General features: G+C 41.9%; 1 protein-coding gene across 1 annotated transcript; it reads left to right on the top strand.

The window, feature by feature from the left end:
- Positions 1 to 49,999: 49,999 nt before the first annotated feature.
- CA8 (carbonic anhydrase 8) lies at positions 50,000 to 126,008 on the top strand. Its single transcript, XM_038766452.1, has 9 exons — positions 50,000 to 50,158; positions 59,850 to 60,041; positions 66,174 to 66,298; positions 102,008 to 102,103; positions 104,343 to 104,405; positions 106,030 to 106,078; positions 107,888 to 108,000; positions 116,680 to 116,847; positions 125,394 to 126,008. The coding sequence occupies exons 1-8, from the start codon at positions 50,056 to 50,058 to the stop codon at positions 116,812 to 116,814; spliced, it is 876 nt and encodes a 291-aa protein (XP_038622380.1). The 5' UTR covers positions 50,000 to 50,055; the 3' UTR covers positions 116,815 to 116,847; positions 125,394 to 126,008.
- The last annotated feature ends 18,171 nt before the right edge of the window (positions 126,009 to 144,179 follow it).

Below are 144,179 nucleotides of genomic sequence, written 5' to 3'. Positions count from 1 at the left end.
ATACTCAAAAGTGAAACTGGCATGAATTCCAGCTGGAGTCAAGAAGTGGTAGAGGGAAAAAGAGCAAAATGTGATATCCCCTCTATGGGCTCTTGGCAGGACACAGACATTTAGAGTGCAAAACCTCCTTCTAAGCCCATTTTATAAGATAAAATTAGATTCCCACCCTTGGAGGCAATCAATCAATTAGTGGTATATATTTGAGTGCAAAGTACTGTACTAAGCTCTTGGGAAAGTATAAAAGTTGGGGGACACAATCCCTGCCCAGAAAGAGCTCACAGTTTGCAGGGGTAGATAGACATTAAAGATAATATTGGAACTGTAACCACCAATGAACTATTGCATAGATTGAGAGGTTTACAGTTGTCTGTAGGCCACTTTACTAGATTGTATCTAACTGAAATTTATGGGATTTTTAAAGGACAATGAAAAAGTAGTAATAGTATAGGTGAGAATTTTTTTCTTTCTCCCAGGATGACTTTGTGATTTAATTTTGTTATCTTTCTCTTGCCTCTGGTTTAGGCTGCTATATGGGGATGCCCAATAGATTGAATATGTTGATTGATATATTTTACCATGGGAAGCAGTGTGGCATGGTGGCAAGAGCACCACCCCAAAAGTCAGAGGACCTGGGTTCTATTCCCAGCTCTGCCGCTTACCTGCTGAATGACCTTGGTCAAGTCACTTAATTTCTCTGTGCAAAATGGGGATTAAATAGCTGTTCTCCTTCCTACTTAGACTATGAACCCAATGTGGGACTGATGTCTTGTATCAAGCACTTTGTACAGTGCTTGGCCCAGAGTCAGCTCTTAACAATTATTAGTTAGGATGACATAATTTTTTCCACTTTAGAAAATTTAGAAAAATTTAGAAAATTGCTGCTCTATGGGATGTAATAGGATTTGTGGAGGATTCACATTCTCCATCAAAGTTATTTCATCAAGAAAATAATTTCAGATTTGTTACTGGAGCTTCACCATGAGCCACAGACATTTTTGAAATGTCTGAGTGAGCTGAAGGAGGGGTGAATATGCAGGACAGAAGAAATGCTTTAATGACTAGAAGCAAAAATCTCAGGCGATGCGGCATTGCCATGGACAGTTTAGGAGACAGCAGCAGTGGGCAGACCAAACTGGCTTGTGGCAGCTGGAAATGAGGAGAAGGGGATGGGAACACACAATAGGGGAAGACTTGGAAAGGATCATGACACCAAAAAGGAGAATAAAAAATAACCCTGGGTGCCCCTCATTATCTCTCTTCCAAATCCTCTCTGCCTCCTAACTTGTCCATCATAATTGACAACATCACCTTTCTTCCCACCTCCAAAGTCCATGCAACCTTGGCATTGGCCTTGATTCCTTTCTCTCTTTCAACTGTCATATCCATTCTGTGGCCAAATCCTCAAGGTTCCCATCCAGAGCATTTCCTGGATCCACCCATTCCTCTCCATCCAGTCACTACCATGCTAATCCAGGCACTTGTCATACCCTAGCTTGATTTCTGCATCAGCTTTCTCACTGACTATTCTGCCGATCCCTGCCACTTCACTGGGCTGCTCAGACCACCCTTCTAAAATGTCATTCTGCACTCTTTCCATTCCTCAAAATCCTCCAGTGGTAATTTTTCTGGCCATTTTGAGTGGTTAAAGTCTATTTCAGTTTAACATTAGATTTTTAAACATCTATTTAGCATAGTTATACTAGATCTGTTAGCCTTAAATGCCCATTTGGTGAATAGAATGTTAAAGATAATTCTCTAAATGAATACTCTGAAAATTTAGTGCTGTATTTACAGTATAAGAAAAAAGTCTCATTAAAAGTCTTTCGTATTTACATTCCTATTTGATCATATAATTATATTGCATTTTTATCACTTTATCATTACATTTAAATGGTTTGAATCAATTTTTTGGACTTTGGGAACATATTGATGCACTTTACAGTATTCCCTATACATTTTTAGACTCTTTTTGCTTGACATATTATTTTCACAAAAGCAATTAAGAATGCTAACTTGGGGAGAGAAGTAATAAACAGAAACTCTCTCTTCCTTATGTTTATCCAACAAGAATAAGAAAAACTTTGAAAAATAGAAGAGGTTGTGCACTGGCCTTAGAGGCAGTCTGTGTCTTTGGCCCTAATTAGGAATCATACATTGGCTGAATCTTGCACAGGGGAAATGTTTGGCCGGAAAAAAAAAGCAAACAATAATAATAACTGTGGTCTTTGTTTCACTCTGTGCTAAGTGCTGGGTTTAGATGCAATAAAATCAAAACAGAGACAGTCCCTCCCAGATAGAGCTCACGATATAAGGGGGAGGGAGAACAACAGGCATTTAATCCCCATTTTTCGCATGAGAAAACTGATGCAAAGTAAAGTGACTTATCCAAGGTCACATAGCAGGCAAATGGCATAGCTGAGATTAGAACCCAGGTCTTCAGATTCCCCGTTCTGGGCTCTTTCCATTAAGCCATGCTGCTGTACATAGATATATGACTCCTCATTTTTACTTGAAAGGGGATTTACAACCAGTTGCTTTTGTCTTAATTTTTATGGATTGGAGAATTTTGGAAACAATGTGCTTCTCTGCAGTGCATGGTCTTTCATTCATTCAAATGTATTTATTGAGTGCTTTCTGTTTGCAGAGCATTGAACTAAGCACTTGGGAAGTACAAGTTGGCAACATATAGAGACGGTCCCTACCGAACAGTGGGCTCACAGTCTAGAAGGGGGAGACTGGCAACAAAACAAAACATATTAACAGAATAAAATAAATAGAATAGTAAATATGTACAAGTAAAATAGATAGAGTAATAAATCTGTACAAACATATATACAGGTGCTGTGGGGAGGGGAAGGAGGTAGGGCTGGGGGGATGGGGAAGGGGGAAAGAAAGGAGAGGGCTCAGTGTGGGAAGGCCTCCTGGAGGAGTTGAGCTCTCAGTAGGGCTTTGAAGGGAGGAAGAGAGCTAGTTTGGCGGATGTGTGGAGGGAGGGCATTCCAGGCCAGGAGGAGGACGTGGGCCGGGGGTCGATAGCGGGACAGGCAAGAACGAGGCACAGTGAGGAGGTTAGCAGAAGAGGAGCGGAGGGTGCGGGCTGGGCTGGAGAAGGAAAGAAGGGAGGTGAGGTAGGAGGGGGTGAGGTAATGGAGAGCCTTGAAGCCGAGAGTGAGGAGTTTTTGCCTGATGCATAGGTTGATTGGTAGCCACTAGAGACTTTTGAGGAGGGGAGTAACATGCCCAGAGTGTCTCTACACAAAGATGATCCGGGTAGCAGCATGAAGTATAGATTGAAGTGGGGAGAGATGTGTGCTTGGCTTTGACAATGGAGCCATGCATGACAAAAATCTTCCCATGTGAACAAGGTTCAAATGAAGATATTGGTGGGACACTCTGAGGAGTCTGAGGTTTGGTGCCAGCTCTTTAATGATAGTGATGTTGATGATGATGGTAATAACAATAATAATAATGAGAATGACAGTGGTATTTATTCAGTGCTTATGTATGTCAAGCACCGTTCTCGGTTCTGGGAAAGATACAAGCTGATCAGGTCAGACACAGTCCCTGTCCCACAGAGGGTACACAATCTAAGTAGGAGGGAGTACAGGTGATTGAATCCCCATTTGACAGATGAGGTAACCGCGTCACAGAGAAGTTAAGTGATTTGCCTGAGGTGACACAGCAGGCATGTGACAGGGTCTGGATTAGAACCCAGGTCTTCTGACTCCCAGCCCTGTGCTCTTTCCACTAAGCCATGTGGATCCTCTATAAAAAGTGCAATGGAGAGAGGTGAGGCCACAGAGCTCACAGGAGGGAAAAAAGGTAGTCAATTAACCTGTCTGAAAAACTGGACCCAAAAAGCAGAATATTATGTATGCTGGAGACTGGGAATGTGCTGAGCACTTCCACTGTTAGAAGCTGTTGGGCCGAGATGGGTGCAGTGTGGTTTCAGACCATCTTAATGATATGTCGTTGACTTGTGTTCACAGAGAAACAAACAAGGATGAGTTGAATGGGAGGATTAAAAAAAATCACTTTTGCATGATTTGCAAGCAGTTCAGAGCTCTGCACGCAGTAAGTGCTCAACAAATACCACTGATTGATAGATTGATTAATCACAAGGGACAAAAACAGTGCTCCTTAATAAAGAACCCCAAACCAGTGTATTACCCAACAGCACGTTACCAACTCTTTCCTTTCTCAGTCAAAGAAAATCTGCAAATAGCGCATTTTCTCCTAATACTTTGGAATTGGGAGGAAGGTGCTCATTTGCATCTGTGCAGATGGATATTTGACTGTGAAACTGCAGCTCATGCATTCTGCCCGATTTCCCGAGAATCAACGTGAATGACAGTCATCGTGCGGAAGAGGGAGGACTCTGACCTGCTGGCTGCCCGGCTTCCTGCATGCCCAGACTTGGGACTCTTCTCCAGGGGGAATAGCAGGGTGAAGACCAAGACTCAGGGCCAGAAACACCCTAACTGTTCTTCATTATTCAGTCCATCAATCAAAACTAATTATTACACCCCTACTGTGGTAGCAAAGCCCAGAATTAGTAGACAGGATCCCTGCCCTCAGAGAGTTTGCCATCTATTCTGGAGGATATTCTGACATCCAAACTTGGGTGGTCTCCTAGTCTTCTAGCCTGTGAGCCCATTGTTGGGTAGGGACTGTCTCTATATGTTGCCAACTTGTACTTCCCAAGCACTTAGTACAGTGCTCTGCACACAGTAAACACTCAATAAATACAATTGATTGATTTGGGACCCCTGGGAACAAATTCAGATTTTGAGGATTAGATTGGGCTACTGCAGACTTGGGCAGCTTCGGAAACAACTATCATTCATTTTAAACAGCTGGTGGTATCAACAATGCGGCAAAAAGCAGTTCATGAAATGATAACTGAGGAAACTAGGGTCAAAGGGTAAATGACCAGAGTTCAAGGGACCCTGGTTAGGTTTCTCCTGTAGCATGAAATTCATTTAAGATCTAAGAGAATGAGTCTAGGCACACAGCTCTGAAACAAAACAAAGTAGGCCTTCATTCTCTCTGGCTGTTATAACCACGTGGATTGACCTCCTGGGTCACCTTGGTTCACTAGGCAGTGTAACCAACGAAATAAGATGACAACTGGAATAGGCAACTGTAGCCTGCACCGGCCTCATATTTTTAAATCTTCTGGTAATGCACGCAGTTGCCACCCCTGCCCTCAATAGGGTCGGTTAAATATTGAATGCCTAGCAGCTGCCCTGCAAGTTTACTGGATGGGAAATCAAGCTTTCAGATGTGGCCTGATTTATAAGTAGAAGTAAAATGAATAGCAACATTCTAACTGTGCAGCCAAATGGTGCTATCAACCTGCCAAAACCTGCAAAGCACACACACCCTACATTTTGCTTTCATTTTCTTCTTCTTCCCATAGCAATGTTACAGCTGCAGGGCCCTGAAAGAGAAGCCCTGTTGAACAACTTTCAAAGCTCAAGTTGATAATTCAAGTTCATTCATTGTCATTCATTCAATCAATTGTATTTATTGAGCACTTACTGTGTACAAAGCACTGTACTAAGTATTTGGGAGAGTACACTACAGCAACAGACACAATTCACTGCCCACAATGAGCTCACGGTTTAGAGAGGGAGACAGATATTCATATACATCAATCAATCAATCACAGATATATGCATAGGTGCTTTGAGGATAGAAGGGAGGATGAAGGAAGGAAGCAAGTCTGGGCGATGGAGAAGGGAGTGGGAGAAGAGGAGGGGAAGGCTTCTTGGAGGAGATGTGCCTTCAATAAGGCTTTGAAGTGCGGGAGAGCAACTATCTGTCTGATATGAGGAGGGAGGGTGGTCCAGGCCAGGGGTAGGGTGTGGGCGAGGGGTCGGCGGGGAGATAGATGAGATCGAGGTACATTGGAGGGATGAAGTGTGCGGGCTGGGTTATAGTAGGAGAGTAGTAAGGTGAGGTAGGAGCAGGCAAGGTGACTGAGTGCTTTAAAGCAGCGTGGGAAGCAGCGTGGCTCAGTGGAAGGAGCCCAGGCTTGGGAGTCAGAGGTCATGGGTTCTAATCCCGGCTCCGCCACTTGTCATCTGTGTGACTTCTGGCAAGTCACTTAACTTCTCTGTGCCTCGGTTACCTCATCTGTAAAATGGGGACGAAGACTGTGAGCCCCACGTGGGACAACCTGATCACCTTGTATCCTCCCCAGCGCTTAGAACAGTGCTTTACACATAGTAAGTGCTTAACAAATTCTATTATTATTATTTATTTAAAGCCAATGGTGAGGAGTCTGAGGTGAGGAATTCCCCAAGTATGGGCCACAGGCCAAATGCAGCCCCTGGTGACACTTTGGGTGCCCCGCAAACATTTGGAGCAATGTAACAATAAAAAAAAAGCACTCTAAGAGACTTAAATTGGAGAAAAATGCCTACAAAGTTGATAGAAATTAGATGGAGAGAACAAAGAAAAGCACACGCCAATGTATTTGTTGTCACTGTTGCGTTATGATAGGCAAATTTTGTTATGTCACTCGCCAATTAGGCCCTCATGACCAAGTTTTCAACACCCCTCCTTAGGGATCTGGTAAACTTGCACCTCATAAATTTCTTTTGGTCCCAGAATTTCTCATTGTCCCCAGTTTCGGTCTACCGGAAGAGCCATATGTGTTATAGGAAAAATGATGTTTGCAACCCATCAGGTTCAGGAAAGATGAACAATAGCAAGAGAGCATTAGTTCAACCCCACAGATCAGCCTGAAGACCTTACCTGACCTCTCTGCTACCCTGACTCAGACCTACAGAACTACTTTCCAGGCAGGGGCTCAGAAGTGTGTGAGAAAGCACATGACGGGGGAACTGCTTTCCATCCTTCTCTTCTTTCGCTTCTATCTCTGAGCGGGGGGTACTCCTAGCTCTCAAATTCAGGGAGGTAAATCCACTTAGAAAAATCCACAAATAACTCCCCAAATATCATACTAAATGGAAAGCATATAAATTAATGGTGGGGTGTTGATTTTGGAGTTGAAGAATTTTAATTTCCAGTGGATTTGTTTCCTATTACTATGGAGTCAGCATTGCTTCCAACTACTGCTTGCCATATATTGGGTGGAGTTGTTAACAAACTAAATCACCCAGAGGAATCCAGAAGTTTAGAAATATGGGCAGGGAAAGAAAGCCTAAAATAAGTTTAAGCTAATACCTATGAGGAAGTCATAGGAGGAAGCTATAATTGCTAAGTAGGGCAGAAATATGAGAAAAGCACTTGAAGACTCTCAAGAGACCTGAGAGGCCAAAAGCTCAAGGGTGAAGCAACAGATTGTGAATTTCCAAGTCACCTTGCCATCAGCTCACGGTGCAATCTTGGCTAAATGGCATAGCCCCTTGGTGCTGTCATTTTCCCATCTGAAATAATAATGTGCCAAGCACTGGGCTAAGCACACAAGCAGTGTGGCCTCACAAGAGAAGCAGCAAGGCCTCGTGGAAAGAGCATGGGCCTGAGAGTTAGGAAGACTTGTTCCAATCCCAGCTCTGCCACTTGTCTGCTGTGTGACCTCGGACAAGTCACTTAATTTTTCTGAGCCTCAGTTACCTCATCTGTAAAATGGGGGTTAAGACTGTGAGACCTATGTGGGACAGGGACTGTGTCCAACCTGATTATTCTTGCATCTACCCCAACACTTAGTACAATGTCTGGCACATAATGCTTAACAAATACTATAGAAAAAGTTCTGGAGTGGAGAGAAGATAATAGATCCCTGTTTTTCTCTCTTATGGGACTCGCAGTCTAAGAGGGAGAGAGAGCACGTATTTTCTTCCCCTTTAACAGATGATGAAACTATAAAATGAAGTTAGTGATATCAACTTCCTTCCCGGAGCCCTCTTCTGAATTCTTTCCTTTCCATAACTTGTTACAATATTCTAGCTTTTTGCTTTACCTCGAGCAGTCTTGTTCTCTGAGCACTGTCTTTCATCCATGGGAGCACCAACAGCAGCATCTGGACTCGTGTATTACCCTGTTCTTGTGTCTCTCCGGCTGGCGACGTCTTTTTCATTTTGCTCTAATGGATGCACTGTGTAGCCTAGTAAGCAGATCATAAGTCTGGAAGTCAGACGACATGGATACTAATCACAGGTCCATCTAGCTTGCTGTGTGACCTTGAGCAAGGCACTTACTTTTTTGGATGTCAGTTTCCTCATCTGTAGAATGGGTGTAGAAAATGTGCTCTACCCACCTAGATTGTGAGCCCCAGGTGAGACAGGGACTTTGGTACAGGGTAAGTGGTTACCAAATGCTTACTAGAGAAACAGTGTGGTCTAGTGGAAAGAGCATAGTCCCGGGCATCAGAGGACCAGGGTTCTAATCCTAATTCTGCTAGTTGCCTGCTGTGTGACACGTTTAATGTCTCAGAACCTCAGTTTCCTCATCTATAAAATGGAGAATCAAAACTTGTTCTCCCTTCTTCACGGACTGTGAGCCTCATGTGGGACAGACACTGTATCTAACTTGATTGGCGTAGGGTGCCTCCTAGCTTGGAATATGGTGGCGCTTAACAAATACCGCATTTGTTATTATTATTACTAAAATAGCATAATAATAATAATTGCTAACTTGACAAAGAGCTCTCTAGTCATCTCATTCTTGTTACGACTAGCTCTGATTATCTTGCATTCGAGTGACTGAGGCTTTTCCAGTATCGATAAAGTACTGTGATGATTACAAGGCAGTTTTCTGATACTGGGCAACCATTCCTATAATGGAACTGAAGCTTTGTGCAATCATCACACCTCGAGAGTTAATAATTTTCTCGGCTGAGGTGGTTCTTAAATGAAGGGGCACCTTTCATAAGCACGCTTTAGTGTTTCCTTGAGGAAATAGAATTCCTTCACTGATTGTGTTGCAAAAGCCCTTTTTTTTCAGATGGAGTTTGTTTTAAACACTTTTTCTCTTCTGAGTAAAAGACATTCATTACTTTATTGTTTATGTTTCCATTAGCCCATTATTTTTGGCAAAATTTTACCTTTATTTCAGGCTTGGGTCCAGTGCCACAGGGTTTCTTTCTTTGTTCTTTCCCGACATCTGGGTGATTGGATTGGAGGACATGACAGGTGCTTGTAGTCTCTCACTTTGAGGCCAATGAACACAGAAAAGATCTCTGGCCTGGTTTGCATTTGAGTGTTTCCTCCTTCTCCTTCTCCACCTTGACACTCCAAAGAACAGTTCTCTCAGGCAATGCTCAAAATTCCCTCCTCCCAGTCAGGTAGTCACTAGATGCTGCTTATCAAGCACTTAGTACAGTCCTGTGCACACAGGAAGTGCTCAATAAATATGATTGAATGAATGAATGAATCTGCAGTGGCTTCCAGGAATAAAAATGGGCAGGTCATGAGTTACAGTCACTACCCCTTATCCCTATTCCTGGCCCTTCAGGCAAACACTGAGCCCAGGACTTCGTAAGACGTTGACAGGAGCGTTGATGGCAGAGGTAGCCATCTTACTTACCCAGCCCCAAGAGACAATTTTTAACCTAGCGATGAAGATTGGGAAAGGATGCACTTTCTTCCACCCTGATGTTTTGCTACCCACCACTACCTTTTAACTTGGGAACTGCAAAGAAGTGTTGAGGGCAGGATCGTGTCAATCAACTCTAATGTATCGTACTCCCCAAAGCACTTCTACAGTGCTCCGCACACAGAGGGTGCTCAATAAATATCATTGCCTGACTGAAGTGTTAATAAACAATACAAATTTTTCCACATTACAGCTTTTGTTGGGAATGCACAACCCATCCTTCCCCAAGTTGACTTTCTATCTTCTTAACCATCCTTTGCTTGTCGGAGTTGCCTAAACAGGACCTGACGTTAGATAATATCAGCGTATGTGGCTCTGAACCACCTCTCAAAACCTCATCTCTTTGCCCTTTCAATTCCAGGGAAATTCCTTATATCAGGCTCTGTGTTCTGCTATGATTATCATATTGCTTCATAGCACCTCACCCTGCAGCATACACATAAACCAGATTTAGAGTGATTGTGAAGGACGCAGTGAGCTTAAACAGTTCTTACTCTTATTTCCTGCTTGGAAATTACACCTCCCCTTCAGCAGACCCCGTGCCTATTCAGAAGTTTCCCTGGAACTGTGAAAGGCTCTGTAAGAAGGAAGCTGGACCAGGTGTGGTGGCTATGGGGAATAACTTCAAATCTCCTCCTGCAATGGGCGAGTGCTTTCTACCAACAAGTCCGGCCTTGAGTTCGCAAGTGTCTCTTTATGCTGGAAAAAGACAGCCATGAGAAACAGAGAGCGGCTGACTTCCTCGAATCCAGGCCCTGCAATCTCACTCACAATGCTTGGATGTCGTAGCTTGAAAGGAGACAGGAAACCTTTAAGGCTTTAAAACTGACTTTGCAGCTGGAATTACAACCACATTATTTTTGATGGAGTGGGAACAGATTTTACTGAATTCCAGGTGACAGTCCCTAAACCACGGGTGGGACTTCTAGTGGACAGGGCTTTCGAATAGTGATAAAACCCATATATTTGGCCAGTTTAACATGAAATATGAGGACTGCACACTGCTTCTATCAAATGTGTGCCCCAGCTAGGCAGACTTTGAATTATCCAGATGAAGAGACTCAATTGTAATGTGGTGTCAAAGTGTCAAGATCTTTATTCATCTGTTTACGTTCAGCATAAATTCTGGTGCTTGGGCTTTTGTTTGAGATGCAGAGAAATCAACAGTCAGTCAGTCAGTGGTATTTATTGAGTGCTTACTGTGTGCTGAGCATTGGGTTAGGTGCTTGGGAGAGAACAGTACAGTAGAGTTGGTAATTACCTGCCCGCAAGTAGCTAATAGTCTACAAGGTGGAAATGCCTGTAGAGGCCCAGTTAAATCTCACTATAGTAATTAGGAATCTGGGGAGAGTTGGGTTCTAGAATAAGGTTATGGTGGCTAACATAATGATACAATTTCTATATAATAATAATAATAATGATAATGATGGCATTTGTTAACTGATTACTATGTGCCAAGCACTGTTCTAAGCTTTGGGGAGGATACAAGGCAATCTGGTTGTCCCACATGGGGCTCACAGTCTTAATCCCCATTTTCCAGATAAGGTAACTGAGGCACAGAGAAGTTAAGTGATTTACCCAAAGTCATACAAGCTGACAAGTGGCGGAGCCGGGATTAGAACCCATGACCTCTGACTCCCAAGCCCGTGCGCTTTCCACTGACCCACGCTGCTTCTAAACTCTTTGTTACTACTATACTATGATCATGAACACTTGGATCCAACTCCAAACCTTTAGAACACTGGGAAGCTTTTTCCTAGTGTGTCTGTGGCGACCACTGAACTCTGGATTGCCGAAAATAGCTCCTTTGACTGCAGTGCACTATATCTCCAAGTCTTTATATTGCTGTAATCCTGGCTCTGCTACTTGTCTGCTGTGTGACTTTGGGCAAGTCACTTCGCTTCTCTGTAACTGTTACCTCATCTGGTAAATGGGGATTAAGACTCTCAGCCCCATGTGGGGCAGGGACTGTGTCCAACCCAATTCGCTTATACCTAGAACAGTCATATCTGTTGTACAGAACATCACCCCTGCATGATAGGAAACCTGGGTTCCCAAGTGCTTAGTACAGTGCGCTGCACACAGCAAGCACTCAATAAATACAATTGAATGAAGGAATGAATGGGTTGGGTTGCTGCACTTCACATGCCAGCATGCACTGCTGCAGAACCTAAACCAGAGCATCAGCAATTTAGGGGTTCAGGACATGTCTTATAGTAGATGTAGAGCAATTACTGATTTACCAGGAAACCTGCCAGTTTATACCTGTTTCAGATGAAAATATACTGAGAGGGTGAGTAGCCAGGCAACTTCTACACAGGCAATTTTAATTTATCATAACTTAAATCATAACTGTAGGGTGCAGGCCCAGTAAGACACACCAGACACACATGACTCAAACCTACTGAGCAGATACACCACACCCGGCTCATTCTCCTCTACCAGGAGGCCCCTCCCTTCCTAGTAGGTCCCAGGACAGCATACTACTGGCCAAGCCTGACTGTGGCAATGTTTGTGTGTGAGAAGTAACATGGTCTAGTGAAAAGAGCCTGGGTGTCTGGAGGAGCTGGATTCCAATCCTGCCTCTGCCAATTACCTGCTGTATGGTCTTGGGCAATCACTTGTCTTCTCTGTGCTTCAGTTTCCTCATATGTAAAATGGAGATTCAATATCTACCCTCCCTCCTACTTAGGCTGTGATTTATGTGTGTGTATTAACTTGTATCTACCCAGTGCTTAGAACAGTGCTTGACCCATAGCAAATAACAAATACCATCATTATCATATTGAAGTATTGATGCCTGGATATATGAGTGTATAAGCATTTGGATTTAGTTTAACTTTCACATTTTACTCTCCCTGTGCCTTTTTGAACACTGAAGCAGCGTGGCTTAGTGGAAGGAGCACGGGCTTGGGATTCAGAAGTCATGGATTCTAATTCTAGCTCCGCCACTTATCAGCTATGTGACTTCGGGCTAGTCACTTAACTTCTCTGTGCCTCAGTTACCTCATTTGTAAAATGGGGATTAAGACTGTGAGCCCCATGCGGGTCAACCTGATTACCTTGTATCTACCCCAGTGCTTACAACAGTGCTTGGCACATAGTAAGCACTTAACAAACATTAGTATTATTATTATTAAGTTCTGGGTGTTGGGATACTGACTGAAAGTATCATGAACTTTTCTTCCCCCAGCAACCCTGATAGGCCAACTTTCATTAAATGTCACTTAGATAACACTTTGTAAAATAGCATATTGCTTTTTGTTATAGTTTTTTAATTTTTCCTGAAGTTCTTTTATGTCATTTATCTTATCTAATCCTCACTACATCTTTATGAGGCCAGGAGAAGAAGGTGGTATTATCTCCACTTTACAGACGAGAAACAGGAGGCCCAGAGAGGTTAGTGACTTTTGTGAAGTCACCCAGCCATCCAGTGGCAGGATTAGGACCAGAACCTAGGTTTTCCAATTCCTTGTCCAATGCTCTAACCATTCATTCATTCATTCATTCATTTATTCATTCAATGAATTAAGTAACATGGTGTAGTGAAAAGAGCCTGGGTGTCAGGAGAGCTGCATTGCAATCCTGCCTCTGCCAATTACCTGCTGTGTGATTTTGGGCAATCACTTATCTTCTCATTGCTTCAGTTTCCTCATCTATATAGTGGGGATTCAATACCTGTCCTCCCTCCCTCCTGTCCTCCCCTCTGGTGTGGGCTGGGCAAAAAGGGTGAAGGAGAAGGGGAGAGGAAAGGGGATGGGGAGGTTTCAGGAAAGACTAAGTCACAACAGTGCCCTTCACACAGTAAGCGCTCAATAAATGACTGAATGAATGAACTCCTGACCACAGCTTACACTGGGCCTCCTGCTGATGGCTCATTCATTCTGACTTTTTGCAGACAAGAATTTACACGCTTCATGCTCCAAACCTCAATTTTGCTGCTGGTGACTGCAGGTTGGGTCAGGTAAACTGCAGGTTTGCAGATCTCTAATATAAGCAGGTCATTGTTAAGTGGGGCTAATACATAACAGCTGTTGGAGAGAAAATGAAAGAAAGGAAAGAAGGTTGGTGGTCTATATGCAGTGATCTGTACGGGTGATCGGTTTGCAGGTTATCCAGATGGTGGATTATTTGCACGGTGGTTATTTGCCTAGTTCTTCCTTCCCAATCTGTCAAACAAGTGATATTTACTAAGCACACACTTTGTCTCAAAACCCTGTACAAACTGCTTGGTAGGGTACCGTAAAATGAGAAGATACGATCACTTCCTGCAGGATGTTTATATTCTAATGGGGGGAGACAGGCAGATGTAAAGAACTAGACTAAAATGAGTAAAAGCAAGGGTATGAAAGACAAAATGGACAAATAAGTAATATACCTAGAATGTTATGTCCCACCAATCTATACATTAATATTTATGAAAATGCTGCATATGGGTGTGAGTACATAAAGGCTGAGGGTGGTGTTTTGGTTGATTCATTCAATCATATTTATTGAGCGCTTACTGTGTGCTGTTCTAAGCTCTTGGAAATTACAATTCAGCAACAAAGAGAGACAATTCCTGCCCACAATGGGCAACTGGAGGAGGTAGGAATGAGTTGGAGGAGGTGGGACTTTAGGAGGGCTTTGAAGATGAGAAGAACTTTGGTCTGGGAGATGAGTAGTGGGGAAGAGTTTCAAGCTGGGGAAACAGTGGGACCAAATGTTCGGACATGGGAGTGTTGCCAGGGACGTCCAATTAGGTGAGCAAAGGGAAGCGCTGGGAGTGTGAGCTGTGGCATAGGTCGGGAGTGTGAGCTGCGACACAGTGAGTGAAGAGAGTCGATACATAAGCTGGAGAAAGCTATGAAGCTAATGGTAAAGAGTTTTTGTTTGGCATGGAGAGAAATGGGTAGTCACTGGGGAAATATCATCATCAATCATATTTATTGAGTGCTTACTATGTGCAGAAATATGTACCAAATGCTGTTTTAAGAAGATGATCCCATTAAGAGCACATTGTACAGACTCAAGTGGGGAGAAGTTGGGGGTTGGAAGGTCAGTAAGGAGGCTCAACTGTCAGCTGACACATATGCCCATTTCCCAAGCTCCAGCCACCAAACTCCCAGAAGTCTCCCCCTTTCTTTCCTCCATCCACCAAAGTGTCTATGCTCGACCCTCTCTAACATAGGATATTTATGGATGCTCTCAGGAAAGAAAGGAAAAGGACATGGCAGGGAGAAAGGCAGGTTGCTCTGTGGTACCACGATGGCCCCAAATCTTAGAATGCATAGGACTGTAGCCTTCACAAAGTCAGAGGTCACTCACTCTGAGGTAGTCAGTGCTTAGGTCTACGCTTGGTTTGTGGATTGCAATCATTCAACTTTGAATTAGGAAATGAGTTTTATAGAACTCCATCTTAACCACTTTTTCATGGGGCCAGTGAGTTTATTAGAAACTTCAGCAGTGCTGGCAGTGAGAACTCAAGGACTGCCCTAGGATAAGACAGACAAGGGTGTGGAAAATGGAGGTATAGACTTATAGGCAGAGCATCGTGCTCTGGTGGGTTTTGAGTCTGACAACATCTCCAGAATCAATCCAACACTCTCTTCAGAACCACCACAGCACTACCAGTCCAATTTAAGATACTAGCTAGTCTTTGGACAGGTCAAATCGCCATAGAAAATCCCGTCATTTAATACGGACATCATGTCCCACAGTAATGTAAGAATTTCATGGAGAGGGTCTAACACAATTTACAGAGAAAAATAAGCCAATTATCTTTCAAGGACTTGCATGACTGTGTAAAAAAACCAATGCTGTAGTTTTGAGGAGGCAGAAGCTTAGATTTCAGATATTCTCAACCAGTAGAGCTGGGTTCAAAAAAGTTCAGCTTTGGGGAAATCCAGGCTGCTTGTATTTTAAGTGGAAAAAGCCTCCTTTAATTTATAGAGTTCCTTTTTACCTAAACATTGTCATATTACAGATTTCATTTTTCTACAGTGATCCTGTGAGGTGGGGTGTGGCAAGTGTTATTGTGCCCATTTTATGGATGAGAAAACTGAGGGGCAGAGCCTTTAAGTCTGACGTTACGCACTAGGTCAGTGTTACAGTTGGGACTAGAATGCCGGTTCCTTCAATTCTCAGTACTTCACTTTTTTCACTAGACCACATCCCTTGATGCAGTTGATTTGGCATTAGAGTCAAGATGTTGATTTGCCAAAAACCTGACAGTAGCTTAAGACACACCATGTTCTGATGTTCTTCTTACCTTTCCACTGTCTTCAAATGTTCTATCTCAGTTTGAGAAGCCACATGACCTAATGGAAAAGCATGGGCTTGGGGATCAGAGGACCTGGGTTCTCATTCTGATTTCTACACTTATCTACCGTATGATCTTGGGCAAGTCACTTAACTCATCTGTGCCTCAGTTTCTTAATCTGTACAGTGGGGGTTCAATACCCATTCTCTCTCCTGTTTAGACTGTGAGCCCCATAAGAGACAGGTATTGTTTCTGACCTATCTTATATCTATCAATCAATTAATCAATCATATTTATTAAGTGCTTGCTGTGTGCAGAGCACTATACTAAGCACTTGGGAGAGCACAATATAATGGAATTGGTAAACTCATTCTCTGTCCACAAGGAGCTTACAATCTGGGATGGGGATATTTACCCCAGCACTCAGTACATTTGTAAGCACTTAACAAATACCAATGTTATTATTATTATTAGCTATTAATATTATCTCCTCCCCAAATAATCCTCCTAGTATTATCTTGCTCTTAACAATCCCATCCCAGAACCCCCGACTTCCCTCATCTTGGGACTCCCTCGCCTTCCAATCACAAACATGCATGAGAAGCAGCGTGGCTCAGTGGAAAGTGCACGGGCTTTGGAGTCAGAGGTCATGGGTTCAAATCCTGGTTTCACCAATTGTCAGCTGTGTGACTTTAAGCAAGTCACTTAACTTCTCTGTGCCTTAGTTACCTCACCTGTAAAATGGGGATGAAGACTGTGAGCCCCCTGTGGGACAACCTGATCACCTTGTAAAATCCCCAGTGCTTAGAACAGTGCTTTGCACATAGTAAGTGCTTAATAAATGTCATTATTATTATGATTATTATTATTATCTTCCTCCACCTCGAAATCCCTTCTAAAAAGTCATCTCCTCCAGGAGACTTTCTGTGACTAATTCCCTCTGCCATGGTCGAGCCTTCCCATCAGCCATCCTGTAACTGTTATGTATCTATTGGTTTATTCATTTCACACATTCACAGGGCTGATTAGTCCAGGACTCAGAGCTTTGACTTGAAAGCTCAGTGAACTAACCTGACCTGGGGAACTCCTGGTTTGGACTCAGGAGCTGTGTTCAGTTTCTGAAATGTCTATAGCACAAACGAATCCCTTTCTATCTTATTTTCAGAATTTTAGAACAGCACAGTAAGCACTATCTTAAAGAAATTGGGTAAGGCAATTTTCAGATGTTAACATGTTAGTTGGGACTTTTCATGGCGTTCAGAACACAATTCTTTTCCCTTTGACCTTTGTGAAATTAAAACCATGGATAGAATAGTGAGTGACTAGCCACTACTAGAAACTGGTTCTTTAACCTTTGGTGGACTCTAAGTCTTTCCAGCTTGTTTTTAATTTCCTATGGTGAAAGGCGGTAATAATGAGTTAATCAATCTATTATCCTTTCCCATCTGTCACCTGCTTTGGGAAAAGAAATGGTATATTGTTATCTAAGTCCAGTTCATTCTCTCTAAATCATGGTTCAGACACTGTTATTAACAACTTAGGAAATGTCTTAGAAGATTATCTGAAGTGTTTCCGCAGTAGAGGTTGAACCTCTGTGGCTACTGGACACTTGCATCTCAAAGGCTACAGTTTAGAAGAAATATTTGGCACAGACCCTAAATCTTTAATAGGGACATTTCCCACTGTTTGTTTTCTTCTTTATTTAGAGATTATGGGAAAGAAAGAATGTAACCCAAGATTTATTACTCTAACTTTTTAACACTTAATGCAGACAACTGAGAAAGGTCAAAATAGTCTCACATTAAACCCAGGTAAATTAGCAGGGTGCTAATACCTTATTGGGATTTCCAACTTTAATAACTTGGGTGGAGAACATTCCCATAAAGCATCTACTTGATAGTGTGAGAACTAGCAAAATATATATGTCAGCTGCTACTTTATAAAATAGCTAGCTTTGCCTCAGGAGGAAAATTGAATTTTGAAATGTTTCACACAGACTGTGTGCCAAATTGGTCCATATATTTTCGCACTCAGAATGAAGTGATGCCACAAAATGTGATATTTGATATTTGGTCACACATCCCAAAAAGGACAAAAGGAAACAGGATCTTGGAATTCCCCCATGAGGCAAACTTTAGAGAACTGGGATGGTTCATTGCTGCGAGAGTGTCTTCCACTGAGTTATGGTGAGGAGTGAGAAGGCAAGGATATGATTTTTAAAAGACTGAAAGCTCCTTGCAGACAGGGAACAGGTCTACAACTCTATTGTATTGTACTCTCCCAAATGTGCAGCACAATGCTCTGCATACAGTCAATGCTCAATAAATACCAATGATGGAGTGATTTAAAAATTTCCAGTTGCTTTTCAGAGATTTTCCCTGTAAGTCATCCTCCCCTCCCAACTCATGGTGGCAATTTTGATAGAAGAATTTCAATCTCTTACCTTTTTTTCATATTAATCATCCCTATGAAGTAGGGAGAAGCAGGGATTATTAAACCCTTTTTACAGATTGGGGAAATTCACAATTAATTCCAATTCCCCACATCACATCAACACATCAGCCACTTCTAGCACTTACCTATCTATATACTCCCTCCTCAGTACTTATGTATATATACATATATGATGCATATAATGAATATATATATATATTTATATGTATGATTGATTGGACCTTTAGAATGTAATCTCCACTAGGATGCAATCTCCTTGTGGGTGGAGAATCTGTCTCATGCTTCTGTTGTACTTTCTGAATTGCTTAGTGCAGCACTGTTCATTTCATCAAGTGAGCCTTTCAGTAAATAAGTACCCTTTGCATTGAGGAAACTGAGGAATGGAAATTAAATGGCTTGCCCAAAGTCCCACAGCAAGGTGAGTGGCAGAGCTGGGACTAGTCTCCTGTCTCCCAGCTCCAATTTCTTTCCACCAGGCAACATTGCCTTCAGACCCCCATCAGAGGCAGAATTCAAATTGCGAACACTTAGCCACGTGTATGTAATCTCAACTGGCTTTGAGCTAAAATTAAAGTCTCCTTAGTCACACTCAGTAAATTTAAGAACAGTACTCTGATGATGCTATTGTGTTTGCCACTTAAAAGCAGATCTCCAATCACCTTTTGGCCTTTTTTTAAATGATAGTTGTTAAGCACTTAATGTGTGCCAGACACTGTACTAAGCATGAGAGTAGATACAAACTAATTAGATTGGACATAGTTCCATGTCCCACATGGGGCTCACAGTCATAATCCCCACTTTACAGATGAGGTAACTGAGGCACAAAGAAGTTAAGTGACTTGCCCAAGGTCATGCAACAGACAAGTGGCAGAACCGGGATTAGAACGTAGGTCCTTCTGACTCTCAGACCTATGCTTTATCCACTAGGCCATGCTTACAGGGACACCTAGAAAAATGGGCTTTTTATGTAACATCCAAAAGATAAAGGTCCACCTTAAAAAGGATCCCAGGACCATGCTCCAATCCTGTAGAGTCAGATTATGGCGAGATATAGGACTATTTCCTGAACCCAGGGACCTTGATGAAGAAATTCAATGTTGCCTAGCATGAGCTGGAAGCCTTTGGAAGCCAAAAGAGAAGGGTGTTTAAGGGCAATGACATCAGAAAGCTGAAACCAAACCCATGTTTTATCAGGTGGCCATAATTCCCATTTTGAGGATTTGGAGCTAAAATGCAGACAAAGTCCAGGAGCCTTCTTAAAGTGCTGGAAAAATACTGTGCATGATCGCTGCAGAAGATCCTCTGAGTGAAGTCAGAGGGCAGACCCCCTGATGTGAACATCTTCTCCCAGCCAAGCAGTTGGGGGTAAAGATTGCTGGACCCTAGGTTTGCTGGAGAGGACATGTACTCAGAATGACTAAACCCAGGCTTCCCGAGGAAATGCTGGACTTCCCATTAAGCCAGAGGTGGCCCTAAGAGGAAGAGAGAGGAAAAGGTTCTCGAGATGTGCTCAAGTCTAACTGGAAACAGTGCGATAATTATAGTTGTGTTATTTTGTTAAGCATTTACACTGTACTAAGGGCAGAGGAAGATATGATGTGAGCAAATCAGATATAGTCTTTGTTCTATATGGGACTCAGTCTAAGAGGAGGACAAACAGGTATCTTATCCCCATTTTTCAGATAAGGAAACTGAGTCATAGAGAAGTTAAGTGACTTGCCCAAGACCACACAATAGGCTAGTAGCATCTCCAGGATTAGTACCCAGGTCTGTTGACTCTCAGGCTTGTGCCAGGCCACACTGCTTCTCTGGCCAAAATGAATACAATGTCTTGGGAAGGCTTGTTCAAGATCATTCCATGTGAGGGATTCTGTTTTTTCATGCCTCACCCAAACAGAGATGGAGAGAAGAGAAAAGTAAAAGCAGCAAATGGAGAATTCTGAGCCACTCAATCCACTGTGGAATTGTTTGCTCACATTGCAGCAAACCATACCAGCCCTGGGCTAGGATTTTTAGTCCAGGGCAAACCCATAAATAACCCATATAAGGAAGAAAGGTTATTCTGGCCTAAGAGAGCTCTCCAGTGAAGCAGCGTGGCTCAGTGGAAAGAGCACGGGCTTTGGAGTCAGAGGTCATTGGTTCAAATCCTGACTCTGCCACTTGTCAGCTGTGTGACTTTGGGCAAGTCATGTAACTTCTCTGTGCCTCAGTTACCTCCCCTGTAAAATGGAGATGAAGACTGTGAGCCCCACTTGGGACAACCTGATCACCTTGTAACCTCCCCAGCGCTTAGAACAGTGATTTGCACATATTAAGTGCTTAATAAATGCCATTATTATTATTATAATTATTATCTATCACCTCATTCGCCTGGGCCTGCCATTTTCCAGCAAACACAAGAAGGGAGGAAAGGAGGAAAATAGAGTAAACAGTCTCCAATTTTGAGGGGCTGATGATCTTATTTGACTATCCACTGCACTTTGCTTCCATTCTTTCTCCCTCCTGTTTGCCATTTTTCTGATCTCTATCACTTCCACTAGAAGTCAAGGAAAGAAACATCCAATCAAACAGCAGCTGCAGCCTGTTAACTTTTCTTTGAAATGGTTGTGGGAAAGGAAGAAGATTAAGAGGTTCAAACTAAGAGCTAAAATAAAAGTCTGGGTGTTCAATTTATCTCTCTAGTTTCCCCATTAGCCTGAATAATTGAGACTTGGTGACACCCCTTCCTTTGCCTGAAGCATTCAGTTTCTCTGATGCCAAGCACATGGGAGTTTGTTCAACAATCTGAATGCATGCCTTCTCTGGGACTGTGTGTCTCCTTCGACTTCTGCTTCTCGATCATTTTTCTGTGTGAATGTGCCATCACTCATATTCAGCCATTATAGCCTCGTCCCTTATCTTGGGTGCCCTTGTCACTCTCATTGCTGCCTATTCCCCTCCCCTAACAGTCCCTCAGATCCTGTGGGGATTGCTGGCCTAGTCATCCCAGCAGCATTCACAACTGGGTCATCTCAAACTATCTCTGTCAGTGAGGTGCTTCAGGCTTCACCTGCCAGGGGCCCTGATATTAATTTAGTTCCTTTCAGATGTCAAGGGATTTCCTCTGCGACTAAATTAGTCAAGCCCAGAGTCTCTCTCAATGTCCTTGAGCACAGCTTGTTGAGATTTAAGGGAGGTAGAAAAAGAAATATTAATTACTTAACCTTTCAGCCGTTCATTTTCCGATGACTTTCAAAATGCTTTGAGAGGTAAGCAGGAATCAGGAGGAAAGGATATTTTTAATGAGAATTTGATTTAGTGGGGTATATTGGATTGGACACTAGGGGTATATGGAGAGGCCATGCAGACTCTCACTTACAGTTTTCTAAAAGCTGAGACAGAGGTAAATTCAGTTCCAGGATTCTTAGTGAATGGTTTCTGACCATTTGGTTGCAGGTCAGATTCTCCCCGACACCGCCGCTATTCATATTCCTGTAAACCTGCTTCTTAGTAGCTCTAATTTCATTTAAAAATCAACTCAGGTTCTTTTACTCTAGTAGTTTTCTATTCTAACGTACAGTACTTTTGTAACCCTTAAAATTAATCAAATGAAGTGTTTCCTGTTAAAGACACTTATTGCAGAAAATATTCAACGTTTTCAAAGTGTCCTTTGAATATCCTTTCAAAGGGTCCTTTGAAATCAGAGATTTGGATCTATTTGAATAGTGACTAGTATCTGAAAAATTAGGGTACGCTATAAAGTGGGAACAGCCATTTTCCACCCTTAAACTGTCATAACCTGCAAAGAAATATGTAATCCATTGTTAGCTACAGGTGATGCACCTTTTTTTTTCAAAACTCTGCTGATATAGCATCTATTTTCAGTTTCAAATGAAAAGGAGAACAATGTGACCCATTTAAAAGCTGTCTCAAATGAGAATATTATCCACCAGTTATCAATCCTTCTATTTAATTTTCTTGATAAGGTCCATATGATAGAAATATCATTTTGTTGCAAAACTAATAACACTGCTGGGTGTATTTGATAACACCAAATGCACACTCTGCAATACTGAAAAATGAATTTCATATTTGTTGCCAATTCAATTTGGATCAGTAGAGAAAAAGAAAATGCATTTTGTGTTCATCAGTACCGAAATACTTTTGAAAAGACTGTTAAAAAGACATAAGGCTACCTTAATTCATTTGAAAAATAGCGCAACTACTTACTTTTTTATTCTTATTATATCTTTGTGGCTTGAGCCCAGAAATGACTGCACTTAATATGGGGAAGGAAAGCTGTCCTTAATTTTGAGGAATCATTGCTGTATCCATTTGCAAGATGGCTTGAAATGAATCCAAAGACATCTAAAAAGAAAACAATTTGTGGCTGAATAAATAGGAAATGATGTAATTCGGCTCATAAAATTGCCACTAGGTGCAATTGTTTCCTAAAATTCAAGTGCATCAATCTAATGATAGATGTGATAGTATGGCACCCACAATGGAACCATGACTGGTCAAACTGCAAAGGCCAAGAAGCAAATAAGCTAGTTGTGTCCAGCGACATTCTCTGAAACATCAAACAGGCTGTGCTCTCCCGGGGTTTATATTTTTTATCATGAAAGTACACAGAACTATTGAGTCCTGAGTCCAGGCTTGAAAAAGAATTGGAGCAGAGGAGGAATGGCTAGAGAATGATTCCTTCCATGGTATTTATTAAGTTTCTGGAAAAACAAAAATCCACAGATGAGACTTTGACATGGTCCTTGGCTTCCAAGTGGCTCTTGATTTAAGAATAAGGTGGGAGAAGAGTTGGTCAAGGAGACATAGGGAAGATGAGATTGATATAAATAAGGTGACTTGATGATATTAGTCTCTAAAATTCTGGTTCCATGGTGGCTCAGAAAAACTGGATCTTAAACAAAAAACCCCAAAACCCATTCTCCCTAACCTTAGTGTTGTAATCCTGCTGAGACTGCTGGCATTCATTTAGCACCTAGTTTATTTTTTTCCCTTAATAATAATTATGGTATTTTTAAGTGCTTTGCTATGTGCCAAGCACTATACTAATCACTGAGGTAGATATAAGGTAAACAGGTCCCACATGGGGCTAACAATTTGCAGTAGCAGGGAATACAATTTAATCCCTATTTTGCAGATGAGGAAATTGAAGCACAGAGAAGTTAAGTGACTTGCCCAAGGTCACACAGCAGACACATGGAGAAGCCGGGGTTAGAACTGAGGTCCTCTGACTTCTACGCCTGTGCTCTTTCCACTAGGCCATGCTGCTTCCCTACTTATGTTAACAGAGGTATCAGAGGAAACAAGCTCTGCATCCACATAAACCTCCATGTGTATGTGTGTTGAGTTTGTGGGCATCTGTACCCCCAGTGTGGGGGTTGTGTTCTTGTTTAGTCCCATGTTAACGAAACCTTGTGTAACAGTAATCACTGTGTCCCAGTGTCAGTGTGCGTGCAACTGCTTTTTCCAAAATTGTGTTGCACAGAATTGGTGGAACGAAGGGTCTTAGTTCTACTGTCAAGTGCTAGCCAAAACAAGTCCTCATGATGGCAGAACTGAACACACACTGTATAGTTGTTCTCCATTGTTGAAGATGTCACTGACCACTGTTATTATTCGATACAAGCTTGACTGAGGGTGAACTGCAGTGCCCCTCTGCCCTTAAGTCAGTCTATCAATTATATGTATTGAGCAGTTACTATGTGCAGAGCACTACACTAAGCGCTTGGGAGAGTACAATACAACAGAGTTGGCAGACACTTTCCCTGCCCACAATGAGCTTACAGACTAGAGAACAAGCCTTCAGCAACCTATACATTTACCAACAGCCTGGCCAAGATTTAACTGAATTATTTAAAACTTTATTTTCTATTCAGTTCTCTGCCGCCACTGTCTTCGCAGCTACATGTAAACTTCTGTTCTGGATTCAACGTATTTCTCAAGACCAATTCGGGCTAAAGCCAAACATAATATAGCTAGAGTAAACAGAAGTGAAAAGAATTAAAACACAGGAGTCTAGAATAAAAGCAATGCCGAATAATCCCAGGCTGCTCAAACCAATTCTGTATTTAATCCTGTAAATACCTGTGAAGGATGCCTCACCCAACCCTGAAGCCTTGTTAAATTGGCAAGAAGAAAGGCAAACATAGTGAAACTTTTATAATCTCTGCACTTCAGCCCCCAAGCTCCCCAATTCTGGAACCTCTCAGAATTCCATTAGCCACCCTTTCAGTTCTTCATGGTTGTCTCTTGGGGGACAGTGCTGTCTCTTATCTCCCCCTCCTCCTTTTATCTAGCCATGCTGTTAACTAATTCTGTTAATCCACTTGTTAGTCACCCCACCCTCAGCCCCACAGCACTTACATCCATAATTTCTTTATTTGTGTAAATGTCTCCCTCTTTAGACTGTAAGGTTGTTGTGGGCAGGGAACATGTCTACCAACTCTGTTGTATTGTACTCTCTCAAGTGCTTAGTAAGGTGCTCTGCACACAGTAACTGCTCAATAAATACCATTGATTGATGGATGCAGTGGCATGAGAGCAAAGAGGAAACCCATTTCATTTGTTGTTGCTTAAACCGTGACATTTTTGCTGACCATAATACTAAGCACTGTGCTAAACACTGGGGTAGATGCAATGTAATTACGTCAGACATGGTCCCCCTCCCATTTGGGGTTCACAGTCTAAGTGAGGGTTAACAGATCTGAAGAATGATAACAGTGTATTATGAGCAACGGTAGATAACGAAGTCAACGAACCAAGATATCAATGCTGAAATAATAAAATCAACAGTTCCTGGGAAGTCCTTAAGCAGCTCTCTGCTCCAGGCAAATAGTCCCCAGTTACAAACTCCTGGAGGAAATGGGTCTTCTGGTGCACAGAGGGGGAGTTGAAAATATTACCCAAATGACTAACTAAAGTTACACAGAAATGTAGATACTTTATGTCCAAATCGTAATTTATTTATTTATATTAATGCCTGTCTCCCATCTAGACTGTAAGCTCATGGTGGACAGGGAGCATTTCTACCAACTCTGTTGTATTGTACTCTCCTAAGCTTTTGGTACAGGGTTCTGCACCCAGTAAGCGCCCAATAAATACGAATGATCAAGTATAGAGATACCCCAGGTTGTAACGGCTCCATGATCCAACCACTAGTGTTTGATGCCTATGTCACCCACATTGCCCAACCATCCCCGATGTTCTAACCAAACAGTAAAGGTAGCCAAGCACCTTCCTGCCCCCTCCCCATCTGGGGCTGAGATTAATTAATCAGTAGTGGATGGATCTTGGGGGAAGCTGCACACGGATTGTACCTAATTTCACAGAAGAGCAGATAAACAAAGAAACTGTGTTGTACTGGAGAGGTAACAATTTAAAAATGGATGGTGTACATGTCGGTGAATTAACTACATTTCAGTCAACAGAACTGTCCAGTGAGGACTTCATTAGACTTTAACAATCCAGTACATCGTAGCCAGATACAGAAACAGATGAAGAAGTTATGGTTTCTCCAAAACCAGCTGTAGTCTTGGGGTAAAAGTCCTGAATGGATTTTCAAAAAAGTGGGTGGCTCTTAGAATATGATTGAAGACTCCAACAGGGATTAGAGTTCAAAGGTCTGTCTGCAGAATTGTTCCCAAAGAATAAACCTGTTATTTGTGCTTTATCAAGAAATGAAGAAGGCTGCCTTTTAACCCAAATTGGGCAAATTCTTCACTAAGATTAAAGTGTCTACTTCATCGGTCTCTTCCAAAGACTAATATTTGTATTATGATTCAAATCATAATCACATCACATTACATCACATTACATGTGATGTAATGCCTTGGATTTCTTTGATAAAGATTAGTTTGGTGATTTTTATCATTATGTGCTATGTCCTGAAAAGGAGTTTCATTTTACTTTTCCAGAGGTTCTGTGATGGATCCTAATTTATAACAGGTAAATTTAGGGCAAAATGTACTCATTACAATATATACAATTACATCAACAAATATACAACTATTTAAGAGTCAACCTCATTTTCCAAGACCATAATCTGGTTATATCATAGGGTATGCCTGTGAAGTATTTGAAGTAAACCCATTAGGATGAACAGATTTGTGTGCAATTTAACTTTTAGTATTTCATAAATGGGAGAAGGTGGAAAGAATCCTAGGATTTCCACTCATACATGGATTCCAATGTGGTCTTGGCAGACATAATTAAAATCTTTGGTAGGACTGTCCTGTGCACGTAAAATAAAATGCCATGTGGATAATCATTAAATGAGGATTAGCTGCCACTCCTTCAGAAAGCTAATCGTATAAGATATCAACAAATATGTATAAAGCTCTATGTGTGTGATACTTCTGTTTCATAGTGTAAGTGCTGGTCTCATCAGTAAGGATTATATTGCATATAAGTGTGTATATCTATATATGCACACATGCAGTTATTGCAGTACGTTCTTGTAAGACCTTCATTTAACGGTGCTGGGAAGCAGCATGGCCTAGTGGAAAAAACATGGGCCTGAGAATCAGATGACCTAGATTTTTTTCTGACTCTTCCTCTTGCCTGTTCTGTGATATTGGGCAAGTCCCTTAACTTTTCTGGGGCTCAGTTTCCTCATCTGTAAGATGGGGATTCAATACCTGGTCTCCCTTCTGCTTAGACTCTGAGTTCCCTGTGGGTCAGAGACTGTGTCTGTCTTGATTACCTTGTATCTACCTCAGAGCTTAGTACAGTGCTTGGCACAAAATGAGGGCTTAATAAATACCACAGTTATTATTATCATCATTATTATTGATATTTGTGTTGCAGTACTCATTTCAATCAATCAATCAATCGTATTTATTGAGCGCTTACTGTGTGCAGAGCACTGTACTAAGCGCTTGGGAAGTACAAGTCGGCAACATACAGAGACAGTCCCTACGCAACAGCGGGCTCACAGTCTAGAAGGGGGAGACAGAGAACAAAACCAAACATACTAACAAAATAAAATAAATAGAATAGATATGTACAAGATAAATAAATAAATAGAGTAATAAATATGTACAAACATACATACATATATACAGGTGCTGTGGGGAAGGGAAGGAGGTAAGATGGGGGGGATGGAGAGGGGGACCAGGGGGAGAGGAAGGAATGGGAAAAATGGTGAGGCTATAGAGGCCCCAGTGAGATTTGAACTCGCAACCCCTGGTTTACAAGAGTGCTCTAACCCCTGAGCTATGGAGCCAGACATTTCACATCTGACACTCTGTGCAGGTACACAACAGTTTCTTGATACCGCACTGCATTGTGCCTAAACAGATTGTGCTGTTAGAAGAATGTTTCCTAATTGTATCTCCCTGTTTGAGCCAGAAAACACATTCTCACAGCACCGAGTGTATTTGCACATGTATAAATAGGTACATTTTTAATGGTATTTGTTAAGGGCTTACTCTGTGCCAAGCACTGTTCTAAGCACTGGGATAAATACAAAGCTATCAGGTTGGACACAGTCCATGTCCTTCTTGGGGCTCACAGTCTTAATCCCCATTTTACAAATGAGGTGACTGAGGCACAGGGAATTTAAGTGACTTGCTCAAGGTTACATAGCAGAGAAGTGGCAGAGCTGGGATTAGAGCACAGGTGCTCTGGCTTCCAGGTCTGTGCTCTATCCACTAGGCCATGCTTCTTCTAACTTATTCTTCTTCCATCTCCCTGGGTCTACCTGAGACACAGAGTGCATGTGTTCAGGCAGATTCAGTATATATGGGAGAGAGCTCACATAGCATAAGTAAACCATAGCAAACCAATTCAGATTATCTTTCAACTTTCCTAGGATCAAATTTTAAAACAAAAATGTTTCCTCTCTGACTTTCACACTTCTCTCTATCACAGTGTGGCCTAATGGATAGAGCACAAGCCTGGGGTAGATACAAGTAAATGAGATTGAACACAGTCCCTATCCCGCATAGGGCTCACAGTCTTAATCCCCATTTTACAAATGAGGTAACTGAGGCCCAGAGATGTGAGGTGACTTACCCAAGGTCACATGGCAGACAAGTGGTGGAGCTGGGATTAGAACCCGTGGCCTTTTGGCTCCCAGTCCTGTGCTCCATCCACCACACATGCTGCTGTGTGACCTTGGGGAAGTCATTTCACTTCTCTGGACCTCAGTTCCCTCCTCTGTAAAATGAGGATTAAGACTGTGAGCCTCATGTGGGAGAGGGACTGTGTCCAACCCAATTTACTTGTATCTACTCCAGCACTTAGTACAGTGCCTGGCACATAGTAAGCACTTAACAAATATCACAATTATTATTATTACTTGCTTTACGATTAGTTGCTTCCCTCTGCCCTTGGTCATACGAGTCTGTACATTCCCCCTCTCCATCCCCCACATCTTACTTCCTTCCCTTCCCCACAGCACCTGCTTATATGTGTATATGTTTGTACATATTTATTACTCTAGTTATTTATTTATTTATTTTACTTGTACATATCTATTCTATTTATTTTATTTTGTTAGTATGTTTGGTTTTGTTCTCTGTCTCCCCCTTTAAGACTGTGAGCCCACTGTTGGGTAGGGACTGTCTCTATATGTTGCCAACTTGTACTTCCCCAGAGCTTAGTACAGTGTTCTGCACACAGTAAGTGCTCAATAAATACGATTGAATGATTGATTGATTGTGCACAAACATGAGGTTGGGTCGCTCCAGGAGAAATAAGGCACAAGTGGAGTGCTCTGCCACTCTCTCAGAACCCAATCTTCTCTGAGCATTTTCGTAGGTGGAACAGTGGCGGCAGCAAGCCCACAACCAGAGCAGTTGTGGTCAAAGACAAGTAAGAGGAGACGTTCCATCCACTGCTACTTTTTTCTGTCTTTATCTGCGTGCTCTGAGGAGTTCTCAGGCTCTGTGGAGTTCTTAGACTCTGTGGATTTCTCCGACCTGGCGGAGGTCTCAAGGCTCCGTGCAGTTCTCAGGCCCTGCTGAGTTCTCTGCTGTCTCCCAAGGGCCCCGTGCTAACCTCGTCCTTCAGGAACTTTGGGGAGTCAGCATCTGCAGTGGCGCTGGTCTCAATAGAGTCTCTTCTCACCTTCTTCAGCTGCCAGTCCATGCTGAGGACACCCCCTCCGGTGAGTGTGTTTGTGTCTGCGTGTGGCAAAGGTAGTGATGTGAGTCTGTGTGATGCCGTGATATATCTTTGGCCTCCCGCTCTCTTTGCTTCCAGCTCTCTGTCTATTTCTTTTCAACCCTGGGTGAAGCATGGGCATCCCATTAATAGTTACAGAATTGAAATGAGTCTCCTGTTAGTGGGATTTTGATCCATGTGTGCCACTGTGATTGCGAAGACCGATGATGGACTGACAAGCCCCTCCTCCTGTGGCCCATAAAGACAATCCTTTCTTGGGCTGTTGATTCTGTGGCCAAGGCAGCCTCCCGGTGGTTCCAATCTGGCCAACCTTTTGCCAAGGTGTTCCTCTGATGAATCCTCTCAACCTTGGGTCTCCAGTGCTTGCGTACTGCGTACCCAAGACTTCAGCAGCCCACAGGTTGTGTGCTTCTCTGGGAAGCCCATTACAAGTAGGATGGGGATGGGGAAGAGGAGGACAGTATTGTACTTTTCCAGGAGCTTAATACAGTGCTCTGCACTCAGTAAGCACTTAAGAAATACGATCGAATGAATGAATGAATGACAGGCTGGCAGAAAGCTTTTGCAATCTGAATGAGAATTGATGGAAAAAGAAACCCAAATGGGATTCAGGCACATGATTCCCAACCCAAACCAGACTTTCCTTGGCCTCTGCTAGTACATCTCTCCCCGTATTTTATTCCAGAGACAACTCCAACCGATTCCCTCAGGCTTTTGCCAATGTCATTACATAACCTAAGTACCAATGACTTAATGGCGTCATAAAGACACACATGAAAAGGTTCTTTGCAGAAGATCTCAGAACTTATATAGCTGCTGAGCATGTCACCAGATAGGCCCTGACCCTCTCCATTGCCCCTGAGCTATTGTGCCCCCTTCTTAGGTCTTCCGGAACAGGAACACAGCTTCCAAACTGCAGGATTCGGTGGCAGGAGGTGAAACTGAGAGAGACTTGACATTTAAAATAAAAATACCAGACACAAAGGCATCTGTGTAAAGACCAGCTAAAAACTGAAGCAGCCTGACCTAGTGGAAAGAACAAGGTACTGGTAATTAGAGGACTAGAGGACCTGGGTTCTAAGCCTGGCTCTGCCATTTGCTGGCTGTGTGACCTTGGGCAAGTAACTTCTCTTCTCCGGGCCTCATCTTCCCCATCTGTAAAATGTGGATTCATTTCTCCCTCCTACTGAGACTATGAGCCCTATGTGGGACAGGGACTGTGTCTGACCTGTTTAATGTACCTACCCCAGGACTTAGCATTGTACTTGGCCCATAGTATTTGCTCAACAAAAAATACAATTATTATTATTAATTATTTGGGCTGTCAAGTATAAAACTGGATAAGTGGTTGTGCTATTCCCTGTTGGCGGTTAGACTGGTTACTTTTGTATCTCAACCTCTTGTTGGGGTTTCTTGTTTGCTTTTCTTTTTGAACTTTGCTCAGGTGCACACAGTCCATGTCCACACATCACAATAGTTTGGCTTCCCTCTGTTCCCGTTAAACTCTTTGTCCAGTTGCCATCTTAGGAATTTCAATCAGGATACACTTTACACTTTACATCCACCTCCACCTCCTTTCCTTCCCTACCCACCAAGTCATTTTCTAATTTATGCTTTTGCAAACCCATGTTCTTTTACAAATAATTTTGTTGGGCCAAAAGAAATGGTCAGTGAGTACTGAAGCAGTAGTGAATATGAAAAACCTTTATTTTGGCACGTCCCAAAGAGAAGCCAGACTATTAACCCACACTCTCCAGAAAGACAAATGGTTCTCATCTAACAGAACAGAACTTCAGTACAGGTCTTTATTTTCAAAACCACCACTGAGGAGGTTTTCCTCCTCGGGCTGTCCCCAGGCTCCAACTAGCTTGAATTCCTACAGCGTGGTCCCACTGGGTCCCATTTAGCAGACCCCAAATGGAAGCACTGAGATTTCCAAAGAAGTCAGGGGCAAAAGAGTCTCATCAGGCTCATAGTAAACCCGGGGGGGAGAAAGGTGGGAAAAATAGGGGAAGCAGCGTGCCTTAGTGGATAGAGCGTGGGTCTGGTTGTCAGAAGGACCTGGGTTCTAATCCTGGCTCTGTCACCTGTCTGCTGTATGACCTTGGGCAAATCACTTAACTTTTCTGCACCTCAGTTATCTCATCTGTAAAATAGGCATTAGGACTGTGAGCCCCATGTGGGACATGGACCGTCCAGCCTGATTACCTGCGGTAGATAAAAGATAATCAAGGCATACATAGTCTCTGTCCCATAGGGGACTCAGAGTCTAAGGGGAAGGGAGAACAGGTATTGAATCCCCATCTTACAGATGAGGAAACTGAGCCCCAGAAAAGTTAAGTGACTTGCCCAGTGTCACAGAGCAGGCAAGAGGAGTCAGAGGACCCGGATTTTTTCCTGAGTCTTCCTCTTGCCTGCTCTGGTCCTAAGAACGCATATTATTGCCTTTGTGGGACGTGAACTTCACTGAGCAAATTTCCTCCTGTTGGTAAGAAAATGAGCCAGTTCCAAGCTTCTCTAGCCATTCCTATGCGCCTTGAGGAAATCCTCTTCCAGATGAAAGCCTCCCTCTGACACAGAATAAAATATAGCTCTGAAGGTGGTTAATTAAACAAGATGCTGCTGTTACACAGACTTATTCAGAATCTATTGAATCATGTTAGAATGTTTATTAGATTGTGTCATCCCACAGAGCAATTCAACTAATTATGAGGAAGCTTATCTTATTATTATCAAGGGGGTACTTATCAAGAATGATCAAAGAGCTTGAGAGATAGGCTCTATTTTTCCCCAGCAGAGTATTATTATGACAACTCTACTTGCCTGGAGTTGCCTGAATGGAAAGAGTCATTGATTGTGCATTGCTATCTGTATCATTTCCATATTTGATTTACTTTAGAATTTATAAAGAGTTTTTCAAAATTTTTCTGAGTAACTATTTCATTAGAACAGTGGTTTGCACATAGTGAGTGTTTAACAAATGCCATCATTATTATTATTATCAGCTGATCTACTAAAAACAACTAAGCTTTTAATCTCTCATTTGAAAATTTTAGCAGAACTATTAAATGAAAGACTCTAGACATCTGGATTTGGATTCTCTCTCTCTCTCTCTTTTTTTAAAAAATGGGATTTGTTAAGCTCATACTATGAGCCAGACACTGTACTAACCTCTGGAGTAGGTACAAACTAATCAGGTTGGACACAGTCCATGTCCAATGTGGGGCTCACAGTCTTAATCTCCATTTTACAGATGAGGTAATCGAGGCACAGAGAAGTTAAATGACTTGCGCAAGGTCACAGAGCTAGATATACTAAGTGCTCACTACATTTCATAGATTGAAACGTGGAGGAGAGGTTCAAGGAGTCCATGAAAATGCTTATGTGGCTGGACGGTTTGGATCGAGTAGATCTTTTTTATTTTTGTGGCCAGGTCCTCTTTTTCCTGAGTGATTTTCACCGCTGATTGAGACATTTTTCTCGTGTTCCCTGGATGTTTCTTCATTTCCTGTCTTCATATTTTTTGGCCTCTTCTACCTAGCTCTGCTTTGTATCACTTTGCTTTAATCACCCCAGACAGGAGCACAGCAAATTTCGAAGCCTTTTCCAGGCCATGATGGTCAAAATCTTTCTGAGCTTCAATGCTTCTAATAATTACAGACTTAGAGGACAGAACACTGGTCATTTAATGGCCCGAAATAGTTGTCAGTCTCCAAAGGTGTTGACTGTATTGTGGGCAGTCATCCAGTTTTATACTGGACAGCCTCGTTTTCAGTTTGTCTGTCCCCTGTCCGGTATGGAAAAATGGCACCAGAGAGCTTTCTGTCCAAACTTTTCATCTTTACACTAAGCCTCTCCCCATCATGGGTCCTCCCATTTGTTATATCAGTTGAAAGCGGCATTTGAGTCCCCATGGCATTCCTTTACAAAATAGTATATGGGACAGCATCCAAGCTCTTCATCACCTTGCCTAGCCTCCCTTTTCACTTTCTCCATCCCAGCCTGTACACTCTGCTCCCCTGGTGCTAACCTTGTCACTGGGCCTCGTTCTCGCCTGTCCCACCGTCGACCCCTGGCCCACATCTTATCTCTAACCTGGAATGCCCTCCCTCCTCACATCCACCAAACTAAAACACTTCCCCACTTCGAAGCCTTACTGAAAGCTCACCTCCTCCAGGAGGCCTTCCCAGACTAAGCCCCCTTCTCCTCTGCTTCTCCTCCCCATCGCCTCAACTCACTCCCTCTGCTCTACCCCACTCCCTGCCCCAGAGCACTTGTGTATATATGTACATATTTATTATTCTATTTATTTTATTAATGATGTATATATATATATAATTCTATTTATATTGGTGCTATTGATGCCTGTTTACTTGTTTTGAAGTCTGTCTCCCTCCCATCTAGTCTGTGAGCCCGTTGGTGGGCAGGGATTGTCTGTATTTGTTGCTGAATTGTATTTTCCAAGCACTTAGTACAGTGCTTTGCACACAGTAAGCGCTCGATAAATAGGATTTAATTAATGAATTCCTCTGTGTACCTGGCAAAGAACATGTGATGTCCTGGCGTTAAAATGTCTGGAACCCTTGAGTGCCACCAGAGCCATGGAAATTCTATCATTCATTCATTCACTCATTGGATTTATTAAGTATCCACTTTGTGCAAAGCACTGTATTAAGCACAGGGAAAGCACACTTATAAGAATTGCTACAATGTCTGGATGAAATCCCCATTTCCCCGATCACCCAAACTTTTTCCTTTGTGATATGAAGCTTAGAGTTATAATGAATTGGAAATATAAGGCCAGATTTTTTAACTGATGGAACATTTCAGCAAGAAATCTTGAGAAAAATTTCCAGAAGCCTGGCTATTCTTATTCTAATGTTTACCCAATAAATAGTCAGCAACAGCAGGGTGTTTCAGAAACAAGCTAATATGATTATATCTTATTTTATAAAATGCTATTATTTACTGGAAAGAGAGAAGAGAAATAAAAATAAGGAATGTAACGGAAGGAAATGGGAGGGATCCAAATAACTGAAGATCCTTGGACTACAGTCTGGAAAAGGGCAGACAGTCTGAATCGTTTAGAACAAAAACGTTATTAGAAAATTATGTAGGAATGTTGTCAGACTATGCTAGACTGAAAGCAATATTTTCCACTAGCCTCAACAAGAATTGGAGGAGTGATATCAAAAAGAAGCCACTGTTCATTATGCAGACTTTTTTAAGGTTTATCAGAATTGCAACAGTTCCCTGAATAACAAACCAAGACAGAAAAGTAGAATTATTCAAAAACTAAAAGCCACTGAATAATAATATCCATTAGTGAAAAGATCCCCTAATAATATATAGCACATTCTAGGCCTACAGATGTTGAACAAATTCCACTTTCGGGAATACAGGACTTTAATGATGAATCTAGTTCATGTTAAGAATTAATATTCAGAGAGCACTAGTCAGATAGGTTCCTAGAAAATGCAAACATGCTATGACTAATATTAGGACTTTGTGATTATGCTGTGAATTTCATTCATTTTCTGGTTTATCTTCATTGTTCAAAGGCCTTCTGTATCTAATAACAATGATGATTATAATAATGGTGGTATGTGCTAAGGACTTACTATGTGCCAAGCACTGTACCAAGTGCTGGGGTAGATACCAGATAATCAGGTCCCACATGGGGCTCCTGGGGTAGTAGGAAGGAGAGCAGTACAATAAAAGCACTATTTAGGAAGGAGGTAGGATGGGGGGGATGGGGAGGAGGAGAGGAAAAAGGGAGCTCAGTCTGGGAAGGCCTCCTGGAGGAGGTGAGCGCTCAGTAGGGCTTTGAAGGGAGGAAGAGAGCTAGTTTGGCAGATGTGTGGAGGGAGGGCATTCCAGGCCAGGGGAACGACGTGGGCCGGGGGTCGACGGCGGGACGGGCGAGAATGAGGCACAGTGAGTAGGTTAGCAGCAGAGGAGCGGAGGGTGTGGGCTGGGCTGAAGAAGGAGAGAAGGGAGGTGAGGTAGGAGGGGGCGAGGTAATGGAGAGCCTTGAAGCCGAGAGTGAGGAGTTTTTGCTGGATTCGTAGCTTTCTACTTGTCTTACAATAAACTGCTCAGATAAATTCTACTTTCCCTGACATTATTGCATTTTTAAGTATGGAGATAGCATGACAATAACAGACAAACCTTAAACCTCAATTTAGCCACATTGCCACTTCCTAGGGAAAACACATTGACATAACTGAGTTTCTCCTTAGCTATTTGCTACCAAGTGAGCTGCGAGATGGCCCAAAGATGGGAAACAAGAAAGAGAAGCGAAGGGCCTGGAGAATCCAAAACTTTGGTAATTTGGGGTGGCAGCATGGCCTAGTGGAAAGAGTATGGAACTCTGGGTCACTGGACTTGGTCTCTAGTCCTGGCTCCACGACTTGTCTGCCATGTGACCCTGGAAAATTATGTACTGCTCTGTGCCTCAGTCTCCTCATCTGCATAATTGGGATAAAAAACTCTCTTAGACTTTGAGCCCCAAATGGGACAGGGACTATGTCCAAGCTGATTACCTTGTACATGTAACCCAGTGCTTGACACATAGTAAGCACTTAATGATATAGTCATCATTATTACTATAATAAATCCTTCAGTAGTCAAGAGCAGATTCCATTCATATTCACAACAGGGTTGTACCAGTGATTCACGATAACATTATCTCTGATTGCAGCTTGAGTGCTGGGTTGATGGAAAGCTGAAAATCATTCCTTCTTCATTCCTGACACCAGTCCAGTAATAATATAATACTATTTGAGGTGTTTGTAAAGCACTTGCTATTTGTCAGGGATTGTATTAAATCACTGGGGTAAATACAGTACAAGCAGATCAGTCACAGTCCCAGTCCACATGGGGCTCACAGGCTAAGAGGGAGGAGATGTGGTACTTAATCCCCATTTTGCAGATGAGGAAATTGAGGCACAGAAAAGTTAAGGGACTACCCCAAAGTCACACAGCCAGCAAGTCAAATGTTTAACTATCACATGAAGTGGCTCTGAATGGCCACTGAATAGAAGAGAACCTGCAGGGTTCTAATATTTTCTGAGTCTAATTTATAGAGAATGAAGCAGAGGCATTTGAAAGCAAATCCCCCCACTCTCAGAGCTGTTATGATATTGTCAGTAAAACTTGGAGATCAAAGGCAGCAAAGATACCTGATAACTCAAACATTATCTGTTATTTTCTATCCTCTGAGATTAACTATAGAGCCCAAACATAGTCTGTTTTTAGCTACAACCCACAGACAGAAAGAAAGGAATCTGAGAAAACTGCATTCTAGATGATGGTGAGAGTGGTAATGAGGATTAGAGATTGTTTCTTGGGAAAGAGAAGTGGGTTGTACCGTTTCTGAAAATCTCTTTTTGAAAGATAACAACTTCCTCAACAAACAGTCCTTCTGAAGATTTTCCCTAACTACTAAGAGGGATAGTTCCATCCCAAAGTTATTAGCCAAATGTCAACTTGAAGCCCCAAGATGGGTGACGGATAACATCTGAGACCCAGTGGAAAAGCAGCCTGCTTGAAACCTATTTAGCAATTTTGGAAACGTCAATGTGATCTAAATCGTCCTAATTTTTATATCCAAAGTATAAGAAATTTCTTCATAGCCAGGAAATATCAACTTCCTGAGTAGTCTAGAAAACTCAAAATGCTCTCAGAAAATGAGAACTTACAGATGGTAGGGTGGAGACAATAATCAATTTTCTGGTCTTTGTCTTAGTCATGGCTTGGATCTCAAAAAGTCCTTACTGGACAGTTGCATCAGAATCACAAGGCTTTTGAGTTCCTTATCTACAAAGATATTGAAACTCCCTTCTTATATGAAAAATTACTGATACCTATTAAGAAACAAATGTGACCTTAAATAACTTTATATAGCTCAGTGAACAGTGAAACAAAACCAGAATATCAAGTCAATGCTGATAGAAATCATTTTTAAATTAAAGAGGGGAAGCACCATGTGTTGTTGGTTGTGTTTTATGGTCACACCAGTCTTTGTTACTGAATTCAGACACACATGCTGGTAAAACTCAAAATACAGGCATTTCAAAATATTACCTAGATTGAAAAAAACCCTGCCCACCTCTCTGATATGTTAGAATTAAAATCAGTCAATCAATGGTATTTATTGAGCACTTACTGTGTGCAGAACAGTGTACTAAGCGCTTGGGACAGTACAATACAACAGAGCTGTTAGACTCATTCCCTGCCAACAAGTAGAATTACAATTCATTGTGATAGCATGGGAGACAACATGATAAAACTGGGATAAAATCCTCCTTTCTCCTAGTTTGATTGTGAGCCCCAGGCAGGACAGGGACTGCATCCAGCCTGATTATCTAGAAATACAATCCATTGTGATAACGTGGGAGACAACATGATAAAATGGGGATAAAATCCTCAGTTCAGCTCAGTTCAGAGGTTGGCATATAGTAAGTGCTTTAACAGGTACCGGAAAAAACGAGGAAACACAAAAACATCATCTAGTGGAAAAAATACGGGGTGGTAGTTATAAGACCTGGTTTCTAGTCCTAGCTCTGCCACTAACTAAATGCATAATCTTAAGCAAGTCACACTCTCTGGGCCTCAGCTTCCTCATCTGTAAAATGGGGATCACAATACCCGCCTCTTTCTATCTCATAAGGATTTTGGAAGGATAAAAATTAAATGACTGATGTGGAAGCATTTTGGAAAAATAAAGAATGCTGTACAGAAAAACAAGATATTATTATTATCATATATTATAATGTAGAACGTGTAACAGTAGTGGGAAAGGTCTAGAGGTGCTGCTAATTAGTAGAAATCTGAAGCACTTTGCCTCAAAGCAATCAAGGCAGCTGATTTAATATTTGGATGCCCAGTGTGATTTAGCATATGTTGGTGAAGGTAGTTGTACCTTTGAATTGTATTTGTGCAGCTTGAGTGATGGAGTCACACTGAACAAGTGATATTGAATACAAAATTGAAAGGATGAAATACAGGTCAAAAGTATGTAACTAGCGGTTAATTACATTTATGCATGGAGACTAGCAATTGAATTATTTTGAAATTACAGAGTGTAGGCATGAATCTATTACCACATATAATATTAGGACCTTAGTGTTGGAGTTTCTATAAAATCCTTGTGGATCAGGCCCTCATCTTGTGCTCCTTTAATCATTTAATTATGATATGTGTGTGTATGATGTGTGTATGATTTAAGTATGATGTTTTTATTGTGTTCTGTAGGCTGGAGTATTTTTAATGCCAGTAGCGTTTGCTGAGCATCTACTTGGTATGGTTTACTCTTCTAGTGCAGAATGAAGCTCATTAAAACTACTAAACAGCCCCTTTCTTTAATGAAGCAGTTCCAAGATCACTCTTTTGCAGTTCAGCCATTCAATTCATTTGATCGTATTTACTGAATGCTTACTGTATGCAGAGCATGGTGCTAAGTGCTCGGTAGAGTACATTACAACAATACACAGTCACATTCCCTGCCCACAGTGAGCTTACAGTCTAGAGGACTGCAGTCTAGAGGTCATACTTTAGAGACTGTGTGTACTTGATAACTCTTTACTATCTCGTATCTACCCCAGGACTTCGTATGGTGCTTAGTAAGTGCTTAAATCGTACTATTATTATTACTACTATAGTTATTTTAATAATTCTTCTAATGGTCCAATGATAATGAAGGGAAGAATCCATGTCTACTAATTCTATCAACACTTCCAAGCACTTAGTACATGGCTTAGTGGAAAATGCATGGGCTTGGGAGTCAGAAGACATGGGTTCTAATCCTGGCTCTGTCACTTGCCTGCTGTGTGACCTTGGTCAAGTCACTTCACTTCTCTGAGCCTCAGTTCCCTCATCTGTAAAATGAGGATTGAGACTGAGACCCCTATATGGGACAGGGAATGTGTCCAACTAAATTGACTTGTTTCTATCCCAGAGCTTAGTATAGTGCCTGGCACAAAAACGCTTAACAAATACCATAATTATTATATTATTATTACTCTTCCTTTCACCTTTTCTGACTTGGGGCACTTATCAGAGAAGCAGTGTGGCTTAGTGGCAAGAGCCCGGGCTTGGGGGTCAGTGGTCATGGGTTCTAATCCAGACTCCGCCACTTGTCTGCTGTCTGACTGTGGGCAAGCCACTTCCCTTCTCTGGGCCTCAGTGACCTCATCTGTATAATGGGGATGAAGACTGTGAGCCCCACATGGGACAACCTTGTATCTACCCCGGGCACTGTACTAAACACTGGAATAGAGACAAGCAAATCAGATTGGACACAGTCCCTGTCCCACATGGGACTCACAGTTTTAATCCCCATTTTACAGATGAAGTAACTGAGGCACAGAGAAGTTAAGTGATTTACCCAAGGTCACATAGCCGACAAGTGGCGGAGCCGGGATTATAACCCAGGTCCTTCTGATTTTCAGGCCCATGCTCTGTCCACTAGGCCATGCCATTTTCCCAAGCGTTCTCATGCCTCCCACCACTGACTCACTGCCAATGTCACTCCTCTCCCTATCCCTACACCACCAAAATCTGTGCCTTCTTTCTTGTCATTTTATATGTGCTTGACATCTGTTAAAAATGGAATCGTCTTGAGGGCCAGAGGAGATTTTTATCAAAACTATTAAAAATCAGCCGATTTTTTTTGCTCTGAGTGTCATCTTTTCCTGACTTGTCCACTATCTGGTGGAGATACTAACATACTAGAAAAAGTGTCCAAATACTGGTTAATAGGGGAGAGCGATATGTCATAATATAAAAAAGTACCTAAATAATTGAGAATCTAGAATTCTAAAGATATGTATGCATATAGCATGCACTATAAAATGAGATTGATGATATTAACAATTATGTGAATTTTCTAAAAGTAAATTATTATTTAGAGCTCAGTTCTGAAGTTCTTAAGCCGGTATAATAGCCCTTCAAATGTAGTTTGCCTACATAAGGGCTACGAAATAGGGCCCCTTCAGGATACAAAAAAAGGAGAGACTCAAATCTTGGTCTGGAAAGTAGATTTGGAGAGGATATAATATGACTTCTTTGGGTCATGAAAGCTTTTATGTTTGTTACGCAATGTGTACATTGCATTATTTACATGGTTTCACTCCATGACTGGGCAGGTTTATTTTGTGCACAGAAAGTTCTGTCTGCAATGGCACCCCAGACTCTTAAAGTAAAATAAAGCAGGTTCTTTTCCACCTTTTCCAGCCTGGGCCTATCTAGAGTCCATACATAATGGTTTGTTGTTGTTTTTTTCAAATTACATTCCCTTCCTCAAATTTTAATGGAAAAAAAAAACCACCTGAGTTCTGGCTAAACTAAGACATCTTTCATTACCAGAGTTTCCACTGTGTATTGCAAAACAAAACCCTGAGTAATAAAGATTCTGCAGTAGGAAACCTGCTGTTTATATAGTTACTGGGTTCTCTCTCCACCCTATCCTCTCTCTGAGGTAAGTGGATGGGTGGGGGGACTGAAAGTGTTTCTCTATTTCTTTGGTACACCCAAAGAAGGTACAGATTGGTTTCTGAATTACTTCTCCTGTCAGGTAGGTACTCTCTGCCTTCACTCTGGCAAGCTAGAGAAACAGGGTAGAGGATTTTATTGATTATTTTATTAAAGGTCCGCTCTGGATAGCTGTCAGCTGGTTTGGATACTAAGCCTGGGGATTGAGTGGGGGAATTAGAAGGGCTTCTTTCTGGAAGCAGTGCGGCTCAGTGGAAAGAGCCCGGGCTTTGGAGTCAGAGGTCATGGGTTCAAAGCCCGGCTCCGCCACTTGTCAGCTGTGTGACCTTGGGCAAGTCACTTCACTTCTCCGGCCCTCAGTTCCCTCATCTGTAAAATGGGGATTAAGACTGTGAGCCCTGCGTGAGACAACCTGATCACCTTGTCTATATGTTGCCAACTTGTACTTCCCAAGCGCTTAGTCCAGTGCTCTGCACATAGTAAGCGCTCAATAAATACGATTGATTGATTGATATTGAAGAATGGGGCGTGCGCACCGGCTCCCGGTCGCACTGTGAGCCCACTATTGGGTAGGGACCGTCTCTATATGTTGCCAACTTGTACTTCCCAAGCGCTTAGTCCAGTGCTCTGCAAACAGTAAGCGCTCAATAAATACTATTGATTGATTGATATTGAAGAACGGGGCGTGCGCACCGGCTCCCGGTAGCACTGTGAGCCCTCTGTTGGGTAGGGACCGTCTCTATATGTTGCCAATTTGTACTTCCCAAGTGCTTAGTCCAGCGCTCTGCACACAGTAAGCGCTCAATAAATACGATCGATTGATTGATGGTCTCTCTATGTTGCCAACTTGGACTTCCCAAGCGCTGAGTCCAGCGCTCTGCACACAGTAAGCACTCAATAAATATGATCGATTGATTGATGGTCTCTCTATGTTGCCAACTTGGACTTCCCAAGCGCTTAGTCCAGTGCTCTGCGCACAGTAAGCGCTCAATAAATACGATCGATTGATTGTCTCTCTATGTTGCCAACTTGGACTTCCCAAGCGCTTAGTTCAGCGCTCTGCACACAGTAAGCGCTCAATAAGTATGATTGATTGATTGTCTCTATATGTTGCCAACTTGGACTTCCCAAGCGCTTAGTCCAGTGCTCTGTGCGCAGTAAGCGCTCAATAAATACGATCGATTGATTGATTGTCTCTCTATGTTGCCAACTTGTACTTCCCAAGCGCTTAGTCCAGTGCTGTGCACACAGTAAGCGCTCAATAAATACGAATGATTGATTGTCTCTCTATGTTGCCAACTTGGACTTCCCAAGTGCTTAGTCCAGTGCTCTGCACACAGTAAGCGCTCAATAAATCGTGGCTTAGTGGAAAGAGCCTGGGCTTTGGAGTTAGAGGTCATGGGTTCAAATCCCGGCTCCACCACTTAGCTGTGTGACTTTGGGCAAGTCACTTAACTTCTCTGTGCCTCAGTTACCTCATCTGTAAAATGGGGATTAAGACTGTGAGCCCCCCATGGGACAATCTGATCACCTCGCTACCTCCCCAGTGCTTAGAACAGTGCTTTGCACATAGTAAGTGCTTAATAAATACCATTATTATTATTATAATTATAGTAATAATAATAATAATAAATACGATTGATTGATTGATATTGAAGAACGGGGCGCACGCACCAGCCCCCTGTCGCACTGTGAGCTCACTGTTGGGTAAGGACCGTCTCTAGATGTTGCCAACTTGGACTTCCCAAGCGCTTAGTCCAGCGCTCTGCGCACAGTAAGCGCTCAATAAATACGATTGATTGATTGATTGTCTCTCTATGTTGCCAACTTGGACTTCCCAAGCGCTGAGTCCAGCGCTCTGCGCACAGTAAGCGCTCAATAAATACGATTGATTGATTGATTGTCTCTCTATGTTGCCAACTTGGACTTCCCAAGCGCTGAGTCCAGCGCTCTGCGCACAGTAAGCGCTCAATAAATACGATTGATTGATTGATTGATTGATTGTCTCTAGATGTTGCCAACTTGGACTTCCCAAGCGCTGAGTCCAGTGCTCTGTGCACAGTCAGCGCTCAATAAATACGATTGATTGATTGATTGTCTCTCTATGTTGCCAACTTGGACTTCCCAAGCGCTGAGTCCAGCGCTCTGCGCACAGTAAGCGCTCAATAAATACGATTGATTGATTGATGGTCTCTCTATGTTGCCAACTTGGACTTCCCAAGCGCTTAGTCCAGCGCTCTCCACACAGTAAGTGCTCAATAAATACGATTGATTGACTGTCTCTCTATGTTGCCAACTTGAACTTCCCAAGCGCTTAGTCCAGCGCTCTGTGCACAGTAAGCGCTCAATAAATATGATTGATTGATTGTCTCTCTATGTTGCCAACTTGAACCTCCCAAGCGCTTAGTCCAGCGCTCTGTGCACAGTAAGCGCTCAATAAATATGATTGATTGATTGATTGTCTCTCTATGTTGCCAACTTGGACTTCCCAAGCGCTTAGTGCAGTGCTCTGCGCACAGTAAGCGCTCAATAAATACGATTGATGATTGATTGTCTCTATGTTGCCAACTTGGAGTTCCCAAGTGCTTAGTCCAGCGCTCTGTGCACAGTCAGCGCTTAATAAATATGATTGATGGATTTATTGTCTCTCTATGTTGCCAACTTGGACTTCCCAAGCGCTTAGTCCAGTGCTCTGCGCACAGTCAGTGCTCAATAAATACGATCGATTGATTGTCTCTCTATGTTGCCAACTTGGACTTCCCAAGCGCTTAGTCATCATCATCAATCGTATTTATTGAGCACTTACTGTGTTCAGAGCACTGTACTAAGCGCTTGGGAAGTACAAGTTGGCAACATATAGAGACAGTCCCTACCCAACAGTGGGCTCACAGTCTAAAAGAGTCTTAGTCCAGTCCAGTGCTCTGCACACAGTAAGCGCTCAATAAATACGATTGATTGATTGATTGTCTATGTTGCCAACTTGTACTTCCCAAGCGCTTAGTCCAGTGCTCTGCACACAGTAAGCGCTCAATAAATACAATTGATTGACTGTCTATGTTGCCAACTTGGAGTTCCCAAGCGCTTAGTCCAGTGCTCTGCACACAGTAAGCTCTCAGTAAATATGATTGATTGATTGTCTCTCTGTGTTGCCAACTTGGACTTCCCAAGCGCTTAGTCCAGTGCTCTGCACACAGTAAGCACTCAATAAATACGACTGATTGATTGTCTCTCTATGTTGCCAACTTGGAGTTCCCAAGCGCTTAGTCCAGTGCTCTGCACACAGTAAGCGCTCAATAAATATGCTCGATTGATTGATTGTCTATGTTGCCAACTTGTACTTCCCAAACGCTTAGTCCAGTGCTCTGCACACAGTAAGCTCTCAATAAATATGATTGATTGTCTCTCTATGTTGCCAACTTGGAGTTCCCAAGTGCTTAGTCCAGTGCTCTGCCCACAGTAAGCTCTCAATAAATATGATTGATTGTCTATGTTGCCAACTTGTCCTTCCCAAGCGCTTAGTCCAGTGCTGTGCACACAGTAAGCGCTCAATAAGTACGATTGATTGATGGTCTCTCTATGTTGCCAACTTGGACTTCCCAAGCGCTGAGTGCAGCGCTCTGCGCACAGTCAGCGCTCAATAAATACGATTGATTGATTGATTGTCTATGTTGCCAACTTGTACTTCCCAAGCGCTTCGTCCAGTGCTCTGCACACAGTAAGCTCTCAATAAATATGATTGATTGTCTCTCTATGTTGCCAACTTGGAGTTCCCAAGCGCTTAGTCCAGTGCTCTGCACACAGTAAGCTCTCAATAAATATGATTGATTGTCTCTCTATGTTGCCAACTTGGACTTCCCAAGCGCTTAGTCCAGCGCTCTGCACACAGTCAGCGCTTAATAAATACGATTGATGGATTGATTGTCTCTCTATGTTGCCAACTTGGACTTCCCAAGCGCTTAGTCCAGCACTCTGCACACAGTCAGCGCCTAATAAATACGATCGATGGATTGATTGTCTCTCTATGTTGCCAACTTGGACTTCCCAAGCGCTTCGTCCAGTGCTCTGCGCACAGTCAGCGCTTAATAAATACGATTGATGGATTGATTGTCTCTCTATGTTGCCAACTTGGACTTCCCAAGCGCTTAGTCCAGCACTCTGCACACAGTCAGTGCTCAATAAATACGATTGATTGATTGCCTCTTTATGTTGCCAACTTGGATTTCCCAAGCGCTTAGTCCAGTGCTCTGTGCATAGTCAGCGCTTAATAAATACGATTGATGGATTGATTGTCTCTCTATGTTGCCAACTTGGACTTCCCAAGCGCTTAGTCCAGCACTCTGCACACAGTCAGTGCTCAATAAATACGATTGATTGATTGCCTCTTTATGTTGCCAACTTGGACTTCCCAAGCGCTTAGTCCAGTGCTCTGTGCATAGTCAGCGCTTAATAAATACGATTGATGGATTGATTGTCTCTCTATGTTGCCAACTTGGAGTTCCCAAGCGCTTAGTCCAGCGCTCTGCACACAGTCAGTGCTCAATAAATACGATTGATTGATTGCCTCTTTATGTTGCCAACTTGGACTTCCCAAGCGCTTAGTCCAGTGCTCTGTGCATAGTCAGCGCTTAATAAATACGATTGATGGATTGATTGTCTCTCTATGTTGCCAACTTGGAGTTCCCAAGCGCTTAGTCCAGTGCTCTGCACACAGTAAGCTCTCAGTAAATATGATTGATTGATAGTCTCTCTATGTTGCCAACTTGGAGTTCCCAAGCGCTTAGTCCAGCGCTCTGCGCACAGTTAGTGCTTAATAAATACGATTGATGGATTGATGGTCTTTCTATGTTGCCAACTTGTACTTCCCAAGCGCTTAGTCCAGCACTCTGCACACAGTCAGCGCCTAATAAATACGATCGATGGATTGATTGTCTCTCTATGTTGCCAACTTGGACTTCCCAAGCGCTTAGTGCAGCGCTCTGCGCACAGTAAGCGCTCAATAAATACGATTGATGATTGATTGATTGTCTCTATGTTGCCAACTTGGAGTTCCCAAGCGCTTAGTCCAGTGCTCTGCACACAGTAAGCTCTCAGTAAATATGATTGATTGATAGTCTCTCTATGTTGCCAACTTGGAGTTCCCAAGCGCTTAGTCCAGCGCTCTGCGCACAGTCAGCGCTTAATAAATACGATTGATGGATTGATGGTCTCTCTATGTTGCCAACTTGTACTTCCCAAGCGCTTAGTCCAGCACTCTGCACACAGTCAGCGCCTAATAAATACGATCGATGGATTGATTGTCTCTCTATGTTGCCAACTTGGACTTCCCAAGCGCTTAGTGCAGCGCTCTGCGCACAGTAAGCGCTCAATAAATACGATTGATGATTGATTGATTGTCTCTATGTTGCCAACTTGGAGTTCCCAAGCGCTTAGTCCAGTGCTCTGTGCACAGTAAGCGCTCAATAAATATGATTGATGATTGATTGATTGTCTCTACGTTGCCAACCTGGAGTTCCCAAGCGCTTAGTCCAGTGCTCTGCACACAGTAAGCGCTCGATAAATGCGACTGATTGATTGTCTCTCTATGTTGCCAACTTGGACTTCCCAAGCGCTGAGTGCAGCGCTCTGCGCACAGTAAGTGCTCAATAAATACGATTGATTGATTGATTGTCTATGTTGCCAACTTGTACTTCCCAAGCGCTTAGTCCAGTGCTCTGCGCACAGTCAGCGCTCAATAAATACGATTGATTGATTGATTGTCTATGTTGCCAACTTGTACTTCCCAAATGCTTAGTCCAGTGCTCTGCACACAGTAAGCACTCAATAAATACGATTGATGATTGATTGATTGTCTCTATGTCGCCAACCTGGAGTTCCCAAGCGCTTAGTCCAGTGCTCTGCACACAGTAAGCGCTCAATAAATACGACTGATTGATTGGCTCTCTATGTTGCCAACTTGGACTTCCCAAGCGCTGAGTGCAGCGCTCTGCGCACAGTAAGCGCTCAATAAATACGATTGATTGATTGTCTATGTTGCCAACTTGTACTTCCCAAGCGCTTAGTCCAGCACTCTGCACACAGTCAGCGCTTAATAAATACGATTGATGGACTGATTGTCTCTCTATGTTGCCAACTTGGACTTCCCAAGCGCTTAGTCCAGCGCTCTGCGCACAGTAAGTGCTCAATAAATACGATTGATTGATTGATCGATTGTCTCTAGATGTTGCCAACTTGGACTTCCCAAGCGCTTAGTCCAGCGCTCTGCGCACAGTAAGCGCTCAATAAATACGATTGATGATTGATTGATTGTCTCTATGTTGCCAACTTGGAGTTCCCAAGCGCTTAGTCCCGTGCTCTGCGCACAGTAAGCGCTCAATAAATATGATTGTCTCTCTATGTTGCCAACTTGGACTTCCCAAGCGCTTAGTGCAGCGCTCTGCGCACAGTAAGCGCTCAATAAATACGATTGATGATTGATTGTCTCTATGTTGCCAACTTGTCCTTCCCAAGCGCTTAGTGCAGTGCTCTGCGCACAGTAAGCGCTCAATAAATACGATCGATTGACTGATTGTCTCTCTATGTTGCCAACTTGGACTTCCCAAGCGCTGAGTCCAGCGCTCTGCACACAGTAAGCGCTCAATAAATATGATTGATTGTCTCTCTATGTTGCCAACTTGTACTTCCCAAGCGCTTAGTCCAGCGCTCTGCGCACAGTAAGCGCTCAATAAATACGATTGATGATTGATTGATTGTCTCTATGTTGCCAACTTGGAGTTCCCAAGCGCTTAGTCCCGTGCTCTGCACACAGTAAGCGCTCAATAAATATGATTGATTGTTTCTCTATGTTGCCAACTTGGACTTCCCAAGCGCTTAGTGCAGCGCTCTGCGCACAGTAAGCGCTCAATAAATACGATTGATGATTGATTGTCTCTATGTTGCCAACTTGGAGTTCCCAAGCGCTTAGTCCAGTGCTCTGCGCACAGTCAGCGCTCAATAAATACGATTGATTGATTGATTGTCTATGTTGCCAACTTGTACTTCCCAAATGCTTAGTCCAGTGCTCTGCACACAGTAAGCGCTCAATAAATACGATTGATGATTGATTGATTGTCTCTATGTCGCCAACCTGGAGTTCCCAAGCGCTTAGTCCAGTGCTCTGCACACAGTAAGCGCTCGATAAATGCGACTGATTGATTGTCTCTCTATGTTGCCAACTTGGACTTCCCAAGCGCTGAGTGCAGCGCTCTGCGCACAGTAAGCGCTCAATAAATACGATTGATTGATTGATTGTCTATGTTGCCAACTTGTACTTCCCAAGCGCTTAGTCCAGTGCTCTGTGCACAGTCAGCGCTCAATAAATACGATTGATTGATTGATTGTCTATGTTGCCAACTTGTACTTCCCAAATGCTTAGTCCAGTGCTCTGCACACAGTAAGCGCTCAATAAATACGACTGATTGATTGGCTCTCTATGTTGCCAACTTGGACTTCCCAAGTGCTGAGTGCAGCGCTCTGCGCACAGTAAGCGCTCAATAAATACGATTGATTGATTGTCTATGTTGCCAACTTGTACTTCCCAAGCGCTTAGTCCAGCACTCTGCACACAGTCAGCGCTTAATAAATACGATTGATGGACTGATTGTCTCTCTATGTTGCCAATTTGGACTTCCCAAGCGCTTAGTGCAGCGCTCTGCGCACAGTAAGTGCTCAATAAATACGATTGATTGATTGATCGATTGTCTCTAGATGTTGCCAACTTGGACTTCCCAAGCGCTTAGTGCAGCGCTCTGCGCACAGTAAGCGCTCAATAAATACGATTGATGATTGATTGATTGTCTCTATGTTGCCAACTTGGAGTTCCCAAGCGCTTAGTCCCGTGCTCTGCACACAGTAAGCGCTCAATAAATATGATTGATTGTCTCTCTATGTTGCCAACTTGGACTTCCCAAGCGCTTAGTCCAGCGCTCTGTGCACAGTAAGCGCTCAATAAATATGATTGATGATTGATTGATTGTCTCTATGTTGCCAACTTGGACTTCCCAAGCGCTTAGTCCTGTGCTCTGCGCACAGTAAGCTCTCAATAAATATGATTGATTGTCTCTCTATGTTGCCAACTTGGACTTCCCAAGCGCTTAGTCCAGTGCTCTGTGCACAGTCAGCGCTTAATAAATACGATTGATGGATTGATTGTCTCTCTATGTTGCCAACTTGGAGTTCCCAAGCGCTTAGTCCAGTGCTCTGCACACAGTAAGCTCTCAATAAATATGATTGATTGATTGTCTCTCTATGTTGCCAACTTGGACTTCCCAAGTGGTGAGTCCAGTGTTCTGCGCACAGTAAGCGCTCAATAAATACGATTGATTGATTGATGGTCTCTCTATGTTGCCAACTTGGACTTCCCAAGCGCTTAGTCCAGTGCTCTGCACACAGTAAGCGCTCAATAAATACGACTGATTGATTGTCTCTCTATGTTGCCAAGTTGGACTTCCCAAGCGCTTAGTCCAGCGCTCTGCGCACAGTCAGCGCTTAATAAATACGATTGATGGATTGATTGTCTCTCTATGTTGCCAACTTGTACTTCCCAAGCGCTTAGTACAGTGCTCTGCACACAGTAAGCTCTCAATAAATACGACTGATTGATTGTCTCTCTATGTTGCCAACTTGGACTTCCCAAGCGCTGAGTCCAGCGCTCTGCACACAGTAAGCGCTCAATAAATATGATTGATTGTCTCTCTATGTTGCCAACTTGGACTTCCCAAGCGCTTAGTGCAGCGCTCTGCGCACAGTAAGCGCTCAATAAATACGATTGATGATTGATTGTCTCTATGTTGCCAACTTGGAGTTCCCAAGCGCTTAGTCCAGCGCTCTGCACACAGTAAGAATAAAGGTGATTGATTGATGGTCTCTCTATGTTGCCAACTTGGAGTTCCCAAGCGCTGAGTGCAGCGCTCCATAAATCCGACTGATGGATCGATGACCGGAGCGGGGGTCCAAACGGGGGCGCGCGCGCGGCCCCGCCCCGGCGCGCGCGTGTCCCGGGCGCGCGCCCAGGGGGCCGGTGCCCGCGCACGGGGAGGGGATGCGGGGAGCCGGCGCCAGACCAGCTTGTCCCGCGGAGCGGAGCGGTTTGGACGGGCGGGCTGCGCGACCCGCTCCGCGACCCGCTCCGCATGGCCGACCAGGGCTTCGTCGACGGGCCGGAGCCCGAGCCGGGCAAGGGCGGGGACCCGCGGCCGGACCAGCAGCAGGGCCTCCACTGGGGCTACGAGGAAGGTGAGCCAGGACGGGAGGAGCAGGACCCCGGGCGGCCAGTACACCGCCCCCAGCCTCAGTTCCCTCGGACGGAAACCGGGGATGCGCGCTGCAAAGACCCCGGGCTTGCGAGGCAGAGGTCCTGCCTTACTACTACTAATAATAAGGCCCTGCTGAGAGCTCACCTCCTCCAGGAGGCCTTCCCAGACTGAGCCCCTTCCCTCCTCTCCCCCTCGTCCCCCTCTCCATCCCCCCGTCTTACCTCCTTCCCTTCCCCACAGCACCTGTATATATGGATATATGGTTGTACATATTTATTACTTCCTGCCTTACTACTACTACTAATAAGGCCCTGCTGAGAGCTCACCTCCTCCAGGAGGCCTTCCCAGACTGAGCCCCTTCTTTCCTCTCCCCCTCGTCCCCCCTCTCCATCCCCCCGTCTTACCTCCTTCCCTTCCCCACAGCACCTGTATATATGGATATATGGTTGTACATATTTATTACTTCCTGCCTTACTACTACTACTAATAAGGCCCTGCTGAGAGCTCACCTCCTCCAGGAGGCCTTCCCAGACTGAGCCCCTTCTTTCCTCTCCCCCTCGTCCCCCTCTCCATCCCCCCGTCTTACCTCCTTCCCTTCCCCACAGCACCTGTATATATGGATATATGGTTGTACATATTTATTACTTCCTGCCTTACTACTACTACTAATAAGGCCCTGCTGAGAGCTCACCTCCTCCAGGAGGCCTTCCCAGACTGAGCCCCTTCTTTCCTCTCCCCCTCGTCCCCCTCTCCATCCCCCCGTCTTACCTCCTTCCCTTCCCCACAGCACCTGTATATATGGATATATGGTTGTGCATATTTATTACTCTATTTATTTATTTTACTTGTACATTTCTATCCTACTTATTTTATTTTGTTGGTATGTTTGGTTCTGTTCTCTGTCTCCCCCTTTTAGACTGTGAGCCCACTGTTGGGTAGGGACTGTCTCTATGTGATGCCAATTTGTACTTCCCAAGCGCTTAGTACAGTGCTCTGCACATAGTAAGCGCTCAATAAATACGATTGATTGATTGATTGATTGAATAATGGCCTTTGTTAAGCGCTTACTATGTGCAGAGCACTGTTCTAAACGCTGGGGGGGGGGGCGGTTACAAGGTGATCAGGTTGTCCCACGTGGGGCTCACAGTCTTAATCCCCATTTTTACAGAGGAGGTCACTGAGGCTCAGAGAAGTGAAGCGACTTGCCCGAGGTCACACAGCAGACATGTGGTGGAGTCGGGATTCGAACCCATGACCTCTGACTCCAAAGCCCCGGGCTCTTTCCACTGTGCCACGCTGCTCCTCCTTACTACTATGTGCCAAGCACTGTTCTAAGCGCCGGGGGCCGGGTGGGGGTGGGGGGAGATACCATCATAATAATAATGCTAGCATGGATTAAGCGCTTACTATAATAATAATAATGATGGCATTCATTAAGCGCTTACTATGTGCAAAGCACTGTTCCAAGCGCTGGGGGGAGGGGGGGTTACAAGGGGATCAGATTGTCCCCCGGGGGGCTCACAGCCTTCACCCCCATTTTACAGATGGGGGAACTGAGGCCCGGAGAAGTGAAGTGATTTGCCCAAGGTCACACAGCTGACGATTGGCAGAGCCGGGATTTGAACCCACGACCACTGACTCCACTGACCACTGACTGATTATGGAATACCCTAATAATAATAATGGTAGCATGGATAAAGCGCTTGCTATGTGCAAAGCGCTGCTCTAAGCGCCGGGGGGGATGCCCTAATAATAATAATGGTAGCATGGATTAAGCGCTTACTATGTGCAAAGCGCCGTTCTAAGCGCCGGGGGGATGCCCTAATAATAATAATGATAGCATGGATTAAGCGCTTACTATGTGCAAAGCGCTGTTCTAAGCGCCGGGGGGATACCCTAATAATAATAATGGTAGCATGGATTAAGCGCTTACTATGTGCAAAGCGCTGTTCTAAGCGCCGGGGGGATGCCCTAATAATAATAATGATAGCATGGATTAAGCGCTTACTATGTGCAAAGCGCTGTTCTAAGCGCCGGGGGGATACCCTAATAATAAAAATGATAGCATGGATTAAGCGCTTACTATGTGCAAAGCGCTGTTCTAAGCGCCGGGGGGATACCGTAATAATAATAATGATAGCATGGATTAAGCGTTTACTATGTGCAAAGCGCTGTTCTAAGCGCTGGGGAGCTACAATAGTAATAAAAATAATAATGGTGGCATGGATTAAGCACTTACTATGTGCAAAGCGCTGTTCTAAGCGCCGGAGGGATACCATAATAATAATGATAGCATGTACTAAGCACTTACTATGTGCAAAGCACTGTTCTAAGCGCCGGGGGGATACCGTAATAATAATAATGATAGCATGGATTAAGCGTTTACTATGTGCAAAGCGCTGTTCTAAGCGCTGGGGAGCTACAATAGTAATAAAAATAATAATGGTAACATGGATTAAGCACTTACTATGTGCAAAGCACTGTTCTAAGCGCCGGGGGGATACCATAATAATAATGATAGCATGTACTAAGCACTTACTATGTGCAAAGCACTGTTCTAAGCGCCGGGGGGATACCGTAATAATAATAATGATAGCATGGATTAAGCGCTTACTATGTGCAAAGCGCTGTTCTAAGCGCTGGGGAGCTACAATAGTAATAAAAATAATAATGGTAGCATGGATTAAGCACTTACTATGTGCAAAGCACTGTTCTAAGCGCCGGGGGGATACCATAATAATAATGATAGCATGTACTAAGCACTTACTATGTGCAAAGCACTGTTCTAAGCGCCGGGGGGGATGCCATAATAACAATAATGGTAGCACGGATTAAGCGCTTACTATGTGCAAAGCGCTGTTCTAAGCGCTGGGGAGCTACAATAGTAATAAAAATAATAATGGTGGCATGGATTAAGCACTTACTATGTGCAAAGCACTGTTCTAAGCGCCGGGGGGATACCATAATAATAATGATAGCATGTACTAAGCACTTACTATGTGCAAAGCACTGTTCTAAGCGCCGGGGGGATACCGTAATAATAATAATGATAGCATGGATTAAGCGTTTACTATGTGCAAAGCGCTGTTCTAAGCGCTGGGGAGCTACAATAGTAATAAAAATAATAATGGTAGCATGGATTAAGCACTTACTATGTGCAAAGCACTGTTCTAAGCGCCGGAGGGATACCATAATAAAAATGATAGCATGTACTAAGCACTTACTATGTGCAAAGCACTGTTCTAAGCGCCGGGGGGATACCGTAATAATAATAATGATAGCATGGATTAAGCGTTTACTATGTGCAAAGCGCTGTTCTAAGCGCTGGGGAGCTACAATAGTAATAAAAATAATAATGGTAGCATGGATTAAGCACTTACTATGTGCAAAGCACTGTTCTAAGCGCCGGGGGGATACCATAATAATAATGATAGCATGTACTAAGCACTTACTATGTGCAAAGCACTGTTCTAAGCGCCGGGGGGATACCATAATAATAATAATGATAGCATGGATTAAGCGCTTACTATGTGCAAAGCACTGTTCTAAGCGCCGGGGGGATATAATAATAATGATAGCATGTATTAAGCGCTTACTATGTGCAAGCACTGTTCTAAGCGCCGGGGGGATACAATAATAATAATAATGATGATAGCATTGATTAAGCGCTTACTATGTGCAAAACACTGTTCTAAGCGTTGGGGGGATGCAGTAATAATAAAAATAATAATGATAGCATGTATTAAGCGCTCACTATGTGCAAAGTGCTGTTCTAAGCGCCCGGGGGATACAATAGTAATAATAATGATAGCATGTATTAAGTGCTTACTATGTGCAAAGCACTATTCTAAGCGCCGGGGGGATACAATAATAATAATAATGATAATAGCATCGATTAAGCGCTTACTATGTGCAAAACACTGTTCTAAGCGTTGGGGGGATACAGTAATAATAAAAATAGTAATGATAGCATGTATTGAGCGCTTACTCTGTGCAAAGCACTGTTCTAAGCGCTGAGGAGGTTACAAGGTGATCAGGTTGTCCCACGGGGGGCTCACGGTCTTAGGTTGTCCCACGTGGGGCTCACAGTCTTCGTCCCCATTTTCCAGATGAGGGAACTGAGGTACAGAGAAGTTAAGTGACTTGCCCAGAGTCACACAGCTGACAGGTAGTGTGGCTCAGTGGAAAGAGCCCGGGCTTGGGAGTCAGAGGTCGTGAGTTACTATGTGCAAAGCACTGTTCTAAGCGCTGGGGGATACAATACTAATAATAATGATGGCATTTATTAAGCGCTTACTATGTGCAAAGCACTGTTCTAAGCGCTGGGGAGGTTACAAGGTGATCAGGTTGTCCCACAGGGGGCTCACGGTCTTCATCCCCATTTTCCAGAAGAGGGAACTGAGGCACAGAGAAGTTAAGTGACTTGCCCCGGGTCACACAGCTGACAAGTAGCGTGGCTCAGTGGAAAGAGTCCGGGCTTTGGAGTCAGAGGTCGTGGGTTCAAATCCCGGCTCCGCCACTTGTCAGCTGGGTGACTTTGGGGAAGTCACTTCTCTGTGCCTCAGTTCCCTCATCTGGAAAATGGGGATTAGAACTGTGAGACCCCCATGGGACAACCTGATCACCTTGTAACCTCCTCAGCACTTAGAACAGTGCTTTGCACATAGTAAGCTCTTAACAAATGCCATCATTATTTATTACTCTATTTTACTAATGTGCATATAGCTATAATTATCTGTTTTGACGGTACTGACGCCTGTCTACTTGTTTTGTTGTCTGCCCCCACCCCCCACTTTCTAGCTTGTGAGCCCGTTGGTGGGGAGGGACCATCTCTATACTTTCGAAGCGCTCAGTCCAGTGCTCTGCACCCAGTAAGCGCTCAATAAGTACTAATGAATGAATGCCAAGCAGTGTTCTGAGCGCTGGGGTAAATACAAGGTAATCAGGTTGTCCCACATGGGACTCGCAGTAGGAGCAGGAGGAAGTGGAGGGTCTCGAGTGGGGCTACGAGTGGGGTGAGCGCGGAGGGAAGGAGCAGACCCCGGGGGGGGCGAGCACTTCTCCAAGCCTCAGTTCCCTTATCTGGAAAATGGGAATGAAGACTGGGAGCCCCATGCTTGGCTCAGTGGAAACAGCACGGGCTTGGGAGTCAAAGGTCATGGGTTCAAATCCTGGCTCCGCCACTTGTCAGCTGTTTGACTTTGGGCAAGTCACTTAACGTGTCTGGGCCTCAGTTCCTTCATCTGGAAAATGGGCATTAAGACTGTGAGCCCAATGTGGGACAACCTGATCACCTTGTATTCCCCCCCCCCCCACACTTAGAACAGTGCTTCGCGTATAGTAAGCTCTTAACAAATGCCATCGTTATGTATTACTCTATTTTACTAATGTGTATCTATAATTGTCTATTTTGATGGTATTGACGCCAGTCTACTTGTTTTGTTGTCTGTGTCCCCCTTTCTAGCTTGTGAACCCGTTGGTGGGGAGAGACTGTCTCTCTTTGCCAACTTAATAATAATAATGATGGCATTTATTAAGCGCTTACTATATGTAAAGCACTGTTCTAAGTGCTGGGGAGGTTACAAACTGACCAGGTTGCCCCACGGGGGGGCTCACAGTCTTAATCCCCATTTTACAGATGAGGTCACTGAGGCCCAGAGAAGTTAAGTGACTTGCCCAAAGTCACAGCTGAGAATCGGCGGAGCTGGGATTTGAACCCATGACCGCTGACTCCAAAGCCCGTGCTCTTTCCACTGAACCACGCTGCTTCTCTAAGCACTTAAGCACACTTAACTTCTCTGTGCCTCAGTTACCTCATCTGTAAAATGGGGAGGAAAACTGTGAGCCCCCGTGGGGCAACCTGATCACCTTGTAACCTCCCCAGCGCTTAGAACAGTGTTTTGCATATAGTAAGTGCTTAATAAATGCCATTATTATTATTAATAATAATAATAGTATTTGCTAAGCGCTTACTGTGTGCTCACAGTCTTCTAGACTGTGAGCCCATTGTTGGGGAGGGATTGTCTCTATACGTTGCCAACTTGTACTTCCCAAGCGCTTAGTACAGTGCTCTGCACACAGTAAGTGCTCAATAAATACGATTGAATGAATGAATGACTGCATGCCAAGCACTGTTCTAAGCACTGGGGGAATACAAGGTGATTGGGTTGCCCCACACGGGGCTCACAGTCTTCACCCCCATTTTCCAGGTGAGATAACTGAGGCCCAGAGAAGTTAAATGACTTGCCCAAGGTCACAGCTGACAAGTGTTGGAGCTGGGATTAGAACCCATGACCTCTGACTCCCAAGCCCGGGCTCTTTCCACTGAGCCACGCTGCTTCTCTCCCCCAGCGCTTAGAACAGTGCTTGGAACCTAGTAAGCGCTTAAATACTATCATTGTGATTATTATTATCCAAGGTGACACAAATATGCACTTGTGTATATTTCTACGTATTTATTTCTACTTATTATTTTAAGATGAGAAGCAGAGTGGCTTCGTGGAAAGAGCCCAGGCTTGGGAGTCAGAGGTCATGGGTTCTAATTGCGGCTCCGCCATTTATCAGTTGTGTGACTTTGGGCAAGTCACTTAATTTCTCTGAGCCTCTGTGACCTCATCTGTAAAATGGGGATTAAGACTGTGAGCCCCATGTGGGACAACCTGATCACCTTGTAATCCCCCCCCCAGTGCTTAGAACAGTGAGTTGCACATAGTAAGCTCGTAACAAATGCCATCATTATTTCTCTATTTTACTAATGTGTTTATGTCTATAATTATCTGTTTTGATGGTATTGATGCCTGTTACTTGTTTTGTTGTCTGTCTCCCCCCTTCTAGTCTGTGAGCCCGTTGCTGGGTAGGGACCGTCTCTACATGTTGCCGAATTGTACTTTCCAAGCGCTTAGTACAGTGCTCTGCATGCAGTAAGCACTCAATAAATATGATTGAATGAATCTTCTAGACTGTGAGCCCACTGTTGGGTAGGAACCGTCTCTATCTTTTGCCGATTTATACTTTCCAAGCGCTCAGTACAGTGCTGTGCACACAGTAAGCGCTCAATAGATACGATTGAATGAATGAATGAGGGAGCGCGGGGGGAATAATAATAGTAATGATGGCATTTGTTAAGTGCTTACTATGTGCCGAGCACTGTTCTAAGCACTGTGGAGGTTACAGTGTGATCAGGTTGTCCCATGGGGGGCTACCAGTCTTAATCCCCATTTTACAGATGAGGGAACTGAGGCCCAGAGAATAATAATAATAATGGCATTTATTAAGCGCTTACTATGTGCCAAGCACTGTTCTAAGCACTGAGGGGGTTACAAGGTGATCAGGTTGTCCCACGGGGGACTCACAGTCTTAATCCCCAGCCCTCCCAGGCAGCAGCCTCGAGTTGGCAGCCCCTCAGCCAGCAACTCCCAGCCTGCAGCCCCCCAATTAGCAGCCCCCAGTTTGCAGCCCCCCAAAGCAGTCCCTAGTTTGCAGCCCCTAGCTTGAAGCCTCCCAAGCAGCAGCCCCTAGTTTGCAGCCTCCCAAGCAGCAACTCCTAGTTTGTAGCTCCCCAGACAGCGGCTCCCAGCCTTCGGCCCCCCAAGCAGCATCCCCACAGCCAGCAACTCCCAGCCTGCAGCCCCCCAGTTAGCAGCCCCTACTTTGCAGCCCCCCAAAAGCAGCCCCTAGTTTGCTGCCCCCCAGCCAGCAGCAACTCCCAGCCAGCAGCCTCCCAAATAGCAGCTCCCGCGGCCTGTAGCTCCCCAAATAGCAGTTCCCACACTGAAGCCCCCCAACAGTAGCTCCCAAAGAGCATCTCCCAGCCTACAGACCCCCAGATAGCAGCCCCCCAGCCACTCTCTCCCACCCTGCGGGCAACCCCCAAACAGTCCTTTCAGCCCCTGGACGATTTAGCATCTGGTCAGTGCAGCCCCTAACTAGTTGCAGGAGTGAGTGAGTGGGAAAGCTTGAACCCCCAGCCCGGAAAGCCAAGCTAAAGAACTTTATGTAGGGGAACCCAGAACACATCTGTGGGTCTTTTGAGTTACTCTGCCATTTGACAGTTCAATCTTGATGGTTGAAAGTATTTCAGGTTTTGCACTTTGAGTTCGGTAGACTCCTATAGCTGGCAGGGATCAGGAGAAACCATCCGAGCCAGCCTTCTGCCTTCAGGCCTGTGAAATACCCAACCACACAGGACTCAGGATTTCTTTCCATGCTTTCCCCTGATAGTCAGAAAGCTCCGCTTTATAGAACTCCTGTACTTCACCTTTTTTTTTTTTAAAATTCCCCTAAATTTCAAAAGGGGAAAAAGTTGGTTCATCTGGATCCTTTCCTGGACTAGAGTAATTTATTTTCCCGCTACATGATTAGGTCATTAATAAAATTGTTATCTTGTGACTGAAGTAAACACTCTCCAGAGTCTTTGTAATTTTATGGCAGAGAAATCATAGATATCGAGTCCTCATGAAGAAGCAGAATGCATTTCATGTAATGAATTCGCCTGGCCAGATGTTTATGAAAAAATGTTTGTGAATTAGTGCATGGGGAATAGACCCCCCGAGCCACTTATAATCAATCAATGCTATTTTATTGAGTGTTTGCTGTTTGCAAAGCACTAGTCTCAGTCCTTGCCAAAGTATAATAGTGTTGGCAGATGCATTCCCTGCCTATCAGGACCTTACAGTCTAGAGGGCTGTAATTAATGTGTATAGATAGATATATTCATAGTGATTTGTAAATCATTATAAATATTTGTAATTTGTAAATATTATAAATTTACTTGTACATATCTATTCTATTTATTTTATTTTGTTAGTATGTTTGGTTTTGTTCTCTGTCTCCCCCTTTTAGACTGTGAGCCCACTATTGGTTAGGGACTGTCTCTTTATGTTGCCAACTTGTACTTCCCAAGCGCATAGTACAGTGCTCTGCACACAGTAAGTGCTCAATAAATGCGATTGATTGATTGATAAGGAAGGTTAGTTTATTGGAATTAGAGCTATTTGGGCATCTTGCATTTCAAAAGGTATCTTTATTTGAGATCATAGATGTCATTCCAGTTTTCACTCAGTAAATATCATTATCCTGGGGGTTAGAGGGAAGTTCTGTAGATAGATGGATTGATAGAAGTTTCTCCAGTAATTTCAGTGTTTTCTTTTCAGGCACACCCATAGCATATCTACTTTTTGACACAAATAAAAAAAATGTGTGCAGGACATTCATCCAGTAATTAGTGTTTTGCTGTAATATGTGATTATTTAGATAATAATGAGGGTAATATGTATTTTTATCTAGGGATCAAAGCATAAATTACAACCGGAAATGAAACACAAGGATCGTTCTACTTTTGTTGTATAATAATACCTGGTATTTATATAGCATTTTAATTTTTTTCAAAATGCCTCCACATCAATTATTGTGTGTTCTAATGTACCTAGTACAGTGCTCTGCACACGGGTAAGTGCTTAGGGAATGCTGCCACTACTATTTCATCTGCATATGGTCGAAACTAGGTGTGCCCTAATCGTGTCATTATCAAGGTGATAAAAGGAAAAGTTTGGCACGCCAGTCTCATGCCAGAATTATTTCCTAATTCTCATTCCTTTAGAGGAATTTGTGTTTTCATAAAAAGTCATTTTGCCTCAAACTAATCATAGGTTTTTTTTTAACCTTGTTCTTAGGAGTTGAGTGGGGATTGGTGTTTCCCGATGCTAATGGAGAATACCAGTCTCCCATTAACCTGAACTCAAGAGAAGCCAGATATGACCCCTCACTGCTGGAAGTGCGTCTGTCTCCAAATTATGTAGTGTGTCGTGACTGTGAAGTGACAAATGATGGCCATACAATTCAAATCATCTTCAAGTCAAAATCAGGTATTTAAAATACTTTCCCCCCACCCAACCCCCTACCCGTAAGTGAACAGTTATCATAATATTTATTTGATGCTAAAAGTGCATACAATTATATTGGAAGTGCTAGAAAAAAATGCACTTATTATATTTTGGAATGTCATAAATTGCTTTTTAAGACATTTAGTTTTTTATTAAAAAACTAGGGGTTTTATGAACATATTGGTAACTGTTGCCTGCTTTGAAATTCCCTGAAGACACAGTTCATGAAATTTATAATGTAAATTTTGTGGTGTCTTATTTGCACATGGGCCTGTTGATATTCACTTTTAGCCTTTCATTATACAGTTTGACTATGTGTCCAGTCCAAATTCATTGGGCGATTTCCAACTCTCTTCACCATGGGCTGGGTAGAACTGACCAAATGTTTTTTCTTTTTAATCAAGTTCGGAAAAAAGATCATATACAAAAGTAAACAGCTGACTGTACTTTATCCATAAAGACACACTTTTTGAGCATTTCTACATGATATCTGTCCCCCTCTAGACTTTAAGCTTGTTGTGGGCAGGGAACATGTCTACCAACTCTGTTGTACTGTCCCAAGCACCTAGTAGATTGCTCTGCACACAGTAAGCACTCAATAAACACCACTGATGATGATTAATGTAATCGAAGAATCATCAGAAATAAGCCTCCTGAAGGCAGGAAAAATGCCTTTTGCTCTTACTGTACTCTCCCAAGTGCTTTGTACAGGGCTCTGCAGTACATTAGACAGCCAATCAAAGTTATTGATGGATAATGGAAAACAAAAACAAAACATAGGCAAAAATTCAGAAGGCATTTTTTTCCCTTAGGATTTTTGCCCTCTGGCTATTCCAAGGCTTGAGTTGAGGGTAATACTGTTACCTCTTTAGTTGGTGCCACATCATTTTTCAGGGGGAGGACTCTGTCTTCGGTTCACAGGAGGGCAGGAAGAATCCCAAATTATTTTTATCATTGAAGCCTTGTCCTCATAGTCTCTTACCATTCTCTCCCCAGAGGCCAGTTGGAGCAGGAGGTTTAAAAAATTGCAGTGATTTACATGAAGTGCCTGCTAGCATAGTCCAAATGTGCTTAAATTAATTCAGGATCAATAAATATGACATTTCGAGTGGTACAGTCTTTGGATGTGGCCATTTCGTAGTGTTGGTATTGATTTCCAACTATAGATTTGTCATTATAATAATAATGATAATAATAATAATAATGATGATGGCATTTATTAAGCGCTTATTGTGTGCAAAGCACTGTTCTAAGCACTGGGGAGGTGATCAGGTTGTCCCACGTGGGGCTTACAGTCTTAATCCCCATTTTACAGATGAGGTAACTGAGGCACAGTTAATAATAATATTATCTATATATATTATATATCTATATATATTATATTATCTATATATAATATATAATAATAATTATAGCATTTATTAAGCGCATGCTATGTGCAAAGCACTGTTCTAAGTGCTTGGGAGGTTAAAAGATAATCAGGTTGTTCCACAGGGGGCTCACAGTCTTAATCCCCATTTTACAGATGAGGGAACTGAGGCACAGAGAATTTAAGTGACTTGCCCAAAGTCACACAGCTGACAAGTGGCGGAGCTGGGATTTGAACCCTGACCTCTGACTCCAAAGCCCGTGCTCTTTCCACTGAGCCACGCTGCTTCAACAAAGTTAAGTGACTTGCCCAAAGTCTTACACCTGACAATTGGCAGAGCCAGAATTTGAACCCATTACCTCTGACTCCCAAGCCCATGCTCATTCCACTGAGCCACGCTGTCTCTCATTAATTTTGAAGACTTTTGAACTTTAAGGTTTAATATTTTAGCAGAATCAGAGATTGCTTTCTTTCTTACCTGTTCAATTTGTCCAGGATCTTGGTACTATACCGAATATTTTCTGGACTGCACATTTGTTAAGCAGAAGATTCTTCTTGATTACACACTGCATATTTCAGATTCGTTTTAATGTGACAACCATTGGGACAAGTCCTGCTTGTTTTAACCTGAGGTTTCAGATCAGTTGAACCACAGTGACCGATTTGGCCTGGACACTACTACAACTTTTAGTAGATTTTTAGTTTGCTGTGAAGCATAAAGCCAACAAGCTGTTTCCCAAAGGACAGGCCGATTTTTAAAATTTGAATATGTATTTCTCTGCCCATCTTTTCATCATTTGATTGCACAGTAGCTCCTTGGCTGAATTGGGTGACAACATCTGATTCTGTGTGGCAATGATGATACTTGGTTTTGTGTGTGTGTGTGAGACTTGCCAGTAGACTGATGGATAGTTTGAATCTTTGGCAAGATTATGTTGGTCTTTAGCTGCATGCTGACTCTTTCCTCTAGACTGTAATCTTCCTGTGGACAAAGAACATACCCACCAACAAATCATATTTATTGAGTGCTTACTGTGTGCAAAGCACTGTACTAAGCACTTGGGAGAGTACAGTTCAAAAGCAGACACATTTCCTGCCCACAACGAGCTCACAGTCTAGAGAAGGAGACAGACATTAATACACATAAATAAATTATGGATATGTACATATGTGCTGTGGGGATGGGAGGGAAAATGAATGAAGGGAGTAAGTCAGGGTGAAACAGAAGGGAGTGCTTAGTACAGTGTTCTGCATGCAGTAAATACCATCGATTGATTCAAAGGAGTTAGTAGTAGGTTTTCAGGATGTTCCTTCAGACCACAGTCATCAGCATGGATGACAGTCACAAAGGCATCTAATGACACCTATAACCTGTCACCTTGTCATATGCTGAACATGACAATTTAGAATAGTGGGAACCGGAATGATTGTACTAAGGTAGTAGCTGCCCAGTTTTGGCACAAGTCCATGCTTTATGAGGCCTCTGAAAATGATGGTCCCATTGGCAGTCTTCAGTTGTACACTGGTGCTTACTAATCAATCAGTCAATCAGTGGTATTTATTGAGTGCTTATTGCATGCAGGACACTGCACTAAGCAGTTGGGAAAGTACATTGCAATAGAATTGATAGATTCCATCCCTGTCTACAAGGAGTTTACAGTCTAGGAAGACAGACATAGATAGAGTGTATGGGGTCTGTATAAGTTCCACAGTGTGAAGTCAGAGTCTTTGGCTTCATGATGGCTAGCATAGACCTGTAGGTTTGGCACCCCATCACGAGTCATGTGTGATCTGCAGGTATCCTTACACATTTTGAAGGTCTCTCTTTTGTTATAATCACGCAGCTCGGCAAGATGTTGCATTTCTTGCTGTGCTGTGAGTAACTTTTTAATCGGAGTCACTTTCATTGAGCCAATCTTGCTGATGCCATCTTGGCAAACCCACAGTCTTGACAATGCCTAGGAGACAATTTTAGAGATGTTCCCAATTTGCTGTTCACATTGGCTCTCGTTGCTGGAATTTCTTGCTCCAATAGGGCTGCCAGAATGCTGTCACAGATCCCTTTGTTATTCTTGAGCTTGACATTGAGCTATCTTGATGACTTAGGTATCACTTTCTGATCTATTAGTTGTGTACTTGGAGCAGAGAGGATGGTGGTTAGGCCAAGACTCAGCACTATGTGTGGCTGTAGTGGCACATTTATTTAAGTCTTGCTGCCAGGCTATTGCTCTAATCAATGAAATGTTGTGGTGGAGATCTTGGGCCAAGCCATGTTTTCTTTCTTTTCCTTGGGAAGCAGAAGAACACTGGGGTGATAAGAAGATGTTGTTACTCTTACAGATTTATTTACCAAGCGTAGTTTTTAGTCACAGCTTTGCCCAAGTAGTTGCTCTGTTCCTGAGTTGAATTATTGCTCCTTTCTTCTATAAAGAATGTCGCAGTGTGTTTACATTAACCATTTTAGCCTGTGTCTGTCTGCATTACAGCCGCTGTTCAGTTACATAGCCAAAACATTATGTTTTGTTGTCATCACATGTACTAGTTGAAGAGTAATCATTTAGACCTGCCATTAAGACTTGGGTTTTTAGGATATGAATTTTTCCAAAAGGAATCTTTGTATTTTCAAATCACTTTCAGGTTAGAATGCTGGCGTAATTTACCAATCCATCAAACAATGGCATTTGTTGAGCACTTCATGCAGACCATTACTTAGTGCTCTCTTATACCATATAACGGGGTTTGTAGACATACTTCCTGCCCACAAGGAGCTTACAGTCTAGAGACTGTGTTTAGGGTGTTGGCAGAATTATCATAGTTTGGTTCAGATGTGTATGGGTTGGGTGACTGAGGTGTTAATTGATGGTATAAGTAGAAAGTATTATTGAGCCCATTTTCCACCCTTGTCACAGACAGGGAGGGGGCTATCTTAAATTCATTCAGTCATATTTATTGAGCGCTTACTGTGTTCAGAGCACTACTTAAATCTTTTGTGAATGCAACCAGATGGATCAAACATCCTTGGAATATTTTTCAGTGGTATTTAAGTGCTTACTATGTGTTAAGTACTGTTTTAAGTGCTGGGATAGATTCAAGTTAATCATGTTGGAGCCAGTTCCTGCCCCAGATGGGTCTCATAGCTTAAGCAGGAGAGAGAACAGGTATTGAATCCCCATTTTGCAGTTGAGGAAACTGAGGCACAGAGAAGTTAAGTGACTTATGGGACTGGAATTTCAACTATGACCATGACTGTAGCCGTTCTCATGCTAACATGATCAGTTAATATAATAACCCCTGGGAAAGGCTAGATATCATTATTATTATTATATTTGTTAAGCTTTTACTGTTTGTCAAACACTGTTCTACATGCTGGGTAGTTACAAGTTAGACACAGCCCCAGTCTCACATGGGGCTTCCATTCTAAGGGGATAATAATAATAATAATAATAATGATAATAATAGTAGTATTTTGTTAAGCACATACTACATGCCAGGCACTGTACTAAGTCCTGGAATGAATATTAGCAAATGGTCAGTCGTCTTTTCATCATCAATCGTATTTATTGAGCGCTTACTGTGTGCAGAGCACTGTACTAAGCGCTTGGGAAGTACATTCCATTATACAAATGAAATAACGGAGGCACAGAGAAGTAAAGTGACTTGCCCAAGGTCACACAGTGGACAAATGGAGGAGCAGGATTAGAACCCAGGTCCTTCTGACTCCCGGGCCCGTGCTTTATCCACTAGGCTCCACTTTCTCTCTGATTCATCCCCAAGTGGACCAGGCCAACTTGAACCATCATGAACCTCTTGGAGGTTTCCCTCTGACTTCCACTTTTCCTCAACCCTTTTGATGCTTTCTAGAAAAACCTCACCAGGGGACAGTGAAACCCCAAGGACACTGAAAAGAAAAGCTTCACACTTCTTGTTTTTTCCCTAAAAGATGCTGCCCTTTGGGAAATTAAACAAGATAGTGAAAATTCTCGGTGACCCCTTCCTCTAGCGATAAAGGGACCTTGGAGAATGGGTTGGAGGGCAAATCTTTGCCCTGACAGTGAGTGCTGCAGGTAAAACTCTTCTGGAGGGTGTTCAGAAGCAGTGCCTGGCCCATTCTCCAGGCTATGGCCAGTGGGAGCCTTGGCAACATTCTCCTAAGTGTCAAGGGGAGGAAAGTATAGCTGTCCTCCTTTCCTTCCCAAGGCCTGTCTAGCCATACCAACAGTCGGTCAAACCAAGTCAGACAGCAAAGATGACCAGTTTCATTTTCACTGCGCAAATGCTTTAGCCTCCTGCGTTGCTGTGGTTACACAGACATAAGACATCTTATTAAAACCAGTTTAGAGAAACTAATCTCCCCACTGCTCACGTCTACTGAGCAAAGTGTTTGTTGTTTGTTTTTTTTTTGAAAAGGAATAGCAGCGTAGACTTAGTGGAAAGAACATGGTGCTGGGAGTCACAGGACCTAGGTTGTAATTCTGGCTCTACCACTTATTTGCCTGCGATTGTGGGACTTTGGCGAGTCATTAAATTTCTCTATGCCTCAGTTTCCTCATCTATAAAATGGTGATTAAATGCCTGCTCTCCCTCCTCCTTAGGCTGACACAGGAACTGGGTCTGACCTGGTTTTCTTGTATCTTTCTCAGGACTTTGTACAGTGTTTGGAACATAGTAAGCCCCTAACAAATATCACCTTTATTAGTTATTAATATACGAAGGACTAAGCTTACAAAAAACGTGTTATTTTTCAGTCCTAGCAGGTGGGCCATTGCCTCGAGGGCACGAGTTTGAACTACATGAAGTTCGATTTCACTGGGGAAGAGAAAACCAACGAGGCTCTGAACACACTGTTAATTTCAAAGCATTCCCTATGGAGGTAAGAACAATATTTTACCTTGTGAAAAACTTTTTGGGAGAAGGTATTAAGTAATTTACAGACCGCAGTTTAGTTTGTAAGGGCTCACTTCAACCTTATATTACCCTTAAAAATGTATCAAGCTTGTAACAGTAAGTGGCGCTTTGCATCTGTAATAATGGGCTTCTGTATGCATAATCTTGCTCAATAATTGGTCATAAAATTAAACTGAAGCATTCCTGATTTTTGTTTTTTATAATAAAGGGTTTTAAATATCCTGCCATTTCAGCAAAACCTGAGTCATTTTATTGGATAATGTGGGTAAGCAAAAGGTTGAGAAATTGAAGAGCTACCAGAAAGCTCTCAGTGGTCAGAAATAACATTGTTTTGAGGTATGAAAAACAGATGCACTTGGTCTTAAACAGCTTGGGTTTTGTGTAAGTGAGAAAAACACTGTAGAGAAGCAGCATGGTTCAATGGAAAGAGCATAGGACTAGTAGTCAGGAGACCTAGGTTCTGATTCCAGCTCTGCCACTTGCCTGCTGTGTGACCTTGGGCAAGTCACTTGACTTCTTGGTGCCTCAGTTTCCTTGTCTGTAAAATGGGGATTAAGTACCTCTCCCCTATCTTCCCTCTTAAACTGTGAGCCTGTGAAGGACAGAAACTCTGTGTGATGTGATTGTTTTTAATCTGTCCCAGTGCTTAGCCCAGTGTTTGGCACATAATACAAATTTAACAAATTCATTGGTTATTATTGACATATTTAATTATCTCCAGGTTTAATGAAAAGAGCTGTCTTTACTCCAAAATGGTTAGCCAGGCATCTGATTTGCTCTGTACAACAATGTAGCTAAAATGAAAATTGCTAATGGAAATGTACTTGGGAGTAATATCACACTCTAGTGTTGACATGATAAAGCTGAACTGTAGAGTTGAGTAATTATTAAATCTGATCAATGAAAGCAGCCTAAATAGACAATTAAGGCCCTGAACCACCTATCTTTCTGTATTTGCAAGGTTTTTTTTTTTGAATGCCCTAGATACTCACTTTAACACTTCAATTTGTCTACAAAGATAGCCTTATAGCTTCAGGAAATTATGTAGAGAATTCAGGCAAAATCATCGTGGGTGGTTTAAACAGAGCAAATCTATCATGTAATTGCTCGAATCTCTACTTGACTTTGTCCTTGTACAGACAGTCCAATTTTCCCCTGGATGAATTTTCTGTTCTCAGTTTTATTCCTTATCTGACAGGTGAGGTTCACATTGCAAGGATTGTTTAACTGTATGTCCTGGCTTTATATTATTGACGCTGAATATAATCATCAAAGCAATGTCATCTCTACTGGAGCTGTTGTGCTCTCTCATAGGCAAATGCATAGCCATCTTATTAGTTCAGTGCCATATCTCTTTATGCATTCTGTTCAGAGAGCCCATTGTTATGTATTGTGTACCGTAACATCAATTCCTGATGACTTATCAGAACACCACCTGTCTGCGAAAAGCAGAAGCAACATGACCTAGTGGATAGAACATGGGCCTGGGAGTCCAAAGGATCTGGGTTCTAATCCTGCCTCTGCCACTTGTTTGCTGTGTGACCTTGGGCAAGTCATTTAACACAACAACACATTCAACAACAACTCTCTCCTCGACCCCCTCCAGTCTGGCTTCCGTCCCCTTCATTCCACGGAAACTGCGCTCTCAAAGGTCACCAATGACCTCCTGCTTGCCAAATCCAACGGCTCATACTCTGTCCTAATCCTCCTCGACCTCTCAGCTGCCTTTGACACTGTGGACCACCCCCTTCTCCTCAACACGTTATCTGACCTTGGCTTCACAGACTCCGTCCTCTCCTGGTTCTCCTCTTATCTCTCCGGTCGTTCTTTCTCAGTCTCTTTTGCAGGCTCCTCCTCCCCCTCCCATCCTCTTACTGTGGGGGTTCCCCAAGGTTCAGTGCTTGGTCCCCTTCTGTTCTCAATCTACACTCACTCCCTTGGTGACCTCATTCGCTCCCACGGCTTCAACTATCACCTCTATGCTGATGACACCCAGATCTACATCTCTGCCCCTGCTCTCTCCCCCTCCCTCCAGGCTCGCATCTCCTCCTGCCTTCAGGACATCTCCATCTGGATGTCCGCCCGCCACCTAAAGCTCAACATGTCGAAGACTGAGCTCCTTGTCTTCCCTCCCAAACCTTGTCCTCTCCCTGACTTTCCCATCTCTGTTGACGGCACTACCATCCTTCCCGTCTCACAAGCCCGCAACCTTGGTGTCATCCTCGACTCCGCTCTCCCATTCACCCCTCACATCCAAGCCGTCACCAAAACCTGCCGGTCTCAGCTCCGCAACATTGCCAAGATCCGCCCTTTCCTCTCCAACCAAACCGCTACCCTGCTAATTCAAGCTCTCATCCTATCCCGTCTGGACTACTGCACTAGCCTTCTCTCTGATCTCCCATCCTCGTGTCTCTCTCCACTTCAATCCATACTTCATGCTGCTGCCCGGATTATCTTTGTCCAGAAACGCTCTGGACATATTACTCCCCTCCTCAAAAACCTCCAATGGCTACCGATCAATCTGCGCATCAAGCAGAAACTCCTCACCCTGGGCTTCAAGGCTCTCCATCACCTCGCCCCCTCCTACCTCACCTCCCTTCTCTCCTTCTACTGCCCAGCCCGCACCCTCCGCTCCTCCACCACTAATCTCCTCACTGTACCTCGCTCTCGCCTGTCCCGCCATCGACCCCCGGCCCACGTCATCCCCCGGGCCTGGAATGCCCTCCCTCTGCCCATCCGCCAAGCTAGCTCTCTTCCTCCCTTCAAGGCCCTGCTGAGAGCTCACCTCCTCCAGGAGGCCTTCCCAGACTGAGCCCCTTCTTTCCTCTCCCCCTCGTCCCCCTCTCCATCCTCCCGTCTTACCTCCTTCCCTTCCCCACAGCACCTGTATATATGTATATATGGTTGTACATATTTATTACTCTATTTATCTATTTATTTATTTATTTTACTTGTACATTTCTATCCTACTTATTTTATTTTGTTGGTATGTTTGGTTCTGTTCTCTGTCTCCCCCTTTTAGACTGTGAGCCCACTGTTGGGTAGGGACTGTCTCTATGTGATGCCAATTTGTACTTCCCAAGCGCTTAGTACAGTGCTCTGCACATAGTAAGCGCTCAATAAATACGATTGATTGATTGATTGATTGATTTAACTTCTCTGGGCCTCAGTTACCTCATCTGTAAAAGGGGGATTAAGATTGTGAGCCCCATGTGGGACATTCATTCATTCATTCATTCAGTCAGTCATATTTATTGAGTGCTTACTGTGTGCAAAGTAGTGTATTAAGTGCTTAGCACTATACTACATGGACTGCATCCAACCTGATTAGCTTGTCTCTACCTCACACTTAGTAGAGTGCCTGGCACATAGTAAGCACAAATGTCCCTAATTCTGTTGTCGTCTACCAAGTGCCTAGTAATAATAATTATGGTATTTGTTAAGCGCTTACTCAGTGCCAGGCACTGTACTAAGTGCTGGCACTGTACAGTACTCTATGCATCTGTACATAATAAGCGTTCAATAAATACAATTGATGGATTAACACATGCCATTAAAAAAAGAGGCTTTTGTGAAGGGAAGGATCCTTAGTTGATGCATCATGACTGCCGTGGTCAGAATCCTCTGCTCTTGTACATAATAAGCACTCAATAAATACGATTGATTGATTGATTTGCTGTTGGACATTGCACAAATCAGTAAGGAGCCTCAATGTTGTAGGAGCCCTGTTGCTTCTACTCTTGCTTTCCAGTGAAGAGTGGAATTTGTTGGTTCATGGTCATAACCACGTTATGAGGGCTTGTTGGACATGTTTAGAGATGTTAAGAGAGAGTAACTTGCCTTAAGTCAGAAATGCCAGAGCCAGAGTTATGGCCTGGCTTTGAGAAGCATTGTGGCCTAGTGGACTGAGCACAGGCCTGGGAGTTTTAGGACCTGGGTTTTAGTCCCACCTCTGCCACTTGCCTGCTGTGTGAGGCTTCAGTTCCTTCATCTGTAAAATGGGGATTCAGTACCTGTTCTCCCTCGCACTTACAATGGGAGCCCAATGTGGGACCTGATGATCTCATATCTATCCCAGCATTTAGTATGGCGCTTGGCAAATAGTAACCGCTGAACGAATACAACAGTTATTACACTTAATGATTATTATGGCCATTCCCTAGCAGTGTGGCAATTTAAAAAATGTCACAGATTTCATGTGCCGTGGAGTCACAGTGTGAATTTACCAGCCATTTAATAGTAGATGAGCATCAAGCAACATCGTTAGTCCTAAACAGATCATTCAATCAATCAGTAGTATCTATCGAGTGTCTACTGTGTCGTGCAGTCTACTAAGCACTCAGATACAGTAGAATAAGGATACATATCTAGACCTGAAATAGAAGGTTTTTCCCTGAAAAATCCTCTTTAAAACAATCCACTTGTTCTGAGCTTCCAGATCCTAGTATTCTAAAACCTATCTTTTCAACCATTTAGGATTCTGGAGAGCACCTGTGGGTGTAATAATAATAATAATAACAATAATAATAATAATAATAAGTTATGGTACTTGTTAAGCATTTACTAGGTGCCATGCACTGTTCTGAGTGCTGGGGTCCATCGAAGGTAATCAGGGTGGACATAGTCCCTGTCCCACATGGGCCTCACACTCTTAATCCCCATTTTACAGATGAAGTAACTGAGGGCCAGAGAAGTGAAGTAACTTGCCCAAGATCACACAGCAGACATATAGCAGAGCCGGGAGTCCTTCTGACTCCCAAGCCCGTGCTCTCTCCAAGCCCGTGCTCTCTCCACTAAGCCACGTTGCTTCTCACAGGTTCTCGCACGTCACCTTCTTGTAAGGCCCCATGCTAAAACAGAAGGGGGTTAAAGTAGAGTGTGTGACTTCAGGCAATGTTCCTGCAACCTAAATGCTCATGCTCTTGGTTACAGGACAACATTTAGCCACTGTTCACTGTTCGTCTCTTGACTAATTGCATCCATTGTGAATGACTTTGTTGATCAAAGGTTTAGGAACATTCTGCCCCATGCCCTTCCCATATGTTCAGGGGTGGGAAGGGCTGGAGGAGGAAGGGAGGAGCCCACTGTTGTCAGGGCCCCCAAGGGCTGTAGGCAGGGGACAGAGTCGACTCCTCCACTGGGGTGCAGGGCTGCTATAGAGTGTCCTGTTAGTTGGGTGTTGCTGGGCCTCCTGGTCTTGCAGTGAGTATAGTTCAGGGAGTGAGTGAGGTGGGCCTGTAGCTCACCTAGTGGATCAGGGGGGCTTCTCTGTGGCTGTTATGAGGGGCACTTGCTCCGGGCTTGCCACTCTGGGGTACCACCACAGCCTCCCTCAGCACTTTCTGGCTCTTCCCTCAGTTGGGCCTTGCAGCTGGGCTTTAAACAAGCCAGCAGTCAGTGACGGGTCCCCAAGACAGGGTCCCTTCGAACACTCTGAGTCAGGTAAGGAGGGGGATTTTGGCACAGAGGGTCTGGGTGTCCACTAAAATTTTAATCTGGCTCTGCCTATTAAGGCTCTACCTGGACCAGGCTCAGCTTGGAAGTCCAGAAGGACCCAAATTCCCAGGGCCAGGTCAAGTCATCATGAAGTCAAACCTGGAGGGGCTTGAGCTAAGCTCGTTTGTACCCTCAGGCCTCTGCTGCTGCCATTTCTGGTGGGTGTCCGGGTGCCACCCAAACCGAAGAGAAACCAGAAGTCAGTAAATCAGAAGTGACTTGCAAACTCGCTTCAGGTAGATGTTCAGTGTGGGGAAGTCACCCAGGGGCTGTCAGGTTGTTGGGGCAACTGGGAACATGCAGTGGCCCCCCAAGCAGTGATTTTTGAGCAGTGTTCCTCGGGTCACTTCCACTTAGGCATTGTCTCCACTGCACATTATGGCTGTGGCCTGGTCGGTAGCTGTGGGGACTGTTTTGGGCCAAGGACCACAACCAAAATTGGGCTGGATAATAATGATGGAATTTGCTTACTATGTGCCAAGCACTGTTCTAAGTGCTGGGGGAGATACAAGGTATTCAGGTTGTCCCACTTGGGGCTCACAATCTTTATCCCCATTTTACAGATGAGGTAACTGGGGCATAGAGAAGTGACTTGCCCAAAGTAACACAGTGGACAAGTAGCAGAGCTGGGATTAGAACCCTTGACCTCTGACTCCCAAGCCCGCGATCTTTCCACTAAGCCTCACTGCTTCTCTGCTGTATGCTGAGGCTCTGAATTAATGCAACGCTCTACTGGTTATAGCCTACATTATAGTGTAGGTGCCATGACTTTTAGCCTATTCAGTGGGAAAAACAATGTTTCCTACTGCTTTTATGTGGAAAAATGTTTTCAATTAATAATCAGAATTTAGGAAGATCATATATTGCAAAAATATAAATCAACTGCATAAATTGTGTTTTTTTTTTCCTCAAAGCACACATTAACTCCCCAAATCCTATACATCCCATACCACCCCATCCTCTGGGAAGACTCTAGCCTGTGTTTTCCAGGAAGACACTTCCTAGGGAGCCTTGAATTGTTGCTGCCAAGTCCTGCTGTGAGCTGAACTCCTCTTCCCTCTCTGTCACCTCACTCCATTCCTCTCCTGTTCTAGAAGGACTTTCACGGGCAAACAAACACGTGTACTCAGCACATATACACACACAGGGAACAGATACTCTTGTAGGCAGCAGGGCCATGTCAAAGAGACCCCTGGGCACATGAGAAAAAATACATTTGGAGAAGCATCTACATAGTCACACAAGACAGAGAAACACAGGCACACACACACTTACGCAGTCCCAGATTGACACAAAGGGACATCCAAACAAATAGGGACACAAACACATCTAGACAGTGATGCATTCGCTCACTTAGAAGTACACACTTGGGGGATGCACTGCACACAAAAACCTAACAATCAGGGGAAATGGTACCGAGGCCACAGAAGGGAAAATGAAGTTTGGGGAAGCCAAGAGGTCAGAGGAACAAGGAGCAGGAGGTCACAAAGAAAGAGGGGACAGAGAGTGGAAGACTGGGGATTAACTGGGATAAGAAAAAAATTGAGGAGGGAAATGAAAAGAGTGGAGAGCCCAAAGAGAAGAAAAAACAACAAAAAATCCTTTAGAATCTATCAGGGTTCTCATCTAGTTACAATACAAACAGGATACACTACTTAAAAAGTTGGAAAGTTTGACTCCTTTTGGGATTTCACCTTTGATATCATGACTATGTTGACTAGAATAAAGAAATATTCTGTGTCTTCAAACGAAACCATTCATTACTTTTTATTAGACATCCTGGCATCTTCCACAAGGTTACTGTACTAGGGTCATGGCTAAATAAATTAGAGAAACCTTTAAGCTGGGACCTCTGCAACAGACACAGTTAGGGAAATGGCCCCATTTCAGTAAAAATGCTATCAAAAGCTAAAATTGTATTTATTTTATATAATCTGAATTTAGTGTATGTTTGCTTATCTTTTCCAGTACCCGAACTCAGGAAATAACAATTCCTGAACTCAGTTCAACTTGTGTAGTCTTTCTTTCTATGACACATCCATAATAGAGTAGCTTAGCATAGTTGGATAGAACAGTAAATGTTCTAACACTCGCAGTGTTATGTCCCTTAAACTACTGCAGGATGTTGAAATCTCACTTCTCAGAAAGGAACACTGAAATACAAGTTTGTCTTTGGGCAAATAAATGAAAGAAATAATGTTACCAACTTGGAACTTAACTTGTATGTCACATAGTTCCAAATAGCTCTCTCAGTAACATTTGTTTGTTTTAGTATGATAATAAATTAAACACCCTTTCAGTAATGAAAGTGTGTTTTAGAAAAACAGCATTTGAATGACAAATAAATGTTCACTGTTAAATGCTACCGTCTGTCGAGGGATAAAAATAGGGGGAAATAAAGAACCGACCTTTTTTAATATTAGGAAGTGATGGCCTAAAGATATAGTTCCCTTAAAAGGTGAGTTGGAACAGGTTTAATTGATAAGTGTAGTAATAAGATTAATTATAGGACAATTTTCAAGAACATGCAGCTTATAAGTTACATGTCAAATATTGCAGTTTGGGTTGTTATCCAACTTCTATTTGAAGGATGACTATAAATTGGGTACTACACATATTTCCATAGTAGACTTACAGTCCACAAAAAGCTCCAACAGGAGACTGATCACACGTCTTCAAGGGTGAAGCATTTGGATTTACCACCATAATTCATTTTTTTTTAAATGATATTTGTTAAGCACTTACTAAGTTCCAGGCACTGTACTAAATTCTGGGGTAAATTCAAACTAATCATGTTGGACACAGTCCATGCCCCACATGGGACTCACAGTCTTAATTCCCATTTTACAGATGAGGTAACTGAGACACAGAGAAGTTAAGTGACTCTTCCAAGGTCACAGCAGGGAAGTGCTAGAACCAGGATTGGAACCCAGGTCCTTCTGACTCCCAGGGCCATGCTTTATCCACTGGGCCATGCTGTTTCAGCTGTTGTTCAGGCATACAGGGGCTGGACACTCTCACTGTTCTGTTGATCTTCAGTTTGGTTTGAAGCATGATACTGTGTTGGTGTCACATCTGAAAATCACCCAAAGGACATGGCACCCTCCCATTATCTGCTTTTTTGTCAATTTTGTCATCATTGAACATTAAGCCACATACGAAGCAAAATTTGGTGGCAGCTTTTAGCTCTGCATTGCTGATGAAAATCCCTGGAGTATGCAGGTACACGTATCCTTGGCTTTCCTTGGGTCTGTTATTCGCAGTTTTCTACAAGTGATCTTCCTTGCCCTTTTGAAGATGGTAGTGTCTTGGAAATCTGGTGTCAGTGCTTCTCAGCTGTTGTATATGGATGCCCAGGCTTTTCCGAGCCATGAGGTGGTCTGTATTTTGGTGGTGCTCTGCCTAACATGAAGTTCTTTTTCTTTGTTAACTCTGGCTTCTGATTGTGCAGCTAGACTGTAAGCTCACTATGGGTAGAGAACATGTCTGTCCACTCTGTTGTACTATATCCTCCCAAGCTCTTAGTACAATGCTCTGCACATAGTAAATGCTCAATAAATACTACTGAATGATTGTGCATACTGCACAGGTTTGCTTTCATGTCCCAAAGCAGATCTCTCTTTGGCAATGTCTGTCTCTCCCTCTAGACTGTAAGCTTATGGTGGGCAGGGAATGTGTCTGTTTTATTGTTATATTGTTCTCTCCAAGCACTTAGTACAGTGCTCTGCACACAGTAAGTGCCCAATAAATACAATTGACTGACTGTAAGCATACTCTTTGCCAGTCCTAGGTGTTGACAAAGTTTTATGTACTTGGTTCCAAGTCACGCCATGATCTCTTGACTCATTCTTGCCAAATTAGGCCTGGTGGTGTCTTCTAGCAGTGCTAGGATTGATGACTCATTAGTAGACAGCATCTTAGAGAAACTTGTTAGAATGTGAACTCATTGTCGGCCCAGTAGGTGTCTTGTGCTTCCATTGTACTTTCCAAAGTGCTTAGTATGGTAACCCGGTAAGTACAGAACAGCAAGTGCTTAATAAGTAACCATTTCTCCCTTACTTCCAGATGCTTAATAAATGCCATTACTCTCCCCCCTCCCCCCCTCCATTCACTTTTCATAATGCCTCTGGAAGATTAGGATCCTGGCCCTTCGTTCAAGACGCTCCTCTTCTCATTCTTCAGAATTTTTAAAATTATCTTTCTTGATGAGGCACAAACCAGCATTTTGAAGGGCGGTAAGCCATTCTGATTGACTCACTCAGTTTCTGGTTGGGGCACTGATGTCTGGATTGATAGCCGGGCTGTATCTTCAGCCACTCAAGTTCTCTGTCGCAGCTGCTACCTCCAGGCTGAGATCACCAGTTGTGAGACCTGTGTGACAGGGCTGGGTCACCCTGCCACTCCCCTAGTCTTGCATGGGCTGCACTTGAACAGCAGAGATGCCATGGGGTTTCTGTGACAGTGGCATGGAATCCTGAGTGACATCCTTCCTTCGTTCCTCTAGACTGTAAGCTCATGGTGGGCAGGGAATGTGTCTGCTCACTCTGTTGTATGGTATTCTCCCAAGCGCTTAGTATAGTGCTCTCTGCACATAATAAGTGCTCAATAAAAACCATGGGTGAGGAAAATGGCAAGACTACATCAGAAAGCTAATCATGCCCCTGGTATTGCTTCCCACACCAAAGTAATTTTAAGTGAAAGCCAGCTGGATATGTAATTCATTCATTCATTCATTCAATCGTATTTATTGAGCGCTTAATAGAGCACTGAAACAGATCAAGTATGAGGCTTAATTTTTTTGGTTTTGTGCCTTTCTAAATGGGTGGCATAGTCTGATAGGTGAGGATTGGAAAAGCACCCTACATTGTAATCAGCTCAACATTGGGTTACTTTTTGAAGATTCACTTTCTTTTAAATGTAAGTTAGAGATAAATAATACCTGCCCTTAGCAACTTCAGTGCTAAGTACTGAAGCGAAGTGCTGGAGTAACTGAGGAGATCATTTGGGAAGTGTTTTGAACTCCTCAGAAAATAATGTGATTAATAATAATATTGAACAAAACCTGTTTCAGTACAATGTACTACAATTAATTTCATTCAAATTATTCTCCAAGATGCTTAAAGGATATAATTATCTATTTAAAATTAAATGGTATAAAGAAATGATAGTTGTCATTACTCTTTTATTGAAAGATGGATAGAATTCTCTAGTTGGCCACCTATAAAATAGTCAACACAGAAAATAAAGACTGTAATGCAAACCTTGGCTGTGAGACCTGAGGATTTAAGTCAGTGACAATGGATTGTTACTGTTTTTTTTAATGCAAGAGGACAGAGCAAACAAGAACCACCTTTTAGCGATTCATTAACTAGTTCAGGCCTCTCTAGTGCTAGGTGGACATTATGTGAAGAAAAGACTAGAGGTAATTCAAGGGATGAGCGCTGGCAATTCAAGTAACAGTGGATTTTTGTTTAATTGCAAGAGAACAGAGCAAACAGGAACCACTTTATAGTGACTCTAACTTCTGCAGGTCAGCAGTGCTAGGTGAACACTATGTGAAGAAAAAAACAAGTGTTAATTCAGGGGTTGTGGAAGTGTATGATAGTAGAAGCAACACTGCCTAGTGGAAGGAGCATGGGATTGGGAGTCAGAGAACCTGGGTTCTAATTCCTTCTCTGCCACTTACCTGTGGTGTGACCTTGGGCGAGTCACTTAACTTCCCTGTTTTTCAGTTCCCTCATCTGCTGAATGGGGATTCAGTACTTGTTTTCCCTCCTACTTGAACCGTGAGCCCCATGTAGGACTTGATTATTTTGTATTATAATAATAATCATAATAATGGCATTTATTAAGTGCTTGCTATGTGCAAAGCATGGTTCTAAGTGCTGGGGAGGTTGCAAGGTGATCAGGTTGTCCCACGGGGGGCTCACAGTCTTAATCCGCATTTTACAGATAGGTAACTGAGGCACAGAGAAGTTAAGTGACTTGCCCATAGTCACACAGCTGACAATTGGCAGAGCCGGGGTTTGAACCCATGACCTCTGACTCCAAAGCCTGTGCTCTTTCCAACAAGCCATGCTGCTTCTCTTGTATCTACCCTAGCACTTAGTATAGTGCTTGGCACAATTGTAAGTGCATAGCATATGCCACAATTATTATTATATCTTACCAGGTTTAGACTGGAGTGACTTATTGTAGGTGAGAAAGCTGAGAGTATTATTCTGTCACTTGCCTCCAAAGGGAGCCTAAAAGAGATTCCTGTTTGTCCTAACCACTTTCCAGAAGGCACTAGCACCCGCCATCTATCAGTTATATTTGTTGAGCACCTACTAGGCACAGGGCACTCTACTAAGTGCTTGGGAAAGTACAGTACAGCAGAGTTAGCAGACACCTTCCTTGCCCATAATGAGCCATCTCAAAAGGAATCAGAACAGCCACCTCTGATGTTACTTTCACCTATCTGGTACTGTTGGGTCGGTTTGCATACTTACTAATGAAAATTCAGGTTGGCAGTCTAGGCACAGAAAAAAAGAAGAGAGTATAGACCTTCACCTTCAAGAGGTAAACTAGCTTAATAATAATTGTGGTAATTGTTAAGTGCTTACCATGTGCCAAGCACTGTACTAAGTGCTGGATCTGCCGTAGCACGGGGTTTCAATACATGACTAGAAAATATTGAGGGAATTAGGGAACATTCTTCCTATAACTTGAGCCTTTTTGGGCTTGGCATACTCCATCATCAAAGAACCTGCTTTTGTTCATGTGTTTAGCATCTGAACTGGTGAATGCTAGAGCATGAGTTTTTTGTCTTTTGAAATTTTGCAAGAACATTCCCTTACCTTGTAGGAATCCTGGGAATACTCACTTCTCTGGATCATGGAGGGAAAGGAGTTATGTACCTATGAAGCAACCGCCCCAATCTGACTGGAAAGAGTCCACCAAGAAGGCTGGGTTTGGCCTTGCCTCTCCAACCTTCACTGGTCAACTGGAAGTCGTCTGCAAAACGTAGCACTCTGATAATATCTGGGAAGTGGTAGAGAAAGGGTTTTTTCCTTTAGATATCCAGTAACGCCTTTTGCTGTGCCTTTTTTGTGGGGAAAGAAACACATTCAGAAGACAGTTTTTGGACATACCTTACTCAGGGCAGGGCCCGTCTGAAAGGGGAGAGAACGCAGGGCCTTTTTTTTTTTTTCATTTGCAGCATGGGCCCATTTAACCCTGTTAAATCAGGGTGGTGTTCTGAACTACTTACTGAACTTTCTTATCCTCCTCCATTCCACTCCCCTCTTCAAATCAGAGGACTTTTCAGATGAGAGAAAGGAGGGTGATTTGACACGTGGACCATCAGTGGGACAAGAATTGCAGTTGAAAAGCAGTGCCTAAGGAACCAAGTCTGACCATTCTGATTCTGGAGAGTCTTCATCTAGTCTCTTTGAAATCCTTGTAAGTCATCTTTTATTCTTCCTCCAGCGCTTAGAACAGTGCTTTGCACATAGTAAGTGCTTAATAAATGCCATTATTATTATTATTACTCTGCTTTGTAGAAGGATCATTCAGTCGTTTAATCGTATTTATTGAGAGCTTAGTGTGTGCAGAGTTCTGGACTGAGCGCTTGGAAAGTACAAATTGGAAGCATATAGAGATGGTTGCTACGCAACAATGGGCTCAGAGTGATGGGGCTAGAGTTGTCAAGTAGCTTTAGAGAGTGGGCAGAAAATTTGTCTTTTGGAAACATATACTTATTAACAAAATTGAATGGTACCATGGCATGATTCCCCAAGCCACCGTATCTCTGAAGGGAAAATTCAGTGACACAGCCATAGCAAAAATCTGATTTATTTAGTAGCCTGTGTCGTGCTCAGAAATCCAGACCCCAGATGCTGTGCGTGAAGCACTAAAACATGTTCTTGAAGTGAGATTTCTAGAGGAATGGAAACATTTTGCTCTCATTTTCATAAATACCCATTATCCACCCTTTTCTAGAGAACAAATGTCCCAGATTTTTATATATTTGTATTGTTTTGTAGTAGCTTGTGCAGAACATGGTACCAAGTGCTTGGGAGAATACAGAACAGCAGAGTTGGTAGGTGCATTCATCGCCCACAAAGAGCGTACATTCTAGAGGGGGAGACAGACATCAAAATAAATTATGGATTTGGACATAAGTGCTATGGGGCTGAGGGTGGTATAAATTTCAAGTGCTTAAAGGGTGCAGATCTAAGTGCTTAGGTGATGCAGAAGGGAGAGGGAATAGGGGAAATGAGGGCTTAGTTGGGGAAGGCCTCTTGGAGATATGATTGTAACAAGGCTTTGAAGTTGGGGAGAGTGGTGGCCTGTCCTAAAAGAATGGGGAAGGAGTGAAAAGAGGTGAAGTGAGTTTGAAGGAAGCTTAAATGCTGGTGAGACTCATTTCACTCCAATTCTCACTATTTGTAGAACTCAACAAAAAGTATTGTTTGGCACGATTAAGCCTAATGGGGCCACTCCCTTGAGAAAATTCTGTTCAGTTTTGTACTTGGTGAATTTTGGAGTGCTCAGTGTGATGTTAAATTAAGAGGTGAAGTGAGTTTGAAGGAAGCGTAAATGCTGGTGAGACTCATTTCACTCCAATTCTCACTATTTGTAGAACTCATCAAAAAGTATTGTTTGGCACGATTAAGCCTAATGGGGCCACTCCCTTGAGAAAATTCTGTTCAGTTTTGTGCTTGGTGATGTTAAATTGGTTAAACTGGTAATTGGTTAAACTGGGACTTGGCTCCAGGTCACCTTTTCAAGAATTTTTTTGCACTTTAAAAATGTTGCTGCTCTAGCAGAAGGTGCTCTTACTCTGCCTCTCATCGTGAATTCAAAGAGACAGACCAATGGGTGATAGTATAACAGCATTTACTGAAGACAAAATACTGTAGAACCACGTTGAGAGAAAATATGTACAAATTAAAGGCATAATCCATGCCCTCAAGGTGCTTACAATCTGATGAATCAGACAATCAGTGGTATTTATTGAGTGCTTACTCATGAAGAACACTGTACTAAGTGCCTGGGAGAGTACAACATAACAGAAATGGCAGACATGTTCCCTTATGAAAACAAGTTTACAGCCTAGGGGAACTAAGGAAGAATGCCATAATCAGGTTTGGCAGTACTTTAGAGTATTATTAAGATTTGTGCTTTACATGATTCAAATTATTTTCTGACTAGGTAGGTTACTGAGGGTTAAGGGTTAAATATTCTTACTGAGCTAGGGGTATATATTTACAGGTTAAATTGAGAGACTCCAGTGAGCATTTGGAAAATATGGAGAGGATAATCTCTGCTCCCCGTTTGCGGGGACAAGTTTGCATATGTCATTGGTATTCATAACCTAGCATTATTCCTCGACTCCCAATGACTTTTCAAATCAAATGTGAAAGCTATGGGTCAGAAGCCATCTATTTTTGTCTTGGAGGCTGCCACCTTTCCTTTTAGATGCAGGTCTCATTAATCCATGGTTTAATAACTTTTAATTAGATCACAGCAAAATGCTCTACTTGGGGATACCCTAGAAAACCACCTCATTAGAACTCGCCTGAAAATTAGCTAGTGCAGAATGCAGCAAGTGATTCCTTTGAGGACACTGGCTTCAGGAAAGATTTGTAGGCCTTTCTAGACCATCCATTTGCATTTGAAAGCAATTCCAGGTGTTAAATTGGGCCTTAAACTGAGGGTTTAAATTGTGAAAGGTCTTATAGAAGCTCTGATTTTTTTTTTCTTCTCCTCATCCCCATCCTCCCCCTCCAACCATTTCCATCTCCTGACATGAGACTTGGAAATCTACCCTGGCCTGGTAAGGAGGAGGAAGAAGTGCTTCACCCCTGTAATTTAAACAATTAAAGAACAGTTGCAATGACCTCTTTATCAAATCACCCTCATCACAACTGAAACGCTAATGGTTTCCCCAGTCACTTTGAGGTGAGGTTTCCTGTAGTTCTCTAGGAAAAGCTTTCCTGTTTGAAATTCACATTCCCTCCTTTTGTCCGATGAGTCTTCTTTATTGAACTTCACAGAAGAGTGCATCTGTTTGCTGTCTGTTTCCTAGACCTAGCAAGAGCTATTCCTTTAAGGCTTCCCAGTGGAATTTTTATTGCAGGACTGTTTCTCCTTGCTCCTGCTTCCCAGTCATTTCTCTGTGGATTTTTCCATCTCTCCTCTCTTGTCACTCCCTTTTCTTCCCCCCCCACTCTTTGTTTTTCTCCAGTTCTTCTTGAAGTGCCTTTCCTTACAGTTTTTTAGACCTATACAATTATAGTCTGTAAAACTGTTCAATAAGGTGTCCATAGTTTTTTTTTCAGAATTTTGCAGTTTTTAAAAATCCAAGTAAATAATAAAACACTCGCTGGGAAAGCACAGCACGAGAGAAAGGTTGTAAACTGGTAAGACACATATATCCTTGAATTTCTCTAGTGCCACTTGCTGAAATATATTTTCTCTTTGGCACAAACAAAAATGTCTGCAAGAACTTGACAGGGTAGAAGCAAAAGTCTGGATAAAAAATGAAAGTGTCGGTGACTCTCCCTTCTCCCTGACTTTCAACTAGAGCAGATTCCATTTTTTAGGTGAATGTAAGTATACTAAATTGATTGTTAGATCCTAATGGTTGCAATTAGTCATTGCTTCACTTAACTGATGATGCCTTTAGGCTGATGGTATTGTAGCAAAGCAGGCAATTTTCCAATTTTCCACCTCTTCTTCCTTTCCTCACTCCTTCCCTTCATTCTCCACTCCCCTCCCCACATTCCTCCCCTTAGCCCACTTTACAGCCTTTAATTTGTAGGTGAAGCATTTATTATGTTGAGGTTGATCTGAGTGGAAAGTGGTATTTCGAGAATAATTTTTTTTACTGGTATTTGTTAAGCGCTTACCATGTGCCAGGCACTGTACTAATTGCTAGGGTAGATACAAGAAAATCAGATTGGACACAGTTCCACATGGGACTAACAGTCTTAATCCCCATTTTACAGATAGGCACTTGAGGCACAAAGAAGTTAAGTGCCCAAGGTCACAAGACAGACAAGTGGCAGAGCTGAGATTAGAATCCAGGTTCTCTAATTCCCAGGCCTGTGATTTTTCTACTAGGCCAAGTACTGTACATGGAAGTGAGAAAAGCACTATATATAAACTGAAAACTAACTTTCACCCTATCTCAGACATAAATAGATGAGATATGGATAAATGTTTTCCCAAACTTTAGGAGTGTTGAGGAAAGGATTCAAATATCCTTTAGTCCCTTTCCCTCCCCAACAAATTTGTTTAAAGAGCACATTTTGCTGTTTTTCATAATAATAATAATAGTTGTATTTTATTCACCCAGTAGTATTTATTGAGTGCTTACTATGTGCAGAGCACTGTACTAAGCATACTAACAATAAACAGACACATTCCCTGCTCACAATGAGCTTATAGTCTAGAGGGGGAGACAGACATTAATATAAATAAGTAAATTACAGATATGTACATAAGTGCAGCACTGTGCCAAGCACTAGGAAAATACAAGATAATTATCATTTACATTTGCATTTTTGTAAGTTTGTCAGAGAATAAGGGCGGTGGAAGGAATAAGAAATTTAAACGTGCATGTCCAGTGTGAAAAGAAGTTGGAAATCTGGACAATGGATTTTTCCCTCCATTAGTGGGGAGAGTATTATGGTCACACCTCCACAATGCCTATTTATTGGTGAGTTGGAGTGGATATAAGGGATTTTAAGTGGTTGCTGGAACTCATTTATTATTCAGGTGAACCTACAAAGAATTTATGGGACATCGAAGATCATGTTGGTTCCTTTTATTTGACTTCTGTACTCCTCTCTGATGTCTAGTCTCATACTGTCAACCTCTCAACACTCTCTTCCCATGGTCCTTTCTTTCTCTCCTTTAGACCCCGCCCCCTCTCTCCAGGGTATTACCGCACAGAAGGTTCTATATTACTTATCCAGAATATGCGTCCTTCCTTCTGCCGGCGTGCCCCATTTTGTCACGCTAACAAAAACTCTAGGCTGCTTTTGTTTTTTCCACCTGAAGCAGAATTAAATTTCAGGGCCATGCTTACTTAAGTCTCTTCTTGTGGTAATATCATTATCCCTGGGGCGACAGTTAGTAAAGTCCTATAGAACTCCTCATGAGAAGCAGCGTGGCTCAGTGGAAAGAGCACGGGATTGGGAGTCAGAGGTCCGCTGCTTGTCAGCTGTGTGACTTTGGGCAAGTCACTTAACTTCTCTGTGCCTCAGTTCCCTCATCTGTAAAATGGGGATTAAGACTGTGAGCCTCACGTGGGACAACCTAATTACCTTGTATCCTGCCCCAGCACTTAGAACAGTGCTTCGCACATAGTAAGTGCTTAACAAATACCATTATTATTATTATGTTCCCTCCCAAACCCCCTCCTCCTCCTGACTTTCCCATCACTGTAGACAGCACCATCCTCCTCTGTGCCTCACAAGCCCGTAACCTTGGCCCTTGCCCCGACTCATCTCTCTCATTCAATGCACATATTCAGTCTGTCACCAAATTCTGTCACTAAAATCCACCCATTCTTCTCCATTCAAACTGCTACCATGTTAATCCAAGCAATTCTCCTAGCCCACCTTGATTATGCACCAGCCTCTTTGCTTCCTGTTGCTCTCCATTCTGCTCCATTCTTCACTCAGCTGCCCGGATCATTTTTCTACAAAACCATTCAGTCCACGTTTCCCCACTCCTCAAGAACCTCCAGTGGTTCCCATCCACCTCTGCATCAAACAGAAACTTTTTAGTATAGGCTTTAAAGCACCTGGTCACCTTACCCCTCACACCTTTCCTTCCTGATTTCCTGCTACATTCCAGCCTGCATACTTCACTCCTCTAATGCCAACCTACTTACTGTTCCTCAGTCTCATCTATCTTGCCGCCGACCCCTCACGCATGTCCTGCCTTTGGCCTGGAATAATAATAATAATGGCATTTATTAAGCGCTTACTATGTGCAAAGCAATGTTCTAAGCGCTGGGGAGGTTACAAAGTGATCCGGTTGTCCCACAGGGGCGCTCACAGTCTTCATTCCCATTTTACAGATGAGGGAACTGAGGCCCAGAGAAGTTGAGTGACTTGCCCAAAGTCACACAGCTGACAAATGGCAGAGCCTGGATTTGAACCCATGACCTCTGACTCTAAAGCCCGCGCTCTTTCCACTGAGCCATGCTGCCTCCCTCTTCACTTCCAACAGACGTTCACTCTCTGTTAAAGGTGCATTTCTTCTAAAAGGCCTTGCTCAACTAAGCTTTCATTTCCTCTTCTCCCACTCCTTTCTCCATCATCCCTGCACTTGGACTTGCACCCTTTATTCAGCTCCACCCCCCAACCTGACAGCCCCATAGCACTTATGTTCACATCTGTAATTTAATTTATATTAATATCTGTCTTCTGCTCTAGACTGTGAGCTCATTATGGGTAGGGAATGTGTTTACCAACTCTTATATTGTGGTCTCCCAAGTAGTGCTGAGTACAGTGCTCTTTACACAATAAGTGCTCAATAAATATGATTGATCGATTGGTCCTACAATCTTTTTCATTCATTCAATCGTATTGAGCGCTTACTGTGTGCAGAGCACTGTACTAAGTGCTTGGGAAGTACAAGTTGGCAGCATATAGAGACGGTCCCTACCCAACAACGGGCTCACAATCTCTTTGCAGTCAGGATTATTTTATTCCCTTTTAGGTTGATTTGGCATGAAATGCAGAGCAAGCTAGAGGCTGCTATCCTAGTGACATTCTGTATTTACCGGTGGGGCAAGTGCTTGCATTGATTTCTTGCTCTGGTTAACTGTACCCGCCAGATTAACCTGACATTCCCTTGACCACATGTACTGAGAAATTGATTGCCCAAAGCCTGGAAAAATAGTTCTTCAATTTTTCAGATATTGAATAACTCAATAGAGGTACACAAAGTAGCTAAGTTTACGAAAAGCTCAAAAATTCATATTTTAATAATTTAACTAATAGTGCCTCTAAAGAAACACTCTCCTTAATTTGACCTAATTTTACTTTACATCCATCAGTTGGAAGGTATAGGATAAGCCATCTTTAATGAGCTTTTTAGAAAATGAGCTTGGATATAGTGTAACCTCCTACTTGGAGCTTACGGGTCCCTGTAGGATACAATATATTTTCCCCAAAGATGGTGTCGTAGTATTTAGTTACAGTAAGGTATTGGTGGGAGGAAGCCACAGATCTCTCTTTGGTGGAAAATTTCACAATCCAGTCATCCTGGAAACGATCCACTCTTCCTCATTGAGAAGCAGCGTGGCATAGTGGAAAAAGCACTGGCCTGAGAGTCAGAGGACCTGGGTTCTAATCCTGGCTCCGCCGTCTCTCTGCTGGGTGACCCTGGGCAAGTCACTTAACTTCTCTATGCTTCAGTTACCTCATCTGTAAAATAGGGATTGAAGCTGTGAGCCCCACTGGGACATGAGCTGTGTGTCTACCCTGATTAGCTTGTTTCTACCCCAGTGCTTAGTACAAGTGCCTGGCAAATAGTAAGTGCATAACAAATACCATAAAAAATTTAAAAAGTTGGGGGAGGGGAGAGAGAGAGAGAGAAAGAGAAAGAGAGAAAATGTATGTGTGTATATATATTACACACATATATTTTCTCTCTCTTTAAAAAGTTGGGGGAGGGGAGAGAGAGAGAGAAAGAGAGATAATATATGTGTGTAATACACACATATATTTTCTCTCTCTTTTTCTCTCTCTCTCCCCTCCCCCAACTTTTTAAATTTTTTTATGGTATTTGTTATGCACTTACTATTTGCCAGGCACTTGTACTAAGCACTGGGGTAGAAACAAGCTAATCAGGATATATATATATATATATATATATATATATATATATATATATATATATATATATATATATATATGATTGTCTGTAGAAGGAAGCAGAAGGAAAGCAGAAAATGCTACTCCCCTTCCTTTCCTCCTTTTTTTGCCTTCCTCCAGCTCTGAGTGGGTGCCCTTTGCCCACTCGGCGCTCTTCTTCTGGCTCTCCTTCCCCTGCCAGTCTTCTCCCACTTTCATTTCATGAAGACGGTTTCCCTGGCATCCAGCCATCTTCCCCAGGTCCTTTAGGCTGCCCTCTCCAAATCCCCGCCTTGGAACTGGGGCTGGAGTCTTAAGTGAGGACATGAAGATTGTCTCCCAATCCCTCTTTTGGTTTCTAGGTGGGCCGAGGTGCTTCTTGACTCCTCTAATTCCCCACTCTGGTCTGGTTGGGCTGTGGCCCCTCTTCCCTCCTCTGCCAGGTTCTGGGATTGGGAATGGGCCTTACTACCAGAAGCAGCAAGGCATAGTGGAAAGAGCCCAGGCCTTAGAGTCAGAGGATCTGGGTTCTAATCCTGACTCTGCCTCATACCTACTTGTGTGATCGTGGGCAAGTCATTTAACTTTTCTGTACTTCAGTTTCCCCATCTGCAAAATGGGGATGCAGTCCTACTCCTGCTTAAATTGTGAGCCGCATATGTGACAGAGACTTTGTCTAACCTGATTAACTTGTATCTACCGCAGTGCTTAGAACAGCACTTCAATCAATCAATTAATTGTATTTATTGAGTGCTTACTGTGTGCAGAGCACTGTTCTAAGCACTTGGGAAGTACAAGTTGACAACATATAGAGACAGTCCCTACCCAACAGTGGGCTCACAGTCTAAAAGGGGGAGACAGAGAACAAAATCAAACATACTAACAAAGTAAAATAAATAGATATGTACAAGTAAAATAAATAAATAAATAAATAGAGTAATAAATATGTACAAACATATATACATATATACAGGAGCTTAAGTCATGAGCTTAAAACTGACACTTGACACACAGTAAGTCCTTAACATGTGAAATAATTATTTATCATTATTGTTATTATGCTTACCCACCATCAATCTGGCCACAAGACTGATGAGCTGGTCCCTTCAGACTTGGTTTGTTGAGGTGCAGGGTATGTTACATTTCTGACTGTAATACTAAAACATACTTTCTTAACCTGAGTGATTGGCACTTCTATTTCCAAGTCATGATGAATGTTTATTACTGAGGCAAGAAACAAAAATTATGCTACTCAATCACAAAGCACACAAATATGTTTTTGGCACTGACCTCTTTTTTAGTTTGTCACATTGAACTAGGAGTTTCTGGAAGGATTTTAAAGTGTCGTCTAAGTCTGAACTGTGCAAAAGCAATATGCATTTCTCCACAAAGAACCCAATTGTGAAATAGTGCACCACAGGGAAAAATTATTTCCTGATTATAATCTGTGATTATTTTATGTCCCAAGTGTATGATTTTTAGTCATGGTATTTGAATATGTTTTCTTCTGCTCATAAATAACAGATCCATTTTTGGACCTTGTGAAAGCATTCACTTGAGTAATAATCCATTGCCGGAAATTCATAGTTAATGGAGAGAAACAGGTCTAGTAATGAGAAAAAGATGACTATAAGATCTATTCTGCTAATGAACATATTGCATGAGTTCTTTATATAGTAAAATCTCATTAATTTGAACCCCATTAATCCAGAATTAGTGATAATTCAGACACCATCATAATTATCTGTAGTATTATTTGAAGGCCTATGAATGCAAAGCACTGTACTAACACTTGGGTGAATTCAACAGAAGCAACACACATTCTCTGCCCTCAAGGAGTTTCCAATCTAATGTCAAACTTAGCATTATCATTATTTTTGGCTTTCTTCCATCTCCCTTATCTATTTTGCCCTAGGAAGGCAGACTTGGTTTAAAGAAGGAGATACTTTGTATGTGTTGGCAATGGTGACTCTATATAGAGTATAGAGGCTAGATGGTGACAGGCGTCTAATCCTGTTTTTGCAGTAGGGTTCAGTTCTCTGTTGTCTTTGAGCTTCCAAACAAAATAAGCTGAGCAGCAGTATGGCCTAGTGAATAGAGCCTGGAAGTCAGAAGGGCCTGGGTTCTAATCCCAGCTCCTCCACCTGTCTGCTGCATGACCTTGGGCTAGTCATTTAACTTTTCTGTGCCTCAGTTTCCACATCTGTAAAGTGAGGGTTAGGACAGGGACTGTATCCATCCTGATTAGGTTGTATCTACCCCAGCGTTTAGTACAGTGCCTGGCTCATAATAAGTGCTTGACCTACACCATCAGAAAAGTCGTCACAGACAGCAAGGCACAGTTCATTGAAGGAAGTGCACCTTTGTGGAAGGCGATCCTGCTATCTGGTGAACTCCTCCTAGGTTATCTGAATTCATGCTGCTTCTCTGAGCTGCTTCTGTTCTAGTTGGGCCTGGGATTCGAACAGGGGATGAGGTAGCGGAAGAGGCAGGGTTGGGCTTCTGATGCTTATCAGTCAGTGGACACTTACTGTGTACAGAACACTGTACTACGTGCGTGGGAGAGAACATGACACAGAGTTGTTAGGCACATCCCCTGCCCATAAGAAACTTATAGTCTAGAGGCTGTCCCCCAGCCAGCCCTTTCTGCCCTGTGCAGACAGCTCTGAGCCCCATGTTTCCACCCCATCCTGAGGAGCCAAGGGCTGCAAGACATGTGACCATGGCGGCCACTGGGCCTATAGCTTATGGAGTCATCTCCCCTCTTCTGGCCGCCTCCACCCACTCTCCCCCTATTGTACTCTCCCAAGTGCTTAGTATGGTGCCCTGCACACAGTGGGCACTGAAAAAATACCAATGATTGACAATGTTCTATATAGTACTTCTGAAGTTAAGGGTCATGATCCTCCAGATAATATCTAAATCTCGTGACTTTGTAAACAATCCTTTGAAATCAGAAAAAAAAAATTGCAAAATTAAGGTCACGCTTCTTAAAAGACATTTCCTGTATTCTCCTGTCTTTTTAACTTTAATTAAATTTGGTGCATTTTTGTTTGCACGTTGCTAAGAGTGGGGGGGGGGGGGAAAGTAGCCATTTCTTACCTCAGACATTCATTGTAGACCTCTTTGTAAATGTTAAAGTTTTTTTTTGAAAACTTCTAATTTTACAGAACCTTTTAAATCATTCCTTGCCTTTTCATCCTTTCTACCATTCCTGTAATCAGTTTCATTGCTCTTCTCTAGACCTTTTGTACTTTTGATAATCTTTGAGAAGGGATCAAAAGTAAATACCATATGTTCTCAACCCAGAACAAGAGAGGACCAAAGCTTCAATTTAACATGAAAGTAAATCTATATTCTTTATTCTCTTCCATTAAAACCTAGTTTTTCGTTATCACTGCTCAATGAATAGATGTCTTCATTGTGGGCATGTAATAATGGCTTGATCTTTATCCTGGAGAGATTTCAGCTAATTTTGAATCCACTGTGGTGCACAAACTCTGTTAGAATTGTTCAGACCAGTCCAATATGTATTGCTTTTGCTACTCAGCTTTGAATTTAATTTACTAGTATGGTGCTCTTTTTTGTCCCAGCAAAGTTCCCAATTACTAATTTCATTCCTTCTTTGTGGAGGTTTTCCAAAGCAGAGTGTTTGTGGACTGGTTGATATAAATTTATACCATTTGCCAAATTTTATATTATTTTTGTGCAGCCTCCAGATTCTCATCACTTCCATCTTCTCATTCTTTTTCCCCTCTGATACCTTTTCCCTCTCCTTTTCTCTCCTACACCTTTTCTCTCCCCTCTTTAATTCTCCCTCTTCTTTTCAATATACCTTTTTATTTCATCCATGTCATGAATTGATATTTTTCCAATACCCCCAATATTGGAACACCACTGATGAAGATGATCCTGTTTTTCATAGCCAGGTAACATGTTATTGCTGTTATGAGTTTCTCCATGATGGTGGTCATAAATTCCTTCTTAACTGTTTGATGAATGGATTTAAGATCCTCCACTAGACCCTAATATCCTTGAGGGCTGGGATTTTGTTAGCCTCTGGTATTGTACTCTTGCAAATGCTTAGTCCAGCGTTTTACACACAGTAAGTGCTCAATAAATACCATTGACTGATTGATTGGGATGAACTCACCAGTGAACATCCAACGTTCCACTAAAGTTAAAGCAGGAAAAGAACTGCAAAAGACTTTTACTCTGTACGGCTGGGATTAACCATAAAAATCAGAAAGCTAGAAAGGGTCTCAAGAAGTTGCTGATCTGCCCCTTATTGCTGAGTAGGTAAATGACTTAAGCAGGAACAGCCTTATGCTTTACCTTTTTTAGACATGATTTAGTTAATCCCTAGCTTTCTGGCTTGCTTTTCTGGATATTTAGGGTTAAAGAATTTTATTCTGCCTCTATATTATTCTGCAACTGTGACTGTGGTTTTAGACCACAACCGGAAAAGCTTTCATTTCACCTCCACGGAGTAGCAGAGGATGATGATGAAAATCAGGCTCCTGTTCATCACTGGAGGCTTAATTGCTTAAGTGCTTACTATGCCAGACACTGAAATGAACACTGGGGTAGATGCAAGCTAATCAGGTTGGACCCAGTGCAAGACCCACATGGAGCAGTCTTAATCCCCATTTTACAGATGAGGTAACTGAGGCACAGAGAAGTGACTTGCCGAAGGTGACACAGCAGACAAGCGGTGGAGCCGGGATTAGAACCCAGTTTAGCAAGTGTCAGAAATACCTTGGGTTTTCAAATAATGATCCCTTGTGCAATCTTTCAAATGACATGTTTTGCAGAGGAGTCAAGGGTATTCAGTCAATCAATCAATCAATCACTGATATTTATTGAGCTATTACTGCATACTGAGCACTGGACTAAGTGCTTCATAGAATACAATACAGTTGATAGATATGATCCCCACCCACAAGGAGCTTGAATCTAGATGGTGTTTGTGTATTAAGATTTTAAAGTAAATCATCAAACTTCTGTAAATAAGGAAGGACTTAGTGGGAAGACACAGTGTATATTTTTCTCTTTTGTTTTGTCTCTTTGATAAGAATGACTTTTCAGTTTCACCAAGTAATATATGGACAACGGGACACTATGTTGTGTCAAGGTTGCTGTTGAAATTCTGATTTTATTTGGCAACACTCTTTTATTTCACAACATCTTAAAGATAGGGTATATTTTGTTTCCAGTAATTTTTTGTAGATGGTACATATTTTGTACATATTTACTATTCTCTTGTACATATTTACTATTCTATTTATTTTATTTTATTAATATGTTTTGTTTTGTGTCTGTCTCCCCCTTTTAGACTGTGAGCCTGCTGTTGGGTAGGGACCATCTCTATATGTAGCCAACTTGTACTTCTCAAGCGCTTAGTACAGTGCTCTGCACACAGTAAGCGCTCAATAAATACGATTGAATGAATGCATGGTTCATCTAAAGACGACATAATTCATGGTGTTTTAACAGTGTAATTCCAACTTTAAGGAGACTCTGATTTTTGCCATAGATAGTCACAATTCAAAAAAGGGAAAATCACCTTCTGTTATGTACTATAAAGACAAGTCGTTTTTTTCTGCCATGGAAAGGTTGTAAGTATATAAAGTAGTATTTCATCAGAAATGATACTTTAGCAGAAATATTTAGGCCTCATTTGAGGGCTTTTGAGAAACTTATGTTTGATCAGAAAATGCAAATTACTAGTAATTAGACTATTAATACATCTAAAGTTTATTTTCATTCATTCATTCAATCGTATTTATTGAGCTCTTACTGTGTGCAGAGCACTGTACTAAGCACAGTCTAGAAGTTGAGTATCCTCATAAATGTGAAAATAGTAAGGATGTTATTCTGTAGTCTGAACATTTTTTTTTCAGGTGTTTATGGTGAGAAGTGACATCTCAGGCTTTTAAAAATACATCACCAATATTTTCCCCAGTACCCGAATCATTGCTTCGGCAATAACCAAAGCATTTAGAAGCAAAAACTCATTCTTTCAGGCAACTTGGGGATTGGGGATATGTTAAAAAGTAGCACAGCCTAGTGGATGGAGCAGGGGGCTGGGAGTCAGAAGGACCTGGTTCTAATCCTGGCAAGTCACTTAACTTCTTTGTGCCTCAGTTATCTCATCTGCAAAATGGAGATTAAGATTGTGAGTCCCTTGTAGGACACGGACTGTGTCTAACTTGACTAGCTCATATTCATTCATTCATTCGTATTTATTGAGCACTTACTGTGTGCAGAGCACTGTACTAAGCGCTTGGGAACTACAAGTTGGCAACATATAGAGACGGTCCCTACCCAACAGTGGGCTCACAGTCTAGAAGGTGGGCTAACAGTCTAGAAGATGCACCCCAGCACTTAGTGCAATGCCTGTAACATAGTAAAGGCTTAACAAATACCATTAAAAAAAACCCCAAAAAAGATGTGAAATGCAGTCACTGTCATTTTCATCAACAAGTATCAACAACAGTAGATATTGGGCAATCTCCTGCCCAGCCCATCCCAGCCCATTCTGAGACAAGGCAGTCTATCACTGGCCTGGTTCCTAACAGGTCTGACTTCACTTTTAGGGGGTGAGAGTGAGGATTGGAGGTGGGTATGGTCCAGGTGGATCACATATTTGGGCTGCTGGGACATGTAGTTCTGTCACCTGCACAGTGACTCCTGTGACATGGGTCACTCAAGTCAATTCTCCTCCTCATCCCCACTTATCCTCGCTCCCCTCCCATTAAACCCCTGCTCGTACACTTGGCTCTTCTCAAGGCAGTGTACTCACAGTGCCTTGTTTTCATCACTCTCGCCTCTGACCTCTTGCTCACATCCTCTCTTATGCAGGGAGCTTTCTCCCTCAGCACATCTGGCAGACCACTGCTCTCCTCCCCTGATTAAGATCTTAATTCTCCACACTATTTTCTCCCTACTGCAATTCAGCCCCTCTGTGTCATCTAAGCACACAGGCACTTACCCACTGTCCAGTGCACTTATATACACATCTTTATACTCTATTGCTTCTCCCTACTGTAATTTATTTTAATGTCTTTCTCCTCTGCTGGATGGTAGGTTCTTTGAGGGCAGGAATCACATGGACTGTCTCTGTTTGCTCTATCAAGTGCTCAGCAATCAATCAGTCAATCAATCGTGTTTATTGAGCGCTTACCGAGTCCAGAGCACTCTACTGCGTGCTTGAGAGAGTACAACACAGCACTATAACAGGCACATTCTCTGCCCACAATGAGCTTGCAGTCTAGAGGGGGAGATAGACATTAATATAAATAAATTATGGATATGTACATAAGTGCTGTGGGGCTGGAGGGACAGTGAATAAAGGGAGCAAGTCAGGGTAACGCAGAAGGGAATGGGAAAAGAGGAAAAGAGGGTTTAGTCAAGGAAGGCCTCTCAGAGATGTGCCTTCAATATGGCTTTGAAGGTGGGGAGGGTAATTGTATGCTCTGCCCATAATAAGTGCTCAATAAATACCATTGATTGATTGAAATGCACTTTGAAGTTCAAGCACAGTCTCTGAAGTTAAGGGACATCTTCTAGAGTGTGAACTCATTATGGGCAGGGAATGTGGCTGCTAATTCTGTTGTATTGTACTCTCTCTCAAGCACTTGGTACAGTGTTCATTCAGTCGTATTTATTGACCACTTACTGTGTGCAGAGCACTGTATTAAGTGATTGGGAGAGTACAATAACAATGAACAGACACATTCCCTGCCCACAGTGTTGTGTTCTGCAAACAATAAGCACTCAATAAATACCATCGATTGTCTGACTGATTGATCTTTTAGAAAGTCAGGCAAAAAGATCTCAGTCCCAGTCAGTGAGCATGACCTTAAAGGTCCATAATTTCCGAAATAAAGATGTTGCTATTGTTTAGGTGTCTATTAATGCCTCAGCTGTCCTGGCCCTGTTGGCTAAGGAGGGAAAGGCAGCCAGAACTGTTTAGTGATAGATTGCCAAAGCTGTCACCCAGAGTTTTCTCAGCTGCTTCTCACTGCCCCCGGCCAAATCTCAAAAACTGGCTCCTCTTCCACAGGGCAGTTGGGCAGCAAAGAATATCCTGTGCCAGCTATCATCTTGTGTTGACAGCCATTTGGCAAAGTTTACCATTACACCATTTTTCTTTTAGAGGTCAAGAAGTTGAGACACGGGGAAGTGAAATGACTTGTTCGAAGTAACATGCAGACAGTCAACTTGAGGGAGGGTCGTGCAGAGACATATCCATTCCTAGCTTGTGTAGTGGCTAGTGAATGGAAGGCTGTGTTGGGCAGCAGTGGCATGGGAGAAAATTGAGGGCAGAGACTCAAGTTTACTGCTTGGAAGGAGGCAATGGTAAACCACTTCCATATTTTTACGAAGAAAACTCTTTGGATCCGCTACCAGAACAACCGCGGTTGGAGGTGGGGCGTTCTGGGAGAGATATGTCCATGGTATCGCTATGGGTCGAAGACGACTTGACAGCATAAGACAAATTCCTCAGTAGTAGTCATTATCGTCGTATAAATGATTTGTCTGCTATGTCCTTTCCCACCCACACTAGATTTTAAGCTCCTCAAACCCCAGGATTGTGTGTTCTAACTCCATTGTACTCTCTCAAACCCTTAGTAAATGTGGTTCTTCTACTGTGTGCAAGCACTGTTCCAAGCACTGGGAAAATAGATTCATGGTGAGAATAAGACACAGCCATTGGTCCCAAAAGCTACACCATTTTAGTATAAGCGGGAGAGGAGGAACTAGTGACAGCCCTGAGGAAAATTTGCCTTTTAAGTGGTGATACTTGGCTGTAATGAGCACATTCTCGGTAATATCTGAAATTCCTGTGATGCTCCTCCACATAAATCTGAATATCTCTGGTTCTTCCTTTACACTTAATGAGAATAGATCTTTTTTTAATGGCATTTGCTTAAGTGTTTACTATGTGCCAGGCACTGTACAAAGTGCTGGAATACATACAAATTAATTAAGTTGGAAATAGTCCATGTCCCACATGGGGCTCACTGTCTTAATCCCCAGTTTATGGATGAGGTGAGTGAGGCACAGAGAAGTTAAGCGACTTGCCCAAGATCACACAGCAGACAAGTGGTAGAGCTGGAGCTAAAACCTACATCTTCTCATTGTGGACAGGGAATGTGCCCGTTTATTGTTGTATTGTACTCTCCCAAGTGCTTAGTACAGTGCTTTATACATAGTAAGCAGTCAATAAGAATGAATGAATGACTTCCAGCCCCATGCTCTATCCACTAGACCATGTGGTTTCTCTGAGCCAAGTGACCTGAAAAGCGCTTAGTACAGTGCTCTGCACCCAGTAAACACCCAATAAATCAATCAATCAATCATATTTATTGAGTGCTTACTATGTGCAGAACACTGTACTAAGTGCTTGGGAAGTACAAATTGGCAGCATATAGAGACAGTCCCTACCCAACATTGGGCTTACAGTCTAAAAGGGGGAGACAGAGGACAAAGCCAAACATACTAACAAAATAAAATAAAATAAAAAATAAAATAAAATAAAATAAAATAAAATAAAATGTGATTGATTGAAAAGCAAAAGCTTTATGAGAGTCCCATATTATTTAGAACATTGTCTTGAATGATGAGACCTCTTTTTCTGGTCCATTTCAGAACATTTTCCCATTCAGTCTTCAGTGCTACACTACTATGATACTATTTATGTTTTTAATAAGACATCCCATTCACCTTTAAGATAACTGACTATTAAGCTGCCAGGAAGCCCTCGCTAATTTTTTCATTGAGAAAATAAATGATTGTAAGGTCAGTGGTGCAGCATTCTCAGTTTCATAACATTCAAGATGTGTCCATAGTTCAGGGTTAAGCACATTAGGATTAATGTCCTTCAGGCGCTAATAAATATCTTTATCATCAGACATGCAATATCTCAGTACTTGATATCGACAGCATTACCATGGCCCCAGAAGATTTTGGCTGAAAGATTTGTATATATAGAAACTGTAATACCATATGATCTGATTGTGTAATCACGAACAATTGTAGAGGTTTTAAAATATGTAATGGTTATTGCTGGTCAAGAATGTTACATTGATTGCTTTCGGTTATTTTAGAAAGCATGAGCATATATTCAGGGTTGTCTAATTCCCCTGCTCTCCCGGTTTTATCCCTCCAAATATCACCCCAGCACTTTGTGCCAACCACACATTTATGTATTCACAACTTCCCAGAGCACTTTTGTACACACTTTATTATGCCACCCACTTTCCTTCTTCTTCTTTGTAAATTATTTTTATTTTGTCTGTCTCTCCTTCCCCGTCCACACTAGTTTTAAGCTCCTCAAAGCTCAGGATCGTGTGTTCTGACTTCATAGTACTTTCTCAAACTCTCAGTATAGTGCATTGCATGCAGGCAGCTAATAAATATGACTGATTAATTGATTGAATGTAAATAAGGGTAAGAGAAAGAGACCAGGCAGATGTATCCCAGAGTCTTTCTGGGTACTTTTTTTGTAGCAAAAAAATTGAGATGTTATGTTTATGAGATACTATTATTAAATACTGCAACAGTTTACCTATTACTGAGAGTAAGTAGCTACCATCAGTGGGAGAGGTCATGTGTATAAGGAATCAATGTAGCCTAGTGGATAGAACACGGGCCTGGGAATCAGAAGGACCTGGGTTCTAGTGCTGCTCCACCACTTGTCTGCTGTGTAACCTTTGGCTAGTAACTTAACTTCTGTACCCCAGTTTCTTCATCTGTAAAGTAGAGGATTAAGACTGTGAGCCCTGTGTGGGATATGGACTGTGTCCAACCTGATTATTGTATCTACTCCAGCACTTAGGACAGTGCTTGGTACATAGTAAATGCTTAACAAATACCATTAAAAAAAAATCAGGCGTCAACAAAGTAGTACTGAAGGAAAAAAACATTGTACTATTACCTAACCAGAACTTTTTGGCTGTCTCAGGGAGTCCAACTTCAGAATGACACTAACTAATTCCAATTTGTGTTGGTAATTGTTTGGCCAACTTTCCTTCAACCTCTTATTGCACTTATGTATTTATTTATGTCCATCCTCAACTCCTGTGTATAGAGGCATATTCAATATCTTTATAGCTCCCAGTTTAAGCTCCTTGAGGCAGGGAGTGTTTCTAACACGTCTTGTGTATCTCCCAGATGCTTAGTATAAAAGCAATAATTGTGGTATTATGTACTAGGTACCATGCTAGCCTCTGGAGGAGATACAACTCAATCAGTTCAAATGCAGTTCCTTGTCCCGGTGCCTAGTTCTCAGGAGATGCTCAGTAAACACCATTGCTATTGGCTTGTAATTAGGAAGACACATGTTAAGTACATTAAAATTTCATGTCTACCAACTCTGTTATACTGTACTCTCCCAAGCTCTCTGTACAGTGCTCTGTGCACAGTAAGTGCTCAATAAATACCACTCATTGGTTGATTTCTCTTTTGCCCATAGTGGCAGGTGACCCTTAGGTAAAACACATGCAGAACTTGGTTACCCTGGTATGGGAAGGACAGTTTCCCTTGCAACACAGTACTTTTTAACAGGAGGACCAAGCATTTATTTACTCTGTCCAACTGTTGACCTAGAGGGGAGAATCAGTTTTCTGCCTCTGGAATATTCCAACATTCCTACCCTAAGAAAAGTCACTAAAGTGTTCAACACCAGAATCAAAACTCCTGCTTTGATAAAACCAAGAATCCTAGCTCTAGTGAGCCTTTTAGTTCACTCCTGACCACCAGGGTAGTACTTAGTTATTTCCAACTCACTGTTTTCAATTTAAATGCGTTCCCTGCTCTTCTGGTACCTTCTCCAGCGTGTTCAGTTGGCCAGCAGTGTGCCACCCTGATATCATCACAAAGCAAGAAAGTGTATGTCACAGAGTGATGTCTCTTACTTCTCTTTTAGAAGTAAGTAAAAGGCAAATGGCACATTTATCCAGTCATTTGAAAGCTTCCTTGGGCTGAGATTTTTGCAGTTCATTTCTTTAAGATGGTTAACAGATGGGTCTCTGTCTTTCCCTCATCTACCCACAGAAAGAAAGGTTCAATATGAAACTTTTCTGATGGTGAATAGAAGGGTCATATGGTGATGTTTTCATGTTTTCTGAAAAGCATTGCCCTGGCAGGTAAAAACACTGTCGTCTGGTTGTTTTATGACATTAATTTTCATATCATGTTTCTGGAGCTTCACAGTCTCCCTCTTGTGGCTAATTTAATATTTCTTGAGTCCAAATTGGAAGAAAAAAAGTTAATCCGGTGAACAAATTCAGCAACAGTATGCTCAAACTACTTGTCTGTTATCATATTTTTGTCCTTTTAATGTTTTATATCACTTGCTGACAAATCATGGGAGTTGAATTGATAGGACAAGGTCTAGAGCTAAGGATTTTAAGTAGTTTAATGAAAGTGGGTAACTGGCCTTAAAAATAGAGCAGTGAAAATAGCTGGATAAAAAGTTTCCAGTGCTAGCCTCTTTAGTAAGAACTGTGCAAATTGCTGACTGTTTGACTTGACCACAGTGTAATTGACTGTCTCTATATGTTGCCAACTTGTACTTCCCAAGCGCTTAGTACAGTGCTCTGCACACAGTAAGCGCTCAATAAATACGATTGATTGATTGATTGAATTGCAGCTGTTTTATCTCTGCAGACTAAACACTCACAGCTTGGGGAAACACTGGAAACAGCCAGCCTTGTTGGGGACATAGTTTCTCGGAGGAGTTGTCCATTACCGTTTCAGAGGAATTTGAAATTAGAACATTTCCTTCCTCAACATTCCTGTTAGATAGTTTAGTGTCCATATCTTACCTCCATTTTTTAGGTGAGGAAGCAGCAGTCCAAAGAGATTTCAGTGATGTGGCTCATGGTCACCTGGCAAGTAGGTGGCAGAACCAGAGCTCAAGTGACTTTTCTTTCCACTTCCCACAGAGAGCTACCAGTTGCCATGCCTTAATCAGAAAGAACTTTTACTAAGCACTTGCAGTTTTTTAATGGTATGTTTTAAGCACTTACTCTGTGCCGGGCACTGTGCTAAGCACTGGGGTAGATACAAGCTCATCAGGTTGGATACAGTCCATATCCCACATGGGGCTCACCGTCTTCATCCCCATTTTACAGATGAGGTAACTGAGGCAAAGAGAAGTTAAATGACTCTTCCAAGGTCACACAGATGAGTGGCAGAGCCTGGGATTAGAACACAGGTCCTCTGACTCCCAAGCCTGTGCTATTGCCACTAAGCCATGGTGCTTCATTACACTTGCAATGTGTAAAATGCTGCACCCACTGCTGGGGAAGAAGTGCAGAGATATCAATTCAGATATGATAATGGGTACATAAGGAGTTCATGGTCTAAAGGAGGGATGGGGGATGACAGATATTTGGGGAGGGAGGGGAGAAAAAAGAACATAATCTAAAAGAAGCAAATTAAACACAACAACAGAGACAATAGCAGTCGATTGCTGGTTAATGGAGGATAGTCTCTGGTTTCCCCAGTTCCTGTCAGCTCCAACCCAGGTCACTTGGACTAAGCCGACTCAACATTCTGATGTTCCCAATAAAGTCCATGGCTTCAGGCCATATGGATCGAGTGAGGCTTTGCCTACCAGCCACTTCAAGTGAAAAGAGAAGGTATTAGATTATCCGCCTTTGTAGCAGCCAAGTGTTCCCTTCACATTTACCAAAATAAAAAGAAAAATATCAAGGCCAAAACCCTGAGAGATTTCATCCCTTTCCCTTATCTAAAGACTGTAAACCTGATTCCATTTCGTAATGTCACAACACAGCAGCAACCTATTTTTAGGTAATAATAATAGTAATAATAATGGTATTTGTTAAGTGCTTACTATGTGCAAAGCACTGTTCTAAGCGCTGGGGAGGTTACAAGGTGATGAGGTTGTCCCACGGGGGTGCTCACAGTCTTCATCCCCATTTTACAGATGAAGTAACTGAGGCCCAGAGAAGTGAAGTGACTTTCCCAGAGTCACACAGCTGATAAGTGGTGGAGCCGGGATTTGAACCCATGACCTCCGACTCCAAAGCCCGGGCTCTTTCCACTGAGCCATGCTGCTTCTCCAAGGTACACACGGTAGGGAATGGATTGTTGCTGAGAAGCAGTGGGGCCAAATGGAAAGACCCCAGACCAGGAGGTCAGAGACCTGGGTTCTAATTCCAGGTCCACCATTTGCCTGCTGTGTGACCATGGGCAAGTCACTTACCATCTCTGGACCTCACTTTCCTCATCTGTAAAATGGAGATTAATACCTGTTCTCACTCCTATACTTAGTCTGTGAGCCCCATGTGGGACAGGGACTGTTTCCAACCTGATTATTTTGTATCTATCCCAGTGATTAGAATGGTGCTTGGAACATAGTAAGTGCCAAGTAATATCATAATGATGATGATGATGATGATTGTACACATGTTTTTTATAACCTACCCACACCCAGATAGAGCTCAGTATTATAGCATCATCTTGCTAGAACTATGACTCGAAGTCTGCCTCCTTTGCTCCTGAAGATGAAGCTGGTGTATGTTTAATTTGGTAAATTCATGGAGTGCAATACTGAGCATGTATCACTGTTTACCTTCAGAATGAAGACCTGTTTGAAGGCATTCTAACTGTTGAATTTAGAAACTAAATTGGAAATATGAAAAATTGTTAAAGTTCCTGAGTTCCCCATAGCCACATTCTGTCTGTATTTCAGCCTCATATCTAATGAAGAAGATTTATTGAGATTTAGTTTTTGAGGTGATGTTCCTTTCACTGCCATTAGACTAATCAGAGAGAGTAGAAAATTGTTTCAGCTGGAAAGAGTTATAAGCAAATGTTCTAAGACTACTCATCTTCTCTGCCATAACAATGCATCCTTTTAACAACTCTTTGAATGACTGAGTGAATATTGCACAGATAGCTAATTGCCAAATTGCCTAACAGCCAACAATTAATTTTCAGGTTATCAGAAATCTGCCACACTGATTATGGTCTTTGGCTATTTCAGCGACTTTCATTTGTGTCTCCTCTTCAAGTTCCTGAAGCGTATCCCCAGTTTTTTACTTTTCCAGATTTGAGTCACAGAAATGGAGGAGAAATAGTTCTTCAATAATCACTGTTTCTGTTCAGAAATGAGAGGAAGGATAATTATGCAGAGAGTTTTTATCAATGTCAGATTTTCAATTCTGTTGTATGCTAAGTATAGGTCACTTAATCTAGTGATACCATCCTATTTCTAAATTACGAAGTGAATTACACATGCTGGTGACATCCTGTCTATATCATTTATCTTCTAGCTCCATCTCATCCATTGGAATTCTACCCTGTATAGCAGTATTGATGAGGCTGTCGGGAAAACGCATGGAGTAGCTATTATTGCTTTGTTTGTACAGGTAAATGGTTTGCAGGCATGATCGTGTATTATGGTTTAGAGAGGGTAAATGATTCTCCTTTCATTTACCCAGCAAAATATTTTTCTTGTCTTCAGTTTTATTATTTGTGATGGCATTAAAAAAAAAAACACAAAACAATCAACCCACACATTCCAGTTGCTGAAAACTTTTCAAGCATAGACTTTTTCAGAGCTAAAAGTAATTCTTTGGGAGGAAAGTTTTCACCCGTATTAGGCAAATGCTTTTTTTTCCTCTGAGCTCCACTGGGCTTACAAGGAAATGATATATGCTCCTCTGAAGACACGTTCGTTGTCCTTAAGTGGGAAAGTCTAGAGAATATTTTTACACCCTTACCGTAAAATCATCTTTGCTATATTGATCTATATTTTTGCCTAATACTAGTTACCCTTTTAGGACAGATTGGTCCTTGTTAGCACTTAGTAGTGCTGTGCACACAGTAACCACTCAGTGAATACCACTGATGGATTGTTAGATGTCTTTTTGTTCTTTGAGGCCCTTGGGGTTCTAAAATAGTCCATTTACTTTGCCTGCTTGTTGGAACTTTAAGGTTAGCTATGAGGTGTCAAACTTTTCAAATTCAGAGAAGCTGACTGATTTAATGCAATACCATCCTGGTATTTTCAGTTCTGTGTGACTCATTCCCACTGTCTGGAGGGAATAAAGCCATTGGCAATTTGGAAAGAAAAGGTTTAGAGAATCGTATTTTTCTCAATGTCCCTAACAAATATCCAACATGCTAATTGTTAGGATGATTAGATCCAAGTAGTTTTTGGGTGCTTGATCCCTGTGCTGTTTGTCCTGTTTACATGGCGTGGTCTCTAATAGCTCTTTCTTGTTCCAAAAGTTAGGTTTATCCTTTGCAAATGTAGATCAAAACATAGTCTTCCTGTGGGGAATGCCCTTTATAAAATATAAAACCTTTCTAAGTATTATCACAACTGGGCAATCCATCAAAAAATGGCTTCTGTTTTCCTTTTACCCCTCATTTGCTTCTAGTGTTTAAATTGATTTTAAGGGCCTGTAGAGTATAATTTTCTGTTTGGAGAAATTATTCAAAGAATTCTAGAAGCTTAAAAAATCTGAGCCAATTTGGGGATTATCTAAATACTCATGTTTCAGTGGGCTACTGAGCTCCCTCCTTCTCCTTTTTCTCCTTAGGCTGATTACCTCTGGACCAATCAATCAATCAGCATATTTACTGAGCACTTACTATGTTCAGAGCACTGTACCAAGCACTCGGGAGGGTACAGTGCAACAGAATTAGCTGACACGTTCCCGCCCATAATGAGCTTACAGTTTAGATTCCTCATTAGTAGCTTCCCAGAGAGAAGGGAGGCCCAGTAAAGACCGTACATCAGCTGCTCTGATAACAAGTTGACAGAGAGAACTAAAAGGCCCAATGAAATATTTGGATTATTTTTGGATTTTAGCCTTCAAAGCCTCAACTTATCAAGAGTTAACTGATTAAAGTGAATGTGTTGTGGGCCTCCATAAAACTTTAGGGCCAGTGGACTTAAAGTATGCAAACATACCAATCTAAAAACTTTTTACATTTGTATAACTCAAAATTTTATCGAGTATTAAAAGCATCAGTTATTGTTATTAAAAATATTAGGATTATTAACAGATTGCCATTATTAACAGAGTTACTCAGGAAAGTCACCCTGATTTGGGGTTCTCTGAACAGTTTCCTGGCTCTGCTATTCCAGAATTTTTAAGGATTCTGAAAGAGCTCTTCATATTAATGTGCTGAAAAATCTGTAGGTAAAAATGGAAAGGTCTTGATATGCTTCTGGTGGGTTGAGTTTTTCACTGACTACTTTTGAAACAGAAACTCACTGGAATATATTTTATTCTTGACATTTATATCTTACTATCTCGCATTGAATGATTTAATGTGACATACAGCATGTTCCCAACATACTACGAGATGGAGTGAAGGTGGACTGCTGGTCATTTGACATTCCTTTATTATGTCAGTTTCTGTTATAACTTTAATCTGAAGCTTTGTTCAGCTGATTATACGTGATTTAGTATCTCGGGCTAAATGCTGACCTGTAGCAGTAAACACCATTATTAATCAAAGCTTATTTACCTTTTCCTCAAGCAAGAAGTGTCAAGTGTATTTGTCCACCACTTTATTAGTTACTTTGAATAATAGCACGATATTGGAGTTATTCTTCCCTTCTTTTTCCATTGTTTGTCCTTTATGTTTTAGATAGGAAAAGAGCATGTTGGCCTTAAGGCAGTGACTGATATTCTCCAGGACATCCAGTACAAAGTAAGTCATGGAATGGAAAGAAACAGGAAACATTTCCTTCCCAAGGTGGAGAGGGGCTGTATGTGAGTAGTATAATTAGGATTAACAGACATGACAGGTCTCCAGAAATGTTTGAGAACATATTTGTAAAAGAAATGTGTGCTTTGAAATCCCAGTGTCAGTATACCACAACCTGTCATGTTACCAAACATACTTGAATAGTATTTGAAGGAAGGACTTACACAGTAAAATCACTGGAATGTGAACACATCATAGAAGAGTGTCCTAAATCCTAAAGAAATCATTCCTAAATGTTTTATTTCCCAAGTCCAGTTTCTCTACTGAATTTCTGTAAGTGGAACAACTGTGTGTCGCCCACTGGGGAGTGAATTGAACACAAAGCACAGGTCCTGTGGAGATCAGTCACGTAAAGGCTGTATGGCAGTGTACCCCTAACTAATTTCTTATCACCAGAGGCTGGGTGCATTTTGGGGTAACCCAAGGGTTTGGTTTGGCCCCAGATGGGGATGTAGTACTTCCTTGAGTGACCATGGGAGGCCTAGTTCAGTGACCACCTTAATCTGGTGTGGAGGATCATCATTATCATCAATGGAATTTATAGAGTGCTTAGTATGTGCAGGACAATCAATCAATCAGTGGAATTTATTGAGACTTTACTAAGTGCAGAGCACATACCAAGCACTTGGGAGTTCCCCTAAAAGGATGAATTGGGACTGCTCATTGACTTACATTGATGTGGGGGCATTGTGATTCAAACCCCAGAGTTGGGGTGTCCAGATTGGCCTCACTTCCTAGAGATCTTTTCTGAATTATTGGAAACCTGAGAATGGAATAGGGGGCCAATCTGGAACCGGATAAACTGTCTTGCCTGCTCTGGTTCAGATCCAAGCCCTCTGGGCAGCCATGGAGGCTGGGCGAAAAGACTACTGGACTGCCCTCACATTGGCCTGCCCAGGAATGGTGTTTGCAGTCTAGCAGGGATGAGTCAAAGTCATATTGTTATATTGTCATATTGTTATATTGTACTCTCCCAAGTGCTTAGTACCGTGCTTTGCACACCGTAAGCGCTAAGTAAATACGATTGAACGGATTTACTTTTTTTTTTCAGAGAATAAAATTACTTGTGGAGTTTTTAGTGTTCTTTGTAGATGCAGGTACAAAAAAGAAAAATTTCATGGGGTTTTAGTAGGCAGTCCCTGAAGCAACTGCTCCAGAAATTTTGAGACCAGAGTGACCTGAGTAAATGTGAGTTTTCTAGTCTCAGGATTGCTTCTCAGTCAGGTAAACATGTGGTTACAGATATCAGACTCTTAATTACCTTTCAGAATGAAGTCCTAGAATTCTGTAATGGAACGTTAATGAGGAGAGGAGACCCTAAAAAATGGATTTTAAACCTTCATTTACTCAAATATGGAGTCCAATGCTTTCTTTTTGTGTTAACAGTAGATGAATTGAAAAGGTAACTAAAATAGAAATGCAGAAAAAATGCTCACTATTGTTCTTTAGCTATTATAGCCTTGCCCTCTACACATGAAATATATTGAGAAAGAATCTCCCAGAACATAAGCTATTCCCATGGAGTAACTTGAATTTGATATGATATAAAACAGTATTGATTTTTCAGGGCAAGTCCAAAACAATTCCCTGCTTTAATCCGAACACTTTATTACCAGGTAAGTGATTTCATGTTCTTTATATGTCAAGTCTTTGCTTGAAATGTTGTCCCACAATGTCTTATCTAGAACATATCATTGCCTTTTGCAAGTTTATGAAATCCCATTCCCACACAATAATAATGCTTCTTATTTATACTGACCTTCACTTTTTTTCAGCGTTCTTTCAGATAAATTATCTAATTGTATCACATCCCAACACCCCTGAGATGCAGGGAGAGAGCAGCACAGAGGTCCACTTCACAGGGGCTAGGAGGATTATGGCCCCAGAGATTTCTGAGTTAAAAATTTTTTGATTCCCAGTCAGTGCAGTAAAGATCCAAAACGGTGGCTTTCTGGTCAGGAGGGAACAGGTCTCATCCCCACCAAAAAATCCCTGCCCCCATTTTGCCCTTGTGTTCCAAATGTAAAGGTGGCACCTATGGAGAAACAGATCATCTACATTTTATGGGAAAGTGAGGCACTGGAAGGTTAAGCAACCTGCCCAAGAATGCACAATAAACCTAGGGCAGATTTGGCCCAAGAATGCACAATAAACCTAGGGCAGATTTGGACCTAAAATGCAGGTTGCCTGACTTGAGTCCCACCATTCTCTTTTTAATAATATTTTTCGTATTTGTTAAGAGCTTACTATAGTCCAAGCACTGTACTAAGCGCCAGGGAGATACAAGATAATCAGGTCCCATTTGGGGTTCACAATCTTAGTAGGTGGGACAAAAGATATTGAATCCCCATTTTGCAGAGAAGTTAAGTGACTTACCCAAGGTCACACAGCAACTATGCAGTAGAGCCAGGTCCTCCAACTCCCAGGCCCAGGCTCTTGACATTTGGCTATGCTGCGTCCCTACTTTGTGTGGAAAATGCTTTACACTTTTAAAGCTTTATGTTCCTTCAGTTTTTTACTAGATCATTCTGCCTCCCAAACTCAAGGTATCATTGAAGGATGGCTCCGTGTATAGCCGAGATTTCAGGAGCAATAACCTATAATTACCAGTAATTGAGATGTTTCACTGGGATGATTGTGTTGGAAGTTGCCACTTCTGTAAAGAAAAATAAAGGTCTTGATATGCTTGTAAGATAACTTCGTTTGAATTGAAACGGAATTCTAGTTTTTCACTGGACTAGTATTTCAATTTTGCCTCTATTTTAGTATCTTGTGTCAAACTTGTCTTTTCCATTTCATCTCTGTCCCTAGTTTGGTAGTGCAAACCCCAGACCACTCTGCTTCCCCCAATATATATGTTAAAAACATGGGCAAGGGTGCTGGGAAATAATTCAATTCTGTTAAAATAAAGTGCTCTTTTATTTAATTGCATCATCTCAGATCATTTAAGTAATCATTCTCACTTACCTACTTCCCTTATGTAAAAGACAGGTAATACCATTAATGGATATTGCTAATTGTATTACTCCATTATACAATTTGATTTTCATGTTTCATTATTGATAAATGAGTCAGATGAAAAACCTCAGTAAAATAGATAAATAGGTTTTACAGGCCAATTGAAGTCACTGAGTTTGGTATTCAAATATGTAAACTTCTTATTAAATTTAAGTAATGAATAAAAATGTGATTAGCAATTCAAGATAACCACACAACTATATTAAAGAATATCAGATGGATCATTTTTCATATATTTCAATGACCACCCCTCCCCATATGGGTATGGAAGCAGAAATTTGCAGGGTTCTTGTTGGAGTTCGGTCAATCACATTTGGATGACTTTCTATATAAAGAATCTTTTCAGCCCAAACTTTAATCTGTATTTACTAAGTCTAGTAAGTCTCTTGTTTTCTGTTTTGTCCCAGATCCTCTTCTACGAGATTATTGGGTATATGAAGGCTCCCTTACAATCCCGCCCTGCAGCGAAGGTGTTACTTGGATATTATTCAGATACCCTCTAACCATATCCCAGATTCAGGTAATCACAGTACTTAGAGGGCTCTCAGAGTCTACTTTTGAGTTAAAGGATATAGGTTGTCGATATGCAGAAGGACGTCTCCATTCTCCCTTTCAATGTCCATTAGGCCAGTACCTGCCTTTTCAAATAGAGGTTAAATGTTCTGAGTCAATGAGAGCAATTGAATGGTTAAAGATGAAAAGAAAAAAAACCCAAACTCAGTCAGTTATTATTTATCATCTGTATTTAAGGTAAGTCTTACTTAAAAAAGAAATCTAAGCCGTTGAAGTTGCAGACTTTGAGATGTTACCTTTTTTGGATATTACAGGAACATCAATGAGAAATTAATATTGTTATACTATAGAATAAAAATGGTTAAGCACCTTATTATCCATATAGTATTGAACTGCACTTAATCTTGTTTCTTTTTAAATAGGTACTTTAAATTGCTAATTTTGGTAAGGTTACCATATATGAAAAAGATCAAACCATCATTTTCTCACTAGTGTCAACATAAAGAAAATGATTTGGTTGAACCATGCTACCTTAACATGCCACATTTGGAGCAATTTATTATGCACCTGGTGAACATAGGATTGGAAAATATAAATATCATTTTTAGGAGACTGAACAAGTTTGAATGCAACAGAGTCACTGACAGTAGAATCTCAGAAGGTCTCTTGAGAGTTATCTTGTCTATCATTGGTTCCGGATAGGTCTGCCTTTGACACTTTTCTGATATCTCTCCAGAGGACATACGTCTCCACAACCTAGCTTGACAATGCTGAATCACATGGCATTATTTGAAAGAAGTCTCCTACCCCTTCCCCGCTTTTCCCACTGAAGTTTGGTGACCCCTGCAGCTCAACAGACAAGGACACTGAACTTTGGGTGGGCCACAACCTCAGGATGGATGGAAATGAAACTGTACCCACTCCTGTGTTCTTTGTGGCACCTTTAAACATGGCTTTGTAATTACTACTAGACAATAAATTTGGCCTACTACATAACTCTTCTTCAGCAGTTGACAAACTGCCACCAACTCTAACGTTCCATTGCTAAAAACCCTGAAGACTGCCCTTTGGACAATCATTCCTATTGAGTAGTTGCCAGAGGCTAGGCCTATTAATAACATTCAGTGCTTTTGTGAGATTGATACCTCAGTTTTGCCTTGGAGACTTGAGTAGGAGTCTTAGTGTTATCCTCAATGCTCTGCCCCTGAGATGTTTAAGACCATGCCCACTGCTCTGCATTGGCAGCCTTGCAGTGATTTTTAGGTTGCAGTAGTGTGTGATGACATGTAGAATGAAAATTCTTCAGTCAGTGCTAGTAATAGCAAGACAGGTGGTGTTGTGGGCTGGTGTTGGCTAGAAGGTTGAATATCATGTTTGACTCCATAAACCCTCAGAGAATTTTAGCCTGGAACAGCCTATTTGGATTGGACCAGATCACCTAGTATGAACTATGTCTTATGGGGTTTTTAGTACCAGGGGTCTATGAGCAAGTTTTCCCTTTATTCATAATCCTTCAAGAATTGGCAGGGCTGCATGTCAATTATTTATTTATTATTATTATATTTGTTAAGTGTTTACTCTGGGTCAAACACTGTTCTAAGCACTGGGGTAGATACAAGTTCATTAGGTTGGACATAGTTCCTGTCCCACATGGGACTTACAGTCTAAGTAGGAGGGAAAACAGGAGAACCGAGACTCAGAGAAGTTGTGTCTTGCTCAAGGTCACAGAGCAGATGAGTGGCGGAGCCGGGACTAGAACCCAGATCCTCTGACTCGGTCCCGTGCTCTTTCTACTAGACAACGCTCCTTCTCTGTTCCAGAACGGAAAGATCCCTGCACTAATGCTGAGTGTTGGCAGCTGCTGATTGCTTGTTGTGTCCCCAATGGTTCTCTTGCTCAATGCAGTTTCCAACCACTGAGGAGGCTCAGTGCTTAGCTCGCAAAGCTGCCTGCGGCTTCTCACCATCATAACAGCTCTGGTAGCTTAGGCTTCTCCAGCTACAAGAGTCAGTGTATACAGGAAGAGAGGGACTCTTTACAACTCCATCAGGACACGATTAGAATTGATTTAAAGAGAAGGTCACTGGGATGAATCAACGATTGGCAGCAAAACAAAAAATGCATTGTCAGTAGCTAAGAACTTCGCTTTGTAATATGACATGTAAGATAAAAGTTTAACCAACAGTGGAATGCAGAGATCAAAGATCTCCACAATCAAATCAGAGCTTTGTGGAGCCTTCCAAAAATTGTCAGTGGGCCTTTGCGTTACTTCCCTGTGCCCCAGGTCCCTTATCTCTAAAATGGGGATTAAGACTGTGAGCCCCACATGGGATATGGTCAGTGTCCAACCTGATTAGCTTGTACGTCCCCAACACTTAGTACTGTGCCTGGCCCAGGCACTTAACACGTACTATTAAAAAACAAAACAAAAAATCAGAGAAGCAGCTTAGCCCAGTAAATAGAGCATGGGCCTGGGATCAGAAAGAACTGTGTTCTCTTTCCAACTCCACCTCTTGTCTTGGGCAAGGCACTTAACTATTCTGTGACTCAGTTACCTCATCTATAATATGGGGATGAATACTGTGAGCCCTTCGTAGACTGTCCCCCACTGGATTTTCTTGTATTTACCCCAGCGTTTAGAACAGTGCCTGACATATAGTCAGCACTTAACAAATACCATAAAAAACCAATCAGTGGTAGTTACTGAGCACTCACCATGTGCAAAACACTCTACTAAATGCTTGGGAGAGTACAATACAACAGAGTCAGTTGTGAAACACTTTACGCCCTATAATAAACTTAAAAATATAATTGTTGGTCCTCAAAAGATAGTTTCAAAATGCATATCCTGTGGGTCATTTGTTTTTTCAGAGCCCTGTAACAGAGAATGCTAAATTTTGTTCAAGGGTTAAATTTCCTAGGTTAGTTGGGGTTTTAAGTCATGGTGACATTTTAAAGGCAATATTTAATTAAGATCATTTTCTCAGTTTGCTTTGCGATTTTGACTTGGTTTGGCCTAAGATCTTCATTGCTAGCATTGGTCTCAAATTGCTTCATTCAGAAACCTATTTCCATGCGAGGGTCATTTGTTGTGGAAATCGGAAGAATGTGGTTTGGCTAGCACAGTGGTTCGTTGATGGATATAGGAGAGGAAATAGGTAATAGCCTGGCACATTTTTTGCCTGCAGAGATTTAAAGGCTTTCAGGCCCAACTGCTTTTCTGAAAAATGTTAAAAAGCATCACTCAAGAAAGCTGATGGTTTCAACATCACCTTCATATGGAACAGTACATTGCCGTATTATTTTTGAAACTCCATCATAAAGTTATTTGTTGCATCATAGTGCTCCTGCCCACCCTGTAATGGCTTCATCAGATGGGCAAAAATTACTTGTTCACGAATTTGTTTCCCAGTGGAGGGCTGGAGAGCAGTCCCATTTTCCAAGTGTCAGAGGTGCCAAGGAACTGAGAGTGTGTCCAGGAATTCTCCTTTCAAATGATACTAAATTGGGAGAAGATCCTAACACTTTGGAAGTAAGGCATACAATTCAAAGGGACTTGAATAAGTTTAGAAAAGTGATTGGGTAGCAATAGACAGTTTTTTAGGGGGCAAATTTCAGGCAGTCCAGAAAAAGAAAAGACAATCGAATGGTAAAACCCAGGATCAAGTGCAGTAGAAGAAGACCTGTGGGCCCAGGTTGGGAAGGAGTTGTCTAGACCTGGAGTTAGGTTAGTTCATGTCTGTCCATCTTAAATCCTGTCCACCTTTCCACAAGCCTGAAGCATTTTGGAAGTTGGGGTTCTAGTATGTCTGGGGGAGCTAGAAATGGGCACAGCCAGAGACATTTTGGCTAGATGATAGGGGAACTTAGCAACTATTCCAATCCAAGTTGGGGTGTTAGGAAGACATTGACCAGATCTCATTGTCCATATAGAACAGAGCGAGGGGAAATAGATTTAAATTACAGTAGAAGAGAGTTTGAATAAATGCATGAGATGATTTTTTGATACTGGGGTGAAAATGTTGGAATAGGTGGACACTCTGTTCTTGAAGATGGAAAAAAGAAATAAACATCCATCCACAACTAAGAAATAAACTAACCATAAACTAAGAAATTAACTTAGTACAGTGCTCTGCACACAGTAAGCGCTTAATAAATACGATTGATTGATTGCTTGATTGAGCACTTACTGTGTGTAGAGCATTGTACTAAGTGCTTGGAAAGTACAATACAGCAATAAAGAGAGACAATCCATACCCACAACGGGCTTAATCACCATCATGTTGCTCTGTCATCCAGCAACAAGCTATACCTCTTTTCAGAGGATGCAAACACAAAGTAATTTATATCAGATATATTATTATTGTTATTATTTATTATGGTTCTTGTTAAACACTTATTATGCACCAAGAAATGTTCTAAGCACTGGGATAGATACACGTCATTCAGGTTGGACGCAGTCCCTGACCCACATGGGGCTCGCACTCTTAATCCCAATTTTACAGATGAGGTAACTGAGGCCCAGAAAAGTCAAGTGACTTGCCCAAGGTCACACAGCAGATATGTGGTGGAGTCAGGATTAGACCTCAGGTCCTTCTGACTCCCGGGCCCATGCTTTATCCACTAAGCCATGCTGCTCCTCTTTCTCCCCATAGATTAGCTCCATATTAGTTGTGACTTCTCAGGAAAAAGATTTAGATGGTGTTCACAGGCAGGCTCATGAAAACCTCTGTTCAACTGCAGCAGTGTTCCAAAAGAACAAAGAAAATGTTCACCTAGACTAAGCAGAGAATTTAAGATAATTCAGAAAATATTATAATGGCACTGTATAAATCAGTACATCCTTGCCTTGAAAACTGCATTCAGTGCTACTCAGAGAATTCCAAAGAAGACATGTTAAAAATAGCAAAGGTCCAGAGAGGACAATAAAGAGGACAGGAGGCATAGACAGATGTGATTCTATACAAGGAAATGGAAAAGCCTAGTATTATTTGGTTTGAAGGGGAAGAATATGATTGATATATAAAACAACAAAGGAAATGAAAGAAGAACAGGCACACTCAAGACAGTTCACTGGAGGAAATAAAATGTAAAATTCAGTATAAGAAAATACCTTTTCCTTTGTTGAAAGAAGTGTCTATTGTGAGGATATTTTCAAGTTAACCCACACTTGTGGTTGCATTAACAAGATTAAAAAAGTTTTTTGCTTTAATGGTTTTATATAAACTCTGGAGCAGATTGGTTCAAGAAGCTATTTGCTGTGGTATATTGCACAATAATTAAGAACGTTATATGTTATTTCCCCATACAGTAGCTGGGAGATTTTGTTCAGAAATATGGCACTGGTGATCTGTAATTTGTCATATTGATCTGCATAACTGGTCATGTTATTCACTGAAAGATAAGAACACCACTGAAAGAACTATCCTTTACATCATTTTTAACATTATATGGCCTTTATAGCATTTGTACAAGAATATAGGTCTCTTCTTCTTTCACATTTTATAGGGTTGTGGCCATCAAAAAATTTTAAATCGATGATGATATTTGTTAAGCATTTACTATGTGTCACACACTGTTCTAAGCACTGGCATAGATACAAGCTAGCCAGGTCTCTGTCCCACATGGGACTCACAGTCTTAACCGTAGAAGCAGCATGGCCCAGTGGAAAGAGCACAGGCTTTGGAGTCAGAGGTCATGGGTTCAAATCCTGGCTCCGCCAACTGTCAGCTGTGTGACTTTGGGCAAGTCACTTAACTTCTCTGTGCCTCTGTTACCTCATCTGTAAAATGGGGATTAAAACTGTGAGCCTCCTGTGGGACAACCTGTTCACCTTGTAACCTCCCCAGCACTTAGAACAGTGCTTTGCACATAGTAAGCGCTTAACAAATACCATCATTAGTATTATTATTAGCCCCCATTTTGAGAAGCAGTGAGGCTTAGTGGATAGTGCATAGGCTTGGGAGTCAGAAGAACCTGGGTTCTAATCCTGGCTCCATCACTTAGTTTCCATGTAACCTGGGCCTCAATTACCTCATCTGTTAAATGGGGATTAAGAGCGTGAGCCTCATGTAGAGACAGGAAATGTGTCCAACCTGATTAACTTGTATCTTCTCTAGTGCTTAAAATAATGCTTGGTACATAGTAAGCGCTTAACAAGTATCATAGTTATTATTTTACAGATAACTGAGGAGCATAGAGGTTAAGTGACTTACCCAAGGTCACACAGCAGACAAGTGGCGGAGGCAGGATTAGAACCCAGGTCCCTCTGATTCCCAGGCCCATGCTCTATCCACTAGGCCAAGCTGCTTCAAATACTGCTTCAATTCAAGAGCAAGCTGAGCAGTTTACAAATTGGTTTGCAGAGAGACTGCAGACTGATTGGCAAATGAAAGTTCAAGAAATATGAAATCTATCACTCACTAGATCTCCAAACATTAATTATTTAGGAAATGCTCATTGCTGCTCTCCATCTCCTTCACCCCTAACACCATTTCTCTCATTTCTTCATCTTTATTTTCCTCTTTTCTCCTCTTCCTCCCAGCATCTTTCAAATCCATCCACCTTTTCCTTTTCCCTCTTCTCTATCGTCCTCTACCCACAGACTTACCTTAGGTAAATTTGAGGAAAGCAACCCTTTTTCCCTTCCCCAACCTCCAACCTTTTCCCCATCAGTGTATGTGATGGAAGTTTGGAATTGACTTCTGAATTTTCCAGCTGCCTCCTCCTTCCAGAGTTGGGGAGGTAGTCCAGGTGGGAGGAAAGGCCTGACTATGGATTGGGGATAAGTGAGCCAACTGTGGGACACAATGTGTGGTGGGGAGAACAAGCAGGAATTAATAGAAAAAAGTATGTGTGCGAACTGGAAATCCATAGGTGTGTTCCTGTATTCTGAGAAATCCAGGGAAGTCCCATTCAAGTCAGGAACTAGAGTAGAACATGGAAGCCACCTCCTTTCATTCTCACATGATGATGGAGTCTTTGGTTGGGAATGAGGGATGAGCCTCAGCCTGAAATATCAGGATCTAGAACCTGGATTGAGAACTTGATAAGAACATCGAACATGTTGTATTATACTGTCCCAAGCACTCTGCACACAGTAAGTGCTCAATGATTAAATGAATGGTAGTGGTTTGGCAGTTCCCTCTGTACTCTGTCTTCCCTGTAAGTCTTGTTTCTGCCGGGGCATATTGCACCAAGAGAGTAGATAGGTAGTTCTATCTTTTTATGGGTAGGACCTACTTATAGCCAAAATGACAGGTGTGCCAGCTACCATAGTACCTAGCTATTTTTCAGGGTTCCCGCTGGGCCCTTCCATATTGTGGATTGCACTGGCTGGTTCTTCAGACAGAACCTTCACCACTGACATTGTAGCCCCCAAAAGGGATTAGAACCTAGGTCTCCTGAGTACCAGAGTTGCCCCTTTCTACAAGACTAACCAAAGAGCTGAGCACTGAAGAACAGGGAAAAGAGTTGAAAACTCTCTCTAGGTCCTCATTCTCTTTAAAATGTTTAAGCTTCAGAAGACTCAAATATGTCACAAGGTGACTATTACCCTTTTAACTACTAGGTGGCATATTAGAAGATGCAGCAAACTCAGGCTTTTGTGTTCAGATTCGGAAAGCCATTTAAAGTTGGAATGGTTAATGAATGATCTGGACCGTGAGTCACTGAAGCACAGCACAAGTGTTTTGAACAAATTAGATGGTGGGCTTTCATCTATGGTACAGAGAGCAGTTGCCACTCTTCAGAACTACCTGTCAGAGTTAGACAGTCTCTAATGGGAGGATCGAATCTCTGTTCCCTCTTTTTATTTGAATTTTTTAAAAGTTTGGGAGAGTGGCAATAAAGACACACACAAAGGTGTGTGGCATTGTTAGTCTCCTGCCTTGCCTCGATGTTTATATTCTAGTAAAAACTTTTATCCTGTTAGATTGCTTTGTTCAATTAGCGTTATATCTTATTTCAGGGCAGTAACATTCAGGCGAGGAGGATGTGAGCTCACTCACCAGGCAGTTGAAACCATTTGAAGCAGCTAAAGGATATTGAGGAGTGGATATTTCCACCAGATTGGCATTTCAAGAAAGAGGCTTTTTTTCCTCCCTCCTCAATCTGTGTTGTTATTTGAAAGTCTTCAAAGCATTAGTCTGATCAGAGAAAAGTATTCCTTATTAAACCGTACCTCCCCAACCACAGCACTTTGACTGAAACTGTCAGGCTGTGGATTTGGTTCAACCCAGGTAGAAGAGACCAGTTCCTTGTGCAAACCTTTTAAGTGTTTAAGCGTAACTTTTTCATTAATAGGTTTTTGTGTACTATTTTAATATTTTCATTTTATGTTTATTAAAACCACAAAGGCTGGTGGCCTGTTGGATTGTTGGAAGGGGCATATAATTGTCTCCAGTACAAATTTAGTGGTAGGAACCAAGGCACTTGCATGGACTGAGATCTTTCCCAAGGGCTCTTCCATTGTCTTTGTTCTTCATGCAGGTATTTGCTTTATTTTTCCGAAAGCTGTTTGCAAGTGGGAGGGGATTGCTAATGTAATTCCTAGAAGTCCTGAAGAATGATTTATTTTTTTGTGTGGGGTGTAGTTTATGCATATTTTCCAAGTCCTTGATAAAAGCTCAGGTTCATTTCAATGCAAGTCCCATAATGAACCTATTTGGCCTGGTTTCATTGTCAGATAGAAGAATTTCGTCGACTGAGGACACACATTAAAGGTGCAGAGCTCGTAGAAGGCTGTGATGGAATTTTAGGAGACAACTTTCGACCCACTCAACCACTTAGTGACAGAGTCATCAGAGCCGCATTCCAGTAAACAAAGATGAAGGAAAAGTTCATCCTCATCCAGGTATGAATGCGTGGAAGCATGACAGAGACCCTTTTGGTGGACATTGTGATTCATTACTAAAATTTGTGCAGCTATTGTATAGGGTTAGCTGAAATAGGAACTGAAAATAAGGGTAACAGAAAGCCCTTTCAGGATGCAGTGAAGTACAGTCTAATCACAGGTGAAAACTACAGTTTGCTCAACTGACCTTTTGCAGTCATGATAGGATGAGCTCTTTTGAGCTGAAGTTTCAAGGTCGAGGCAAAACTGAAACTACAGCCAGGCACTGCAGACGTCAAATATTACTGCACAAGGACGATCTCTACGTATGCACGCTGGGTGGTCTCGCATCTGTTTTTTTAGCCAGACTTGCATCCATGGGTAAAGTTTGCCATTATTTTTTTTTGTCATTGCTAGGGCTTAGGTTACATTGGGTAAATCCTACCTTGTGTGCTGCTCATGAACATCAGTAACCTCAGCACACTCTAGATTCTAGTAAAAGCAAGAGTCCTTGGCCTGTGCCTGACTTTTCATTTCTGGTATTCACCACCCTGTGAGAACTAAATGGATGATTAAAAACAAAATCGGAGTAGTCCGGCAAAACGCCACTTTTTTTTTTTTTTTGTGATCAGTACCTGTATGATTCTACAGTGTATGGTTTAATTTTTGTGAATGAGATAAAGTTTAGATTTTTTTATGAGGGTAAGTAGAAATACTATTTGTAGGAACATCCCGGCCTATTGGTAGAGCTCCTGGAGAGAGGTGGTAGATATTCTGGAGAGTAGTTCTCTGAGGTTTCTTTAGTGCCTGTGGTTCTGGGAGGATTCTGGGAACTATTTCTGAGTAGACTAAAACTCCATTTCCTAAGATTCTTGTGATCACATGTGTGAGTCCTTTAATCTTGAAGTGTATAATACACCTAAAAATTATTCCAGGAAATTAGACTAGAGGATTGTACTTTTTTATTTGATATGAAATATTGTAATGCCCTTAGGTAGGTAGTTCAGATCTTTGATTTGACTGTCTTGACTTTGAATCTGAAGCACGGCTGTTTCATTTAAAGCATCCGGAACTGAGGATTCAAAAATCCATGTCAGTGCTTCGGGGAAAAAGGTTTTAAATAATCAGATTTTAATTGTATTTTAGCAAAATAACTCCGAGTCTTCATTTCCCAAATGACAAAATTTGCATGAAATATGCTGGGGTTCTTTGTTGGACTCTTCCTAATTAGGGGACCTGCTTATCAGACCACAAATGATCTGTGGCTTTCTGCATTACTTCCTCAGAAAGGTGATGCTTGCTTTTGCACTTGGCTGGATAATTAACATGCAACTCAACCAGGTGTTGGAAATGCAGAAGCTCCTCCCCTCCATCTGGTATGCAGTACTGGAAGGCTTTAGGATTGCGTGCGTGTGTGTGTGTGTGTGTGTGTGTGTGTGTGTGTGTGTGTGTGTGTGTGTGTGTGTTTTGTCTCCCTATGAGATTCTTTGGAGCCAGTAGACCGTCCTAGTTTTATACTTCAATATTTCAGTTCTTTTGGGTTCCATGAAAGTATTCTTAAATGTGGATATGTTCCTAGTCTGGGTCTATACCAAGCCAAAGAAATCACCATATTTTTTCAACCTTTCTCCAGCCATTTGAAAAAAACCCAGCATCAACCTGCCACAATGGTCTAATGGTAACAGAAGCCAAAATAATTGCAATATCATTGGAATTCCATGGTTTCTTTTTTTATGTAGTTTAAACACAATTTATAGTTAAGCATAATTTTTTCATCCATTCCAATTTTCTGAATATGTCGGGTGGGGGGAAAAGAGGTTAGACTATATATTTTTGACATGGGAATTACTGCCAGTCAGCCCGAAGACAGCTTCTTGTGATTGCCCCTTTAGTTTCTGGGAGTTCAATGGACAAAGAGAAAGATTTATCATAGAAAATGTTGAGGAAGAACAGGTCTAAAATTGGGCAGGATTTCAGACCCGCTACTTTTTCATGGGAAGGGCAGGCAGGAGTGGAGGGATGAAAATACAGTGTCTTTAGGACATGAATAAGCGGCCTGACATTCTTTAAAAATGTGTACAGAGTGTGTGGGTGGGGAAGGGGAAGGGTCGGGGGGAAGGATTCTGGCTGCACAGCCTAAAGACCATCCTCAGGGAGTTGATGCAGGAAGAGGGGAGGATCCCACTTATACTCTGGGCTTTCTGAGATGGTAGTGGAGGATAAGTTAGAACCCACGTGGTCTGTCTGAGAGAATCTGTAAGTCTTAGGTTGGGGCAAAACATTCAAATAGAAGGTTTTCTCAAGAGGGAACCAAGGCACAGAGAAATTGCGTGATTTGCCTAAAGACAAACAGCAGAAAAGTAGTGGAGCTGGGATTAGAACCCAGGTCTTCTGGCTCCTTGGCCTCTGTGCTCTTTCCACTAAGGCATGCTGCTTGTTCTTGCCCATGCCATCTTAACCTTAGGTAGAGCACACTTGACCCAAATAGATCAGGTATTTTAATTAGCTAGAGTTTGTAAAATGCTTCATTGTACATCAGTTACCCCCATTCATCCTCACAATATCTCTGTGAGGTAAAGAGTGTTAAGCTTTATGACCCCCATTTTATGAGGCACTGAAGGATGGAGACTTCCTCAGAGTCACCTTGGAGTGGGTCTAGGACCCAACTGTCCCACCTGTCAGATTCTCGTATGTCCCGGCAGCCCTGGCTGCTGCTTAGGTTGTTGAATTTCCAACATTTCAAGAAGCCCCCAGACATTATTTGAGCCTCCCCACCTTGAGAGCAGCTCAGACAAGGCTCAACCACTTGGACTAGTAACTAATTCATTAAATTCTTCTTTCTAAAGACAACCTCTGTGGAACCTTCGCACCTAAAATCTAAAGCTGGAAAAATAGACCAACTTCAAATAGAACACCCCAAATGTAAGCCGGTATGGCTGAATAATCACTGGTGTCGAACTTGTCTTCATTTCTCTTTCTGGGTCCTTGAAGTAACCCTTGCCTGTATTGAACCCTACCCTGTGTGTGCTTTTGTAATTAATAACGTTGTCTTCTAAAGCTTTAGTTAAGATATAGCTGGCATCAATTTTGTATCAATTTTCTTTTATAACCTAAAAAGGTTATGAGTTAGAAAATGATAAACTATGACAGAAAAGGGGAAGTAGGAGGGAGGTCAGAGAGAAGGAATAAAGAAGGTCAGCCTGAATGACCAAATAGGTAAAAGCTATTATCCTTTCAGGATAAATGGAACGGCTTGTACCCATAATTCCAGGCTGCAGTGTTTGGACGCTTCTCAATTTAATAATTAAATATAAGGCTCAGCTTTAAAGCGATTTTTAAAAACACAAATGCAGCTGATTTATATTTGCAGTGCAAGAGGAAGGGTGTCTCTTTAAATGGGATTGGGTAATATTGAAGAGTTCAAGCAATTTTTTCAAAACTTGCAGTACATTCCGAAATTCTCCCAATAGCCTCATGTACTTTTCTGCAGAACTGTTTGGGCCTAAAGGTGGCATTAAGTGGATGAAAGCATAATTTTATGAAACTATGAATTTAAAAAATAATTTACATTTTCTATTGCACGTTACTATATTAGCTTTATCTCAAATGTACGCAAAATAAATTGGGTTTGGATGAGATTCAAGTAGAGAGGAAAAAAAGGACAGTTTATTCTTAAACCTACCCAAAGTGAAGCACAAGGAAGTGTAGACATTTCCACAAGATTATTGAGGCCTAGAAGACATTGATTCTTGAGTTTTGCTCCCCTGCTCTGTTGTTGAAGGATTGATTAGGAGTAATTTTTTTAATGGCATGTGTTAGGCGGTTACTATGTGCTAGGCATTGTACTAAGTGCTGGGGTAAACACAAGCTAATCAGGTTGGACACAGTCCATGTCCCATGTGGGGTTCACAGTCTTAATCCCCATTTTACAGTTGAGGTAACTGATGCACAGAAAAGTTAAGTGACTTGCCCAAGTTCACACAGCAGACAAGTTGTGGAGTCTGGATTCAAACCCAGGACCTTCAGACTCCCAGGCCATGCTGTATCCATTATGCCACACTGCTTCTCAATTGACAAAATGTAACAATGGGACAGTGTAATGGGATAAAATGAAACAAAAGTGGGGAGCACTCGGAAGGGAAGAAACGGTATCATGATAAGGGATGAATCTCAATCATCATCACCATTAGTGGTATCTATTGAACGCTTACCTGTGCAAAGCACTGCACTAAGTGCTTGGAAGAGTGCAATACAACAGAGTTGACAGTCACGTTCCCTACCCAAAATAAGCTTGCAGTCTAGTCTTCAGTCAATCAATCAATCACTGGTATTTATTGAGTGCTTATGTGTGCAGAGCACTGTACTAAGCGCTTAGGAGAATACATTATAATAGAGTGGTAGACACATTCCTTGCCTGCAAGGACCTTACAATCTTAAAGGGGGAGACAGACACTAAAATAAATTTTGAACATGTGCCTAAATTCTGGGTGGCTCAGGGTGGGGTTTTACTTGTACATATTTACTATTCTATTTATTTTATTTTGTTAATATGTTTTGTTTTGTTGTCTGTCTCCACCCTTCTAGACTGTGAGCCCACTGTTGGGTAGGGACCGTCTCTATATGATGCCAACTTGTACTTCCCAAGCGCTTAGTACAGTGCTCTGCACACAGTAAGTGCTCAGTAAATACGACTGAATGAATATCAAGAGCTTAAAGGGTATCTGCAATTTATTTTATCTTCCTGGTGGGCAGGGATCGTGTCTTTCAATTCTATTGGATTGTTGCCCCACTGAGAGCTCACCTCCTCCAAGAGGCCTTCACAGACTGAGCCCCCTTTTTCTCTCCTCCTCCCCATCCCCCCGGCCCTACCTCCTTCCCCTCCACACAGTACATATGTTTGTACAGATTTATTACTCTATTTTACTTGTACATATTTACTGTTCTATTTATTTTGTTAATGATGTGCATTTAGCTGTTTTCTGACGACTTGACACCTGTCCACATGTTTTGTTGTCTGTCTCCCCCTTCAACAATGTGAGCCCATTGTTGGGTAGGGTCTGTCTCTATATGTTGCCAACACGTACTTCCCAAGCGCTTAGTACAGTGCTCTGTACACAGTAAGCGCTCAATAAATACTATTGAATTAATGAATGTACCTTTTGAAGTGCTAAGTACAGTGATCTGCACACACAGTAAGTGCTCAATTAATACCATTAATTGATTGAAAAAGATTAGGAAACACTGCTGTACTTTATCTTTCTGCCTGTTTTTGGCCAATCATCATGAAGAATGATCCCAAATACTGTCACCATCTTTAAATAAAATTGTGCTGTTTTCCATGATGCACCAACTCCAACACTTTGCAGTATTTCATTCATCAGTGAAGTCAGTTATGTCAGTCAGTCAGCTGCTGAGATTTTTAAGGTTTGAGAATATGTCCCACCAGGAAATTTCAGACAAGCAGATTGGGTCAGGAATTGATTGGTAAGATTTAAAAAAAATGCACCAACAGCATTTTCTGTTCTGGACAACTTTCACAAATATAAGAAATGCACAATTTTTGTTAAATCCAAAATGTTTACTGAGATTTTAGTGATGGTTACACCCAAAGCACTCTAATTAGTGCTACTCTTTAAAGTGTTATCATTTTAGTGCCACCTAGCAGTAAAATTACTTACAATGTAGAAAATACTGTAAACATGAATAATAAGGTTATTGGTAATCTAAATTGGCCCTTTATGGCACACTTCTGTACTTTAAATATTTTCATAGAAAACACAATTCTAAAAACCTACATTTACTTATAATTAGACTTAATGCAAACCTTCCCTCATTATAATGATTGCCCAAGTCCCAGTTCAACTTAATTTCATTGACTTTGATTTCTGGACCAAAAGCATTAAGCTTGAACTAGTGAAAAATGTATAATGTGTGCATTCAATTAAGAAGTAATTAGATACTCAATCACCCTTACACCGCACAAGGGATTATCCAAGGAAGAAGAAAAATGTGATTCACTGTAGTGTATAAAACAGTTTTGTTAATTAGTTTAGTGCTAATTGAGATTGAGAAAGTGTCAACGTGTCATAACAGAGGTTTGCCACAAAAGAACTTTAAAAGCAAAGTTTTGTGCTACTTTTGAGCCCAATGCTATACGAACCCCTTACACTGAGGATGATGGGCTTCAGCTTTGAGGAAAACTGACACATTTGTAATGAGATGAGTGTATTAGTAAAGTGGTAAAAGGGTGCAAAATGACATGACTGTTGAATTCTCCAAGGAAAGGTACAATGTTTTAATGTAAGACTTTTCACATATAAGAGCACGGGCTTGTGAGTCAAAGGTCATGGGCTCAAATCCCGGCTCTGCCAATTAATTTAACTTCTCTGTGCCTCAGTTACCTCATCTGTAAAATGGGGATTAAGACTTTGAGCGCCCCGTGGGACAACCTGATCACCTTGTAACTCCCCAGTGTTTAGAACAGTGCTTTGCACATAGTAAGCACTTAATAAATGCCATTATTATTATTATTATATCCCTTTGCCTGCAGTATGATTATTGTATTGAGGTGTGAAACTGCTTCTGTTTGACAGAGAGGCCACATGTGCGTTTGTTTCCGTTGCTTTCAAAAGCAACTGTAGGTCCCAAAGACCTCCCATTACTGATTAGATTTCAATAGCTTACTTCTTTGTTCTAATTTTCCTAAACTTTCCAAAACAGAAGCTTAGTTTCTCCCCCTTCCCTGTCTCTCTTTTGATTGAAATGGATGGGAAAATAAACACAAGGAGATAAAGTAGCTCATTCAATGACACCCCGAGAGTCACAGTGTCAGGCTGAGGTTTGATTTTGGAAATACTGCATTTCCAATTGATTTCTCTGCCCATTAGTATGCCCCTGGGAAAGGAGTGAATTGACAATCAGATAATTATTATTTATTGGAATGGAAAATTTAGGAGTAAAAAATATTGATTAGAATTCTTCCCTTCTCTGGAAATGCATTCTTTGGGACCATGTAGGAAAGAAACACATCCTTCTGTCCCCTTATTTCTGGTTCTTCCCAAGAACTTATCTTAGCACTAAATCAGTCTCCGGTAATAAGGCAAGGAGGTAATTTAATGCTTAGAAGTCTGCATGAGCTCAGCATATGGCATACTGAATAAATGCCACAGGGCTTCAAAAAGACACCTCAAGTATTGACTGTGAAAACTACTGGAATGAAGTCACCAAAACCAGTATTACAATCAACTTGTGGGAAAATTGAGAATTGAGAATGTCCCAGTTAGTCCCCTGGGAATGGCTGGATATTGAGAAGTTTATTTAGCTGAAGAAGTCTGACTTGAAGTGGTGGAGGTGCATGGAAATTTTCTGTTACCTCAATAGTAAATCCAAATGGGGAATACTAATCTCAGCTCAAGGACAGATACGGGAGTTCTGCTCCCAAGGGGTGATTTCCACAATACAGCTGGATCAGTAGGCCCGCAGTAGCTCTTAAATTAACCCCAGGGCTAATAGGGGATGTATATTAGTTAGCTCACTCAGAGGACAACCATAAAGGCAGTGCTCAGGCCTTCATTTTCAATTGCATATCATTTAGGAGTGCCAGGGGAATGCCTTCAGTAATAATAATAATAATAATAATAGCATTTATTAAGTGCTTACCATGTGCAAAACACTGTAAGAGAAGCAGCGTGGCTCAGTGGAAAGAACACGGGCTTTGGAGTCAGAGATCATGGGTTCAAATCCCAGCTCCACCAGTTGTCAGCTGTGTGACTTTGGGCAAGTCACTTAACTTCTCTGGGCCTCATTTACCTCATCTGTAAAATGGGGATTAAGACTGTGAGCCCCCCGTGGGACAACCTGATCACCTTGTAACCTCCCCGGTGCTTAGAACAGTGCTTTTTGCACATAGTAAGTGCTTAATAAATCCATTATATATATATATATATATATATATATATATATTCCAAGTATACTGGAATAGTGGCATTGGGCTGGTCATCATCACCAGGCCAGCCACAATATTCCACTCATTCTACCAATGAAGACAGTCAGCCCAGGGTGTATATGAATCAGGCCTGTTTCCTTTAGTGACAACCTCACTGAAGTGCATTGTAAATACTTAACAACAATTCTACCTTAGAAAGCCTGCATAAATGTGATCTTCTGGTGGCTATGGGATTTGGATACGTGAATTTTTTTCTTTATTTTATTTTCGGACATTTGGAACACATTTATAATTATGCTTCTTCAAATTTAGAATGGATTTGAATGATAAATGTTTCAATAAACATATTAAAAAAATACTATCGGTACCTAAATATGTGTCCTCTGCTAAGGATACTCAAATTTGATTAATGTTGGAGGAATAGATCATTTTATTAAAATGAAGATGAACAGATTTGCCAAATAGTTACCCTTTTGGTGGCGTGTTGCATGTCTAGGGAGGTTTCCACCCCTGTAGAAAGCTTCTGCTTTCAGTTTTTGCTGTTTCCTTGGTTGGACATAAACAAACCTTTAGATGCACTGTGGAAGAACTTCAGTAACACAATTGTCCATTCTCTTTTCAGAGAGAGAAACAATGGTCCCACAGTGCCCTTGGATGAGGAATGGAAATTTATGAGACCGCTGCTTCAGTTTAACCACACAAGCCTGCATTGTCTGCCTCCATCTATTTGAGCCCTGATGGACAGCTGTGACAGTTGTCCTGTCTACAATGATCCAGTGAAATTCTGGGCATAGCTTTAAACTAAAAAGAAAAAAAAAACATGTTAAATCTCCAAATCATTGCTGCTCACTTTCTCACTATTCCATAGTGTTTGGTCATTCTCTGTACCATGAGCGATGATAGTTTTAAAAATTTGTGAATGTGATTAGGTAGTGTGCATAAAATTTTGTACAATTTGGGAAAAGACTGAAACCCATACTTGAGTAATTCTCCGTTTCTAGACTAACTGAACATTCTGCTCATTCAGAGGACAATATGATATTCCTTATAAAATCATTTGTTGTATCAGGAAAAGCATACATATTCATAGGTCAGGGATTTGATAAAGGCTAGGTGTGTCAATTACTCTCACAATTATTTTCATCACAGCGCTTATTTGAAGTACAGTTGAAGGTTAGTTTTTTGTCTTATTTATGTGCTGCATAGAAAATAAATGGATATTTATTGACAATAGAAATTTCCTATATTCTTGTTAAAAATTCATAGAGACACCCTCATCAGAACCGGTTGAGACATCAGAAGAAAGCTACATCTTCTGAATAGATCAGCTGAGAAATATGAAGGATGCCATGATGAAGTGAGATTAAGCCAGTAGGTAAACCTGAACTAGCTTGCAAACCTCCATGTGCTTTTTTCCACATACTAAAATGCAAGTTGAACCCATAAAACATGAATTTAGTTCTGTACAATTCATTGGGCTCAAAAAATCATAAGTGATTTCAACTTTTACACAAATTCCTAAACCATTCTCATCAGGTTAGACTAAAATACACCTGCATAAGAAGACACACCTCTTACTCCAGATTTAATTTCATGTAACTACTCTTGGCAAATTTCAAACTCTATTTGTTTCACAGGTGTGATTAAGACCAAACAAGGGTTTGCTATTCAGTCCTATGTGCTGATTGATTTGCTAGAAAATTCCATTTATTAGAGCATTTTTGCACTGTAGTTTACCTGGGCTGGCTAACAAATCATCAAAATAAAAAACACTACCAAAATCAAATAATCTGAAATCGATCAATAGTATTTATTGCATGCTTATGCCTACTGCACACTGTACTTAGCATTTGGGAGGGTACAACAGAAGTAAAACATGGTCTGGTGGAATCAGGCAGATGTGCATTATTACAAGTAATGCAGAGGAAGAACAAAGATAATGTCGGTAGCAGCATAAGTGTCAGGATAAAATAGCTGAAAACACGATTGGGCAGATAAGTGAATAGATGTATATGTGTAAGTACTGAGCCTGAGTAGACATACACAAATGCTGCAGGTGGCTAATGGGTTGAGTCCAAAAAATTTAATTGGATTAGATTACTGAAAAAACAAAAATAGGTCAGTGGGGCTTCCCACCACATGCTTTGTGACATTTAAACTACCCATTATTTTAGTTTGATTTGGGGAGTGTTGAAGGATTTCAGTTAGGTGATATGACTTTAATTAGTTTGCTTTAGACAATTTGTCATCAGAACATTTAGCCAAAATTACTTAATGGAATTTACTGGTAATTAAAATGGTATATCTCAGGCATGAAACATTTTCTTGTTGAAATAAAAGGAGCCCGCACATGCTTGTAGTAGGGATAAAATCTGACCCTTTGTTCGAAAGCTGTTTATTTGTGATTTAAAATGAACAAACAACACACATTTTTATGCCAGTACTCTGTCAAACAAATTTCTTACCAATACTGCTTTTCTCTGGGCTGGCTTCATGAACAATTAGTTTGGGACAACAAAATTTCAGGCACAACCCAACTCTGAGTAATATAACTTTTTATCCACCAGAATGAAACAGCTAGATGCTCATTTGTCATCCTAAATATAAACAGGGTTTATTATCTATTGAGTGTACAAGGACTACAAAAGACTTTGTGAACAATATGCTCCAATAAGAACACTAATGATCCATTATGGGTAGAAGCCATACATTGTATTCTGTAAGCAAAAACAAAATTGTATAATTAAAGTCTAAGTTGGGGTTCATTTCTCAAATACTCTTCATTTTAATTGTATATACTTCATCATTCATATATTGCCATTGCACTCCAAAAGAAGACCTGGAAAAGTGCAAATTTCCCTCTGTTACTGTGGGAAATTGTCATTGTGGTATGGAAAATGTTGACAAATGAAAACTGAATGATATCCTACCAATAAAATATGTATCTTGAATTATGCTATGCATGTAATGAAAGATGAAGCATGATAGAACAAGTATGTAATGTTGCCTTTTAAGTACTCCCCGACAAAAAACAGCATTATTTCCCTTTTCCATGTTCCCTTCCTGTGTTTATTGTAGTTTCCTGTGATACTTTGTGCACTCAGTCTCAATTAAATGAGGAAGGAGTGAGGTTATCAGATTTGACCCTTTAAACATTGAGTGGTGAAGTTTAAGAAAAATGAAAGGACTTTTACACTGGTGAGGTTTTTTTCTCCAAAACTAATGATGCACTACAAGTTTTGCTAGATTATTTGACTATCCTATATATATTGCTCATTGGGAAAATTATAGAATGGTTTTCCTGTCTGAAAATGGAATGGATCTAGATAATTCCCACTCACCTCCCTCTAATTATACACCTAAATCTATCATTCAAACATGGAGTTATTAAATAAAATTTGAGAACATTCAGAAAGGCCCTAATCTGCCTGAACAGTGTAGCCTAGTGGTTAGAGCACAGGTTAGGGAGTCAGAAAGACCTGGATTCTAATCTCAGCCCTACCACTTGTCTGCTGTGTGACCTTGGGCAAGTCACTTGACTTCTCTGTGCCTCAGTTACCTCATCTGTAAAATGGGAATTGGACTGTGAACCCTCTGTGGGCAACGACTGTATCCAAACCTATTACCTTGTATGTACTCCAGTGCTTAGCACAGTGCCTGGCACACAGTAAGCGCTTAACAAATACCACAATTGTTATTATTAGGTTTTACCACCACTGGATCGAGTCTGAAAATCATATTATTAAATAATGCCTGTGATAAGAACTAGTTACTTGGAGTTTCGTTGGAGTTCAGTTGGTCTGTATGATGCAATGGTAGATCCTGACGTAGTGTAAATTTCACCTGCAAATTGATGTCCATACATAGAGGAGAGGTTTTTACATAGGTGTTTTATAGAATATGGAAAATTTACTGTCATATAGCCCCAACTGGATTTGACTCCTTGAGTATTCATTTTTATCCAGAAACATATCTGGATCAGTATCTGAACAGAAGCATGCAAAGGAAGATGAAGAGATTCGATTCAACAAGATATTCCAATTCAGAAAGGGTCAGGCAGTTAATGAAGGTTGCTTTTTGCTGGTTCCCAAGAAGTTCACTAGCCCAGTGCCAGAGGTTGGCCATGGTTTTTGTAAAGGCATTTTCCAGTGGAACAATTCGGAGATGAGTCAAGCAAATTGAACATCAGGCAGAAATTACACAAGGCAGGCAGGATAAATGTTCTCAGATCCAACAAGGGTCTCTGACAGTTCTTCATACTGGGAGTGGTGGTGCGGTCTTGATCTGGCTGGTTTGGACAGTTTGACGTGAGGAATGGGGAGTGAGGCTGTTGCTTTTTGTGGGGATTTTCTTATGTGGAAGTTGTTTCATGTGGGAACAACACAGCCACCATTGCCCCAACTCAAGTAGCTCCACACCAAACAGATACAATCACTGGAAAAAACAAAGAACAACAACAAAAAAAACTACCTGTACCAACCTCGCGAACACTTTCTTTCAAGCCCTGCAAGGCTGAATTGCAACAAGGCTAAGTAGCAAACCTTCCTGTTTGGTACGTGTATGTGATTGTGCAACTTTAAAAAGAAGAGAAATGGTCCCTACAAATGGTTTATCACAGTGGATTATTTGCATCCCATAGGTTGCCCTGCAGATGTGGCCCCTGACAGTTGTCATAGCAGGTGTTCTGAAAGGAGAACAGTTTACCAGGAAAACAGGAACTTGTAATAGCGTTTTCCAATATTCATTATCTGTGAGTATTGCCTTATCTCATAAAGAGGGCACAGTGAGTAAATTACCCCAGGAATAAACTTCCCCTTTTCACTGCCGTTAACACATGGGCAAAGTAGTGAACTAAATGGTATTCTGATGCCCTGGAGTAGATTTATTCCAGAGGGCAACCTGCAGAAATAGTGATCACAATCTCTTCATGATTTAGTAGAACCCTAGGATCCTTTTTTTTGCCCAAGTCTTTTTCTAGTCATTTATTAATTCTTCCAAAAGCAAATGAGCTCTTGGCCCCATGTCTTCTGACACTTCAGGCATAACTGCCAGAAGAAGGCCTGAATGTGTTTTGGCTTTAGTAACTCTAAATCACTGGAGTCTCCTTTATTTACTCAGTGAGGGGACCGCTGACATGCAGTAGGTACTTTCTCCATTTCTTTAGTCATGCCCTGTCTGAAGTCAGGCCGTAGACCGTAAGCTTATTGTGGGCAAGAAATATGTCAGTTTATTGTTGCATTGTACTCTCCCAAGTTCTTAGTACAGTGCTCTGCACACAGTAAGTGCTCAATAAATACAATAGACTGAATGAAATTAGGCATCTTTCGAAGCTGCATCAATTCTTCAAGGGATATTGTGGAATCCCATACCTCCAGGACATGGTAGTGCCCACTGAAGCTCGAATGTGGTTGGTTGATTGGTTCAAAATAAAGAAATAGGAAGTATTTCACATGTGAAATTTCTTCCTTCAGGAAGTTTTTCAGGAGTCAGAAGGACCTGGGTTCTAATTCTGACTTCGCCACTTTCCTGCTATGTGACTTGGGGCAGGTCAGTTTACTTTTCTGTGCCTCAGTTGCCTCATCTTTGGATGGGAATAGAGACTGTGAGCCCTGTGCGGGTCAGGGACTGTGTCCAACCTGATTAGCTTGTATTTACCCCAGGGCTTAGTACATTGCCTGGGACACAGTAAGTGCTTAACAAATACCATTAAAAAAACCCCAAACTGGATGGATAGATGTGACTTCAGGAAGGGGTTGGAAAAATTCACAGATAGGGCATCCATAATGCGTTACCAAGGACAAATTATCTATAATTGTTGGGATGGAGGTCAAGGTGGGCAGCCATCAAAGAGCTCCTCCAACATCCTTTTGCTCCTGTATGAGACAGAATACTGGGCTGGAAGGGCCATTAGCCAGAACCAGAACTAGCACTGCTTATCTTCTGGAAGTTATTTCTCTTCCAGGTGACAAAATGATACTCTTGAAACCTAAAGCTCTGTTAGTAAATTGATGATCAATCAATAAGTGGTATTTATTGAGCACTTACTGTGTACAGAGTACTACACTAAGCACTTGGGAAAGTACAATAGATTTGGTAGAAATGATATCTGCCCACAAGGAACTTACAGTCAAGTGGGGGAGACAGACATTAAAATAAATTACAGAAAGGGGAAACAGTAAAGTGTAAGGGTATGTTCAGAAATGCTATGGGAGATGGGGTAGGTTGAGATTACGGGGTGTGGACCCAAGTGTGTATGCGATGCAGAAGGGAAGAAGAATAGAGTGGGGAGATGAGAGGCTAGTTAGGGAGGGCTTCCAGGAAGAGAAGATTTTAGCAGAGCTAAGCGTATGAAATGAATGCTTCACAAATTTGCTTGTCATCCTTCTGATGATAGAAAATGGTGGTGACAGGCACACTTTGAGGCAAGAAGTAAAATGCCTTCTTCACTGGATCACAAAACTGGCCCCACAGAAAACAGGCATATATGCCCCCTAAGGGTAGTTAGTTGGGTGGCCTCACCACTAAGTGGCCAGTGAGAAATGAATCTGAAGCAGAAGTCCACTAGGCTGGGAGAAGGGATATAGATGAGAGAAACTATACAAAGCACTTAAAGAGTCTGTGTGGAATGATGATTGTTTAAACATGAAGAAAAGGGTATGTTGGCAAATTTCCCACACGGAACATGAATCCATGAAGTAGAGCAGGCCTCTAGACCTTCCATACCTCAGCATTGATTGACGTGTAGCTTTTCTAGCTCCAATTCAATAGGAAGAACGTGCACTTTAATCTTTGTCCTTGGATTAAAGGATGGAATTGAAATGCAAAATTACATTGACTACCATCACTGCCTCAACTAAACACTGCTTATTTAGACTTTATCTGAGGCCTAATTGTACCACATATTAAGGTGGCATCCCTTAAGGGTCAGAAGAATGATGAAATTAAACTCATCAATAGTCACCTCATATTTAGTGAAATTGTGTGGTGTAGTGGATTGAGTCAGAAGGACCTGGGTTCTAATCCCCGCTCCACCACTTGTCTGCTGTGCGACTCTGGGCAAGTCACTTCACTTATCTGATCCTCAATTACCTCATCTATAAATTGGGGATTAAGACTGTGAGCCTCATGTTGGACATGGACTGTGTTTAACCTGATTAGCTTGTACCTATCTCGGCTCTTAGTACAGTGCCCGGCACATAGTAAGTGCTCAACAAATACCATTAAAAAATTACAAAATGAGGCAAATTTTTAACAAGAAAGCAACAGATACAGTGAAATGCATCACATGGATTCATTTTCCTCATCTTGCTGTGTGGCAGGGTCAGAAACCTCTTAATATCACACAGAGATAAACTCACCAATGTCGTTAGGCTCCTAAATAAATACTGAATGCTCATAGGGGCTTCCAAGGAGCTTCACACATAAACACCCTGGTAAGTGAACTGAAAAAAGATGAAATACATGAAGTTGGTGGTACTACAGATGTGCTCTGTGCATCTCATGGACTGAAGTATTTGACAGTGAACACTGAAATGCAGTCCTGTGGCTTTTTTGCCATCTGATTTTTAAAAAACCAACATTTAGTGAGTATATTAACATTAGTTGGCTTCGAAATGCACCATTAAGGAAAGGGTGAGGTCTCTCCAACAATAAGTTGAATAGAGAGCCGGGTTGTGAATAGTCAAGGGGGTCACTCCCGGATTCGGAATCTTCATTAGGTTCCCCAGAGGACCATTCTCTGCTTAGGCAGGATGCCAGTTTGGGAGAGGCAAGCCAGGGGAAGGGCGGGAGGCTGCACAAGCACAGAAGCACTTTCAAACCTGGACGGGAGTGTCTGGATCTTCCAGAACAACAGGGATCTTCCCAATAGAAGCAAGGAGTGAAAGCTTTCCACCCCTATGAGCATAAGTGCAGGGTTGTCTCAGTCAATCAGTGGTATTTATTGAGCACTTATTCCATGGAGAGCACTGAACTAAGCGCTTGGGAGAGTACAACACAACAGAATTGGCAGACACGATTCCTGCCCACAAGGAGTTTCAAGGCTACAGAGGAGCTTACTTTCTACAGCTCACAGTCTCTGTGGCAGCAACTTTACATACACCTCTTTTGGGAAAAGGAATAGAATGGATAACATTCTTTGAACTCCTTGTTGCTGCACCACCTTGTAATCATCACCGTTCACGGTTATTGAGTGCAAAGGGATGAACTAATCATTTAGGAAAATAAAATGAAGCTAAGGCAAATCAATCAATCACTGGTATTTATTAAATATTTACTGTATTCAGAGCAGGGTACTAAGCACTTGGGAGAATACAATATGACAGAGTTGGAAGACTTGTTTTCCCCACTCAGCAATCATACAGTCTAGAGGGTTGATCATTGCTCTTTAGGAGTTTGCAATCTAATAGGGTGTTCTGGCTGATGGAAATTATTAACTAATAGTGGGAGGATGAGGAAAGCCAACACTGTAAGGAAAAGTGTAAATGTATTGGGATAAAATTGCTGAATGAATAATTGATTATACAGTATATTAAGAATACAAATAAAAATATGTAGGTATATAAGGGCTTATAGGAATGAAATTTAGGAAATATTTGTTATCTGTAAATTTTAATGTATAATTATTGAATGATAGTAAATTATTACATTATTAAATGTATTATTATAATAACTTATTATTTAGTACATTTATTATTAAAACGTATTATTTTGTCATAAACATTTTGTTGATACCCCACCCCCCATTAACGAGTTAAGTGTAGGTTTAGCAATGTGTCACATTCCAAAGGACCTTTTTTAGCACATTGCATCTAGTGGGTGCTCAATAAATACTATTACTACTACCACTATTACTGCAGGAGGTATTGGTTTGCTGCGAGTTAGGTATTGTGAATCAATAAGGGAAGGCTTCCTGGAGGAGGTTGGACTTTTTTTTTAGATGACCCTGAAAATGAGGAGAGTTGTGGTCTGTATTTTATTTCACAGGATTGATCCTTCTGGCTCCCATCACTGTTCAAACACCAACCTGCCCTCTAGCTCCTCAACTCACAGACATCCTGCTTGTCTAAATCCTTCCACTCAGGATGGGTGTGGGTTATGTGAGGATGTCCTATCTGTTCCTAAAACTATTTCTGTTTTCTGAAATTCTTCCCCAAGAAGAGGCATAGGTCAAGCAGAGATGTGGGAATAACAATTCTGAAAACTCGCTGACCGGCTCAGAATTGTTACCGCATCCTGTAACCCTATACCTGCCACTAATGCAGGATGTCACAAAGCAACTCTTCCCTAATAATCTTTTCCCACCATCCCCCAATCCCCCAGCCTGTTCCCAAAGGCCATCTTCATTTCTGTTTGAGTGTTCCTTATTTTTTATGGTATTTGTATTTTTTATGGTGTCTATCTTACTACATGCCAGACACTCTTCTAAGTGCTGGGGTAGATATAGAATAATCAGGTTGGAATCAGTCCCTGGCCCACATGGGGCTCACAGTCTTAATCCCCATTTTACACTGAGGCACAGAGAAATGATTCTAATCCCAGCTCTGCCACATGTGTGCTGCATGACTTTAGGCAAGTCACTTAACTTTTTTGTGACTCAGTTACCTCACCTGCAAAATGGGATTAACTTCTCCCTCTAATTTAGATTGTGGGATAGTGACTGGGTCCATTGTGATTACCTTGTATCTACCCAGCTCTTAGTATAATGCCTGGCACCTCATAAACACTCAATGAGTACCATTAAAAAACCCAAATATCAAAAGAAAAAGACATCCAACATTTTTCAGTTCCTCCCCACGTAGTTGTTGGTAGTTGCCACCATCAGACACAGAATCCTGGATAGGCTAGGCCATTGGTGCAACTGCATAAGGGTCTTAAATTTTTAATTTATTGAGGACAAGTAGTAGGCTTTCTCACTGTGGTAATTAACACAGGTCACCCCAGTCATCCTATACTATTTTTACAGGGCCCTGCTTCAGGTGCACACACACATTTTGGTTTTTAACATCATAAACATAATTGTTTCCTTCAATATGGCATTGCACTGCATCCAGACACTAGCAGAAAGACATTCCTTAGTTCTACTGCCGCTTTATCAAATTAGTGTAGTGAAAAATAAAAAGGATTCTCCCAAACCTGAGTGGACAAGGACTCCATTCCCATGTGACAAAATTAGAGCCAGAAAGCTGCTACCTATTTATAGTAATAATAATAATAATGGTATTCATTAAGCACTTACTATGTTCCAGGCACTGTACTGAGCACTGGGGTGGATACAAACAAATCAGGCTGGACACAGTCCCTGTCCCTCATAGGGCTCACAGTCTTAATCCCCATTTTGCAGATGTGATAAATAGGCCCAGAGAAGTGAAGTGTCTTGCCCAAGGCCACACAGCAGATAAGTGGTAGAGCTGGGATTAGAACCTGTGATCTTCTGACTTCCAGGCCTGGGCTCTAGAAGAGAAAAGGCACAATTAAAGTCTCTCAATTCAGCTTTTTTAAATTTCTTTGGGGAAACTGGGGTAACAAGGTATTGCTCAAGATGGCAAGCTGGGTTGTAGGTGCCTTGGAGACTCTGGGTCACCATGAAGGTGGGGGGGACAAACAACCCCGAAACCCTTCTATTTAGTTCCCCATCGGAGCTACACAAAGGATTCCCACACGCTCAAACTTTGGCACCCTGTTAACAGAAGATGTTAGCTTTGATCAGTGTCAGCCCTCCTCCATTACAGGATCTTCTGTGAATTCCTCATACATCCTGTCGTTGAGCCTTTCACACAATGGAGTCGGTTATGCCAAGCCTTTAGGGAAAATTTAGTCAATGCCACCTCTGCTGGAGTATGCAGCTAGGGTGGACAACAGCAGTAGGTAGAAAGAAAAAAAAGGCTCACGAAACTCAGGAATTCTCCTAAAATGTCAATATGAAGAAAGGTCACAATTAACTCAGCTCTACCTTCATCAAATGTGGCCTTGTTTGGGGGTACAGAGCAGAAGCACCCCTCCCTAGCAGAGCTAGCCTCACAGCTATTTCGTGTGTTTTTTTTTTTCCAAATTCATTCATTCATTCAATCGTATTTATTGAGTGCTTACTGTGTGCAGAGCACTGTACTAAGCGTTTGGGAAGTACAAGTTGGAAACATGTAGAGACGGTCCCTACCCAACAGCGGGCTCACGGTCTAGAAGGGGGACAGACAACAAAACAAAACATATTAATAAAATAAATATGTACAAATAAAATAAATAGAGTAATAAATACGTACAAACATATACACATATATACAGGTGCTATGGGGAGGGGGAGAAGAAGGAGGGGACTCAGTCTGGGAAATGCCCGTGGCAATCTGGGAAAGCCCATTGCATTTGATCAGTTTCCTGTTCCCACTTCTTAAAGGGAAACCCAGTAACAGGTACCCTCTCCCCACACTGCCCTGCACCTTGTGAAACATTTGCAAAGGGAACAAAGGCCCCCGAGGGAAAATCCTTTTGCACTTTAGAAGACCACGCTTTAAAGACTCAGACAGCTGGGTGGTGATTGAACACGTGATTGAACAGGTGAGGCCTAATCAAAGGGATTGCGCTCTGCCATAGCAGCCCCAGCAGCTACAAACCTGGGAGAAGAAAGCGGATGGAAGACGCTGGGAAGTCCAGGAAACTCCCTTTGGACCGGTGTCTAAAAGGACCACGAGATGAAGAAGCACAGGTACAAAATTGTTTCATTTTTTTCACCCTATCCTTCTTTGCATGGGGCTTGGATAAGGCTTTGGGTATCTTAGGCTAGGGAGGCTTGGTAGTGGATGAGACAGGGTGCCCTCTGAGAGGGCTGTTATGGTTTGTAATGTTTCTTGTTCATTTGAATGTGTCATCATAATTTCTTTTTGTTTTATTTATAACATGATTAAAGCTATTTTCTATTCATTCAGTTATATTTATTGAGTACTTGATCATCATCATCAATTGTAATTATTGAGCACTTACAATGTGCAGAGCACTGTACTAAGCGCTTGGGAAGTACCAATTGGCAACATACAGAGACAGTCCCTACCCAACAGTGGGCTCACAGTCTAAAAGGGGGAGTCAGAGAACAAAACCAAACATACTAATAAAATAAGTAGAACAGATATGTACAAGTAAAATAAATAAATAAATAGAGTAATAAATATGTACAAACATATATACATATGTACAGGTGCTGTGGGGAAGAGAAGGAGGTAAGATGGGGGGATGGAGAGGGGGACGAGGGGGAGAGGAAGGAAGGGGCTCAGTCTGGGAAGGCCTCCTGGAGGAGGTGAGCTCTCAGCAGGGCCTTGAAGGGAGGAAGAGAGCTAGCTTGGCGGATGGGCAGAGGGAGGGCATTCCAGGCCCGGGGGATGACGTGGGCCGGGGGTCGTTGACGGGACAGGTGAGAACGAGGTACGGTGAGGTGTATTTGATGTGTTCAGAGTACTGTACTAAGTACTTGCACTGTACTAATTTCTTTTGAGAAGTTGAAGGTGATTTGTTCATAAGCAATGACCCCCATCACCTTTTAACACAAACAAAATAGCTCTTCCAATAATTCAATAAGTGCTGTCTTCCATCTCGTGCCCCAAACCCCCATCCTATCAAAGTAGAAGCTGCCACTGATGTTGCTGTGTTTGAGTTTCTGCTATGGAAGACAGGCTAGCAAAAATGCAGAGTGTCTTGGTCTCGCTTTAGGATATTCTATGTGATGGTTTAGCTCCTTTCACTCCCTAACTCCGAAGTAAAACGTCTCATGTCCCCATTATATGTTGGACTCTTCTTACCTTTCCCTCTCTTTCCAACCATCAGCTCTCCCCACCCTGGTTACTTCTAGACTGTGAGCCCACTGTTGGGTAGGGACTGTCTCTATATGTTGCCAACTTGTACTTCCCAAGCGCTTAGTACAGTGCTCTGCACACAGTAAGCGCTCAATAAATATGATTGATTGGTTACTTCACCTTCAGAGCCAGGAAAATTAATTTGATTTTTCACCAAGGAAGATCAAAAGTGTCCAGCCAACAGACAGGCTGATACAAATGACTCAGACTCAAAAAAACTGACAAGCAAAGTATCATCACTTTTGAACCTCAAATTGTTGGGTTTTTCATCTTTGGCCCACTGAAGGCTATAGCAGATACAATTTTGTAACTGTTTGCTATGTGTGAGCACTAAGAAGCATGCTTAATACACTACACATTCACATGACAATTTGAAAGTCCTTATCGTGGAATATTTCATGATATTGGACATCTCTTTGCAGACTCCTATTTGGAGTAATTCAGGGGCTGAGAGAAGATGAGTGGACAAATGGCTTAGAAAATATTCTCCAGTAGGACAATTTTAACTAAACTTTAAAAAATAAGGTCCATGTAGAACAGTGTTGACAAAAAAAATCTGAAAAACTAAAAACCCTTTTGCAGTGGTAGAGCATTTATAAAATACTTTTTCCTTAAGTGCTCTGTAAATGGGCTTTCAGGAGTTTGATTAGAACTCAACATGAAAATTGTCCTGGGTGGCTTAAAAGGATTTGAAAGTTTGTATAGAAACATCAGGCTATTTCTCGAGCCAAGTAGAATAGTTGTCTGATATAAGTACTCAGCTGTCTTGAGAAGCAGGGTAGTCCAGTGGATAAAGTACAGACCTGGGAGTTAAAAGGACATGGGTTCTAATCTTGCCTCTACCACTTGTCTATTGTATGACTTTGGGAAAGTCACTTAACTTCTCCAGGCCTCCATTACCTCATCTGCAAAATGGGGATTAAGATTGTGAGCACCATGGGGCAGAAGGGGCTTCTATCCATCCCAGCACTTAATACAGTGTCTGGCACATAGTAAGCACTTAACAAATACCACTGTTGTTATTAATAATGATAGTAAAAATTGTGTTCTCTGAAAGTGTCCATAATACTAGGGACAAGTTGTACAATTGAAACTCATAGACATTGTCCAACCTTGTTTTTAACCAGTTACTTGCACATTGTTCTCCTAGAAGCCCTTTTGTGAGTAGCCTGGGGAGGTAGCATGGTCTACTGGAAAACGCATGGGACTTGGCTAGTTTGTAGTTCCATTCCTGTCAATGGCCTGCTGTTTGACCTTGGGCAAATTGAAATATTCCTGTGCCTTAATTTCCCCATCTATAAAATGGAGTTAAGATACCTAGTCAATCAATCAATCGTATTTATTGAGCGCTTACTGTGTGCAGAGCACTGTACTAAGCGCTTGGGAAGTACAAGTTGGCAACATATAGAGACAGTCCCTACCCAACAGTGGGCTCACAGTCTAAAAGGGGGAGACAGAGAACAAAACCAAACATACTAACAAAATAAAATTAATAGAATAGATATGTACAAGTGAAATAAATAAATAGAGTAATAAATATGTACAAACATATGCATATATAAAGGTGCTGTGGGAAGGGGAAGGAGTCGCTCAACCTCTTAGACTGTGAGTCCCATGTAGGATAGGACTATGCCCTGATTTTCTTCTCTCTAACCTAGTGCTTAGCCCAGTACTTTGAGCATGTGAATGATTGAAAGGGTAGGCAGGAGTCATAAGGGGCCCACTTTTTGCATGGAGCAGCCTGAAAGTAGGCTTACAGGCCACATTAACTCTTGGATTCCCCTCCAGTCCTCTGATTCTATTAGCATAAATACATGGGAAATATGGGCCTCAAAATGAGTTGGCTCTAGAAAAATTGGATTGGAGTCCATTATTAAAAAATGGCTTTTGAAATAAAGGACAAAGCTGTGAAAAATCTCTGGGTTCTAGGAGTCCTGCTCAGGGAATTAGGCAACTTTTCCCATGAGATGATGACTTTGTTTTTTTTAACCTTGGACTAAGATTTTTGTCTGCAAATACACACACCCGTATTGGTTGGATTCAGGAATGGCACTATTGCCAGTGAAATTTACTCATGGTGGGACTGCAGCTGAAATGGCTCCTAAAGAACCCTGCAAATCTTGAGTACATTATTTCACTTTAGGTTCCTGAGGGTGCAGATGGGGGAGAACTTTCAGGTCTACCTGTTCTGCCTGGCTCTGGCTTTTTGGATTACTGAGATCACAAGCAACACGCTTTCTGAACTCTCATGGGTTGTATATGGAAGCTATTATAGGGGAAGGGTAGCAGATGGACCGACAAATCAATCACTCAATCCATGGCATTTATTGAGTCCTTACTATGGGCAAGACACTCTACTAAGTGTTTGGGAGAGTACAATGTAACAGAATTAGCAGACAGGTTCCCTGCCTCTAATGAGTTTACAGTCTAGAGGGGGAGACAGACATTAATATAACTAAGCAATAACCATTATTAGGAATTTACAAGATGTAATGAGCTGTGCTAGACACTGGGTAGAATTCATGAACATTGATACAGTCCCTGGCTCTCAAAGCCTGAAGGAAGGTGGGCAGGCACAGAGAAACAGCAGTTTAAGGGGCATGCTTGTAGACTTTAATTTCAAATATGTGGTGTTTTGGTGTTTGTTTTTATTTTGAGGTGGACTAAATGAGACTTTACAAGAACATCAGGCACAGAATTAAAAAAAAAAACAACCCACAAAAGCCCCAGAAAAGTGAAGTTCAGAGGAGTGTTTTTGGTTTGGCTTCAAGCCTAGGGCCAGAGAAAGGAATATGAGAGAAGTCCTCAAATTTAAATTGTACTTTCAAAAATAGCCAGACCCAAAGGATATTGTCAATATGGACTGCACTGATTGCTGCTTGGCTTAGTCATGCATTAGAGTTGCAGTGATGTGTCTTTACTCTGGAGCATAATTAAGGATAGGAGGAGACTAGAAGATTGCTTTTTTCTTTCTGCAGGAACCACAATTGGGCACATCAATCAATTCATAATGAATGTTCAAGGATTTGGTGCCTCCGATTGGAGAATAGATTAAAGAAACTCCTATGTAAGAGCATTTAAATGTCAAGAGTTACAAGAATTACTTAGACTCAAGAGAATACTCCAGAAGGGTGGCTGTTTGTAATGATAAGCTATACATTCTCAGGAGGAGATCTGTGATTTCCTCTCCAAATTTCATTAGGTATCTTGGAAGTTGCACTGAGGGTCTAGGGACTTGTTTGCATCTGGTTTATCAGTTTGGCCTAAAACCACTACATAGGATGGAGATATCAGGAGATTTAGTCTCCATAGTCGCCACCCTCCCTAACCACATGCCATCTTGCTCCCAATTTAGAGGGCAATTGGAGGGGGTGAGGGTGGTATCTAGAGCAAGATAATTTGCTGCTCCTTGGAGTCAAGAGCGGGAAGATGCTCCAATTTGTCACCACAGTTCTACGGAGCCATCATCTGCTACCAGTATATTGAAAAATTGCTGGTTCTTAAATTCAGTCGTTCACTTTTTTCTTTTCATGCTTGGTAATGGGGTTGATCTACTTGCGTTATTGTTTCACAGTAAAGAAAATTTCCTATCTTAATCAGCATGTCTGGAAGATTTTTGCAGCTAGTGCCTATGTGAAGTACAGTAACTTTGTGGCATGAAACCTATTTTGGGGGGCCAAATGACCTGTGAAATCCTGGCATTACTTTGACATTTACCAGATAGTCATATGGCGTATCTTTTAAGTCACACATTAATCAAAATCATCAAAGGAAACAGTAATATGAGTAAACCTCATTAGCATTCACTGTAAAATGCATAGCAATGTGCACTGAGTGTATGCCCTGGACCAGAAAGCATGCTATTGCCAATAGCTTGTAGACATTTTCACAGACACCAATTTAAAATGAATGTTGCTTCACACCTAATTCGCAGTTTTCTGTTTTCACATAAGCTTAATTAATTCATAATTGACACCTTATTTATCCCATTCCAAGCACTCCTGTCACTGTTGTTTACAGATTTTTCAGCACTTGCTGTGGAAAACTGTCTGTGCTAGGTTGGCATCTTTGATGCAAAGCGCAGGAAAAAAAAAATTCCAACAAGGAACTGAAGAAATGTCAGTGTACTGCCTCCGAACACTCCAACTGCCATAATTAGATGGATTTCATTACACTCTTGGCCTAGTGGGGGGAAAAATCAATCATAATTAGTTTGGCCTAGTTCTGTTGAAAAGTGTTTCAAGGCATTCACCGAGACGTTGTTTTTGTAAAAATAGACCAAGCCCCCCTTCCCTGTTGACTCCTCATTTTGGGATGAAGGAATCGCACATTGTGGTGTGATAGTGCCATCAGCTGTTCTGAGTTTATATTAGCGAAGAACCACACGCATCCATCCTGGGTGGTTTTGATGTTTGTGTTCTTGAGGTTTCGTTGTCTTTGCGTTTGTGTTGGTTTTTTTTTTTTGTTTTTGTTTCGGGTTGTTTCCCACCCCCAAGGGCCCGTCTTGGCGAGGCGGAGCTAAGTCACAATTTGGGGTGTCTTGCAAATAGCAAGGACAGCCAGGACCAACCGGGGCCCACCGACGCTTCCAAATCCGGCCACCAGAGGGCGTCGTAGGCACAGTTTTTGTTCGAGCAACGCGAAATGACTCAGAAACGCGTAGTCTGAGAATCTGAAGATGGGGAAAAAATCTCAATGCAAACAGCAGTTCATAAAATGGAAAAGAACAGAGTGGGGATTATGGGTTGAAGGTATTCTCCAGTATTGACCCTAACTGGTCTTGAGTCATCATCACAGTCCTGTTGGGCTGAGAGATCCCTGGGAAATCTGTCAGATTTAGTCTTCTGCTAATGGTTTAATAGACAGCAGTACAGGGCCACCCACACTATAATTTTATTGCAGATTCTTGCAAAGAAAGCAGCCATTTTGGTGGTGGCAGTTTCAGCTTTGTACCTCAGGTGCAGGACTGGGATGGGAAGGTACAGGGAAACATTCGGGGTTTCCCCTTTTTCGAAGTAAAAGCCGGGTACAATATTAGACAGACCCGGGGGAAAACATAGAGCTCAGAGTTCCCGGTAAAATGAGCTGTAAAAATGCTGTCAAAGGAATGGTGAGGGCGGCTGCTGTAGATAACAGCCTTAAACATTTATATCTCAGTGCAAGGTTTGTATCTGGACCAAATGTTAAAGACCAGTGAATGGTTGAATCCTGTGTCAGTTCAAAGAGATATACATTATACCACAAAACCACCTTTTCTTCAGTATTGTGACCTCATTAAATAACTGATACCCATTTTCCTTGCTCTAGGTATAGTTGAAAATATGTACCATATGCCAAATTAAAAGGTGTAGTCCTCTTTTCAGTGCACATTCATTTTCTTTCCATTTTTCTTAAAGCTCTTGGAATATAATCAATCAATCAATCGTATTTATTGAGCACTTACTGTGTGCAGAGCACTGTACTAAGCGCTTGGGAAGTACAAGTTGGCAACACATAGAGACAGTCCCTACCCAACAGTGGGCTCACAGTCTAAAAGCGTACTGGCAGAACAAGTATTTTTCAAATTCAAAATGTTAAATTTGACACCATTTTAAGAGTCTTCTTTGTATTTGATGAGGTGGGGGACTGTTTATTTCTACGGAGTTGACACAATCAAAACTAATGAGATAGCTTGCTAGAAATGGTAGACACCAGCTGCAATTCCCATAGTAAAAATAGGAAATAGATCCAACTGCTGCAGCTTCTGCCACAGTAAGGCCTCATAGTCAATATTTCTCTTTAGCAAGCAGCCTCTTCATTAAAACACACATTGCTTGAGACAAATGAAGCGTAAAAAAAATAGCGTTAAGAAGAAAAAATCTAAGACTTCTGAAGCCCTTGCCCAGCTCCTCCTTCTCCCCTTGCTCCAGGAAAGAGACAGGATTGGGAGTTTGGTCATAAGCATGTTGGGAAGTGTCAGAAACTGTTCTTGAGCAGCTCCTGAGGGAGCACTATGAAAGTGCACAGGCAAGAATGCATGTGATTATTAACAATTTTTGCAGAGTCAGGTTGGCGAACTTGAATAAGACTGGTGCTCTGAGGGTTTTTTTCATTAATTTTTTTTAATGCTCAGTGAAATCATCTACCTGACTTAAAATTATCCTCTGCGTGCTTAAAGATGCGTTCTACTGCCCGGGCTGCACACAGATAAGTGGTCCCCTAAGCAAATAAGATGTAGAGAAGAGAAGGATGTATCTACTAACTCCCAAATTCTCTGCACACAGTAAGCACTCAGCAAATAGCATTTATTGATTGAGTATGACCCTGTTGTCATTTGGGAGTACTTGCATCAGCCTTTCTTTGTGGCAGTACCAAGCAAAGGTTGGCTGACAGTGTGGAAATAACCTGGTGTCCAGCTCCAGAGCCCACTGGAGACTGATGGAGAGGAGGGACTATCCAGCCTTCACTGTGGGTGCACAGCCTAGGCTTAATAATAATAACTGTGGTATTTATTAAATACTTACTGTGTGCCAGTCTTGGTTCTAGGCACTGGGGTACAGTCCGTGTCCCACATGGGACTCATAAATTTAATC

Source organism: Tachyglossus aculeatus, chromosome 25 (assembly GCF_015852505.1).
Source record: "Tachyglossus aculeatus isolate mTacAcu1 chromosome 25, mTacAcu1.pri, whole genome shotgun sequence".
Taxonomy (NCBI): Eukaryota; Metazoa; Chordata; class Mammalia; order Monotremata; family Tachyglossidae; genus Tachyglossus; species Tachyglossus aculeatus.
Note: the sequence above shows the minus strand (reverse complement) of the source record. Positions and strands in the feature narration are given on the sequence as shown.

Bases quoted from the DNA above. Each gene is read 5' to 3' on its own strand.
- CA8 (XM_038766452.1), top strand. From the start codon at position 50,056: ATGGCCGACCAGGGCTTCGTCGACGGGCCGGAGCCCGAGCCGGGCAAG. The intron at 66,299-102,007 runs GTAAGAACAATA...TTTATCTTCTAG, and splicing joins TCAAAGCATTCCCTATGGAG to CTCCATCTCATCCATTGGAA. The intron at 108,001-116,679 runs GTAATCACAGTA...TTTCATTGTCAG, and splicing joins TAACCATATCCCAGATTCAG to ATAGAAGAATTTCGTCGACT.